This window comes from Euleptes europaea, chromosome 13 (assembly GCF_029931775.1).
Source record: "Euleptes europaea isolate rEulEur1 chromosome 13, rEulEur1.hap1, whole genome shotgun sequence".
Classification (NCBI taxonomy): domain Eukaryota; kingdom Metazoa; phylum Chordata; class Lepidosauria; order Squamata; family Sphaerodactylidae; genus Euleptes; species Euleptes europaea.
In genome coordinates this window covers 37,256,816-37,400,994 of record NC_079324.1, presented here as the reverse complement: position 1 = coordinate 37,400,994, position 144,179 = coordinate 37,256,816, and the positions used below count along the sequence as shown (strand labels likewise).

The following is a 144,179-nucleotide window of genomic DNA, read 5'->3' as shown; positions in this document are numbered from 1 at the left end:
TGCTATGGACTTTATGACTGATCTCCCTCTCAGCGGGGGAAAAACTGTATTATGGGTTGTTACTGATTTGTTTTCCAAGCAAATCCATTTAGTTCCATGCGCAGGGATCCCCTCTGCTCAAAAAATGGCCCGCCTCTTCGTGACACATATCTTCAAATTACATTCGTTTCCGCGCAAAATAATCTGTGACCGCGGCAGTGGCTTTGTTTCCAAGTTTTGGAAAGCATTTCTCAAGTTGGTAGGGGTTGAACAAGGATTGTCTACTGCATACCATCCTCAAACCGATGGTCAAACTGAACGTGTAAATGCTGTCCTTGAATGTTATTTACGCTGTTATGTAAACTACCACCAAGATAACTGGGTAGAACTGTTACCTTTTGCAGAATATGCCTACAATAACGCTGTACATCAATCTACAGGTTTTAGCCCATTCTATGCAGTGTATGGACAGGATTTTGGTCCTGTTACTCCCAGAAATAATGTGGAGGGGGAGGGAGATCCTGACGTTGCTTCCTGGGCACACACCCTCCGTACCACTTGGCCTTGGCTCGTTAACAATCTCGACCGAGCCAAGCGCAAATACAAAGCACAAGCTGATAAACATCGTTCCCCCGGGGGCGAACTGCGAGTGGGTAAATTGGTCTATCTTTCCACCAAAAACCTACGTTCCACCCGTCCGTGCCTTAAACTCAATGCTAAATTCATTGGCCCGTTCCCGATCACACGGGTCATTAATCCTGTCACAGTGGAACTAGCTCTCCCGAAAACCCTGAGGCGTGTGCATCCCGTTTTCCACATTAGCCTCCTGAAGCCCCATACGGCCTCTCCACAATGGCATCCCGATCCGCCCCCCGAACAGCCCATTATGGTGGGGGGGGAAGAGCATTTCGAGGTCTCCAAAATCCTTGACTCTCGTGTTCACCATGGAAACCTACAGTATTTGGTCCGTTGGAAACACTTCCCCCCTGCCTACGACGAATGGGTTCGCGCACGAGATGTCTCCGCCCCCAAGCTAATCGATGCCTTTCACACTGCCTACCCGGACAGACCATCCCCCTTACAGACTGGGAGGGGGCCCTAAGGGGAGCAGGATGTCAGGCTGCTATCTCGGTTTCAGTATTGTTTCTGTGTCGGTACTGTACTGTCTAGCCTCAAGGCCGACCACACATACCAAGGCCTGGGAATACTGCTCCTGGGAAAGTTGACTCTGTCTGTGTATGCTGTTATTGTATAATCTCCCGCCATTTACTGCCTTATATTATCGTTCGGCTAGTGAGACTCTCATAGCTGCCATAGTTCCCTGTATGCACTGTATTGCCTTTTTGACCAGTAAAAGCCATCTGCTTGGATTCTATATGACTCTGTGGTGATTTCTGGTTCCAAGGGTCAGGAGCTTACACAGAGATAACTACAGAGATACCGGGGATGCATTGTTTTGCTACATTAGGGTTGCAACTAAGAGCAGATTACAGCAGTGACCTCTAAATGCCCTCTTCACTTGAAGACTTGCAGTGGATGATTGGAGCCCAATTAATTATTAGCATTATCACTAAATGAGTTATTAGCATTCATGAATTCTATAATAGGCAATTGGTTCCTGTGCCCGAAAGCTTCGGAGAGCCTGTTTTACAGTTTCTTAGAGCTGTAACCATAGGAACTAAGCGGCTGCCAACATAAACCTTTATAATTAATGAGGAAAAGTTCTCACCCTCTCAAGTGATAGTAGAATGTAAACCGAAGCCATCAAATACATTTCAGGAGTCCAGGGCCAGGTACGTCTCCCTGAGGAAAAAGGGAATAGGACCCTCCCAATGTTGGTTCTATATATTTTTTTGCACTCACTTCAATACGGAATCAGAAAAGCATAATATACGTTCCAGAAGACACACAGGCAATATTTAATGCATCCCTGGCAGAGACATGCCCAAACTTTTCTTGAAACTCTGCCAGGAAAGAGATTCATACTACAGCTCTCTAGGCAGCTTATTAGAATGCTGATCTGCTCTTTCAGCTATGAAGTTTTTCCTAATGATTATTCTACATTCACCTCCCTGGAGTTCAGCTAATTGCTCCTTGTCCTATCCCCAGCGGAAGAGGGTGAATGATAGCTCCCTAGACTCTTTCTGACAAGTTTTGTGTCTGAAGTGATAGCAGGCAGCAGAAAACTGCTGATTGTAGCATTTTATCTGTGGCGCCTATTTCACACATGCAAGTTATCACTTGTTGAAGTTACCAAGTGATTATCCTTGTTGAAGTTACCAAGTGGCTCATCCTTATGCATTCCCAAGCAGTGCTGGATTTATGTATAAGCTAAACAAGCTATAGCTTAGGGCCCCACTCTCTTGGGGCCCCCAAAAAAGTTTAAAGGGAAAAAAACTGGATGTACATTTCCAAAATATAAGATAAAAAACAAAATAAAACCTACATACAGCAACAGTGTTGTGTAGGCTCCTATGATGTAAGTAATGGGCCCCGCCTGCTAGCCGGCTCCCTAAAATATCACTGGTTTGCTCATTTCTATATATAGGGTGCCTACATTCTGCATGGACTGGTTGCATGGCAACATGTAGCATGCAGCTGCTGACTGCAGTGCAGCACAGTTGAATGTAGGTCAAGCTGTTGTACCTGTTATCTAATATTAAAGAGTGCTTGTAGACTGATGATCAGGCAGCATAGACTAAGGGTATGAGTCTTATGCCTACTGATAGATTTCATGTAATACATAATTTATTTATTTTGATCCCATTATAAAATTACTTTAGAAAAATATTCATCTTTATTATGTAGTAGTAGGCCTATATTATTATTTACTAGTACAGTTCCCTATTACCCCCACTTGCTACTATAATGCTATATATAAATATTATAATTATATTAAATATTTTTTCTTATATTATATTATATCAAATACTTCTTCTTAATTGTATTTCAGTTCAACAATTACTTTGATAAAATACATATTTTGATACGTGCAAATGGCTTTAGATACCTATTAGGTCCATAAATTATAGCATATATAGCATATATTCAACACAAAAAACAGCGACAGTTTGTTGTTGACAAAGGACAGCTGGACATATCAAGGGCCCCATTACCTTCAATAGCTTAGGGCCTCATCAAACCTAAATCCGGCCATGTTCCCAAGTATGCAAAGCAACTGTCATTCTTCCATTTCTCTCCCCTCACAGTCCCAAACTGAAGACCTAGCTCCTGGGTCTCAAAGTCCCAAAAATATCTGGCTATCAAAGTCCCAACTTCATGCAGCTTGTGGGGTGTGGAGAGAGAGGCAAAAGTTCCAGTGAGGGCTCCATCATGAAGGATGTGAGCAGCCACTACGAGGCCTGGCAGCAATGTGCAAAGGAAGGTTTGGGAAGCTGCAATTTACTTTCCATTATGCTGCTTGGATGCGGAATCCCGTGATTCCTTGTAAGCCGCATTTGGCAGGCTCCCTTGAGAGGCAGCATAGAAATCAGCTTGATAGATAGATTATTCCAGGTCTGGTTGGCCTCTTCTGTGAATAATCTCTACCTGCCCACAGAAAGAATACAAGATGACAAGTCAGCCTCCTTGATCATAAGGGGATACAGGTTGCCAGTGATTTCCTTTTACACCATTAAGGCCTAATCGCAGCTTGCTTTGACTCCATGCTTGGGTGACCACCTGGGCATCTTAATCTACAGTTGCTTCATCTACCAAAGATTCACAGATCTTTCTTCTCTACTGATTGACAGCTCATGTGTCAGAGGCAGTCACATTAGCCTATTTTTTTCAGAATCTCCATCCAAACTCCAAGACATGGAATAAAGATCTATCATCCACTTAACTTGAATCCCACCTGCAATTTCCATGGAAAGAATTCCTGTCTACAGAAGTGGATCTTCCCTACCTCCTGCAGCCCAAAAATGGGTGGTTCCTGGAGGATGTGGAGTTTGGGGAGGAATCTTAGTGGGGATGTGATGTGTCATTCAGGATTTCCCTTTCTCCTTGACTCTGTGGGTATACCATAGAGTTTGCCCCCTCCCAAAGCTGTCGTTTTGTCCAGGGGAACTGATCACTGTGGAGATCAGCTGTAATTCCTGGAGATTTTCAGGCTCCAACTGGTTAGCAACCCTAAACTGAGATGAGTTTATATCGGTGTTGAATTTCTTCCTATACATGTTACGTCTCCACATAATTTTGAAAACTATAGGAAAAATTACATAAGGCACATTGATGAATATTAAACACCAACTGATCAGCCTGTTTGTAATCCAGATAAAATCTTATACAAAAAAAAGATTATACAATATATTATTCAGTCATGGTGTGAATGTGAAGCTGGTAAGCCCACATAGCCTTATCAGTTTTTCTCCACTGGGGCTGCCTGGTGCCTCCTCCGTTGTCTTTTCTGGCGTGCTGTTTGTTTGCTTATTTCTTTATAATTAAATTTATAGGATATTTTTTGACAAAATGTCCTCAAAGCTGTTTTCTTCTCTAGCATCACAGCTTGAAAATACTCCTTTTGGTAATGTGAGGGCTAACAGATCTGGGAAATGAAGAACAGTTCATTTGCACAGCTGTTCTGAGTTGGCCCTTCAGAATTAAGGCTGATTCATGCAACCATCTGGCCTTTTTTATTTGGGGGCGGGGGCTGCTTGAAATGAGTGTGTGTTTGTGTGTGTTTGTGAGTGTGTGTGTAAAGTGCCCTCAAGTCTCAGACAACTTATGGCGACCCAAGCAAGAGGCTTTCAAGGCAAGTGAGAAGCAGAGGTGGTTTGCCGTTGCTTTCCCCTGCAGTGTCTTCCTTGGTGGTCTGCCCATCCAAGTACTGACCCTGATTAGCTTCCAGATCTGATGAGATCAGGCTATACCATGCCATCTTCCCTCCCTGCAAATTAACATAGCACTGTTTAAAGCATTCACATGAATGAAAGCATCAAAAGAATTGGGGGAATCCAATCTGCCAGCAGTTCTCCAAGCTACCTTGATTGCAGGAACTAATTAATGGCTGATACATTTTAAAGATTAACTAGTCTTCATTTTAAGTGCTCTTAGCTGTCTTTATGTATTGTCTGCCTGATCGAAGAAATAGTACCTCTTGTTATTTTAACTTTGCTGTCTGTACTGTTACTTGTATTATTGAATGTATGTTGGTTATATATTATTAACAGGTTTAGATAAAGACTGCTTTTTCGCTACTACTTCCAAAATGGTGTACAGAATAATTCCAGAATATATTTTAAAATAACCCATTACAATTAGCATTGAAAGTTAACTCAACAAACATCACCTACAAAAACAACAGAAAATCACCCACTGGGGCGTACTTCCAAAACCAGAATGCAATCATATCATCTTTACCTGCTACCAAAACACCATGAGATGGGGAGCTGGACAGCTTGTGGGAGAGTGTTCAAACTTTTCCTTTAAAAATTTTTAGTTTTCAGCATCAGTACAATGTCAATGCAATCATACACTCCCATTTCTCCAATGGACAAGTAAGAAGCAGAAATATATTCCTGTATTGGACATGCATGGCATCTTTGTAAACAAACAAATAAATAGAAGAGTTCTATTTCAGCATTGGTACAAATGCATTTAAGTCTCCCCTAATGGACATATTAAATGCTTGCGCATCCATGCTGTACCATTATGTTCCTCGTGGTATATTCACTTTTTTTTCCCAGCATCTCTAAAAGAAGAGTCTCTTAGTCTCTTTCTCCTAAATAAGAGGAACATTTGCAATTGCTCCCAGCAAGAGAATTACCAATAAACTATTCCATTTGTCTCTCCTTACCCGTCTCCCTCATTAAAATTGCATGGGAATCTAAAGCAATGACTGCGTTGCCTCTTGCCTTCTGACTGCAACCAAAGTAACCTCATGACTGCTTTGGCAGACTGGTGCTCTTCAGCACCCTTTCCCCTCTCCCCTGACTCTCACTGAACTCTTGCACCATTTGAATTGGGTTCATCTGTGGCTCACTATAGGCAAATTTCTGATTCTAAAATTGTGTATGAGCCATCTCATCGCCCTCTGTATGTGCATAAAGACAGCCTCCCTGGGTTAAAATGTTGTGTCTCCAATGTCCCCGGTTTCAAAAGTGTGTGACAGGCTTTTTTTTGCAAAGAAAAACTGCTCTGCCAATAAAGACGGTATGTATTATCGATTCTCTCGCCCCAGATTTTAGAGTTGTTGATTATATATTTTATGTTTTGATTTATAACTCTTATTTTTTTTTGTAAGCCAAGTATGGTTAAGAGTGTGGGCTACAAGTGGCTAGATAGTTGCTTCTCTACTTCAAATTAAGATAGGCATAGTCATTGCTGCCTGCTTCTTTCTATCCATGCAGGAATTTACTAAATATCATAAAGAACAAAGAGGATGTGGCCAGGTGAATAATAGCCTTTCAGCCAAAGTTTACTTCCTGAAATAAATTCTTCTTGCCATTGTTTAAAAATAAAAAAAACCCTCCTTGCGTGTGTGCCAGCAAGGACAGCTCCCATTCCTGGTGTGCCAATATTTTGCTTTGGAAAAATGGGTCAGTGCACCCAGAGAATTCACACCAAACTGCAATTTCTCAATGTGCTGTGGCAGGGTTGTCAAAAAATTCTCATCAGCAGGATAAATTTTTGCTTGAAGCAAAAACAACAGACTGCAAAACACAAGTGGCCTGCGAGCTATCAATTAGCCCTTACAACAGCAGGAGCTTGTGTCAAAGAGAAATCACTTCCATGGCTATGAAAAGATGTAGGTCTCTCTGCTTTGATTTCAGTCCCACATGTGCTCATTCATTATTCTTAACCACTGACCCTTAACTACCGGGTTGCAGTTTAGTGCTATGTCCTCTCTGTTCAACTCAACTACATGTGCAGTGTCTTGATGGCTCAACAGCCCCAGTGCAAGAGCTGCCAAAAACAGCCATTGCTTGCTGTGCTTCAGAGGAAAAGATGGGCAGCCCAGTCCTACAAGTCCCTTAGTATTTCAATCGACCTTTTTTGGCATATACTCAGAAACATGATGTAAGCAGTACACAAAATTCACTGTCCATACATTTTCGATTTAAATATGGTTTAGACTTTAGTCCTTATATTAACAACTTCTGTCAAAAATTCCGCCACCTTTAAAGTAACTTCAGGAATAGTATCATTCAACAAAAACCAGCATGAAGAGAATTCTTGGCTAGATTTCATTTTATCAATCAAGGGTAGAACTGTTGTTTTTTTTTTTACGAGGACCGTCGTGCAGGTGACAATTTATGATTATATGCTGTAGCGTATCATGTTGACTCAAGCCACATACACATATATTCTTTTCTCAAAATGAATATTTTTAAACCTGCCATTTAGCACCGCCGAAGGGAGGGCATTCAGCCTGGCGAGCATAAATACCCCCTGTTGAGTACCTTAGTAGCAGTAAAGGACTTGATTAAAACAGCAAGCATTGTCTGGAAAGCAAACAGTTAAAACAAGAACGACAGTGAGAGAGAGAAAAAATTACTTCTGAATTAACCACCAGAGTCCAAAGAAACCTAGAACATTGGGAAAGAATGCCTATTTGGACTTGGTCTACGGGGATGAGTCACACTTTGCATGTTTCAGTGCATGAATTTTCTTTCACTTATGTCAAAACACATGCTCCCATTTTTGCTACAGTCAGGTTTTCATGTTTCATGAACATGCTTGCCAGTTGAGGTCATCTTCTCATACCCTGTCCCGTCCAACTCCACATTTGGAAATAAGACAGTGGCAGTAAGAGACAAGGCCTTTTCTGTTGTGGCACCTCGGTTATGAAACACCCTCCCCATATCTACCTGGTTTGGCACTGAGCTCAGGGCTAAATTAACACTTTTGTCTTTCCCCCAGCAACCTGATTTATTCTGTTGGGTGGTATGCATTTTGAAGCTTGCTCTTAATTATACCTTTTGAGGCAACCTTGCTTAAGGTTCGAACTTTTGTAAAATGCTTGGCCTTTCAATGCTTTTTCTGGTTTTCCATTTCTTAATTTGGGGTGGGGGGAGGCATAATCGTAGAGCAACTGTTTTGCATGCAAAAGGTCCCAGGTTCAATTCCTGACATCTCCAGTTAAAAAGAACCAGGTAGTCGGTGATGTGAAAGACCTCTGCCTGAGACCCCGGAGAGCCACTGCCAGTCTGAGTTGACAATACTGACCTTGATGAGCTAATGGTCTAAGGCAGGGGTCGGCAAACTCATTAGTCAAAAGAGCCAAATATCAACAGTACAACGATTGAGATTTCTTTTGAGAGCCAAATTTCTTAAACTTAAACTATATAGGTAGGTACACTGTTTATTAACTTAATAAACTTTAATTAAAGTTTTAAGTCTTAATTAAACTATAGGTACACTGAATAAAACTTGATATCATACTTAATAGTGATCTTGTTTATTGATAAAAATTAAATTGTAAGTCCCTGCCATTTCCCTCTCCCCGTCCGGAGTCCTCGTCTGGAGACCTGGTCTACCGCCATAAAAGCCTATTGGTAGACCTGGCCTCCGGCTGAGTCCCATTGGGAGGCCAGGTCCACCCATTGGCTTTCTTGGCAGTAGACCTGGCCTCCAGAGGCCCATAGAAGCCAATTGGTAGACCAGGCCTCTGAAGGGGGACTTTTCCCCTCCTCGGAGTCCAGGTCTACCGCCAAGAAAGCCAGTGGGTAGACATGGCCTCCCAATGGGACTCAGCCGGAGGCCAGGTCTACAAAGGAAGCCCGCCCCGCCCAGCAGCTTATAGGCGGGGGGGGGGCCCAGGAACCACCGAGCCGCCCGCCCAGCAATTGTGCGGCTAGCAGGGAGGGGAGGCTTTAGCCTCCCAACCACTGAGGGCAAGGGAAAGGGGGACCCGGCCATTCTCCATGGGGGGGGAGGGAGAGACAGCACACCAGCTCGCCCGCTCTCGCTCTCTCTCAGGCACGCCAGCTCCGCAGCCCGGCTGCCGGCGCGAGTGGGCGCAAGAGCAGGGGCTCCGAACCAAGTTCGGAGAGCCGCACTCAACAGGCCAAAGAGCCGCATGCGGCTCTGGAGCCGCAGTTTTGAGACCCCTGGTCTAAGGCAGTATAAGGCAGCTTCATATGTTCATATGTGTTCAATTTGTTATTGACTATGCTGATAATTTTCCTGTCATTTTAAAGAGTTAGCACTTGTTTGTTGTGAAAGACAGTTGCCTTTTTGTAACTCATAAGAAAGCTATTTGATTATGGTGGAAGGGAGCACCAATCCTAAAGTGGGGGTGTGGATTTGTGATTGGAGAACAGAAGGAGCATGAGTCTTGCAGTGGCATGGTGGAAAGGATTTCTGATGTGGTATCCCACCCTTGGTCATAATGGGACGTTGCTGCAGGGGCAAAGCCATGGTGGAACAAGACTATTAAGTCTCCCAGGGACCGGGTACACCCTCAAGTCCATAAAGGGAGCTGGGGCCTGGTATTCTGTCTCTGATGTGTTCTCCTGTCGCTCTGGGAATGCTACAGATTGCTAAGGATAATAGATCAGTTGCTGTTTTATGGAGCCAAGAGAACATTGTTATTGGGCCTGCTAGTTAGCCAGGGCACATTTGCCTTCCTCTTAGCAATCCAAATAAAGTTACATTGATTGGTTACCATTAGGGTTTCCAGGTCCCTCCTCTCCACCAGCAAGAGGTTTTTGGGGCGGAGCCTGAGGAGGGCGGGGTTTGGGGAGGGGAGGGACTTCAATGCCATAGAGTCCAATGGCCAAAGCGGCCATTTTCTCCAGGGGAACTGATCTTTTTCGGCTGGAGATCGGTTGTAATAGCAGGAGATCCCCAGCTAGCACCTGGAGGTTGGCGACCCTCGGCGGGAGGTCAGTTGTAATAGCAGGGGATCTCCAGCCACCACCTGGAGGTTGGCAACCCTAGTTACCATGCAATTATGGATGGATATAATCAGGAGGAGAGTTTGGTGGTAGGTTGATGTATTTTGGTTGCAGTTAGTCATGTTTATTGTTTCATAGCTTGGGAGGATAGCATATCAGCAGGAGGCAGAGATCTGGGCTTTACAGAAGTGGGCAGTGGTACAAAGATCTTCAAATGAGTATTGAAAGCCTCAAGGGCAAAATCACACTCAAAACCATAAGAACATAAGTAAAGCCATGCTGGATCAGACCAAGGCCCATCAAGTCCAGCAGTCTGTTCACACGGTGGCCAACCAGGTGCCTCTAGGAAGCCCCCAAACAAGACAACTGCAGCAGCATTATCCTGCCTGTGTTCCAAAGCACTTAATATAATAGGCATGGTCCTCTGATCCTGGAAAGAATAATTATGCATCATGACTAGTGTCTGTTTTTACTAGTAGCCATGAATATCCCTCTCCTCCATGAACATGTCCACTCCCCCCTTAAAGCATTCCAAGTTGGCAGCCATCACATCATCCTGGGGCAAGGAGTTCAATAATTTAACTTTAATCTGTCCTATGATAGGACAGAAACTTCAGAGTATGCCCTCTGTGGATGGTGAAGGCTCTAGGTTGGGTTGCACTGGACTTCATACCATTGTCTCTGTCTCTAATTGCCAAAGCAAGATTGGTGTTAAACTAATCAAATAATGGCCCTTGTTTTTACCTTCTTTTCACCCTTGTGTGTCAACTCAATTTGTTTCTCTCTTCCTTTCCTACCAGTTCTCCCACTCCATACACAAGGGATCCTTCTCAAGCAATGTCTTAAAGCACATGATCTAATGAAAGCAGGACCATAGATGCCCAGTGAAATGCATCCAAATAATTCAAGAAAACCAAAAGTAGGATGCTACCTCAAAGTACCAAGACCTGAATTCCAGGGGATGCAGCAGATGCACTGATTTTCAGCCCTTTTGGAATCTCTACATACAAGTATGAAGATAATTAAGGAGTCATTGTTCTAAATAAAAACATCCTACTTCTTTGGAGTAGAACTATGAGAGCTGAATAGATGGGCCTTGCTTGTGGGTTCCAAATGGACTTCTGGTTGGTTCATCCAATGTTATTAAGTTATTACTTACTTATTGCATTTCTCTCCCATCTTTCTTCCATCTTGAAACAAAATGCAGCATCCATGGCAGGGTCTCAGTGGCCTTCCATCCAAGTACTGACCCGATCTAGCCCTGCTGAACTTCCGCAAGGTTGCTGTATCACTGGTCTTCTGACTATGCTTTGACTCAGTCAGGAGTTAGTTAGGGGACTTTCCAGACAGTCCACGACACTAATCTCAAATTCTCTACTGCAGGTGTAATTTATTGGAAAATAACTCAGTGATTATGGTAATCGCACATACAAACGCTGATGCCATTCCTGGCAATAATGAACCTGCTGGAGTTTTTTTTTCCCCTTCCCCTGTGCAGTTCTAGCATGCTGACTCATTTTTGGAAAAGGTTAAATAATTTGGAGTGTTTAAATTCACAGACTCTGATCTGTCTGTATCATTTCCCATTTTTACAAAACAGTGCAGCCCCTTATATAGGCCATTAGTTTGCCTCCAGGCATGTGGTATTAAAATATAAACACTGCTATGTTCCCCAATAATAGAAAATAAAATATTTAATAATGCCAGCTTTGCGAACATCCATTTTGCCTCAGATTGGGTATTAAGTTTGCATTTCCATTTCCCATAATCTGATGAATCCAGAGTGACAAATTCAATTTGCAAATGCCAGCTTTTGTGGGAAATTGATACCACAATCAGCATGGAAATGAATTGGAAGCAAAAGCATAGGAGAGGCTGTAGGCTGGCTGGGCCTTTATGCTTTTAATACCATCAAAATGGGATGGGATGATGGAGGCTGCTCTGTTCAGTCATTCTTTTTAGAAAGATGTCAAGGGGCTGGATTCATCTTTCTACAAAGCACTCATGGTTGATCCAATAGTGTGTTAACTTTGAATCTCAGTAACAGACCCATGAATCCGGACAGGACTTGTGCTAACTGTTTAAAGGTTCCCAACAAAATCTCCAGGTACACATAAAATCAGAGAGTTGGAATGGGCTTTACAGGCCATCCAGTCCAACATCCTGATCAGATCAGGGAATTCAAAGCTAGAGAATCCCCAACAGATGGCTTTCTATCCTATGCTTGTCCTGCAAGGGGCAGCCCCCACTCCTCAGGTGTAACTGGTTCAATTGTTGAACAGCTCTCAACATTAGCAAGTTTCTCCTAATGTTCAACTGAAACCAGCCCCACTTTGCAGTGGTGGATGCTAATAGGGCTGTTGAATTAAAAAAAATTCGGTATAGTTCGGATTCGGCCGAATTCAGCCCGTTTAGATTCGGGATATGCCGAAGTCCGAACTCCCCCACTTCTGCTTTCCCCCACACACACACACATACACAGGAGAAAAATTATAGATTAAAGCCCCCAAAGGGGTCTTACTGTGGCTGTCTTCTGTTCCATCAAGAGGGGCTGAAGAGGACTTGTAATCCAAGATGATTCCAATTAGGCACGGGACGTTTTGCTCTGGAGATGCACAGGATCGGCTGATCCATTCATCCCAATAGGGAAAAGGGGAAAGGGGAAAGGGGAAAGCCCATATCTCGGGACCCCCTGACCCAATGTTCACAAAACTTGGGGGGTATCTTAAGTACACTGGTCTGAAACTCCGCTCAAAGTTTGGGATCTGCACCCCCAAAAATGCGCCCCCTGCAGCCATGGAAAGAGAAAAGGGGGGAGGCGATATTTCTGCCCCCACTGAACCCATCTTCCTGATCAAAGCTTGCCACTGATCTGTTTCAGAAACCAAAAAGAACCAGAAGAACCTTTTAAATTAGGATTTTTACCCAATTCCATGGTATATATAGAAAGTAAAGGACTAAAATGTTTGAGAAAAAATCCAATAGCGTGCAAAGAGTACTGTTCCAAAATGTACCAAAGATGCTGTTTATATGGTTATAGACGTTTCTGAAAATGCACTAGAGGGGAACTGTCAGTGGAGAAAGAGTTGCAGTTTAACGCTCTCAAGAGGTCTGTGTTCTTCTTCCAGTTATAAATCTGATTTCTACACCCCTTCTGTCTTTTTGACCACTGTCACTATGCCTTGGTCACCCCAAAAGTCCAAAAATTATTTCCAAAAATATATTAAACGATACACTAGTGAGCCCCGTGGCGCAGAGTGGTAAACTGCAGTATTGCAGTCAAAGCTCTGCTCATGACCTGAGTTCAATCCCGATGGAAGTCAGTTTCAGGTAGCTGGCTCAAGGATGACTCAGACTTCCATCCTTCTGAGGTCAGTAAAATGAGTACTGGGGGTAAAGTGTAGGCGCCTGGGGAAGGCTATGGCAAACCACCCCGTAAAGAAAGTCTGCCTAGTAAACATCATGATCTGACATCAACTCCATGGGTCACAGGGAATTACCTTTACCCTAAATTAACATTTAATTTGCATGATGCATTTTGAATTTCCTTGGGAAATAATTTGGATTTCCTGATCATCCCTACTATAGAGATTTAATAAGTTTGCCTAGTAAGTTGCCTTCTTTGCCTGGTGTGATTTGCTCTGACTAGTAACAGCACTCAGAGGTCTGCTTCCTGAGGTCCTTGATGAAGTTGCCAGAGATCAAATTTGGGACAAATTTGGGATGCACTTTTCTATTGAGTCCTATTAGCCTCTGCCCTATGGGCCATTCAGTAAGTAATGTTCTACTAATAAAGATCCTGCATCAGTACAATGGATAAATGAAGACAGATCTCTTCTACATCTGTGATTCTAATAATCTGTTTCTATGAAATAGCTTAGCAACCTTGGCCCAATTAATGTATACTGAAATGTGGTTGCCAACCTGAAAAAGAAGAAACAGTAGAGTTGGAAGTGGGTTGTGTGATCTAGGCTACAGATATGGTCAAAACATCCATATAGTACTAGTGAGGGAGTGTGCAAAGTACACGGGGTAACTTTATAGGAGCAATGGGCAACAGAAAGATAAAGGCTAGTCTGAGACACATAGGAGAAACTTTTTTAAAATAAAAGTGGCTGCTTGCTTTCTTCACTTTGACTTTGGAGACAATCACAAACGTTTGCCCCTCTTAACAGGGGTTTCCAATTTGTGATAGCAACTTGTTCCTTGCAAGAGCAACAACCATAGCTCAGCGCTTGATAGATTGTTTTCAAACTGCCTCCGACAGCAAGCCAGAGAAATAAAGCAATGCAGAGCTTTGCTGTGTTGAATATGTAGATTTTCTAGCATGAAAAGAAACGACTGTTAAATATTGTAATCAAAGCAGCCATCATGTGCTACAGAGGGTCCCACAGATCAGCTGTCTTTCTGCTATACCTGTGATTGTCTATTTAGTCTGGTCTAATTGATAGCTAAAGCTCAGTTTGGTGCATTTTTATAAAAAGCCTTTGATTTAAACACATTTAAAAGCTTCACAAAATAGAAAGGGTCATGCCAATTCATAAAAGCAGAAGAAGGGAAACCAGTGAGTATAAAACAAAGCAAATTGCAAAAAGTACCCCCTTAATTTTCTGCTCCTCATCAAAACATCTCATCAGAACCCAGAATATGGGGGACATAGAACTGTTCTAAGCAGACACTGCCAGAATTGAATTTACACCTGTTTGCTAATAATTTTAAAAATAATATTTCCTAGGCTTTTTTCTCCCCAGTGTGGTGTAGTGGTTAAGAGCAGCGGGCCCTAATTTGGAGAACTGGGTTCGATTTCCCACCCCTCCACATGAAGCCTACTGAGTGACACACTGGGCCAGTCCCAGCTCTCTCACAACTCTCTCAGCGCACACGGAGGCAGGCAATGGCAAACCATCATAGAATTCATAGAATCATAGAGTTGGAAGGGACCACCAGGGTCATCTAGTCCAACCCCCTGCACAATGCAGGAAATTCACAACTACCTCCCCCACACACCCCCAGTGACCCCTACTCCATGCCCAGAAGATGGCCAAGGTGCCCTCCCTCTCAGGATCCGTCTAAGGTCATAGAATCAGCATTGCTGACAGATGGCCATCTAGCCTCTCCTTAAAACCTCCACGGAAGGAGCACTTACCACCTCCCGAGGAAGCCTGTTCCACTGAGGAACCACTCAAACTGTTAGAAAATTCTTCCTACTGTCTAGATGGAAACTCTTTTGATTTAATTTTAACCTGTTGGTTCTGGTCCAACCTTCTGGGGCAACAGAAAACAACTCGGCGCCATCCTCTATATGACAGCTCTTTAAGTGTAACAGCCCTGCATAAATGGCAAGAGAGAGAGAGAGAGAGAGTTACAGCCACAGAATGAAAATACAATTCTTGGTTCCTCAGTTTTGAAAAGGGAGATGCATGCCCAGAAAACCAGCCATTCCTGGTTTTCTTTTTGTCATTCATTATCTCATCTATGAAATCCTGAATTTTCCAGGGAAATGTGTTCATTTGGCAATGCTGTGTTCTTCTCTAGCCACTGCAGACACAAAGAGGAGCAAATTAAGCACATGCAACATTCTCTTTTTATTCCCTCTCCTATTTTATTTCTAAGAGGTAAACAATAAACACCTGTTTTCTGTTCCTTTTCATTAGAAGGATAACAAACGGCTTCTGTCCAATCTAGTTAAGTTTTGATTTTTATCAATTAATTGTAACAATTCTTTTTGTTGCTGCCTGCTTTTCAGCTTTCGCAGAGTACAAACCACTACGTGTAGACACACACAGAGATCTGTTAAAAATGTTTCCAGTTCCCAAAACACAATTCTTTTTTTCTTTAGTGAGCAAGTATTTTCTGCAGCGCTCTGACTATCTGGATGAATGACTTTGATATTTGTCACAATTCTTCATATCAAGACATTGCTGGGAAGCAGTTTGTGGTCTTAACCATGCAGTTAACATGCCTAAAAAGGAGATGGAAGAGGCACGTGGAGAACAAATTTTTCAGCGGAATAAAGGTAGCATGTTAACCTTACTGGATGAAGTCCACCTGTGAGGAGTGACAAGATATGAAAAATTGACAGCAGACTCCTGAGGAATCGAAGTTGTTGCTGGGTGAGAAGTCAAAACAAAGGTGACAGAGATGTCAGTTAAGGCCTCCAGGTAGAGACCAGTAAAAAACAAGTAAAGGAAAGATGGCAGCACCTTTAACTTTCTCAGACTCATTATTTGGGTGCTGTTCAAGACGTATGCGGCACTAGCCTTTCTGATTATCCATTTCAGGCTCAAAAGAGATTCACATATTTCCATTTTGCAGCTGGGGGAAATGGAGACTGCCAGGGGGGCATAAGGTTGCCAGGTGGCCTCCTCAGGCTCCACCCCAAAAACCTCTTCGCCATCCATATGAGGTTTTTGGGGCAGATCCTGAGGAGGGCAGGGTTTAGGGAGGGGAGAGACTTCAATGCCATGGAGTCCAATTGCCAAAGCGGCCGTTTTCTCCAGGGGAACTGATCTCTATCGACTGGAGATCAGCTGTAATAGCAAGAGATCTCCAGCTAATACCTGGAGGTTGGCAGTCCTAGGGGGGGTGAGATGAAGCTGTCTTCTGCTAGTTAGTCCATTGATCTGCAAGCAGAGTTGTGTACTTCTGACCAACCGTGGCTCTCCAAAGAATCAGGCAGAGAAGGGTTCTTTCCCAGTCTTGCCACCTGAGATCCTTTTTCAACTGCTGAGGGGTAGCTGAATTAGTCTGTTGCAGCAAAATTAAACAGGAGTCCGGTAATATCATTAATTGGTTTTGCTGGTGTCTTCTATAAATTTTGTATCTTTGGTACCTGGAATTAAATTTTATGATACACATGGCCGGGTCCGACGAAGTGACATTTATGTTATATCCAGCCTTCGTAGTGAATGAGTTCGACACCCCTGTTGTAAAGACTTGGGGCATCACATAGGGTTGCCAGGTCCCTCTTTGGCACTGGCTAGAGGTTTTGGGGGGCAGAGCCTGAGGAGGGCGAGGTTTGGGGAGGGGAGGGACCTCAATCCTATAGAGTCCAATTGCCACTTTGCCAATTGGACTGTATGGCATTAAAGTCCCTCCCCTCCCCAAACCCCACCCTCCTCAGGCTCTGCCCCAAAAACCTCCCACCAGTGGAGAAGAGGGATGTGGCAACCCTACCTTCCAGCCTGGCACGCCACCTTCCCTTTCACATTAAATGGCCTCCCATAGCATCCCTTATAAGCTCCTAGCATCTAATTCAACTAGATGCTGAAAAGAAGCTGCATCTGCTGACACCTGGAAATTGGCTGACTGAAGCAGAGGCAATTAGCGAGCTCATATTGTTCATTAGTGGTTTTGTGATTTGTTCTGTGTTCATTTTTTATGAATCACAATCTCGCTGTATTAAGAGATTTGGGTACAGATCAAAAACGCGTCAAGATCAAGAACTGCAAAAGCCCATGGCAGGGATGAAAAGCCAAATGCCTTTGCTATAACTGTGTCACTAGAAACATCTTCTAGAATGCCTGAGATAGTCATGGTGGAGGGTGGGCAGGCAGAGAAGTACAGTGGTAAGCCTGGGCATTGCATATTTTACAGAATTATAACCCTGGAAGTACAGCCAGCATCAGATCAAATGACACCCCAGAGGAGGAATGCCCTTCATTGGTTCAGCTTTTGAACACCGTTTTTAAACTTCCATTTGTAGCCCATTTTATGACTTCTGTGCACAATCTGCATGCTTGATTTAGGTCTAAGACAATAAATGCATACTATGTCAATGTGAATTTGAGACTTGCTTTTTCCATGATGTTTGAATATTTTTATGGTATCGCTAATATCACCATCATCCGCTCCCAGTCTGTTGAATGGGCACTGATGTAGTGATTTTCAAACTAACTGGGGCTGGGGGGGTGGGGGAATGTTGACACCGGTGTTGCCCATTTGACAAGTGACAAGAAACACTTCGTATTACTGTTGTCAGCAGCTGAGTGATAATTGAGTATAGAGCCTATAATGTGTGTGTAAAGTGCCGTCAAGTCGCAGCCGACTTATGGCGACCCCTTATGGGGTTTTCATGGCAAGAGACTAACAGAGGTGGTTTGCCAGTGCCTTCCTCTGCACAGCAACCCTGGTCTTCCTTGGTGGTCTCCCATCCAAATACTAACCAGGGCTGACCCTGCTTAGCTTCTGAGATCTGACGAGATCAGAGCCTATAATAGGCACCCTCAAACCCACCATTCCACATGGGCAGCTAACCCCCCCCACCCCGGACTTACATCTAGCCCTGGCTGGAAGGAATCCAGAAATCTACCTAAGGATAGCCCTGGCAGGAAGGAATCTGGCTCAGCCTGGTGTCACAAGAGAGAATCATCTGACCTGATACAATGTTGAACCGTTTCTGCAAAATTGAAGTAAACCAATTCAGAGCCTGCAGGAGACGGACAATCAACCACCTGGAACCACAAGGTTGATATTCTGGGTTTTGTTTTTCTTTTTTGCAGCTCATTTTCACCTCCAATTCTCCCTCTTAAAAAGTATGTCACCAGTAGAACGAAATTCCAGGGTTGTTATCCTGATGTACTAATTCTAGGCCTTAACATAAGTTCATGTAACTGTCAGGATAAAGGTAGACAGGTAATCTGAAGCACAGCAATATGTATCAGGAATTGATATGCAGGGCATTAATTGGGATGGATGTAATAATGATGGGTATTAGCATGAAAGTAGCAATTTTCCTAGCTGCACTTAATTACGTAGGTGCAATAGCATTTGTGTTAGACCCGTTAATTTGGCATAAAGAACCTTTCTCCACAGTTGGTTCTGTTGTGTTGTAATATAGCTAATTTCTACTACGAAGGGCTGATGAGCAGATGAACAGGTGTGAACTGGATCTATACTTCTCGTAGGCTTTTTACTAGTACACTAAAAGCATAATAATAAGTACACTAGCTTTGCCCACCCCCAACTACATGAATGAATGTTATTGTCAGATATTTGTAGTGACTGCAGAGCCAGGAACACATGTGACCATCTCAAAACTTGGACCCTGTGAGCAAGACTGTCCTTAGGTAGATTTCCTCAGCTCTGCTACACACCATCATGGAATGGAGTTGCTGAGCCTGGGACTTTTCCCATGCCACGTGTATGCCCCCCTCCACACTATCTGGAGATTGCACCATGAATAGTCACATAAAAGATCTTTCCCCAAACAGGTTACCCCAATTAGAAGCCAGTTGGCAGCGAAGGAGCACCAAAAGAGGAAGTTTGGTTGCTCTGACCTGCCCATTAAGAGAGAAACTGTGCCAGTCTTTGGATGGATATTGGCAAGAGGTAAGACTGAATACGGACATGATATGGTCAAATGATGGAACTGTTTTACAGCCCAGAAATGTCAATAAGCCAAAAGGGGATAATGACTTATGTTCAACTGAACAACCAATTCACATTCAGGAAATGTCACTGATATGTGACAACAGTTGACAGACATTTAAGGGCCTGTTGTGTTTGACCATCTGGGACTATAAAAAGTGCTTTGATGTTCACTGGCTGCTGCAGAATTTAAGCATGTGTGGCTGTTGGTGCACAAAGGCAAATCTTTTTGCCCATCAAAGGTCAACTGGGAAAATGTCCATTGCAGGGGATAGTACAGCAACACTTTCAAAGTCTCTCTTACAAACTTCAAGCTTTATGCAGACTAAAAATTATATTCCTCATAAAATCTAGATGGTTTGTCCCAACACCAAGAAATTAGGCCTGGTGAGGGGTGTAATCTGGCTAGATTTCAGAAAAGTCCAGAATCATGTCCTCCCTACCACCCACCCACCCTTTTTTTTTTTGTCCACCCGAACATACCGGTACCTCCTCTCTCTCCTTTTGCTGGCCCAGATTTAGTAAAAAATCAAAGAATATTCTAGGAGTCTTGATCTGATGTGCTGGAGAAAAACTTGTGCATTCTTAAAGTTATGAGATTTCACAGTGCCTGTTTTAATCAATGAGTACTAAAGTTATGAAAAATTATTCATTGCAGATTGTCTACATATTCTAGGGCAGAACATAAGAAAGAAGAGTTGACAAGTGCATGAGTAGCACTGAGTTGGTGGAGGAGGTAGGCATGTGTTTCTTAATAATTTGTTCATTTGCACTTTCATATGAAAGCATACAGGGCAAGCATGCAAAACAACAAGCAGCAGGGAACAATCCTGTTCATGCATAAAATGTACAGCCATTATCACAAACAGTAAACCTTACAAGTTAAAGAATAACCTCCCCATCTTCCTGAAGAAAAAAATAGTCAAATGATAATTTGTATTGAACAAATGTACTGGTATGGAAGTATAGCAAGTTCTTGAATTGCATCTGATTCTATGTGATGCCTCTGATTCAGGGTGCTCTGTGTACTGAGATTGATAGTTGTGTGAATAGGAGTGGTGCTGGTTGGAGTGGTCAAGATAGGAAAGGAAAATATTGAGTAGGCCTGCTCTGGTTGTACTGTGCAATGAATCATATAAAACAAGTACAGTCAAATAAGCTAGTAAATCAGGGCAAAAATTAGGGCTACCATCAAATTTTGCAGCTTAACTCAAAAATCAAAAATCCTTGTGAGCCATTTTCCATTTCCTTGTGGCACATGTATGCAGTTTTAAATATTATTTTGTGTCAATGGTATATAATGTAGAAATGGCATAAAATGCCATAAAACAGACAGGAACACAAGCCAACTGAAATGGGCAAAATGAACAAAAGACTCACAAAGAAAATACACACACATATAAACAACAAATTGGAAAAGGGCATTTCATACAACCCTTGAATAAATTTATAAATTAATAATCACACTGTTCGATTCCTTAATGCATCTTGCCTGGGCAAAGGCACAATCCAAGCATTTTTGGGTCCAATTGGGTTCAGCTTGCCAGCCACTTCAAGAACTGGTAGTTGTTTCTAACAGGGTTTAAATAAATGTGCATATTGCCACATTGAACTAGAACAGCTTCCAAAGACAAAGGTAAATTCTTAACTTGCAGTCCGACACTGAAATCAGTGGGCTTAGAAGGAAGTAGCTCTGCTTAGGATGGCAACTGTTTCTGTTTTGTATAGAATTCTACACAAAAAAGGGAAAACACATGCGTGTCAGGTCATTCTCAAATCTATTGACCAGGCACTGGCTCCTTTGCCACTGCTAGAGCTACAGGCAAGAGGAGGGAACGAGGGATGCCATGAACATTGCAGTAAACACATTCAGTAGGTGAACACACTGTGTTCAATAGTAACAATCACCTGTGAGTCAAATATCCACCAAACAGCTTTGCAGCTGCACAGTATGTGAAATGATTCTACCCATGGTCATAGATGGTGGGGTCAGGTAATTAAATCATATGAGGGAAGGAATGATTACTCTCCCAAGCCTGTCTGATAATGTGTATGAGCAAAAATAATAGGCAGTTGGACTAGATGGAGGGGGTTGGATAGGGTTGCCAGGTCCCTCTTCACCACCAGCAGGAGATTTTTGGGGCGGAGCCTGAGGGCAGGGTTTGGAGAGGGGAGGGACTTCGATGCCAAAGAGTCCAATTGCCAAAGTGGCCTATCAGCTGGAGATCAGTTGTAACAGCAGGAGATCTCCACTATTACCTGGAGGTAGGCAACTCTAGGGTTGGACTAGATTGCCTGTATGGCCCCTTCCAACTCTATGATGCCAAGAAAATAAGGTTGATAACAGAGACTTGCCCAAACATCAAGTGGTAAGACTTTAAAAAATACAGTGTTTATTTATAATTACTGATTGAGTTCCTCATTATTTATATCACTGGCTGTCAAGCTATGTGCAGTAACAACAGGTCTATGGGAGAGGAAGAAGGTAGGATTGCCACTGGGATGAGAATGCACATGTGTGAAACACTGCTCCGTTCTGTACTATTCTGCTTGAATAAACGAAAAATAACAAAGTGAACAGATGAACTTCAACGAAAAATCCACTCCCTAGTCACGACTGGCAAACAGAACATGAGACAAACTGGTAGGTGTTCAAGCATCCCTAGAGGGAACTATAGAAAAATCCAGATTTAAATGCTATAGCCTATAATACTCCTAGCCAGGGAAGTCAGCCAATACCAGAGTGCTAATTTGGTACTTCTTACAGTGATAGAGTTTACAAAGAGAGATTCTCTCATATTTTACAGTGTTAAGGAACTAGTAATTTGTGGACCTGCTCTAAGAACACATGATCTTACTTTTTATTTGTTTATTTTAGGTTGTTTCTCTGCCACCTCTTCTGAGTCCTGCTCGAGGTGGTATTTTACAATTAAAACCACTTCACAATATTAAAAACAAGCCATTAAAAACAAGCCATTGGACATTAACAGCATAAAAACTATCCATAAAACAGAAGCACACCATTAAAAAGCTGGCAAGATAAAAGCCCAAATTAAAAGTCTAAGTAAAAACAGATGTTTTGGCCTGGCGCCTAAAAGAAATTAAAATCAGCACCAAGAGAGTCTCAAGGGGGAGGGTGTTCCAGAGGCCAGGTGCCACCACTGAAAATGCCCCGTTTCTAGTTGCCACCTGCCTCACTTCTAAAGCCAGGCGCCCAGGGAGCAAGGCTTAAGAGGCAGAGGAATTAAAGTTAAAAATATAATGAGCTTTCTCCCCCTTTGCTTTTCATTTTAACTTTTTTTCTTTTTTCCTCCCTGTTGAATCACCTATGCCATTAAAGTATTCCTCTCATATCTGTAATTGTAAAATATACAAGAATATGCATAAAATATTAAGCCCTCGATCAACAATGATTCAACTGTAGTTATGATTGTGGGGGGGTTGTTTGTTGGTGGCTGGTGTTGTTGTATTGATGTTGTTATTTTGTGGGGGGGGGCTGTATTTTGTCAATATTTTTTCTTAAGAGGCGGATCTTAACTGGTGGGCTGGATAGTATAGGAGAAGACCGTTCTTCAGGTATCCTGTCCCTAAACCGTTTAGGGCCTTAAAGGTAAGAACTAGCACTCTGAACTGTGCCCAGAAACTGATGGAGAAATGCATTTTATTTGGAGGGTTGAGCTTGATTCTGTTAAGCCTTTTTTATCTGTGGATCCAGAAATATTATACAACTGGCTAATAACACATCTCCCAGATATAGGGTTGCCAGGTCTCTCTTTGCCACCAGCAGGAGGTTTTTGGGGCGGAGCCTGAGGAGGGCGGGGTTTGGGGAGGGGAGGGGCTTCGATGCCATAGAGTCCAATTGCTAAAGCGGCCATTTTCTCCAGGCGAACTGGTCTTTATCGGCTGGAGATCAGTTGTAACAGCAGGAGATCTCCAGCTAGTACCTGGAGGTTGGCAACTCTACCCAGAGAAGCTGCTTTCCTTTCACGGAAGGCAACTTGTGAGGGAGGGAGGCCACCAGGGCCTCGCTCTGCACCAACTGCCCAAGAGCCTTCAGACTGTCCTTGGCAAGTACCCTCTGTCATCCTGCCTGAGTTTGACCCCCCCCCCAGCTTGCTGCCTGCCTTTTGCCCAAGATATTTATCTGCCCTTAAGCCCAAATGCCTGACACATGCAAAAGAATTCAGATAGGGATACAATACCATAGAGCAGGGGTGTCAAAGCAGCCCAATCAGCATCAACAATTGTCTTGCAGTACCTGAGCATCCTTTTTCTCAGCCCTCCAACATGTGTGCGCACTGCTATTCTGTAAGCAAACATTAGAACCAGGTGTCATGGGCAATCTCTATGTATGAATCTGAATTGTATAGAACATGACACAAATTAATTCAGCAGTAACTCCAGGTAAATTCCTTAGCAGCCTTGCTGACAAAGTGCTTTGCAAGTCATCCACTGCAGATCTCTCCTTGGGTGATTCAACAATGACATCCCTCGTGAGCTCCCACCTCCGAGTGCTGATGCAGACTTGGGATGTCGTGGGTGGGGGGACGCAGACTGAAGGGCAGGCAGGCACCCCAAGCCTCGTTTTAGTGAGACTGGGGTTTTGATCCATACAACTGGAGTTAATATGCCTTGAACATATTCTGATATACGCTAATGAAGACCTCGGGTCGAAACTGGGAGTTAATCCGGACCCCTGTAATACACCTTGGACTGTGAAATTTGTATGACCCCAACTTCATATTGTCAGTGCAATCAACAGGATACAACTCCGTAATGCACTTCAACAACAAGGCACCCAAATGTGGCAACCTTGAAAGGATTACTTATGGACAATAAGTCCAAAGACACTGGTTCTAAAAAAAGAATGTTTAACTTTTGTATATAGTTCTATTTGTTTAGCTCACATCACTGTATATATTTATTCACTGTATTTGACTACTGCACATAGAATATAGCACTCTTTGCATAGTATCATTTATGTGTTTTGTTGTCTTATGCTGCTGTGTTTATAAGTTTGTAACTAACATTACAGCAGGCTGATTACTTATTTGCCAGTACCTGGAGGTTGGCAACCCTAACCCAGGCTAACCTGGGAGTGGCAACGATCTGGAGCAAAAATGACCTGTCCCATTTCATAGAGGTTTACCAGGATGTTATTTACCAGGTGATCTTATTTACCTCCATGCCATGAAAAGCCTCAGTTGCCCATCTGCACAATAAGCCTCTGTTAAAGGGACAGGACATTTTTTTCCTTCAGTTCGGCCTACGGCCCACTCTGCTGCCAAAAAAGATGTCCCCATTGCCTTCCTTCCCTGTTAAACTGATCTTCTCTTTGGAACCATCCTTTTCCCCTGGTTTAGAATTTATCAAAACTGTAGGCTGCCCAACATGTAGCTGTTTGCATAGTATACATGTTAATTCTCTTTTTAATTCTCAAGCTGTCTTGAGTACTGTGTTTAGCAGAAAGGTGGGATATAAATCTCCAAAACAGATAAAGGTACTGTGTACTTTAGAACCCTTTGACAAACTCCTGATGCCTATCAACATACCACAACATCTCAGTAGCAGGAAGCTGTGGAAATGAAGAATTCATTAGGCAAAGGAACTAAAAGCCTTTGTGCGCAAACAGGGGGTCTTTGTGATGGCCTTTCGCTCCCCCATGCCTCTCCCCTGGAGAGGCATCATGCATCCCAAGCTGAGCCCTTCCTTGTGTGCCATCGACATGTCTTGTACTCATGTTAAAGTGAAGCTAATTCTACACGGCATTATGCCAAGGCAGGAAACGGATGGGTAAATTCATAATTATCCATGCATAATTTAGGTATTATTTGCATACAGTAAACAGGCCATCATTCCAATGAAATGTCAGGCAAGTCTCTGGCGCTAATGAAAGAAAGGAGAGCTAAGGAGAAGAACAAAAAGAGGCCAGGATGCAGGAGAGCATTAGAACCATGTTGACTATGCTGCTGGGTAATAAGCTGGGAGGATAATTGAGGGATGGGGTGGGGGGATGTGCTTGTTATCTTGGCTTTAAATGTCACCGGTGTTGATAGCAGGAAGGGAATATTATGTGGCAACCTTGAGAGATGCTTTGATGGTGTTCCACATAAACAGGGCATTGAAGAAGAACCTGCCAAAGGCAGCACAGATGGGGTAAGGAGAGATGTTCCTTGGTCAGTTGGATGATGGAGGAGTTTGGCCTGTGACATTCAGAAAGCCATCTTCTTGCTTTCTCTCATTCCAGAACAGAAAGTTTGCAGTGGAAGCTCTTTCCAGAGCCGCCAAAGGAAAGCGTTCCCATCCTTCTGATGGACGAAGCCTTCAAAACATTTATTAGCTTGAAAATACTTGAGGGTTTACTCAGGGCTGCTTCTAATGTGACATCTCTTGGCTTGTGTATTGAAAACATTGTATAATGAAGCATCCAGCATAAAAGCCCCTTTTAATGCTGGAATGGTCAGGTGTATGAGGCAACTGAACAGGAGGAAAAGAATTTTTGGATGATGCATCTATTTTTCTGACATAAAATTAAATGTCTTTTCAGCCACTGCTGACCTTGTCAGAGCACAAGCAATGGCTTAACAGAATGTTGGATGGATCATACTGGGCAAAAGATCCATCAGTGCAATGTGCCATCAAGCGCATCAAACCTCTTTCCTGACAAGTTAGCCCTGGACCTTTTGCCACCTTTGACTAACTTGCTGTGACATCACAGAAGGGCTCATGTTCACAGAGGAGTCATGGTCATAATCAACAGAAACGTTTCTAAATTTGGCACCAAGCCCAAATTTCTATGTTTGTTTTAGTGTCTATGAATTGCTAGCATCTAACATTTTTTAAAAAAACTCTCAGAATCTTTTTTTTTAACTCATAACAAATGCCTCCCTTAAATAATAATTTTGTGAAGGTAGCCCTGACTCCCTTCCTGTCATGCTCACAGTTGGTGGTCTTCAGTCCCCAGGTTGCGACCCTCGGGTGGCTGCAGAGCCCTGCCTGCTGAGTTATAAATGCTGGTAGAGCTACTTTTGTGTTGTTGCTCCTTTTGGAAAGACTTACTGCTAATGCACGAAAGAAGGAGAGATCTTGTAATTCCTAAAGTGGATTTAGCAAAAGAGCACTATTATAAAAACTCTTCTGAATGTGCGCCCATTAAATAGCCTGCCAGAAAGAAGGGGAAATCTCGAGATGAATAAATGAGCTGCAGTCATACTCCAATTAAGCTGATTCATACATTACATAGTAATTGGGTTGAATCTGGGGACTGCGCCCTGTGTAACAGTCAAAGAAGAGAAAAAAGTTCCTGCTAATTTCTCCTTCACCCCCACTAAAGGTGCGTTCATTAATATCAGTTTTATTACATGGAACTGATGAAGGGGGGGAGTGTAAATAGGGAATCAGGAAAGAAGAAGCGAAGGATAATTACAACAAATGCAGACTGAAACTTGTCAAAATGCATGAAAGCAGTTTGGAATGGCATGATTAACAGGTATTTATTAGAGGCATTGTAAACAGCTGGATGGAATGTCCCCAGATGAGGATCTTGGGCACTGTAAATCAGTTAGGCAAAAGGGAATATAGTAGCGTAGCTTGAAGTAAAGACACATAAATATGACAGAGGAAAAATATCAGTTGAATGAAAATACATTGCCAGCTGTAAGGTATATGCAGTTTAAAAGAATCCTGATGGTTCCTATTATATTAAAGTATCAATTAAATAATCATAGTTGTTAATAAGAAATAGCTGTTGATGAGAGCGCTCATTCCCTAGAGAGGCTGTTTTAGAGCCAAATACACAGCAGCTCCAGTACCAGCTCCAAAGAGGAAATCAGGGGTGAAAGCAACTCGTGGGGAGAAGCGGCTTTAGTAGTCAATAGCGAATCACAGAGAGAATGCCACACAAGCAGAAGCACCAGATGCAAAGAGGATGGTATTAAAATTGATTTTATGTCTGTGAACTCACCGGCTCAATTGCAATTACTGTAGTCTCTAATGATTGCGGAATCACCCAGCAAAACTGCCTTGGGATGCAATTCGATTTCTAGCAAGCCCACCCACCGGAAGGACAAAACTCTAAAGAATGGAACATTGCTGAAGAGCAGAGAGCATGGCCTTTAGAAAATGGACAGGCACACAAGACAGGTTGCAACAGGGAGTTGCTGGGTGGACCTTAAAAAGTGCTGAGGAAGCAGGAGAAGCAATCAGAGCCTCTCCCTACTCTGTTCTTCCACCAGTCCCTTGGTTCATCCTCCTCCTCCTCCTCCTCCTCCTGTGGCTACTGTAGCAAGCAGGCAGAGGTAGAGGATGGATGAAGAGGCAGGAGGGAGGGAGAATGGTCTGAGGGCAAATCACACATTCTCAGCAGTTGTCTTCCACTTCCTAAGCAGTTTTTGTAGCAGCCTATCAACCGTCTTCTCCTCCCTTTGCATTTTATTAGCTCTAGCCAGAATCCCAGGGTTGTGATCTGGCAACTTTAACACGATTCACGTAGATTGTTGTTCCATATAATTGTCTCCCATTCTGCTCCCCATTGATCCTCTCTCACTGTTCCTCTTCTTGTCAAATCTGAGTCCTGTATAGCTTAGCATACTGTTGCAGTACTGCTTTGCCCCTTAATTTTTTTTTTGCTTATTTATAACTATTTGTAACTATTTATTTATTTATTCCCTGCTTTCTCTCCAACAGGGTCCCAAACTGGCTTACAACATCATTCTCCCCTTGAAGAATAGGTTGGCTTTTTGTTTGGTTTGAGAATCTCTGCAGTAATAATTCCTATAATGGTTATAATTCCTGAGGGTTCTTAAAATTAAATATCCAGAGATCCTTCATGTTATTCTTTGACTCTAATGAGCATTTCATTTTTGCAAAGCACTGACAGATCTGCTCGGAGAGTCTCTTGAGAACAGTATTTCAGTGTGATCGTCAGGTTTGGTCGCCTGCTTGCCCAACATCCTGAGAAGATTCCACAGATATTCAGTAGGAATAGACAATTGGAAAAGGCTCTAAGAAAGAAAAGAAAACACAGATGTGTTTACGAGAGGGTGGTTGCTGAGACAAGAGGCAAAGAACCTGTTCACAAAGAATCATATCTGACAGAGAAACACATTAAGTTTGAGGAAGAGATCCTTCTGAATTTTATACAGAAAGCCTGCGCTGAGCAATAAAAGGTATAACAGCTTTTGGATCTGAACATAAAATATGAAGGAGCCTGCCACGAAGGAGGAGTAGACTCTAAACTCATTGGATGAATTTGGAATCTTGATTTGTCTGTCTTCGATCTCCGAATATTAAACTATACTACCAAGCAGCTGGTCTCATCTGGATTACGGATTGGATAAAAACCCAGAGCAAAGAGCAATAACATTAGAAAAAACTCCGGTAGTAGATGATGTAAAAGACTTTTGCCTGAGACCCTGGAGAGCCAAAGTACACAATACTGATCTTCATGGATCAGTGGTCTGATTTAGTACAAGGCAGCTTCATAGAATTTTGCAGGGGGGGTCACTATGAATCTTCACAAAACAATATTTTTAGTTATATTTTTATCCCACTCTTCCTCCAAGTAGCTCAAGGTGGTATTCATTGTTCTATCATCCATTTTATTCTCTCGACACCTGTGGAGCTAGATTAGAGAGAATGACCAGCCCAAGAGCGCCCAGTGAGCTTCACTGACAGCACATGTAAGTGTATCCAATAGGGCAAATTGCCTGGGGGCCATTTCAGCATGGAAAGGGGGGGCTTTAAAACCCTCTCCTGGCATTACACAGGCCCAATCTGAGTCAAGCCTCCCATGAACCTGGAAGGCACAACAATCCACAATGTGATTCAGCCACACGTGGAATTCACTGAATTGTCAAACGCGTTGCTTAAATAGCTTGTGCTGCTCTTTTTTTCATTTAGTCATGACAATGATGTAAAAAGCCCAAGGGAAAAAAACTTGATTTTTGGTAATTAACTGGCATGGAAAAGCTTGCAATGATGCATGTTCCAAAAGGGGAGTAATGGCGCGGCTTGTTTTCCAGCCCACAATGTTTGGATAGAACAGCCATCTTCACACATTTAATGAGATGACACTGTCTTGGCTTCCTGTATTAATCATTCATTCTCTATCAGCTTTTATCCTGTATATATAGAACAAGCGGACAATCATGCTTCCATGGTGACGCCGTTGAGACTAGGTCGGGCAGCTTTCCTTTCGAAGAGGAATATTGCTGTTGGCAGATGCCTCAATCCATATTGCCATAAATCGGAGGCATCCCCCTGAACTGCCTGCATCCTCCACACTAAATCTGATGAAAAAACATCCCCAGTTATAGCTCTTGGCAGCCTTGGCCAGCCAAAACAAAGCCCTCTGTATGCAGTGATGATGAAGCTAACTTGCCTCAAAATGGGTTTTTATTAATTATGCAAAACAGACGTAAGCAAATTCCAACAAAGCCATTACTGAAAGGTTACCCTTTTTTCACAATTCACAAATTGGCTGTAAGTCACTTTTCTCTCTCTCTCCTGACAAAGACTGCTGGAGCCATAAAAGCTGACATCTTAAATGGGAGATTGCAACTTTTATTATGGCATGATGAGGAATTATGCCCAAGATTTGTGATCCTATTAACCCGTGACCCTGAAGCAATTGGACGTGATTTGTTCATCGTTCTGATCTGCAGGGTGTGAACATTATTCTCTGTTTGAGCTGGACAATATCTCTGAATTAAACATGGGAGGGGGGGAATTTAAAAAATGCATACTTAGCCATCACAGCAAAGCACAGGCCTGCCTCCATTGAATACAGGATCCTATATTCTTCCCTCGTTTAACCTCACCTTCAACTTCCCTTCCTGCCTCTGTTGCCTCCCCTATGTCAGATTTTACACTGCAAGTTCCTTGAAACAGGGACCTTCTGTAGGGTTGCTAGGTCCCTTTTTGCCACCGGCGGGAGGTTTTGGGAGTGGAGCCTAAGGAGGGTGGGTTTTGGGAAGGGGAGGGAATTCAATGCCATAGAGTCCAATTGCCAAAGCAGCCATTTTCTCCAGGTGAACTTATCTCTATCAGCTGGAGATCAGTTGTAATAGCAGGAGATCTCCAGCTAGTACCGGAGGTTTGCAATCCTAACCTTTGCCAGAGGTCTAGTGTTGTGTGCTGGGAGGATACTTCCTCCTTCAAGAAAGGCTTCTGGATGACAGTGCAATCCTATGCACTTACTCCAGTTCTAAGCCCACCGAAGTTAATGGGCACATACTGGAGTAACTTTGCCTAGGACTGCGCTGCAAATGGGTTAGTTTACTTTTCTGTTCATTTTGCATAGCGATTCCAGACTGACATAATGAGGTTCCTCCTTTATCACAAGGATGGCATTGACTAAATGAATAGGTGAGTCTGAGAAGGGTAAGCAATTCCAGCAAACTTTATTGAGTGGACTTCATTTTAAAAAGCAAAAAGTGCAAAAGTATCTTGCATAAAAGAAAACAGCGCAAAAAGCAATTGGAACTTGCCCAAAAATCACAGCAGGAACACTTGGTAGTCCTGTGTGAAAGTAAAGATGCAACGCAGTTGATTGGCTTGTAACAGAGTGGAGATGGAGCAGCTGTTGCAATGGATTTCAAACAGTGTGCACTTGGTAAATGTACAAAAAAAAAAAAGGCATAACAACACCTAAAAAAGAAACAGGCTTGGCAAAACAAAAAGAATTCCCTTACACAGCTAAGCTAAACTTATCTCCCTAACACAGCTCTGTGATCCTGCTCTTAGATCCAGCGGGCCCAGCTCACACAATTCTTAGAGCAAGGGCAACTTCCATTGACAGCAGCTAATGTTACCGAACGAACCCAGGAAACAGACAACACTTCAGCTCTGTGGTTTGGAGCATTATGGATTTTGGCAACATTCCCACCCTGGCCAGGGACTGGTGTACCCTTGGAAATGGCATCTGATATTTTCCTGCTCTTGAAAATCCATATAGAGCTCCGGGGGAATCTTTGGTGGGACAGCTGAGTTATCATCTGGGTTGAGTTTGGAGCCCTACCACTTGTGAGAGAGGACAATCTCCAATCATTCTACCCCCCCCCCAAAAAAAACTTTCCTATTCTTAAACGAGCCAGTGTGGTGTAGTGGTTAGGAATGGCAGACTCTAATCTGGAGAACCGGGTTCAATTCCCTGCTCTTCCACATGAATCCTGCTGGGTGACTTTGAGCTAGTCACAGTTCTCTCAGAACTCTCTCAGCCTACGCAGAGGGAGGCAATGGCAAACCACCTCCAAAAATCTATTGCCTTGAAAACCCTACAGGGTTGACAGACTTAAGTCAGCTGGGCCTCGACGGCCATACCCATACACATGGTTAGCTTTGTTACCCTTTCAAACAAAATTTTATACAAAACTAGCAAAATGGTCCCTTTAAGGACCAACCCAAAGAAGATCAAAGTAGTGTGCAACCTTTCCATTTCACCCAAACTCTTCTTCAGGAAGGATGTTAAGAAAGAAACGGGAGGATGAGAGAGAGAGGAGAGAAAGAGATGTTGTGGGAACAAAAGAATCTCCAGTCTTGGAAGATAAGACAGAGGAAGAGGGTGTGCTACAGTCTTCACTTGCACAAAACAATGGAGAAGAAGAAGAAGAAGAAGAAGAAGAAGAAGAAGAAGAAGAAGAAGAAGAAGAAGAAGAAGAGTTGGTTTTTATATGCCAACTTTCTCTACCACTTAAGGAAGACCCAAACCGATTTACAATCATCTTCCCTCCTCCTCCCCACAACAGACACCCTGTAAGGGAGGTGGGGCTGAGAGAGTGTGACTTGCCCAAAGTCACCCAGCTGGCTTCATGTGTAGGAGTGAGGAAACCAACCCAGTTCACCAGATTAGAGTCCGCCGCTCATGTGGAGGAGTGGGGAATCAAACCCAGTTCACCAGATTAGAGTCCACCATTCTTAACCACTACACCACACTGGCTCTCACCCCATGATTCAACCCATGGATCAGGACACTCAGATGGGTCACAAACACCTGTAGGGCCACCAAATGTTTTTTTTCCTGCTTTTTGGAAGGACCTGCTGCTAATGCATGGAGAAAGGATGCTGCACTGCCTGCCACTCTGCATGCAAGCTGGGAAGAGCAGCAAGACCGTGAATAAAGGTCATTCCTCAGTAGACAGGATTCCCCTGCTTAGCTGTTCCTCACTTCGGTACATCTCCTTGTGTTTGGCTTACATTTCCTGTCCTGGCTCTCTTGGTCAGATGCCTACTATCCTAGTCCAGACCCTGGGGAAGTTAGAACTCTGGCTGTTACCACACTTGTATTCCCAGTGATGTATTAAGAGTTTGAAAACGTTATAAAAAAATACTGTCCGCACTTTGTTTGGCCCCTTTAGCTGTGAAGACATCTTCCAACCATTTATAAGCCATGGTATCCAAAAACCCTTTTAAAGTGATGGGGGTTACAGCACTTTGTATTTCCAGCAATGTATTAAGAGTTTGATAATGTTGTAAAAAACATCGCTTTAAAAGGGTTTTTGGATACCACGGCTTATAAATGGTTGGAAGACATCTTCACAGCTAAAGGGGCCAAACAAAGTGCGAACAGTTTTTTTTATAACGTTTTCAAACTCTTAATACAACGGTGGGAATACATAGAAAGTGCGAACAGTATTTTTTATAACATTTTCAAACTCTTAATACATCGCTGGGAATACAAGTGCGGTAACCCTAGATGTTTTTTATAACATTTTCAAACTCTTAATACATTGCTGGGAATACAAAGTCCGGTAACCCCCTCTGCCTCTCTCTTCCTGCAATGTTAAGTGGTTTCAGCTTAGTAGATCTCCCTCTGCAATACAGGGGCTAAAACACAGGTCTGGAAAGGCTGAAGACTGCTAGGTTGGAGGCTGTTCCTGCTGTAGATTAATTGCAGGTCACAGCAAGCTCTGCTTGCTCAAAGAAGCAACAACTGCTCTCAGTCTGAAAGCAGAAACATCAGCGCTTATTAGAATTTAGGACCCATGGATTCCGGTCAGTGCTGGACACAGGTACAAATTACTGCTTGCTTTTATTAATGGAAGACTTGGGGCATTTAAATACTAACAAGTGATTACTCTAGCGTATGCCTTTGTGGACTACAGCGGCAGCATTGTGGAACCAACGAAGTAATTTTTAAAATGCTTCAAGTAAGAAGAAGAATTGGTTTTTATACTCCGATTTTCTCTACCCTTAAGGAGTCTCAAAGTGGCTTACAATCTCCTTCCCTTCTTCTCCCAGCAACAGACACCCTGTGAAATAGGTGGGACAGAGAGAGTTCTGAGAGAACTGTGACTAGCCCAAGGTCACCCAACTTGCTTCATGTATAGGAGTGAGGAAACCAACCTGCTTCACCAGAGTAGAGTCTGCCACTCATGTGGAGGAGTAGGGAATCAAACCAGCTTCTCCAGATTAGAGTCCACCGCTCTTAACCACTACAACATGCTGGTGTTTAGCTCCATGAAAACCAAAAGCAACCTTACTTTTTCCTCACTCCTACTACTTTACTTGAACTCCTTCCTGTTACGCATAACCCTCTTTATTCAAAACACCTGACGTGGATTTAATCCTACAGTCCTCACGTAGTGTTTATCATGATCCCAATGTTACATTTGGCCAATTGCTGTCGACAACCAATGTTTCTGCAAACAAGACTCCATTAAGTGTATTAAATTATCCCATTGTCCTGACTAAACTTTAATTGCTAACTGTTCTGGGCTTTTAGTAATAACCAGGCATAAATCACTATGCAAATAAATGCACAGATTAGCTTGGCACCGTCTGGAGAACGTACTTTAATGGACCATGTTGCCTTCTCACCCTTCAAGGCATAAATAAATGCTTCTGGCAATAAAGATTATTACTCAAATGGCTTTCCCCCCATTGATTTTTCCTTGGAAGTCTGAGCTCACACTTTGGCACTCGCCCACAGAAAGGAGGAAGGGCAGGACTGGAGCTGGTACTTCTTTTGGTCAGTGATCAGGCCCCAAGTGCGATCCAGCCAGTGGAAAGCCCAAGAAGAGCCAGATAAACCCAAGGAAACTGGGCTACTGTTGAGAGGAGCAGAACCAGGTATTGCTGCCACAGGCTCAGTAGCAAGGAAATAAATTGTGTGTGTGTGTCGTTGTTGGCTTGGAAATATTTAAAGGGGTGCAACCATTATAATAAATTTGGCATTTCCTAACTCTATGAGTTTCATTAGTAAGGAAGACGTGTGCTCATATGTGGCCATCTATTAGGAGAAGGGATGAGGAACAAGCATGCTTTGTGGAAAAAAACCATCCAAGGGTTAGACTGGCAGCTAAGATACAAATGAAAAATGATGAACATGTGAAACTAGGGTTGCCAACCTTAAGCATCAAGATACATGCAAGTTCTAACGGACTATAAATAAGATCTTACAACTTCTAGAAGTCATTTGGACTCAGTTGATTAACTTTATGTTTCATGTTTAGGATTATTTTTGTTTAGGATGTTTATAAGCTTTTGTTTTCACTTCACTGTTATATTCACTGTATTGTAATACACTTTTGATATTTTTGCAAATAGAGTAGAGTACTGTTTCCCTTCCAACTTATTACCATACAGTACAGGTGATTTGTTGAATTAGACAATTAAACCTCCAGGTACAAGCTGGAGATCTCCTGCTATTACAATGGATCTCCAGCTGATAGAGTTCAGTTCCCCTGGAGAAAATGGTCGCTTTGGCAGTTGGACTCTATGGCATTGAAGTCCTTCCCCTCCCAAACCCCACCCTTCTCAGGCTCCGCCCCAAAAACCTCCCGCTGGTGGCAACCCTATGTGAAGCTTCCTTCTACTGAGTCAGAGCCATGGTCCACCTAGCCCAGACAGAGGCTTTTGTCACCCATCCTCTGATATCCTCTTGGGCCAAATCAGGTACATAACTGGAGCTTCCAACGGTCCTTTAAATGCAATTATCGGGTGCCTGGGAACCCAGTTCTGATTGGGACAGTGGCATAAGGGGAGTTTAAGCATTCCCCCCTGAACCATTTTCCTAACCTGAAATGGCCCCAGGGAGGCACCATTTACCCTCCTGGGGAAATAGACAGGTATCCATATGCTTACCAAATATGTTTACCAAATGGCAGCTTCCTGGAGCCATTTCAAGTCAGGAAAACAGTACAGTGGGGGAGCCTTAAGCTCCCCTTCTCCCTTCACACTGCCATTCTGATTGAAATCAGGCCCCTACATGCCCAATGACTGAATTTTAAAAATAGTAACTCTCAGCATGCCACCCGGTTTGGTTTTGGGATGGGGATGACAGAAACCGAAGCTGGAAAACAGGTGCTCCACCACTGAGCCATGACCTCTCCTCAATTGCTAAAAGCCACATGATACCTTTTATTAAGACCAACCGAAATAACACAACACAGCCCAGTATTCAAGCTTTCAGGTTTGCCAGAACTGTTCATCAAGACAACTCTTTAAAAAACGAGGGGGGCTGCTATTCAGTGTATGCAAAATATGCACAGAAATGTCCTGCTTCTTTTCCTTTTCAAAAGCAAAAGGGAGCCCGGTGGTACCTTAAAGACGAACAGATATATTGTAGAAAAAATCACGGCTGGAGTCCACTGTCTGATATATGGTTCCCAAGCTTTGGGTCAGACCAGAAGTTCTCCTGGAATCCCAGCTACAGAAATTAGTTTCCCTGGAGAAAATGGCAGGTTTGGAGGGTGAACTCTATGACATCACATATCTACTGAGTTTAGGGATGCCAGGTCCCCCTGGCCACTGGTGGGGGATGAGGGAGTAGGGTTGGCAGTTCTAGTCTGGCAAACTCCTGGAGATTTGAGGATGGAGCCTGGGGAGGACAGGGAGCTCAGTGGGGTACAATGCCATAAAGTCCACCCTCAAAAGCATCCATTTTCTCCATGGGGAGGACAGGACCCTCAGTGGGGTATAATGCCATAGAGTCCACTCTCCAAAGCATCCATTTTCTCCAGGGGAACTGATCTCTGTAGTCTGGAGATGAGCTGTAATTGCGGGGGATCCTCAGGTCTCACCCGGAAACTGGCATCCCTTACTGAGCTCTCTCCCCTCTCCAAAGTCCACCCTCCCCAGGCTCCACCCTCAAATTGCCAGGAATGTTCCCAACTCAGAATTGGCAGCCCTATGTGTGAAATTCAGTACAGATGAGATTGTGAGCATTTTTTAAAACCACTCTAGCTAGGGTTGCCAGGTCCCTCTTCGCCACTGGCGGGAGATTTTTGGGATGGAGCCTGAGGAGGGTGGGGTTTGGGGAGGGGAGGGACCAGTGCTATAGAGTCCAATTGCCAAAGCAGCCATTTTTCTCCCAATGAACTGATCTCTATTGGCTGGAGATCGGTTATAATAGCAGGAGATCTTCAGCTAGTACCTGGAGGTTGGCAACCCTAACTCTAGCTACAAGTGCCTTCTCCAGTTGGTGGGCCTCCTGTTTGCCATCCACATCTTAGCTAACCAAAAGGGTCTCTAGGAGCAGCTGGGGCATTTTTCCTGCAGCTAAAAAAAATCCCACATTTGGGGTTCAACTGTCAATGCACAGAACGGGCCAGCTTTGCAAATTTTTGAAACTATTCACACCTTGATCATTTTGCATCTTAGATTTTCACAGGCCATTTTTGATTCCTTGTTTTATTTGAAAAAAGACAGTGGTCAGGAAAGGAAGACAGTGACTCATAATCTTCCTCATGTTGTAGTTGGAGGGGGGCTTTCTTAACATCAAAGCATGAATATGTGTCCTTATTATTCAGTTGTTGACACACCGGTATGGAAACTTCAAAGAACTGTGTGTGTGTGTGTGTGTGTGTGCGCGTGTGTGTTTAACAGCACAGACTTGTTTCATGCATAATTAGTTATGGAAATGATAGCCTCAGCCACCGGCCTAAAACAATAAACAGCCCGGCTTTCACAGTAATTGTTACTAAGCAAAATGAGACAAAGATGACTCCAAGGAGAAACTGAACCCCAAAACAACAGCGTCAGCTGTTCCCAAACAACTCCACAAGTCTAATGGTGATTATTCTTTGCCTGCTGCTTTCACTGGTAAGTAAACAATCACAGAAGGTGCTTGGATCAATGTGGAAATGAAATGTTGCATAATTTCAAAACATGCCATATTCTTCAGATTTGAAATTCTGGATTTTAAGATAGGGGATGCTGCTTGGATATTCAGGCAAACGAGCCGTGGGGAGCGAGAGTAATTCTCTTTCTTTTCAGCATTGTCCCTTGCTACCCGGGGGGGGGGGGGAAATCCTCGCATCTGTCACAAGCGTCTCTGCTTCCTCTTTCCAGAACTGCAGGCTCTCTGGGAATATTTATGTATCAATAACCAAATCTGTGTTCCCAATATACTTGATCAGGCTTGCTGAAAGAAACTAGCAGAGGGAGCTTGGATATGGGGTTGTGATAGGATTGCCAACCCTAGATTGTGAAGTCTTATTCGTCCATGCACCAGGCACAGCTTTATTCTGTGACGTAGGCACAACTTTATTCTGGCAGCCATCCAGCTGGTGCATGGAAGAATAAGACTTTGAATATACGAATATTGTTAAAAATAAGACTTCTGTGAAGGAGCAACATTTTAAGGCCACCGGCTAATGAAGCTGTTTTTGGATGGCGAAAGCGTTTAAGGCATCCGGAAAACGCTCTAGCAGAGGCGTGCCTACGTCGTTCTCAAGCTCCATTATTTCATTCTGTAAATAAAAAAAATTAAGTCATTGTACTTACCTTTGAAAGTATTTTACAAGTCATTGTACTTACCTTTAAAAATTATTCGCTTTCTTTGAGTAGCTTTTTGCTACATATTCTTTGTATTTCTGTTATAACATCTGCACTTGTAAATAATATATCACTTTTGCATACCATTTTGACCTTGATACCATTATCTTTATCCAGTACCTGGAGATTGGCAATCCTACTTATGGGAGAGGCCATACACATACAATGAGGCCCAAATTACATGTTACACTGTAAGCCCTTTCCCACAATGGCACTCTACACAGCCAGAGTCATGTTTGAAAGGTATGTAGTCAGTGAACTATCTCATACTTGTGCAACATCTGCCGCATGCAAATTCTGTACGGTTCCAAATGTGGAAGCCCTCCCTTCACTCTGCCCAATAAAGACATCTTTGTTTTCCAGACTAGCTGTTAATTCCCCCTACTCCTCCCCTAAAGAGGCTGGTGGATTGGTTTTATGTATCCTGTTTGCTTATTAGATTTTTATGTTCTGGGGTTTTAAACTGTTTATTGAGGTTGTAAAACTGCTTTTGTACTTCTTTTTAAACTGTCTTGCTGCAGTTGTTATTTTGCTCTTTTAGAGCTGCTTTTGAGTTGAGGTTTTATAGAGCTTTGGATTGGTTGTTTCTATGAATAATATTGCTATTGTTTTGTTTGTACTTTTAGTTCTTTTATAAGGTCCAAACTACACGCTATGATTTGTAATGCTTAGGGTCAGGGTTTCCCCCAGCATGACTTTGACGCTGACATTCAGATGTCAGGAGTGGGGGAATGAATTTCCCAAGTGTGGTGGTGGTGGTGGTGGTAAGTGCCTTCAAGTCACAGCTGACTTCTGGGGACCCCATAGAGTTTCAAGGCAAGAGACTTTCTGAGGTGGTTTGCCATTGCCTGCCTCTGCGTGGGCTGAGTTCTGAGAGAACTGTGACAGGGCCAAGGTCACCAAGCAGGCTTCATGTGGAGGAGTGGGGAATCAAACCCATTTCTCCAGATAAGAGTCCACCGCTCTTCCCAAATTTACAGGGGCACAATTTAAATGAAGACTATGGAGTTGGGGGAGAAAGGGCTTCAGCCCGTGCCATTTTTTCCACCTGAAGTAAGGGGGGAGGTTCTTGTCCCACCAGGCCAAAGCAGACGTGGCAAAAATCACAGATCACCATCCATCTGTAAGAGGTAAACTGTACCTGCATACAACCATAATTTTGAGATCAAGGTTCACACAAAGAAGGGAGAAAATATTTAAACTTTCATTCCTTGCTAGGGTTGCCATGTCCCTCTTTGCCACCGGTGGGAGGTTTTTGGGGCAGAGCCTGAGGAGGGTGGGGTTTGAGGAGGAAAGCGACTTCAATGCCATAGAGTCCAATTGCCAAAGCGGCCATTTTCTCCAGGTGAACTGATCCCTATCAGCTGGAGATCAGTTGTAATAGCGGGAGATTTTGAGCTAGTACCTGGAGGTTGGCAACCCTGCAGTTTGCTCATGTGTCGTTTAGACTCCACAGCTTCCTGTCCAATTTGTAATTATTGCTGAAGTGTCCAGCATGGTGTTGTATCTTGAGATATCTTTCATTGGGATACACAGAAATTGTCATCCTTCCTGTCTCTACCCAGTCCCTGGCCCAGAAAATGATGTTTGTGGGCTCAGGAAATAAATTGCTTTCAAGCACTGTTTAAACTGTGGAGCACCTGATTCTATGCCTAGCGTCAAGAGCTGCTTCCTCTTATGCAAAAGGCTCAGCTCTTTTAGCTCTGAGTGGTTCCATAATCAAGCCAGATATATGGCCTGAATATTTCCTAGCATTTGTAATCATCCTTTGTTGAAGCAAAATCCTACGTAACATGGCCCAAGCAGGAAATTACCTTGTTATTTTGGTACTCAAAGGCCAGCAAAGAGTTTGTACTTTCACAGGGCAACTTGCTGTAGCACCAGGCAGGGCTGGCCCAGCTGCACAAATACACCAAGCAATTGTTTGGGGGCAATTCTGTTGAGGGACACCAATGCAGAAGTCTGCACAAAGATTTATTTTAAGGTTTTTTTCTTCTACCGCACAAACATCACTGCAGGGTTGCCAACTTCCAGTAAGTAGCTGGAGATCTGCTGTTACAACTGATCTCCAGCCAACAGAGATCAGTTCTCCTGGAGAAAATGGCCGCTTTGGCAATTGGACTCTATGGCATTGAAGTCCCTCCCCTCTCCAAACCCCGCCCTCCTCAGGCTCCGCCCCAAAAACCTCCCTCTGGTGGCCAAGAGGGACCTGGCAACACTAGCTCACTGCCTGCTGCAGGGCCCTGAGCTTTTTCAAACAGGGAAGAGAAAATGAAAATGAACATAAGCAGACTGGAAGGAAAGAAGGGTTACTGAAGGGAAACGAAAGGAATGATGAAAGAGACAGGAAGATTGGGAGAACGAGAAGAAAGGGAGGGAATAAATAAAATAAGGGAGGAATAAGGGAACACTTCCCCCAATTATTTAAGGATGAGATTATCCCCGCTACCCTATTGAGCGCTGAGACTCTCTTCTCCCACAAAGAAATCAGAAACATTTATTGCGGCATTGCGCCAATAAAAATTAAGAACATAACAGCAATATTACAGCGGATACATTGATATTGTTTAAAAGTTGTGTCATGTTAATTTAAAAGAATATATATAAATTAAAATGTTTCACGATTTGGATAAGAAATAAACATTTTGACACAAATTCAAAAGAAGAATTTTAACTTTGTTATTTCTTTGACTTTTATTTTACTAAACTTTGACGAAGTTTGTAGATTGCTGGGCAGAATTTGGCGACCTCTCTAATTTGTAAGGGAATTTCATCTGAGAGGAGCTACTCCCACAAAGAGCACTGACAGAGATAGTTCTGGTGACTTGACTTTGACCTAGGGATGCCAGCCTCCAGGTGGGACCTGGGGATCCCCCGGAATTACAGCTCATCTCCAGACTACAGAGATCAACTCCCCTGGAGAAAATGAATGCTTTGAAGGGTGGACTCTATGGCATTGTACTCCACTGAGGTTCCTGTCCTCCCCAGGCTCCAACCCCAAATCTCCAAGAGTTTCCCACCCTGGATCTGGCAGGTCTACCCTCCCCACCCCACCCCATCCCTTGCTGGTGGTCAGGGGGAGACATAGCAAACCTACTTAAACCTCTTATTTATTTACTTTATTTTCACCATCTTTCTCCCCAATAAAGACCCAAAGTGGCTTGCATCATTCTCCCTTCCTCCATTTTTATCCTCACAACAAGCCTGTGAGGAAGGTTAGGCTGAGTTAGTGTGTCACTAGCCCAAGGTCACTCGATAAGCTCCCATGGGGATTCCAACCTGGGTCTCTCAGAAAGTAGTCCGACACTATAACCACTGGCTCTGCGACAAAAGGTTTTTGGCTCTGTAAAAATCTGCCGGAGGTTTTGTTCTTCCAGAAGCCTAGACAGGAGACAGGAGTCTTTTCCGCAGACTGGTCGTCTTGGATAGGCTTAGGGTTGCCAACTCTGGGTTGGAAAATTCCTGGAGATTTGTTAGTGGAACCTGGGGAGGGCAGGGTTTGCCATAGATGTCATCCTCCAAAGCAGCCATTTTCTCCAGGGGAACTGACCTCTGTAGTCTGAAGATCAGCTGTAGTTCCAGATCTTCAGTCTCCACCTGAAGGTTGACAACCCTGGATAGGCTATGAAGGACAAAAATAACGCCGGCAAATAGGAACAAAGCCTCAGGTATCCTGAGAATTGTAGTATGATATAACAGACCTGTTCTATGTGGCAGCTGCTGTTGCAAGGCAGAGAGAAGGGTTGAAGGCCAAGAAGCCTCCATGAAGAACTGAAAGTTGAGGCCTGGCAAATGTATCTTACTTTGCATAAAGGATTCTGATTTTAGAATCCGACCGAAACCTCTAGTGCAGCAGTCCACCCTAGTGGGCGAAACAAGTCCTGTCCGTTTACAATGATTGATGTTATCGGACTGAGAAAGTGGGAAAGGCAGTGAACAATAAGTGTTCACCTAATTACCTGCTGGTTGCATCTAACGACATTAAAATTAATGCTCATCTGTTCGCTCCATTAATTTCTAAACCATCTTAATAATATCCATCCAAACATTCAGTTTACCATGGAAAAGGAAATTGAGGGTAAACTCCCATTTCTTGATACCCTTGTCATCCGTAAATCAAACCTTCAGTTAGGTCACAAGGTCTACCGGAAACCAACTCACACAGATCACTACTTACACAAAAACTCCAACCACCACCCCCGACAGAAAAGAGGAATAATCAAAACATTAATGGACCGTGCAAGACGGATCTGTGAACCACAGTTTCTCAAGGAAGAAACTAACCATCTAAATCACGCACTGCTAGCAAACGGCTACTCCAAGAATGAAATCAGAAGGGCCATTGAACCAAACAAAAATCAGAAAACTCAAGAAAAACAATCTCCCATAGGAAAGGTATTCTTGCCATTTATTAAAGGAGTCACTGATAGGATGGAGAAACTTTTGAAAAAAAATAACCTACAAACAGTGTTTAAACCCACCAAGAAAATACAACAAATGCTACGATCAGCAAAAGACAAAAGAGACCGCCTCACCTCTGCAGGAGTATATCGTATACCTTGCAGCTGTGGAGAAGTTTACATCGGGACCACAAAACGCAGCATACAAACAAGGATAAAAGAACATGAAAGATACTGCAGACTTGGCCAACCTGAGAAATCAGCAGTGGCTGAACATGGACTGACACAAACAGGACACAGGGTCTTATTCCAAGACACTGAAAGACTGGACAATTCTACCAACTATTTTGTCAGATTGCACAGAGAAACCATTGAAATTCATAAACATCAGCACAACTTTAACAGAAAAGAGGAGAGTTTAAGAATGAATAAGGCTTGGCTTCCTGCCCTGAAAAACCTCCAGACTAACAAAGACAACATTCAACAATAGCCATGCAGATTAGCTTTGGATTACACACATTAACAGATCACTTCAGGATACAATGGTTCCATATTAACATACCATATCCTCATTAGCACATTATCTTGATACTTACAGGACAATGATTAGCACATTACTTTTGCAGGACAATACTCAGCTCAAACCCAACCCCTTTCTGACTATATATTACTCTTCCTACACCCTTGACACTGAGAGACACTGTCCTTCAGTGTTACTCCTCTGAAGATGCCTGTCACAGTTGCTGGCGAAACGTCAGGAAAGAAAAATTCCAAGACCACGGTTACACAGCCCGGATAACCTACAAGAACCAATGAACTCTGACCGTGAAAGCCTTTGACAATTACCATAGGGTTGCCAGCTTTGGGTTGGGAAATACCTGGAGATGTTGGGGGCTGAGCCTGAGGAGGGCGGGGTTTGGAGAGGGGAGGGACTTCAATGCTATAGAGTCCAATTGCCAAAGCGGCCATTTTCTCCATTTTCTATCGGCTAGAGATCAGTTGTAATAGTGTAATGCCTGATTATATAAAGGCATGTAGTAATTATATTATATACACACACACATGTACACTCACATAGAGAGTTTGAATAAGTTGGCAATCCCTATTATGAATTGCCAGCAGAGTGCACTGCTTAGAGGTCGGTACGACCTTGAAAATGACAGGTCTGAATTAATGCACCTGCAAGAAAGTAAAGTTTCGTTTCCTAATGAGAAAAACGACATTATCCTATGCTAAGCCCTCGGGCCATTCTCATAGGGTATGTTAATTTATTAGAAGATGCTATTAATGTTTATTGGTTCTTTATTATACTAAATACTACCATGTAAGGCAAATGCCATCCCCCGATCCTGTAATATAAAGACTGAATCCTATGCTTTGTTCTCTGGTGAGTAACTCTGCATTTTATCTGTGGTTGTTTTACCCCAGGTCTGTGTTTAGCTAAATAAAGAACTGTTGCTTTTAACCTCCTCCTAGTTGTCTTTATTGGACTCTATAAAACAACCAGGCACTTCAATAGCAGGAGATCTCCAGCCACCACCTGAAGGTGGCAACCCTAAATTACCTACATCACAGTGTGGTTGTGAATGTGCACAATAAAGATTGTAGAAAGCCCATCTCACATTTAAATGAAGAGTTCCTCTATTTACTTCCTATCAGCGCTGGAAATCTTGGGCCCTTTTCAATGTATAGTTGACTGTTCCACCAAGAGCCTCTATCGCTTAACAACCACTATACAGGGCCTCCAAGGATGGAGCTTCATGGGAAAAGTCACATCTGACCCCGTGGGAATCACCACTGGAAAATGAATGGCAACCAGATCATAAGTCTTAATTAGGGTTGCCAACCTTCAGGTACTAGCTAGAGATCTCCTGCTATTACAACTAATCTCAGATGATAAAGATCAGTTCACTTGGAGAAAATGGCTGCTTTGGCAATTGGACTCTATGGCATTGAAGTCTCTCCCCTCCCCAAACCCCACCCTCCTCAGGCTCCACCCCAAAAATCTCCAGGTATTTCCTGACTCAGAGCTGGAAACCCTAGTCTTCATGGAGGCAGTTAGAAGGCCTGAACTAGCCATAAGAGTCTGGGAGGACACACAGGGAATTATCTACGCCTCTGTTGCATAACAACCACCAACAGAGGCAGATAGGATACTCTGGCCAGAGAGGCTAAAGAACATCACAACTGTATGTGATGTGAGGCATTTTCACATCCCCCTTGTGCCTTTATTCAAGCAGTCAGGGATGAAAATGCTGTGTGTGGAGTAGGCTGAAGGTTTCAATATGGAAAATATTATGACCCTTTTCTCTCAGAGAAAGTTGCCAGCACACAGATCACAGTTTTTAGGTTTTCTTTAGAAAGTTGAACCCTTCTCTGAAGTTCTTGAGAGAACCAAATGATACATTTTGACTCCCTTTTATCTTAAAGCTAGCAGTTTGCAAAGTGACTCTACAGCTTTGCAAATAACCCTGTGTGTTTGTGTGTAAAGTACTGTCACGTCGCAGTCAACTTCTGGAGACCTCAGCCAGGGGCTTTCAACGCAAGTGAGAAGCAGAGGTGGTTTGCCATTGCCTTCCTCTGCAGAGCCTTCCTTGAAGGTCTCCCTTCCAAGTACTGAGATCTGACAAGATCAGGCTACACCATGCCACCTTCCACAAATAACCCTACTGGCAAGTCTTCTGTTTTTATAGCTTTCTTTCTTCTACTGTGCAGCGAAAGCAGAGAACCATGATGCCAGGTGCATGCTGTCACCGTTGCCCATCCATCGCAGGGAAACGATTCTCCTCATTTGAAAGCCCCATGCAGTTACGTTCAGCGCTGGTGGTGATTGACAGCTGCTTCACCAATTTGACCTGACCGTCATAGAGAGAGAGAGTGCACCAGACAGCAACCTTAGCGGCTGCTGCGGCTGCTTTCCTCTCCCTAATCCCAATCAGAGCTGTCTCTTCAAGGGGAAGAGAGGATAGAAGGTATCTTCAGCCCAAGATAAATGTGAGTTTCAAGCTTTGTACCACCAGGGAATATATTTTACATCAAGATGTATTCTGAAAAGCCCCTGCAAACAGTTCAGGAGAGGAGACTGTCTTAGGGTGGGCATTTGGGCTTGAGCTAAGAATGATAACAAGTGTATGCAAAGAATAAAAACTTGTCTTTCATGCACAGCGTTTTGTCTATTCTGGAATGCAGTGCTTGTGCATGCAGGTTTGGCACCCTATACACCATGCTGGTGTCCTAGTGATGCCCAATTTAACCATGCAGATGGAATATTGCATAGGCATGTTTTCTATGCATGTACGAAGCTCCATTTAAAGTTGAGACTTTCCATGCAGGGCCCCAGGCAGGGCTGCTGGGTCTCATTGTATGTTATCTGTGTACCAACCTACCACATTACCCCCACCCCACACAGCTATAGGGCAAAAACGCATGGTCGCTTTAGCCTCCTTTATTCCCTGTTTCAGCCAGGATTCAGCCAGGATCGAACGCACATTCGGCGAAATGCATGCGTTCGATCCTGGCTGAATCCTGGCTGAAACGGGGAATGAAGGAGGCTAAAGTGACTGTGCATTTTCGCCCATACATTACAGAGGATGATCAGTTCTGGTAGGGCAGCTGTCTTGCAAGAAAGCTCATCTGCCATTCCCACTGTCACCAAGGAACCCCTGATGAGCCTCTGGAGCAACCCCAACATCCCCTGGTACATAGTTTGAAAACTACTGATCTAGATCGACAGAGAGGTAGAAGGCTGAAAGAGAAAACATTTGCTACAGTTACTGTAGGGGGGAAAAATAAAGAAACCTATTTTTCATAGGAACCGATTGTCTGCTCCCACGAAGCAGAAAATTAGAGTGACATTTGAAAGAAATGAACACTTGTTTCCAGATTTTTTCCCCTCTCTGTGCTTAAATTGTGTATGAACTATCTCTGCCTTGATGTGGGTTTGCTTAACGATTCTTGCTCCTGTTGCTGAGTGGGCTGCCGAACCCCTACTGCCTACGCAGGCTTATGCGGGTGATTGACGGCAAGAAAGTACTCAGAGATCAATACAGAAGAGAGGGGCAGGGTTGTAGGCACCAAATTTACCCCCCCCCAATAAACTCTTGGTGTTGCATAAGATTTGACAGCTCTGAGCAAAGATGCTTTGACTCATTTTTAAATATATACATATTATATAATTTTGCAATTGTCACAAAAGAAAAGGCTCAGAGATGGCAACTGGCATTTTAAAACTCAGGAGACAAGCTAAAGAATGTTTTAATTAGGGGCAAAGGAAGATACCAATTTTGTGTGTGTGTGTGTGTGTGTGTGTATGTGTGTGTGTGTGTGTGTAAAGTGCCGCCAAACCACAGCCAACTTATGGCAACCCAGCAAGGTTTTCAAGGCAAGAGACTAACAGGGGTGGTTTGCCATTGCCTGCCTCTGCATAGCGACCCTGGTATTCCTTGGTTGTCTCCCATCCAAATACTAACCAGGGCCAACCCTCCTTAGCTTCTGAGATCAGACGAGATCAAGCTAGCCTGGGCCATCTGGGTCAGGGCTTGCCAAGTTTAGTGCATCTTGATTAGGGTGTCTCCTGGGCCAGGTAAGTATTAAAAATTAAATGTTATTTTTATTTAGGATTTGCTGTTAGTTTGAGCTTGTATATCTTGATGTTGATGTATTTAGTAATTTGTGTTTTAGACCTTTGTTTTTATTTGGTTTATTTTAATAAAGCATTAAAAATTAGTACATCTCAATATATCAGCTCACCTTGTTAACCCTGAAGGCTGAAAACAAGGGACTGCTTAAGAGACAGAGGCAAGACTTCCTACACCCAGGAAGCTTACAAACTAAACACTGGTGGAGAGGGGAATGGCAAGGAAGGGAGACTAATGGCAGAAAGTGAATTATGATGTGCACTTCAACTTGGTTTTGGCTGGCAGTGATGACCAGTGGTCAAGGCTTCATAAAAACCATGGGGGTGTCAAATGGGAGCTTTGGATGAGAATTCCAGGCCAAAGGGAAGTCAGGACTTAGCTATTTAAAGGAGGAGATGTTCAGAGGGTTGAGGATGCAATGGGCAGACAATCACAGCTCAAGGAAGCAAGAAATTAAGGGCAGGAATCCAACAATGTCTGTAACATATGGAGCCAGATTAGGGTTGCCAACCTCCAGGTAATAGCAGAAGATCTCCTGCCATTACAACTGATCTCCAGCCGATAGAGATCAGTTCACCTGGAGAAAATGGCTGCTTTGACAATTGGACTCTGTGGCATTTAAGTCCCTCCCCTCCCAAACCCCAGCCTCTTCAGGCTCTGCCTCCAAAATCTCCCGCTGATAGCAAAGATGGACCTGGCAACCCTAAGCCAGATCATCAGACTATCTAGCTCAGTAGTGTGTGTTCTGACTGGCAGTACTTGCTTGCTAGAGATCTTTGATTGGATAGGCCAGGGACTGAACCTTTGACCATTTTCATGCAGATAAGATACTCTAATAGCTAATGTTGCCAAGCTTCAGGAGTTCTCACAGAATTACAACTGATTTTCACACTACAGAGATCCATTCCCCAGGAGGAAATGGCAGCTTCCGAGGGCACACTCTATGGCATCACATCTCCACTGAACCCCCTTCCCAGAGCTCTAGGATAGGGTTGCCAACCTGCAGGTACTAGCTGGAGATCTCCTGCTATTACAACTGATCTCCAGCCGATAGAGATCAGTTCATCTGGAGAAAATGGCCGCTTTGTCCATTGGACTCTATGGCATTGAAGTCCCTCCCCTCCCCAAATCCTGCCCTCCTCAGGCTCTGCCCCCAAAACCTGATGCTGGTAGTGAAGAGGGACCTGGCAACCCTACTCTAGGAGTTCATCCAAGCCAGAGTTGGCAACCCTACATAGCTACAGTTGTATGTTGTAAGCTTTGAACACTCCCACCCCTTCTGTTCAGTTTAGGCATGAAAACAAAAGCGCATTCATTTTTAACATACTTGATGATATGAAAAGGAAGAAGAGAGTCAGACCATGGAAGGGCTGTGAAGAGCATGAAAGGCCAGAGCAAGGCCTCTTGGCTAGGCACAGGAAGAATTGGGAAGTGGATCGAGCATCTGCTGCACAAGAGCCAAAACGCCGAACTTTTTTTCTGCAAAGAAATGTGCAGAGAAAGATTGGGGAGGGGGGCAAAGAAACCACAGCAGTAAAGGAGGTTTTAAAGCTCAGATCAAGCGGCACACCAGCCTTTCTTCCACTGTAGAAAACCCCCAAAGAAATGGCTATAATCTTAATTAGCTCTTGGTCCTTATCTGTTATGCCACAGCAGCCACAGAATCTTACAATATCCCAGCCCCCCAGAAGACATGAGGAAAATGAGTGGAAGCCAGAGGGACAGTAACCCTCTTATTACAGACGTTGTGACTGGCACAGCTGCCCCTGACCATAAGTTTTAATTATGATTACAGAGCAGGAGTCTTCCAGATTTGGTTAAATTAATTGATGCACCAAACGGGGACCAGCGAGCACCTTTTCAGAACAATAAAATAATGCCACAGACAACAGGGGGAATAAAGATGTTCTTCCAAGCAACAATCTGGGATTAAAGCTTTCACACTGTTTTTTTCCAAGAAGCAAACAAGCTAATTAACTGTACTGTGTTTTTTACTGCGCCATGTGAGTACAGTTTTTAAAAAAATATATCTATGTAACTTCACTTAGAAGAAGTGAATTCTGCAAGACCTGGTGAGAACAGAGAACATGTTGTTGAGCAACAGTCAGCAGACATTTGAGAGGAGACTGAATTTCACAAGTACTCAAGTTCAGTTTGAATACTGCCATTTTGAATCCGTGTCTCCCTTGTAAACTCTTCAGCTTATTTCTGACATTAGCACCATTTCCTGAACCCTTGCACTGATTTGTCTCCTGTTAAAAATAATCTTGAAAAAATGTATTAAATTTTCACCCATTGCCTATGAATGCATAAAACAATCACCTGCTACAATAAAAATGAGGCTGACTGAAACCAATGACAACATATTAAAAAAAAAAGAAACAGAAGTATTTCTATCAGCTCCTTCATAACGGAGATGCATTGGGCAAGTTTTGTTGCCCCAGTTGGGAAAGCCGGATAGTGTGCCATGTCTACAGATTAACACAGGGCACAATCGACCAGGAAGTTATCCTGCCAATCTCTATTGAAAAAAACAGGGCTGTGCAAGGAAGAGAGCTTTTCAGTGAACTGATGTTTGTGGAGGGGCAGTTTTTTCCATCTTTCAGCCGGTCTTATAGTAGGACTGCCTCTTGGTAGCCACATAAGACACAGAATCTGCAGCTCTTTGCCAGGCTAGCTTGTCTACAGTCACAGGCTGTGGTGGTGGAAAGGGCCGTCAAGTCACAGCTGACTTATGGCAACCCCATATGGTTTTCAAGGAAAGAGACGTTCGGAGGTGGTTTGCCATTGCCTGTCTCCACGTGGGCTGAGAGAGTTCTGAGATAATTATGACTGGCCCAAGGTCACCCAGCAGGCTTCACATAAAGGAGTGGGGAATCGAACCTGGTTCTCCAGATTAGAGTCCGTTGCTCTTAACCACTACATAGGGTTGCCAGCTCTGAGTTGGGGAATACCTGGGGATTTGCGGGGTGGAGCCTGGTGGAACAGGGTTTGGAGAGGGGAGGGACTTTAATGCCAAAGTGGCCATTTTCTCCAGGTGAACTGATCTCTGTTGCCTGGAGATCAGTTGTAATAGCAGGAGATCTTCAGGCACCACCTGGAGGTTGGCCATCCTACCACTACAACACGCTGGCTTTCCAGTCAAAGGCTACTGATAGGGTTGCCAACCTCCAGGTAGTAGCTGGAGATCTCCTGCTATTACAACTGATCTCCAGCCGATAGAGATCAGCTCATCTGGAGAAAATGGCCGCTTTGGCAATTGAACTCTATGGCACTGAAGTCCCCCCTCCCCAAACCCCACCTTCCTCAGGCTCCACCCCAAAAACCTCCCATGGATGGCAAAGAGCGACCTGGCAAGCCTAGCTACTGGGCTCGAATCCAACCATCAAAGTTGACATTCTTCCAGATACATCTCAGCAAGCATGCAGGCTGGAGGAATTCTTTTTACAGTGAAAGCACAGATATAGTCATTTTTGTAACCTCTGAATACTGAGCAGCCCCATTTGTTTGTTTTTTTGGCTGCAATCTGTTTGTTTCCTTTGCTTCTGCCAAGCTGTTGCAGATATCGCGTTTAGAGATAACACTCAGGGGTTGTGTTGAATTTATCTTCATTTTCTCTGCTCCCCTTTGGTTGCTTTTAATCTTTGTTGAGTATGCCTCAAACTAGATTCTTTATTTATTTTTTTTGCTCAGCCCCCAAACTAAAATCTTATGCCAGAGCTTGTGTAGATCTGCCACCTCCTTTCCCTCCCCTGACAGAGGCTCCGTGCTTTCAACAGCTTCATAACATTGTAGAATATGCAATAGACACATCTTTTACAAAGCAGTTTGAGGGAAAGCGATGTCTTTCCCACAGCTGTTCAAAGGACACCGAGTGTATATTAGCAAATCCTAAACTGAAAATAATAGAACATCAGCATCTCTGAGCATGCACAGATTTCTTTTCTCCTTGCCAGAGGAGCAGCACCAGCCCCTATGCACTGGGGCTTGAGCAGGGCTATATGGTACAGCATCTCAGCAAATTTCTACAGATGGAAAAAGTCTTAACTGTTGTCTAACGAAGCACAGTTTTTCCTCCTGAAAATGAGACTGGCTCCAAAAAGGCCCTGAATTAGCTAGCGCTAATTAGGAATTCAGAAGCAGCAAGGGGTCATGTTTCGTGGGCCAGGCAGCTGTGTGCTCCTTTGGAACAGATGTTGCCACTGCCATGCTGTTCTTGCATTAGAAATTTATTCCGCCATTCCTTTTCAAAAGGCACTGCAGCTGGCTGCTAGCTCAAAGCCAGGCATGTATTAGACCCTATACTTTCACCCTGTCAGGAAAAGTCCTGCCCTCTCAGTGAGGTGGGGGGGTGGCTCAATCTCTGACCTCATTGCATGTGCCAGTAGTGTTGTGCCCAAACATAAGGGCTGATGCAAAGCACGCACACATACACACTATGGTTTGTTTGTGGAGGTTGGCACCAAGAGACACAAGCCTCAATACATATACGGGCTGATAGGGCCCCTCAAATGTGAAGCAAAACCGTCCTTGATTTGATAAAGGGAACTCTCTTATCTGTAGTTAGGAATGTAGTTTCTGTTTCCCGCTTGTGAACACAAAGCGCTTTCTAAGAACGCCTCCTGGCCACATTATAGGCTATGCTAATTAATGTATTCGGGTATCTAATTGTGTATGGGCTCTTTTGTCTTTATGATGTAATGTATCTGCCCAGATCCTAAGGCATAAAGGATCCTACCGTTCCTTTGTTCTCTCGTGGTGACTCTCCGCTCTGGTATTAGAGGTTAGCTCCACCCAGCTCATTTATTTAGCCAAATAAAGAACTGCTGCTTTAATTCTAACCTCCTCCTAATTGTCTGTTTATTGGACTCTACGGACGATCAGGCATTTCAGTAGGGTCATCACCATTTCACGGAAGGCACAAATACAGAGGATAAAGCTTTGCCCATCATTCACCTCCATACTTGGAAAGGCTTCGCCTATTGACTCTGACTGTTCAGCAACAGAAGGGGGGCAAAAGTACAAATGACGCCCTCCATATATTATGTACACGTTTTCTCTTTATATAATGTGCTGCTGCGGCTGCCTCCTTCTGTGTGCTGCTTGAGGCAGGTGCCCCCTTTGACCCCCCCTCCCCCAGATCCAGCCCTGCCGGCAACCATCAGCACAGAGCTGCTGTGGCAAGTCTTCAGTTTGCTTTGGTTGAACAGCCTAGCCAGAGAATTATTTTACAATATCATTTGTTACTTACAGGTCAATCCTTTATCATAGCATATATTTCCTCCTAGAAACTGCAAATAAGGGTAGGGCTTTCTACCTTTAACAACTGCATTGGGGTTCTTTTTTTTGGGGGGGGGGGAGAAAGGAGCTTGAAGACTCAACACCTGCAGAGCTGGAATATGAGAGGCAAGCCAGAATCAGACTCCAACCACAACAAGAAAGCAGCTCTGTTATAAGGAGATATCATTTTCGGTTGGGTAGTTGGCTGGGCAGTGGACAACCACAGGAAGGCAGAACAAGAATATACTGACAGAGAACATGCACAATACAATTTCAAATAATTCTGAGTGCTCAACAAAAAGCAAGCATTTCTTCAAATATCTCAGTACACTGCTTGCAATTTGCAATTCAAGCAGATGAGTGATCGCTTAGTAGCAGTGAATTCTTCATGTTTCGGTTAGCAATTACAGGTGAAATGAAATTCACATGCAAAGTCCAGAGCAGGGTGAAGCAACATGAGTAGGATCTGCCTTCGGCTATACTAGCCCGCCCCCCCAAAAAAATAATGTGTACTTGGGAGTCTATACCCTAAGACTATAGCTTCAACTCGCATGATTCTTTCCATCAACACCCAAAACGGACAGAGAGATAACAGGTGCTCCTATGTGGATTTAATATTAGACTTAAACCCTGTTCATAAGCTACAGTGAACCCATATACAACCCATGTACTTTTATGTAACTGGACTTTGACCGTAATAAATAAATGATGATACAACCCATGTACAGTGTAGACTTGATTTTTTCTTATACACGTAGTAATTCTCATGTTACATTCAATGTCTGTACAGCTGAATATGGGATTGAAACCGTGAATGTATCCATATACTGGTCCCCAGTTTCATTAGTAAAGTGAATGTGTGTTTGCTTTTTCTTCTGTCAGACATGTGTGTGTGTGTTCAGTACCATCAAGTTGCTTCCGAGTTACGTGATCCTATGAATTAATGACCTCCAAAACATCCTATCCTTAACAGCCTTGCTCAGGTCTTGCAAACTGAGGGCTTGGCTTCCTTGATTGAGTCAAGCCATCTCATGTTGGGTCTTCCTCCTTTCCGGTTGCCTTCAATTTTGCCTAGCATTATTGTCTTTTCCAGTGAAACTTGGCTTCTCCTAATGTGACCAGATGTAACATGTGAACAAGATTATTATGTTCTCTTTGTGAGGGGAGGGAAAAATCATAAGCCAAATGTTCGCCCCTGCCCTTCACTGCATGCAAACTAGGATCTATTAGGGCATCCATCAGAAGGCTGAACTTCTCTTGGATAAATTATTGCAAAGGACAGAAGCGAGACGATTACAGTGGGAGATCAAGCACTGCTTCTTTGTGCATTTGCACTCCTTGCTTGCAGATGACTTAGCAAAGCCTGAAAACATCAGGAGGCAGATTTTATCCAGTACTAGCAGGAAACAGACTGAAGGAAGGAGTGGGGAACCTGATGCTACAGTGAAGAGAAAGGTAGGCACGAGGGAAATGAAAGAAGAGAAAATGACTTGTCTGACAGTTTATGGCTACTGAGCCTCTACACTTGATGCAGCTCAGAACAGCAGCCAACAAACATCCACTGCTGCAAGGTTACTGGCATACACAGCACCTGGCAAGTACAGCCACATGTATGGCTGGGCTTTGCTAAACAAAGCCTGGCTTGGCAGCCTAGTGAAAGGATACACTTGTTCTGCTCCACAAATTATTACCAGGACCCCACAATGGTTTGGAATCTATCTCTTGAGAGGCCACCATTAACAAGATCATTGTGACTTTAAATATACCTGTACCATCTGAAGGTTCAGTATTGAAGCTGCATATTGAATACACTGATATCAGTCAGGTGGTCTATTTAAAGACAGCATTCTGCAGCAGGAAAGTACAAGGCATGTTGGGCACACAAGGCTAGCCCGACCTTTTGTTAAAGCTGGAATTGCAACAATCTGCAAACATGTTAAACAGTAAAGAAGCAAATGAAAAGTTGGAAGAAAGGAATGCAGAAAAAAGCCTGAACTCTTCCTAGGTAAACACTTGAAGCTGCCTTATACTGAATCAGACCCTTGGTCCATCAAAGTCAGGATTGTCTACTCAGACTGGCAGCGGCTCTCCAGGGTCTCAGGTTATTTAGAGATCTTTCACATCACCTACTTGCCTAGTCCCTTTAACTGGAGATGCCAGGGATTGAACCTGGGACCTTCTGCATGCCAAGGATTGAACCTGGGACCTTCTGCATGCCAAGGATTGAACTTGGGACCTTCTCTACCACTGAGCCACAGTTCCTCTCCACTCCCATTCCAGAATAAAGTTATTGTCTAAACAACAGAAGAGCAGATGACACTAGTGGGCAGATGAACCTATGCGCGCGTGCACGGGGAAAACTTTAGCACAACTGGCATCACACTGCATCAAACAACTTTTATTAAGAAGAAAAAAAGCAGCCTTCCAATTGAGTAGGAGGAAGGTTGCAGCTGAGTGTGTTGAATCACTATTTCCATGAATACCAGCTGGGTCTGGCCCATCTCTTTGGAAGAAATATGGTGAGGAGGCAAGTGAGAGTGTGTGACATATTTAAACACAGGTTTCTTGTGCTTGACTGTAGCCATGGCTTTCACTCACAGCCGCTTGATAGCGTGGCTGAGGAAGGCATGGATGCTTTTTTAAGCGTCGATGAGTTTCACAAACAAAACGGCCCTACGTACCACTCACCACTAAGCATCCCAACTTAGCTGGCCGGCACAGAAAGCACCAGCTGGAGTCTCCTGCTTAAAAGGGCAACTTTAGGTTTCTTTTGAAGGACAAAAATAAGCATTTTATTGGGAGTGGGGGGAAAACAGGGCTTCCCTCTGGTGATAACTACAAGTGAGGAGAGCAGGCATGGCTGCTAACTGGGGCTAGATCTACCTATGTAGAAGAAGAAGAGTTGGTTTTTATATGCCAACTTTCTCTACCACTTAAGGGAGACTCAAACTGGCTTACAATCACCTTCCCTTCCCCTCCCCACAACAGACACCCTGTGAGGTAGGTGGGGCTGAGAGAGCTCTTGATAGAACTGTGACTAGCCCAAGGTCACCCAGCTGGCTTCATGTGTAGGAGTGGGGAAACCAACCAGTTCACCAGATTAGCCTCCGCCGCTCATGTGGAGGAGTGGGGAATCAAACCCCATTCTCCAGATCAGAGTCCACAGCTCCAAAACACCGCTCTTAACCACTACACCACGCTGACTCTCAGCATGTAATACAGTGAGATGGTAGAATTGGCTATACCTCTTTGGATTGTAGGTGGAGGCCTTACCTTTTTTATTGCTCCCCCATTTTAAGAAAGCTGCAAAAATGAAATGCCCACCAGGCGGCCCATTTTTCCACGCTGTGCTAGTTTCCCATTTACAGGGAATTTAAAAACATAATCCTTCCCATGCAGTCTGAAGTGATGCAGTCTATTCTACCATCTTAACACTCTGCTACCTCATTCTGCTTTCTGTCTAGCTCAGGCCTGAAGGGACTGGGTGGTGGTGTGACTTAATGCACAGACTTTGCTTGCATCAACTTTCACATGGCTAGGGAATAAAAAGGCAACATGCCCCTATCCACTGCCATCACTTGCTTCTGTTTCTGACCAAGGACAGATGCCCCCAGGGCACAGGGACATTGAGAAATTGGGATTTTTGCCTGCATCCTCGGAGCAGAGAACTTGCTGCTTATTTAGGACCTGACAAGAAGAAGAGTTGCTTTTTAGGTGCCAATTTTCTCTACCTTTTAGGGAGAATCAAACCAGCTTACAATCTCCTTCCCTTCCTCTCCCCACAACAGACACCTTGTGAGGTAGGTGGGGCTGAGAAAGTTTGGAGAGAACTGTGACTAGCCCAAGGTCACCCAGCTGGCTTCATGTGTAGGAGCAGGGAAACCAACCTGGGTTCATCAGATTAGACTCCACTGCTCGTGGAAGAATGGAGAATCAAACCCGGTTCTCCAGTTTGAAGTCTACTGCTCTTTACCACTACACCACGCTGGGAAGCATAAGCGTGGGATCTTGGCATAGGTGAGGATTAAGGAATGTTTGATGTATACCTTTAGAAAGGCGCATTAGGACCTTTACTGAAAGGTTTAATAGAACACTGTAACTTGATGAAGTTATGGAACTGCACCTGGGCACTGCTGCATCAATAGAAACAGCCCCCATTCAGAAGCCTTCCCTCCTATTCCTTAGAACTGATGGGGCCTGGTGGAACTGAGAGGTAAACCCTAGTTAAATTTCACATGGTCATGTACTCGGTAGGTGGCCTTGAGCAGTGCTGCTCTTCTCTTAATCTTGGTGCAGGGATGACAACAAGCAATCTACTTGCTGCATGTACCTTCTCTCAGCAATCCTCCCAACCATGTGATAAAGTACCATCAGTCTTAGGGATGCTCTTATCCTGTGTTCTGCATTCAAGATCTCCATCACGGAGACCTGCACAGCTTCTACAGATAGAAGGAATTTTGCAGTTTTTCCATATTCTATATAATTTATTCTGGGTTTTGCCAGTTATGGGAAAAGCCAAGTCACCAAGGCCACACACACATGCAAAGCACTGAACCTATCACCTCCGTGAGTTTCGAGATTTCAGCAAACATTGCCAATGCATAAGGACCAAAAAACTTGCTTTAAAAAAACCCAAAATGAAATGGAGAACTGGGATTTATTGGAGAGATTCACATGCTGGCTCCCAAACTGCACCCACTTCCTTGCTTAGCTCTCTTATGGAATCACAGCATCCATGCAGCATCCATGCAGCAAGACAGGGGGACCTAAAGCTAAAAGCAATGCATGGAAGGCAAGGCCTCAGGCACACGGTCCCTGCAGCAGCAAGTGCAGATAGTTAACATCTGGCACAGCCAAATGGGCAGGGAACTAGGGGTGACAGCCTGACAGGCCATCTGAGGTCCCAGACAAAAGCTCCTGCAACATGCCAAGGATGAGGCCAGGATCATCTGCTCCAGTCCCATAGCCATTAGTGTCAGGGCACCTCTCCCCTTCACCCATCCCAGGGCAAAATGAAACTACAAAATGCCAATTTTTAGAAAGTTTCTCAAAGTGCTGCAGTGTAGGCTGAGCCAAGATCTGAGCAGCCACTCTGTATGCATGCACCAGAATTTGGGAGGGAAGCCAAAGCACCAGCACGGAAGCCTAGTCCATCAAAGGGCTAGCGGCAGATTTCTCTCTTTTGTGCGAACTTATTCAGAGTTGTTAATTACTTTTACAGAAACTGGCTTGGGCTCCTCTGTGCATAACTTTCTGCTGGATGGTGGCCCAGGAAAAAAAAGGAAAGATCAGCTGCATTCCACCCACAAAGGCTTCCAGTATGTTAAGGAAGAATATTCTCATCAAGAGTGCAGATTGACATGGGAGGAAACCGTTGTGGTTGTTATGGATACAGTCACGATTCCTCCTTCTGAGCAATTTGCCAAGTACTTTTAGATTGACAGCCTGAATCAGATTTCACTTGCCAAAGACTCTTTCCAAGAAAAAGAAGGAACTATTGCTAAATTAGGGAGATAAATATTTTTACAATCAGCTTTTGCAAAAGGAAGGATCTGTTCCTTTGGAGAATAGCAGGAACATTAGTTTTCTTAGCAGGAACATTAGTTTTTTCACCAGATAAGGCTTTTGGGGATCTTCAGTATCAGGAGGCTACAAGTCCTAAGTGTTCGTGCTCAACACCCCCCTCCACTTGCCATCCTGCACCAAGTGAAATCAGTGATTGACATTAGAGCAACGAACTTCAACTTCAGAGCCTGTTCAGATCCCTTCAGTATATAAGCGACAACTCAGGAAAAAGATGTTGTGGCTGTAGTACAATGTAGACTGACAACATTTGACTTCGGGTGGTATGCTTCTGTTGTACAGACAGTTTTTATGCTGCTCATGTCTAATGGCTTTTTAAATATATAGTGTGGTTTTTAATTATAAGCAGCTCCAGCAGGACTTTGAAGAGGCGTCACGGAAATATTCGAAATAAATAAGTGGAGGGGGAATTACTTGTTAGAATCATGATGCTCTTTTATAAGCAAGCAGGGCAACTCTCCTGAGGTCTCTACAAAGTTCTGTCCATCCCATTTCAAAACTCTCAGAGCTGGGAAAAAGCATCGAAAATGGCAACTCATAGGACCAGCTGGAAGCCTTTTCTCTACAAGGAAAAGCCAATATGCTTAAGGCATTTTTAGTTTGGTAGGAAAAAAGGCAACCAAGAGGGGGACAGGGTGGAGAATTACAATTCAGGGAAGTTGTTCTTCCTGTCATACCACTAGAACTCAGTTACCCAGAAAAGGTGGCTGGCAGAAAATTCACAGGATGGGCAAAAGAACGTCTCCACCAAATGTAACTGATGGACTTTACTACAAGATGAGATGACCACCACCACAGATAGCTTTAAGAGAGCCAGTGTTGTGTAGCAGTTAACATCAGACTACTTTCTGTGAGACCAAGGTTCAGCCCCCCACCCTCCCAAGCCATGAAAGCTCAACGGGTGACTTTGGACTAGCCACATTCCTCTGTAGGGTTGCAGTGTGGATAAAATGGGGGGAGAGAATGATGTAAACTTCTGTAGGGAGAAATGGGGGGGGGAATAAATATTTCAGTGACTAAGGAGGGCATGGATGTATCAACAGCTATTAGCAACGATGCTGGCTAAGCTTAATCTCCCTATACAAAAGCAGCATACCTGAAGATACCAGAAACAACCAACAGAATGTGCTTCATACTCTTTGTGAGGATCCAGGGACACCTAGCTGGCCATGGCTGCTAAAAACATGCTGGGGCAAAGTGGATAAACAAATGAGAAGCAGACCACCAGGGTCCGGTGTCCACAGCTTACTAGCTGAAGCAAGAAGAAAACAGGGCGCTGGGAGAAGTTGGTAAGCGTACTTATAGACATGCAGGCACGTGCAAGGGATGAGCCGAAATGCACATCCTGGTATAAGGGCAGACAATTGCTCAGCTAATGGAGAATTTGGGGTCAGGGGAAGAAAGAAGAGAAGATGATAGGAGAATTGTACACAACAAGATAAGGATAGAATTGTACACAACAAGGTAAGAGGGAAAAACCTACCCACTATGGCAACAATAAGATCTGCAATCTAAACAGAAAGTAGACACCAAAAGGGGGAAAAAATCCTCCCCCACCAAATCCTGCAGCAGCTCCAAGAGATCAGGTGTCGACAGCTGCTTAAACAGCTTCCTGCAGCTGCGCTCAGCACCACCCACAAAACAGCTGCAACTTTAAATATAAATGTAGTGGGCCAGTGAAGCGTTCATCTCAACAGAAAATTCCTCCGGAACAGCTGGGTATTTAAGAAATGAGTGCGTGCGAGGAGCAAGAGGGAGAGACGGCAAGACTTGCATTCTAGGACCCCCCACCCCCCCAGTTTGATTGACCGCAGGGCAGGCAGAAGCTCCCAAGACTGTGCACACAATTAAGTGGGATGAAAATGTGTCCTAGCCTGGCAGGAGCCGTTTGACAGGCTAAATGCAGTCTTAAGAGGGGGGTGGCAGAAGGGAAGATCTGCATGCTCTTGAAACACCACCATCTTGCTGGGGTTCCTGCAGAGTAGTACACTAGACAGACCTGGGCCCGATCCAGTCCAGCAGAGCACTTATTTCAAGGAAGAGCGCACAGCCAGAATAATTTAACACACATCCCTTTGACTCTTTACAAGATCTTCCATAGGCTTTCCTGCTTGGCAACTTTAATACACTTCTGTTGACTGTGGGAATTCGGGGGGGGGGGGTAGACTATAGAATAATGATGTTCATTCACCTTGGATTTACACAGTAAAAATTACATAATCTCACAAAGCTACAAATTTGCACAGTACATCTGGATAGCCCCCATTCACATCTCACCCTTGCAGTAAACTTAACGAAGTGGCCTTATGCAAATCTCTCTCAGCCCCCTCTTCCCAGTCTACAATATGGTGATACTACCTTACCTTAAAGGATTGTTGTAAGGACAAGGATCTGAAGTGCCTTTAACACAGATTTATATAAATACCACTCTGCAGCTAACCTGAATCACTGTTCTTCGGTCAAGGAACTTCCAAAAGCCACCATTAAATTTCTGAATTAGCATTTACTGGAAAACTTGACTGCATTCATCATTATCTGAATGAAGAGCAAATGTCTCTAATCTACTGCATGCATTGATGAACACTGCCTTGCTACTGTGGCTGTGAATGGTCACAGGTGAGATTAACAGAAATGTCACAGACAGGACTTCTTGCCTTCTGCGACCTTCAACCGCACCATCTTCTTTTGGGGGGGCCCTCTCTGCACCCTCTTGTATTTACACATCTGTTACTACTTCTTGCATCAAATGACATGAACACTGATGCTAACACATGGAGCTGCCTTATACCGACTCAGACCATTGGCCTATTAAGGCTCCTATGACTGGCAGTGGCTGTTCAGTGTCTCAGGCTGAGGTTTTTCACTTCCTCTACTACCTAATCCTTTTAACTGGAGATGCCAGGGATGGAACCTGGGACCTTCAGCATGCCAAGCCGATGCTCTGCTACTGAGTCATAGTCCCACCACAAGACCTTCATTTGTTTTAGCAGTATGACATCATGCCTTCCCCCCCCCCCCCCCATTTGTGGATGATTATCCTAACAAGGCCCTCTCGGCCTTGACGTGTTGCCCCTTCAGCAAAACAAGAATAGAATGAGAAGATTACTGAAGAGGGCGTGGGAGAAAGAGAAAGGTAGTTCGTTGCAGCCTTGAAATAAGGGAAAGCAGAAGACCTGCAGGCTTCTAGTTGCCCAGTTTTGATGAGCTCTTACAAGGCAGTCTAAAGACAATCTGGGTGCCCTGCTGACAGATATGGTGACTGGAAAGATGGCAAGCCTTTGACATTCAAAAAAGCTAGCACGCACCTTATTAAGCATGGAGGGCAGGAAGCTGCACTCAGATGTCCTAGATGCCAATTTCTAAAAACAGAAATGCCAGCAAGCTTAATGGTTCTTGGTACATGTGGCTTTTTCCATTTTAAGCAGAGCAGCTCCAGGGAGGACACCGAATCAATATTCCAGAAATACACCAATATATGCAAGTTCCGGCAAGCCCTGCAAGACGCAGCGCATAGGCTTTCTTAGAGTACGTAACTTGTCTGCTCCAAACATCTCTTTTGCACTTGGATGCTGAATCCTGCAACAGGTTTTACTTCAGAAAATTTGCTCTTCCCAAACCTGGAGAATTCTGTACTCAGTCTATCCCCATAATGCACCCAGTAAAGTTAGATTTTGCAATATGTAGAACTTATGCAAGCTGGATCAAGTTAGCATTATTGATTCTTGTTTTGGGTAGACAGAGAAGGGACACGCTAGCCCGGGACACCCCTGCCCCCAAACTACTGGAAACTTTATTAAGCTACCCTTTCCAGCACCTGAGATTCCAGCCAGCACAACCCGCATATTTTCAAACATATCCCGGAGTCATAAGGGCTAGAAGCTTTCAAATGAATAATAAAACACACACACATATTCCTAGGAAGCTGAACAGTGAGTCCCAATGGACCACATTTTGGGCTTTTTCCTCCACCCTGAGTATCAAATGTCACTCCTGTCCCACCTCTAGATGACATTCTATGCAACAGCTGGCAAATCAGTTCTGAGCTTGCACTGGAAAAGGCTTCCAAGCTTTGATGGGACGACTTGCCTGGAGACTTTTGAAACTGCCCAGGTATAATGGCCACATTTGCAAGGCACCAAATTCACAACCGGTACTCTGTCTGGGCCCTGACCTGGATGGCCCAGGTTAGCCTGATCCCGTCAGATCTCAGAAGCTAAGCAGGATCAGCCCTGGTTAGTATTTGGATGGGAGACCACCAAGGAATACCAGGGTTGCTGTGCAGAGGAAGGCACTGGCAAACCACCTGTTAGTCTCTTGCCATGAAAACCCCAAAAGGGGTCACCATAAGTTGGCTGTGACTTGATGGCACGTTACACACACACACACTCTGTCTGGACTTTATTTCCAAAAACTGGGTCAAACTCTGTTTTGGAAGCTCTTTGCAGACTGGCTGCCCAGCAGGTTTCGCTACCCACACACAAAGACATATACGGAGGTTTCCTGGCAACAGGGAGGCTAGAAAAGGAAGATCGCATTAATAAGATCTTTAAAAAAAAAAAACCAAACTAATTGCAGTTAAAGGTTTTATTGAACAAAAGAAACAGGGTAGTCTGAATTCTCTGAGCAAAAGCAGCTCTTGGCCCAAGCTGCATTTTGTGCTAAATAACCACATTAAACTGAGATTTTATACAGAGGTGTAACGGGCAAATTATCTTGCCAACAAGGGTGGGTGAGTGGAGAAGAGAAATTTAATGTCAAGGGAGGTGGAGAAAAGAGAAATTTAATGTCAAGGGATGAATTTGGTCAAAATTTAGTGGCTTAAAATTAAACATTTCTAGCCCTTGTCTACCTAAAACTTGGTACAGCATCCAACCAGCTCACACAAATGAACTGAAATCCCATGAATGAATACCTCAAGGTTCAATAATAAATGAAGCTGAGTTGGGGGCGGGGGAGAGAATTAAAAGCTTCACAAGTTTACGTTTTATTTTATGGCCCAGAAAAAAAGAAAACATCTTTTTAAAAATTCCCCAAACACACACCCTGGTTTATAATTTCAGGGTCTGCCTGCTGTATACTTATTCGTGTTTTCCAGACTGCTGGGCTTCTCCTGCTTGTCTGCCTTAGGAACTCCACATCCTCTGAACAGCAGCCGCAGAGTCAACTGGATACACACAGGTAGGTCAAAAATGCTCTGTTAAAAGGGGGAGGGGCAGCAGAGGCAAGATAGATGCTGAAAATTTGCACTGGTCAATGTTGCCTTCCTTTCAAGGGGGCAGGAAAGAAAGGAAGGCCTGAATCTCCACAACTTAGCAAACACAGCTAAGATGCTGAAAATTTGCACTGGTCAATGTTGCCTTCCTTTCAAGGGGGCAGGAAAGAAAGGAAGGCCTGAATCTCCACAACTTAGCAAACACAGCTACCTAGATCTTCGTGTCCCCCTTTCCAGCACCACTTTCTGGACCTCCCTCACACCCAATGCATAACATCAATGTACCTAATGCAAGTATTTCTTTAAAAAAAAACACCTTGCTTGCCTCATTTGTTATTCACTTGGCTCCGGAAATACTTTGTTCAGAACGTTTTCCTGTCCGCTCCAGAGACATTCTAGACCAAACAGCACAAGTAACAACAATCATTGTTCTGTCTGCACCCCACCCCCTCACAGTAACTGTGTTGACCGCTTTTGGGTAAGCCTTAAGAGATACTACTGAAGAAAAAGACAAAAGGAGAACCCATGATGCAGTGCAACAGTGTTGGAACGACGACATTGCGAGTCCAGGGATATTTCTCAAGGTGCCGAAAGAGGAGATTCTCTAGAAGGTGACCCTGTATTGTCCTCAGGAGGAAACACTGTCAGAGTGCAGGCACGGATGCCCCCAAGGGATTCTGGGAGGTCAAAGACTTTGTGCCACTCATCCTTTTCCGGGTCATACTTCTGAACTATTTCCACCATACAGCGGTTGTTCCACGAATATCCTCCAACTACGTAGATTTTATTTTCAAACACAGCCACCCCGACATCACTCTGACCACGGAGCATAGCAGCAATTGGTGTCCACTGGTCTAGGGTTGGTGAGTAATATTCACAGCTTAGAACGTCGTCGTAATCACTGGTTCCTCTAAAATGGTTTCCACCAATGACATACAGCTTGTCGCCAACAGTACACATGCAGTGAAGGCCCCTGACTGTGGTCATCGGAGCCTTCTGAGTCCATTTGTCCGTGTCGGGGTCGAAGCACATGAGTTCCTTCTGGAAAGTATCATGGGTGATGCCTCCTGGAGGGGGAAGAAAACCAACCACATATAACCTACGTCAGGGAAGTGCTAATGAGAACCCACATTAATAAAATCTAACATTATGGGCAATCAGTTGTAGCAAGAGCGACAAGGATGCCACACAACCATTTTTCATTTTAGCAGCAACACTTTTGGTGCACATCCACTCTTGAACATACAGATCACTTCAGACCTGGAGTTCTCACCAGCAACAAGTATCAGATAGACTGACATACAGCCGACTAGAGAGAATTACCATCTTCACATTGGACTGCACATGTGTGCCTACATTTCTACACTAGGGATGGAGCAGGGCCTCACCTGACTCTTCTCCAAATCACAAACCTGTGTTTACTGGAACTGAAGAAAGATCCCAGCCACTGCTCAATGGGGTTAGAGCCAGTGAGATACCTGAACTGAAGCTGCTGTATACTGAATCAGACCATCAGTCCATCAAGGCCAGTATTGTGTACTCAGACTGGCAGAGGCTCTCCAGGATTTCAGGTGGAGATCTCTCACATCACCTACTGCCTGATCCTTCTAACTGGAGATACCGGGGACTGAACCTGGGACCTTCTGCATGCAAAGCAGAAGCTCTTTCACTGAGCCACAGCCCTTCCAAACTTCCATTTCCTATTTTCAGAGCTTTTTTTTGCCTTCCACACGCCATCTTGTTCAGTGCTTGGAAGCTTTTATGGTCTTACTCTAACTTCAAGACATACAGATTTACAGCAGCTAACATGGTTTCCTCTTGAGGTATCCAGGGAATCAAATTTATGCAGGGGTGCCCAGAACACTTTTAGCTCACTTGTAGGCCTACAATTCCTATGGTTCCATGCACAGAAGCCATGATGATAACACCAATTTTGAAAGTCAAAATAGACTTTGGCAGCCATGTTTGCGTATTATTTTTTGGGGGGGGCAAGTCTTCCCTGTTCATGTATAGAATAGGTGCAGCTAATTTCATATGCTATCCACATTTTCATCAAGGGTTGGTATAGCATAGGAGTTAGAGTGTCTGACTTGGAGCTGGGAGGACTGGGTTTGAATCCCTGCTCTGTCATGGAAGCTCACCGGGTAAGTTTGGGCCTATCATATTCTCGCAGTCTGACCTATCTCACAGGGTTGCTCTTGTGAGGATAAAGCGTAGGACATGGAAACGATGTGACAAGCTCCTTTGGGTCCCCATTGGGGAGAAAAACAGGGTATAAACAAATAAAGCAAACATCAAGGAACACACAAATTGAGGGGGGAGGATCTGAACCTTCTACACCTCCCTGTGGTTTCTCCCTCCCTTCTCTCCAGGCATTTTTCCATCAGTCTGGCTCATCTCCAGTATCAGAGCCTGTGCACCCCCCTTAACCTTAAAAACAGACTGCCCTGAGCCCCTCTTAAATCATGGCTGCCACTATCCATCTGACCCTTAGCGATGTGATCATTTTGCCTCACTATACTGGCTTGACTTCTCTTCGTGTGGAAGACTCTGGGTAAACTAAGAACAGGTGAACCCATGGGCATGGCAGGATACACACATCTCTGGCTCTAGCTAATTTTGGGAAAGAATCTACTTTGGAGATACTTAGCTTCCTTGTACCAAATCAGAACCTTGGCCCATTTTGCCCAGCATAGTATAGCCGCTGCTAGTCAATTCTTCAAGATTTCAGGAAAGGGCCTTTCCCCCATCATTCTATCCAATGATATCCAGTTCAAAGGAGTGAACCTAAGACCTTCTGTACTCAGGGGAAGGAGGGAAGTATTCCACCACTGAACTGTGGCCATTCCCCCCTTTTAGATATTGGAGGCAGCACACACACACACAAGTTACTATGTGAAGGAGGCATCTCTCTCATGGAAACTCTGATGCAAGCTGAGGCGTTTAGAACAAGCACACACTTGGGCACCGTGCCCTACACGCTCCGCTCTGAGAGATAGGCACAGTCAGAGTACCGATGAGTGGGGAGGACCATTTGGTGCCCTGGCAGCCAGCCCTCCCTGGAGAGAGAGCAATTGTTCGGGACTTGACAGCTTATTCTCTCAGTGTAACTGTTGCTCCTGACTGAAAGAGGTATTAAGGCACAGCTTGTTGATGTGAATCAGACAAAAAAAAAAAAAGCAGAACTGAGCCTGAAGTCTGATATCTTTCGCCTTTTTGAGGACGCCTTTGAAAGATGCCACGATTTATACTCTCTGGTTAGACTTCAAAGGTCTCCAATTCTGTCCCAAAGACACAGCATTTATTGTGGCATTCGCTGGATTTTCTAAGCCTCCCTGAAGTACGACTTATCCCAGTCAAAAACGAGTCTTTTTAAAAAAAACAACAACAGACACACACGTAGGATTAGAAGCAGCATGGAGGCTAGATCTACGGTTTCTTAAGAAACACCTCTGAAGATTTAAAAGAAACACACAAATTACTTCTTAGGATGGTGGTTTCCAAAGGCGCTCTCCTACCAGCTGGGATAATTGTATCTAAAATGAGTGTTGGGGATCTAGCAGCATGTCCCATTCTAATGGTTTTTGTGTGAAGTGAGAACTGCAGCTTGCCAAACGCAAGAGGCATGCTTTAGGAAGAAGGTGAGAGGGGCGGTCTGTAGGCCACGGAAGTTAGCGCCCGTGGCAGCATGTTTGACCCAAGTGGAGGGAAAGAGGAGAGAGAAGAGAGATTTGCTCAGAAATAAGAATGTTCACCTGAAATATACATCAGGCCCCCGTAGACAGTCCCCGCGTGGCCATAGTGGGGCTCATTCATTTTGGCCACGTAGCTCCATTCGTTCATCCTGGGATTGTAGCACTCCACGGTGGCTGTTTAGAGAGAAAAAAGAAAAACTCATTTTGAGGTGGGGGGGGGAAGTCTCTTTGTTACAGTCCACCCACCCACCACCCACCAGATCATTCAAGCGAGTCAAGCCACAAACTCCAAGGAGAGGCAAAAACAAGGGAGCTTTGTGACATTCTGAGTGCGCAGGGAGCTTCAGATATATTTGGTTTCTTTGTTCAGAGCTAAACAGCTTGTTATACAAAGTGATGGATTATCTTCCTTTGTTTCAGGACTACAGCGGTCCCTCTTTGACAGCCCCTCAGACCCAATCTCTCTGACTCAGGGGCACCCTTGATGTGCTGACGGATGGAAGGCCTTTCCCCTTACAGGCAGCCAAGCCAGTCTTGGGGTTTCACTCATGCATTCATTTTAACACACAGGATTTCAAGGAGTCATGTTAAAAACTTTTCGGGTCTCTAGCAGATGCCTTCACAGAAGAAGAAGAGTTGGTTTTTATATGCTGACTTTCTCTACCCTTTCTCTACCCACAACAGACACCCTGTGAGGTAAGTGGGGCTGAGAGTGTGACTAGCCCCAGGTCACCTGGCTGGCTTCATGTGTAGGAGTGGGGAAACCAATCTGGTTCACCAGATTAGCATCCGCCGCTCATGTGGAGGAGTGGGGACTCAAACCCGGTTCTCCCGATTAGAGTCCACCGCTCCAAACCACCACTCTTAAAGCCTTAAAAGCATTTTTTTGTTATTGCTAACTAGTACATCCACCAGTTTCTTTTTTTCCCTTTACCCTACTTGCAGGAAAGTGAACATGCTGAAACCTCCCCTTTACCATTTGCTTCCAACTGATGAAAGAGCATGTGTGCACATGCACAGAGACTGAATTAAAGGTGCCTAAATCAAGCCAGCCTATGTTCTTTCCCACCTTCCAGATATCTGCATCTACTTACTAGACAGCAAAAAAATTAAAAGTTACAGAAGCAAGCCAACCTCTGCAGACATCATTAGCAGGCCTGGGACATTTAACTCCATAGCTCAGTGCTCTCTGAAAGCTGGCCTTCACAGGTAAAACCACGAAGAGGCTGCAGTCCTGCTTTGGATGCTGCTCTGTGGAATGAAGGAGCCCTTGCACTTGAAAACCAGCATACTAAATTAGATTTCTCTAATGCACTGTCATTCTCAGAGAAAGGAGGGCCTTGTTTGCTTTAAAAAAAGAATAGGGTGGGCAAAGATAAAATTCCCAATTTACAGTCAGAAGTGGTACAGGGGCTGCAATCTGCAGTTCTCCTGAAAACTTAATAAGCAGCTTTTACTTCAGACTACACAACAAAAGAAGCAACTGCCTAAATCACAAAATTATTTTGCCGCCAACCACACAATGGTAACAGCCACCCTGCCTGCCAAGCATATTTCTCTGCCTGCTTTGATCACCTCGTCCGCCATCATTTCCATTCCACCAGTGTTGTGGAATGCCCACAAAGAGATGGTTTTTATACCCCACTTTTCTCTACCTTTAAGGCATCTCAAAGCAGCTTACAATCACCTTCCCTTCCCTTGTGAGGTAGGTGGGGCTGAGAGAGTTCTGAGATAACTGTGACTGGCCCAAGGTCACTCACTCAGCAGGCTTCATGTGGAGGAGTGGGGAATCAAACCCAGTTTTCCAGATTAGAGTCCACCGCTCTTAACCACTCTACCACGCTGGTTCTCAAAGCACGATCTCCAGTCATCCCTGGCAAACTGATACTCATAGAGATACAGGAAGCACAGCATGAATCTCACATGTGCATTCCGCCATACATGTGACCAGGTGTTAATTCGGTAATGCTTGATGAATGTATTGATAGTAGACCAAGTAGCCGCACGGCAAATTTCGTCCACTGGGGCCTGTCGGTTGAATGCCGCTGAGGTTGCCGAGCTGCGAAGGGAGTGAGCGGTGATGCCCTCTGGAGGAGTAACCTTGGCGGCTCTGTAGGCCTCTATGATGCACTTACGCAGAGTGTAGCTTATAGAAGCGGACGACATTCTTAAGCCGTTGTTGGGATTGGAAATGTTGATGAACATCGAGTCAGATTTTCTAAACTCCTCTGTTCGATCAATGTAGATGCGGATAGCCCTATGGAGATCCAGGGTATGCCATGCTTTCTCAGTCTGACCGGACGGTTTTGGGCAGAATGATGGAAGGGAGATGTCTTGGGCTCTATGAAAGGAGGAATTGACTTTTGGTAGGGAGGCTGGGTCCAACCTCAAAACAACCTTATCTTTATGGAACGTGCAGAGACCTTTGTGGATCGAAAGGGCTCTGAGCTCCGAGACTCTGCGGGCTGAAGTGATAGCTGTTAAAAATAATACCTTCATCCGAAGGAACTGAAGGGATACCTTACGCAGAGGCTCAAATGGTGCCGAGGTGAGAGCCTTTAAGACTAGGTTCAGCTTCCAAGTGGGAAAGCGGTGGATGGTAGGAGGACGTATGTGTGTGACACCTTTCAGGAAGGCAGAAATGTCCCTGTGTTGAGAGGTAGGAGCACCTTCTATAGAAGGAATGACTGTGGAGATGGCTGCAATCTGACGTTTGAGAGTTGATGCTGATAACTTCAGCCTTACTCCCTCCTGTAGGAATTCCAAAATTTTACTAACTCCCGGATTTAAGGGGTCGATTTTCTTTCTCAGCCCCCATCTCACGAAGGCCTTCCAGGATGCCGTGTAGATCCGTCGCGTAGAAGGTTTGCGAGCTTCTAGGATGGTGCCTACCACCTCCTGTGAGTAACCACATGCTAAGAGTCTTGAGCGCTCAAGAGCCATGCGGTCAAGCAGAACCATTGGGGCTTTGGATGGGTTAGAGGGCCCTGCTGAAGCATTGTTGGAGTGGTTGGGATCTGCCATGGCTCCTGTACCGAAAGACTGCGGAGAGTCACGAATCAGGGCCTGCGTGGCCAAAAGGGGGCCACTAGAAGAACCGTGGCTCTTTCCTGTCGAATCTTGCGCAGGACTCTGGGAAGAATCGGAATCGGTGGGAAGGCGAACAGCAGCCCCTGGGGCCAGGGAAGAAGAAGTGCATCCGTTCCCTCCGCTCTTGGATGGTAATACCTGGAAAAGAACCGAGGGGTCTTGTGGTTGTTGGCGGATGCGAAGAGATCTATTACGGGTTGGCTGAACCTGTCTGTGATGGCTTGGAAGGTCAAGTTGTCGAGGGACCACTCGCCCTCTTCCACCGTTTGTCGGCTTAGCCAATCTGCTTGTGTGTTCAGTACCCCTCTGATGTGCTCTGCCTTTAGCGATAGAACGTTGGATTGCGCCCACTGGAAGATTAGAGACGTCTCCTGGTGAAGGGCCATGGACCTGGATCCTCCCTGTTTGTTGACGTACGCCTTCGTGGTCATGTTGTCCGAGTGCACGAGGACATGATGGTGTTGGAGGTCCCTTGAGAACGCCAGCAGGGCCGACCATACTGCCCGAAGCTCCAGGAGGTTGATGTGGAGCTTCCTTTCCTGTGGTGACCAACGACCCTGTGCTACTTTGGAGTTGAGGGTAGCTCCCCAACCTTCCAAACTGGCATCCGTGAAGACCTGCAGCGGATCTTCGTGTATGTACTCTAGGCCTTTGCTCAGATTGGAAGGGTTGGTCCACCACCGGAGGCTGTTCTTCACTGAGAATGGTACTTGGATTTGTTTGTGTATCCTGCGGGTAATGTCTCTCTGAAAGGGCCGGAGTAGCCATTGGAGTGGGCGCAGGTGGAATCTCGCCCATGGAACGATGTTTATGCTCGAGACCATATGACCCATGAGCTTCGCTAGCGCCTTTAAGGTGGATCTTTTGTTCAGTATTGCCGCTTTGGCTAAGTTGATTACTTTGTGGATTCTTTTCTGTGGTAAGGAAAGAGTGTTTGTGGTTGAGTTTATGTGAACTCCGAGATGGATGATGTTCTGTGATGGTTCCAATGAGCTCTTCTCCAAGTTGAGAATGTACCCGTGTTCCTGCAGGATCTGCGCAACTCTCACGGTGTCCGCCAGGGACTGGTGTCGGGACTGGGCGCATACCAGAATATCATCCAGATAAGGGTGGACTTGGATGGATTCCTGTCTGAGAATTGCCATGATGGTGATGAGGATCTTGGAAAAGACTCGGGGCGCTGAGGAAAGCCCAAAGGGGAGTGCCCTGAACTGATAGTGTTCCTGGGCATAAGCAAATCGGAGGAATCGCCTGTGAGTAGGGTGGATAAGGATATGAAGATAGGCTTCTTTGAGGTCTAACGCCGTCATGTAGGTTCCCGGGAGGAGAGATTCCACAATTGAACGCAGTGTTTCCATTCGAAAACGCTTCTTTTGGATCCTGCGGTTGACAAATTTCAAATCCAAGATTGCTCTCCAGTCCCCATTTGATTTGGGGACCGTAAAAAAGATGGAGTATACTCCCTGGAACCTTTCCTGGGTCGGAACAACCTCTATGGTCATCAGCTGCTGGAGATGGATAATAGCTTGAAGGGTTCTTAGATGTTTCTTCCTCTTTGCTGGTAGGGGGGAAAGGATGAAGCGATCCGGAGGTGGGATAGAAAATTCCAGGAGGTAACCCCTGGAAACGATTGGCATAACCCAGTTGTCGGGGTTTGAATGTTGCCACCTGCTCGCGAACGCCTGCAGCCTTCCCCCAATATGAAGAGATGTAGAGTCATTGGGGGTTAGGTTTAGCAAACTTGTCGGATTTGTCCGAGAGAGTTTGTTGACCCTGCCTTAAGAACCTGCTGCCTTTACGAAATGATCGGGAATTGTTATTATTTGAGCCCCAGGATCCTTTTCTAGATTCTGATCTGTACCTGAAGGGCGCTCTGGGAGCACGAAAGGACTGGTATCCAGATGGGCGATTGTCCTTTCTGAGTTGCTTAGGCATCACATGACGTTTGTCTCTAGTTTCTACTAGGATTTTGTCTAATTTTTCTCCAAATAATCTCCCTTCTTGAATGGGATAGGCCATCAAGGAAGATTTGGCCTTGAAATCAGCAGGCCAAGCTCTGAGCCATAAGGCTCTCCTAACAGAGGTGATTGAAGCCATAGATTTGGCTGAAAAGGAAATTGTGTCCAGAGAGGCATCCGCCATCAAGGAAGTTGCCTTGAGGACCCTATCCAGGCCAGCAGCCACGCGTTGGTTCTCCTGAGGAACTAGCTGGATTAGTTTCTTTATCCAGAGGTAAGAGGCTCTGGCAAAAATGGACGTCGTTGCGCTTGTTTGGATGGCCATGGCAGCAGCCTCATGAGCCTTCTTAGTCAACGCCTCAGCTTTCCTGTCTAGTTGGTCTTTGATGGATCCAGCACCATCCTCAGGAACTAGGCCAGGGTTTTGAAGGTCAATAACAGGAGCCTCCACCAGGGGAACCTTAAGAAGGCTCATGGCATGGGGTGCTAAGATGTAATTCTTTTTAACTCCACTGGGGATTTGCTTCCCTGACGTGGGATTGTCCCATTCGTCTTTAACGGCCTGCAGGAAAAATTCTGGAAATGGTACTGTGTTAGTCTGGGTCCGTTTCCTAGGAAAGCACTCCTGCACTCCCCGCTTGCGCTTTGGGGTAGGTGCCTCTAAGGCTTCCTGATCCTCATAGAGGTCCAGTGCCAACAGGGCCTTAGCTAGCAGGTTCTGAAAGTCATCCCCAGAAAACAGCCTTGGCTGTTGCTCATCTGAAGGCGGGATGTCTTCGTCAGAGTCATATTCGCCTTCTTCGCGCTCCCCTGGATCAGAAGACTGATCCTCCTCCGAGGAAGGGTCCTCTTCCTGAAGTACTGTGGTCTGAACTGAGGCCTTCTTGGCCACCTTAGTGGGCCACTTAGCAGAAGTAGAGGGGACAGGTTCAAGATCCTCTCTATCTGTACTATTAGGGTAGAAGGAAGAAGAGTGTGGGGAAGCTTGTTGCACCACCCAGGGGAAGGGGGGGGGAAAGCCTCATTTGAAAGGCTTGGAAGGCTTGCCATTGTCTCTGCAGGTCCAGGTTAACTAAGTCATTGGCCTCCTCATTGGTATATGTTCTCCCCTCACCCACAGCGCTCGAAGGGGGGGATGCCACCTCCCGCCTGGAGCCCCCCTACCGGTATTCCAAAGATGTTCAAAGGCTGCACAGAGGTTGCAGGCTGAACTGGAGCCGGCTGTCTTGCGGATGATGGTGCGGGCTTGGAGGAGCCGATCTTGGGCTTGCTGGAGCGTCTCTTCTTTCTATGAGCGCCAGGGAGCGGCGCTACCTTCGCCGCTGATTTTCGCGCCTTTTTCTTTGCTGGCGCCTGCTCTTCCTGCTCGCCCGAAAGCCTCGCCGCGGCTCCCTCCCTTTCCAATGATCCGTCGTTGCAGTCATTGGAGGGGGTTTGGGCGGAGTGGACCAGCCCGCCGGCCTGATAGTCTTCCACAGAGAGGAGATCGTCCTCTCTCCCCGTAGCTGCGTTGGCCATTTTGATTATTGGGCCTGTGTCCTCGGCCCCGCGCCCACCCGCGCTAGCGGGGAGGGGGGGGAACGAAACGGGGGGGGGTAGACCAAAACAGGAGACAAACAAACAAACAAGGACAGGCAACGGACAGAAACAAAGGGATTTTTTTTTTTTTTTTTAAGCTTGAGCTAGAAATAGTCGCTGCTCTCCGGACAAGGCAGGACAAAAAAACTGAGGATTGTGGGCGGTCTTCCCGCCAAGGAGACAGGAAGTTCTGTTTGGTCCTGCCTCCTGGGAGCAGCGGGAAAACACCCAATCATAAGATGCCCTTGCCTCGGAGGAGAAGAGCCTTTGTACTTCACATCACCTCTGCAGAAGGCAGGGAGAGTTCACGCACTGGGCTGACTACAGACCACCCAGTGACGACCCTTCAAGTGATAAGCATGCAAGTGTGAATCAGCCCAGGCCAGGTCACGAGGACTCTCCTCCCAGCGCAAAAAAGGCCTTCAGAAGTCAAAGCAGACAAAGAGGGAACCTCATGGGCCAAACCCCACCAAAGTGACCATACATTCAGTCATAACCCATTCGCCTGACAGAAGAACAAAGGCCAAGGGGAAGGCACCAAGTGCTCACTGATTACACAGGGGAAGTTTTCCTAGCCTTTTTTTTTTTTAGAAGTCTTCATTTCAGTAGAAAGTGTAGCTTCTCTTTTTAAAAAACCAGTATCTGAAGCAATGGAAGTTCTTTAGCTACAAGGAACTGTAAGAGATTTTTCTACCTTACAATTCCACCTCTTAAAAAGAAAGGGTTTTTCCACCCAAGCAATTTGGTTGCATTTGAAGACTTTATTTCAGCTGAAGATCTGAGCTGTCACCTTCTTCCTGGCTCCCACCTTCAACAGAGATCAATTCCATGCGACACTGAGAAGCTGAGAAGTGTTTCTCCAGTTTTAACACACAAACCCTCCTATTGCCCTCCCTCTGTAATGGGTGCAAATGGCCGAAGGAGCTGCAGGCGGCTCGTTTTATGCTTGCACTAGCGTGGCTTGGACCTTCCATACGTAAGAGGCTTTGCTGGATTCTATCTCTCCCCCAGTATGCCTCAATTGGGGATGTTAATGCCCTTCACTACAGTAATCTAGGAGGGTTGTTTAGGGCAGGTGTCTTGTGAATGATTTGGAGGGGGCTCCTTGCCTCCTGGACGCAGGTCCGAACCTTATTAAATCCGTCTTGTAAATCTGATTTGGAAAACTGCTATACCACACTCTCAAGCACTTTTTTACAGGATCTAAAGGTGGCTCCCAATCATAAATGCACAAGGAAGCCATCAGCCAGACAACTACCAGGGGAACTAAGGGCACAAGTGTGCCCCCCCAATTCCCTTCTACAGTAAGAATTGCACTGCATGTTTTTGATGCTCTACCCCCCATCAAGGTCACACTGCCCTTGTCCCACCATGATCTTCCTTGCAGCAGAGGACCTGCGAGGCCTCATATCTAAAAGGGGATGGGGGAGTTGCATCACCTGATTCCTTTCCATACCCTCCACTATCACATGCTGCCTGAGAGGGTAGATCACAATGGGTAGCCGTGTTAGTCTGCCTGTAGCAACAGAAAAGAGCCAGAGTCCAGTAGCACCTTAAAGGCTAACAAAATTTTTGGCAGGGTATGAGCTTTCGTGAGTCACAGCTCACTTCTTTTGAGGGGGAATACGTCTTCCTCCCTGGTTGCCACAGATCCTCCTTGAATAGGCCACCCTTCCAATCCCCTCCCAGGGCTGGCTCCTCCCCTCCACCCTGTCACCCAACCAGGACAGTTGAGCCCTGTCTCAGCTGCAGCCTCCTCCTGGGGTGCTTCCTCCCCCAAGTGGTGCTTGATGACATACACTGGCAGTGATACTCAATTACTTAACCCAAAGTCTGCAGTCCCGCCCTGCCTGTTTTGGGCACATCCTGGCTGGGTCGACACAGCTGCCGGCTGCATACAGCCTGCCTCAACTGAATTGAGTCTGTAAGCCCAGGATGGATCTTACCACTGGACAATACTCTACCAGGACTTCCAATGGCTGCCGTTCACCTGAGCTTTAATCATGTCATACAGCCAGTTCACTTTCTGGAAAACCAAGGAACGCTTCTGCAAAGCCAGACTCTTTATGCTCATCTTTCCTGATGCCAGCTAAAACCTTCAGAGCATCCTACACAATCCACAGCTCTCCAATCCCCAAAGAGGATTGGACCCTTGAAGGATTTCCAGTAAGCTTTCCTTGAGCTACAGCCTTTCCCCAGAGGAGTGAACGAACCAACTGATGAGGCAAAAGAGGTAAAGAAATATTCTTACTTGCTATCCCTTACATTTCTATGACACAGCGAGCTTCATGGCTGAATGAGGATTTGAACCCAGTCTTCCTGATCTTTGCCAGATACTATAACCACTTCACCACATCGGGCTCTAGGTTCTCACTTGGATACCAACCCAGCAGGAAGTATAACCAAATATCCCTTGTGAGTCCCCATGGGTCTCTGCAAATACTTCTAGTTTATTAAGGATGGACAACCAGTCCTGGGATGGAACAAACCTTTCATGCAAGGTTTGTAAGAAAGCTGGTCCTACAACTTGAAATAGAGAGCACTTCACCAGCAGAGGGACAAGCCTGAGGGCCCCAACGCGTGCTCTCTCAGAGCCACCCAAATGGCAACAGCCACTCCGCCCCAGAGCTTGTACACCTGCACAGCATTACGTTTGCCAACAGTGCTCTAGGGAAGTTGACAATAAGTCAAACAGACTTATCGTCTTGGTAAGAAAACAAGTGTCCAGTAAAAACAGCAGCCCAGTGAAACCAGCTGATCAACACTTCCAGCTCCCCTTAGGCTCTCCCTATTTAAGCAAAGAAAATATACTGAGGGCAGAAAGATGGTGAAGAAGCAGAGTTAACAAATTACAACATTTTCTCTTGTCCTGAACAGGTTGTTAATTCAACAACAGACCATTAATTCACCATGACCGCTAATTATTGCATACACGCTGTTATCCTGATCGAGCACCCTGAGAGCTGTGGAACTGACAATGGACATTGGGTCTGACCTTGTAAAGTGAGCGGGTGTTTTGTCTTGTGTTATCTGAATGTGTGCTTTTCATCTTTTAAAGCTCACCTTGTAAGTCAGGATTTCTCTCCCTACCAAGTACGTGCTCATGCACAGATCACCAAGCTGCTTCATGCTCTTGTGTGTACAAACATTTACTCCACAACAGATTAGTCAATCTTTAAGGAGCCAGAAGGTTCTTGCATTCTGCTCATATCTGCTGCTGCCTGGAGGAGTGAATGCTGCCACTCTGCCCAGCATGCAAGGCAGGAGGAGGTCTTTGGGGAGACCCATAGGCACCTGCTCCCAATACATGCAACCTCCCATGGGGAAAACAGTATGAATACTGCAATTGTGTGATGTATCCCCCTTGCACATTAAGCTGTGTGCACAGCACAGAAGAGAAACACAGGCTTGCTCCTCAACAATGGAATAGGGCCACTGGCCTTGTAAGCATGAGAACAAGAGCTCAGGTCCACTGCTACAATAGACTAGTGCAGCCACTTAGCAAGCCTGGGGCTTCTTAGAGAAGAGCTCTACATGCACATCCTGCTGCTCCCCACTATGCAAAGCCAGACACTTCAGCATAAGAGAAATGAGTCTCTAATGCCACCTGCTTTGCATTCGCCTCCAGCTTCAGCTGAGCTAGCCAAGGCAATGAGATGGAGCCCAACCACTAGGCTCAAGAGGAGATACTAGAGGATATTCTCCGTCTCAAAATCCATCTCCTGCCCCACCCCTCGCATTTGAGTCATGGCTGCACACAAGTGGACTGTGTAAATGCTCTGACATTTACAAGACGCGTGTGAAGTTGTTCTGCAATAGAAGAATACCCTCAAGTCAACACTGGCCAAGAGCATATCAGCATTCCCTAATGGAAGACCAGGAAAGCAAATTTCAGGCAGGTTCTCATAATTGCCCCTAGGAAGGCTTGCTATGTGATTCTCCTCTCTTTGCAGCGAGAAGGGGATATCTGGCCCACTCATCTCCTACCACCAAATGAAATGAAGATTCACGGGCTCCTTTTTCTCCTAGCCCTTTCTGTTACTGGAGTAAGAGCAGACTACATTAATTCTTCATCCTTGCGCTGCAAATATTTATGAAGGTTGCAATAAAAGTGAAAAATGACTCGCAGTGCAATTAATGAAAAGGAAAAGCAAGTATTTCAGACTCGAGATCAAAAGCGCAGGCAGCCAGATACTGATTTTCATACAAATGGATCTTGCTGCTTATGCAAATCAATGCAACTTGTGAAACAGCCCAGAAAATGTCCAAGATTTTAAACAAGAACAGGAAGATGCTAAACCTTATCATGCCAAATAAATTACAGGAGGTCACCACTCCCCAGGACTGGATGCTCATATGCTATCCTACAGACACTGTCAATTTGCGTGTATTTGGCATTGAAGAGGCAGAGGCAAAGCAAACAGAACCGAGATTCAGAGAAGCCCACAAGATCAGCATGAAGAGACTCAGCAGAAAGCCCAGAATTAGCAGGCAGAGCCTCTCATTTTGTATTTTACTCCAGTGAAAACACAGGCCATTCAAATCTCCGGTGTCCATTTCTTCAGATGTTAGGCACAAAAAAAAATTGTCAAAGGAAACTAGGTTAGGGACGTCTGCATGTAAGACAACACTGATTTTTTTATATATATATAAAGCAAGGAGTTTTCAGCCTCAGGCACTCACCTAACTCGCCAGCTGCATTCCGACCACCAACTGCATACAGATGTCCTTTGAGGGCACTTAGGTGGAAGAAGGTCCGCTTTTCATTTAAAGAAGCCACTTGCATCCACTTATTATAGCGGGGATCAAACCTAAACACAGTGTCAACCGCCGTCTTGCCTTTCGTGTCATAATTGCTCTGACCGCCAACGACATAAAGGAAGTTCCCAATCACAGCGATGCCATGCTGGTACCGGGGTGCGTCCATGGGCGCCAACGACCGCCACTCGTGTGCTTTTTCATCGTACATCCGCAGCTCCTTACTGACCACCAGCTGCTGCCGCAGCACCCCACCCAACGTGACCAGGTGGGTGCTGTCCGAGCGGATGGCCGTCCTTTCCGACTGCATAACGGGCTGCATGTAGGGCATCATTTGGTAGTTGCTGGCTTCCAGGAGCAAGTTCACGCACGTGTTGTCAGTCCTCATGAAATCCACCGTCTGGACGTAGTTGATAAGGTCCTGCGGGGTCATCAGTGGGAACCGGATGTTCTTCATGAGCTTTGCAGCAAATTCCATCCGCGGCTCCTCGGACCGCAGCCAGCGGCAGGCAGCCTTGAAGAGTTCCAGCTCAGTGCAGTGCTTAAGGCTATTGCTCGAAAGGACAAAGGCAAGGCGCTCAAAGGGGAGTTTCACAAACTCGCCAGTACTTAACAATGCAGGAAAGTTCTTGAGGATGTAATTGTTCACGTATTTATCCACTTCGGTGAGGTTGTACGTATTGGCAATCCGTCCCACTTCAACACAGTTTTCTAAGGAAACCTATTTGAGGGGAAGAAAAGAGGAATCAAAACTCTTTTGAATGTCTAGCTTCGTGTTCTTTTAAGCACATTCGAGCTAACACAGGGGAGGGACTGTGGCTCTGTTTGTAGAGCATCTGCTTGGCATGCAGAAGGTCCTAGGTTCAATCCCCAGCATCTCCAGTTAAAGGAACCAGCCAAGTAGGTGATGTGAAAGACCTCAACCTGAGACCCTGGAGAGCCACTGCTGATCTGAAGAGACAATACTGACCTTGATGGACCAAGGGTCTGATTCAGTAGAAGGCAGCTTCATGTGTTGAAGACTAGCCAATGAAGCACTAGCCTCTAAAGCAGGGGTGTTGAACTCATTTGTTACAAGGGCCACATATGACATAAATGTCTCTTGGTCGGGCTGGGCCATGCCTCACCAGCCCAAATCGGGACTGGGGGGGGGGGGTGGGATGGCTGCCTTAGCTGGCTTGCGGGCCGGATAAGAGTTCTCAAAGGGCAAGGTTTGGCCCATGGACCATATGTTTGACATCCTTGCTCTAAAGAAGAAGAGTTGGTTTTTATATGCCGGTTTTATCTATAAGGAGAATCAAACCATCTTACAATCACCTTCCCTTCCTCCCCTTCCACAACAGGCACCTTATGAGGTAGGTGAGGCTGAGAGAATTCGGAGAGAACTGTGACTAGCCCAAGGTCACCCAGGTGGCTTCATGTGTAGGAGCGGGGAAACCATCCCAGTTCACCAGATTAGAGTTCGCCGCTCATGTGGAGGAGTGGGGAATCAAACCCACTTCTCCAGATCAGACTCCACCACTCCAAACCACTACACCACGCTGGCAACATCAGAAAACTGAACACCAGAAAACTGAGCCTTGAACGGATGTCTAACACTGCAATAGGAAACTTGGGAAGAGCATTGTACCCAGCAGATTGCCTGCATCATGTGGATCCAGATAGTGGTATAAAATTATGCAGAGATGTGTGTTTCAAAAAACCCTCCGGGTCTCTTAAACCACACACGGTGCCATAATGGTTCACCGCGCAGGCCCCTTAAGCCCAGCACTCTGTTTCTTGCAGTAATCGGCCAAATGCCACACTAGATTACTGCAGCTCATTGTACATAGGGCTGTCCTTAAAGACAGCCCCAGAAGCTACAGTTGGAACAGAATATGGGGGCTCATCTTCTGCATAAGATTAAAATCGGTTTAATATGCTAATGGCAGTGCCTAGGGCAGGGATGGGGAACCTTAGGCCCGGGGGCCGTATGCAGCGCCGAGGACATTTTTTGTGGCCCTTGGGAGCTCTGGGGCCCTGCTGCGGAGGCGGGGAGCAGGGCGGCCCTCCCCGAGGGTGTTCCTGGGGCCGCGGCTTCAGGGGTGCTGCGGCGCCCTTTGGACCTCCTCTCACCGACTGTCGGCCGGCGAGAGGAGAGGGGAGGGACGCTTCCCCCAAGGCTGCCCCCTACAGCCGCTGCGTGCAGGAACGCCGCAGCACATTGTAAGCCCCTCTCACTACCTATCGGCTGTTGAGCAGCGAGAGGGAGGGGGGAAAAGAGGCCGGCGGTTCCCGGCGGCAGAGCATGCATGCGGAAGCCGATAGGGCTTTGGGGGGGTGCTTTTGTGGACTCTGGGGGGGGAGGGCTCCGTGCGCTGCCGGGTGTGTGCGTGGGTGGGCGGGGAGACGGGCCCAGTGGTGCGGGGCCAGCAGGTGTGTGTGGGGAAAAGGCTTTTCTCTCTTTTCTTCCTCTTTTTCTGTCACTCGCTCTCCTTTTTCTCCCTCTCTTTCTCCCTTTTTCTGTCTCTTTCTTTGTCTCCCTCCGTCCTTTTCTTTTTTTCCCTCCATTCTTTTCTTTCTTTCTCCCCCTCCATTTCTTTCTCCCTTTCTCTGTTTTCCTTCCTCCCTTGCCAATCGACTGTGGGCTGCGCCCCCCTGGCTCGGGCCCACCACTGGCTGTCCTCCCGCCTGGAGGGGGGAGTGGGGGCGCCATGCAGGCCTTCTCTGTGTGGCCTCCCCTGGGGTTGCCAACCTCCAGGCGGTGGCTGGAGACCTGTCAACCCTAGCCTCTCCCCCCCCCCACACCGGGAGATTTACACCTGGTGTGGCCCCTGAATTATGTTATAAATGTGCAAATGGCCCTTGGCAGGAAAAAGGTTCCCCACCCCTGGTCTAGGGCATCTGCACAGGCTGCCTATTTGCTTCCAGATTCAAGTTAAAGTGCTGGTTTTAATCTTTAAAGTCTTCTTTGGCCTGGGACCCCCATAACTGAAGGGCTCCCTTCTCCTTATACGAGTCCATTCAAGTGCAAGTATTGCAGGGTGCCAGTCCAGGGCTTTTATGGCAGTGTCTCCTGAGTGCAGGAACAGGGTCCTGGGGGGGTCCCAACAGAACCCTCCCTCCTTTTTCACAAGTTTTGTAAACTCGTCTCCCCCCCCTTTTTTTTTTGTAAAAGGGTCTTTTACAAAAGGCCTCTTAATCTTATTTAATACAGTTAGCTTTGTTTTATTGGTGGTACGTTGATTTTTAGACTGCTGGTTTTATATGGGGAAAGTTCTAACTGGATCATCTTGTGATCCGCTGGATATTTATTTCTGTAAACTGCCTTGAGTGTGCCATGTTGAAGAAAGGCAATATAGAAATATATGTATTAATTTTTAAAAACTGCACAAAACTAGTGCTATTCCAGTCCCTTCTGGTCCCTTCTTGCACAAGTCTCAAGGGTAAGAAACACATAAGATGTGAATTCTGTAATGAACCAAAAGAATGCATGCAATGGCATGGTAAATTCCCTAAGACTGCATTTCTGCATCACACCATTAACTTTCCTAACTCCCAACTGACGGATTGTTCATGCAAAATGGACTCTAACTTCAAGAAAAACTCAAAATAGCATACATTTATGCTCTACCACTGAGCCACGGGGAGAGGCCATGGCTCAGTGGTAGAGCATCTGCTTGGCATGCAAAAGGTCCCAGGTTCAATCCCCGGCATCTCCAGTTAAAGGGACTAGGCAAATAGGTGATGTGAAAGACCTCTGCCTGAGACCCTGGAAAGCCACTGCCAGTCTGAGCAGACAATACTGACTTTGATGGACCGAGGGTCTGATTCAGTATAAGGCAGCTTCATGTAAGTTTAAAACTAGTGACAGGGCTTCCCATTCCAGCCAACTGAAGTTCTCGATTTCCAAACAGTTTGCTTAAAGTTAAGCCTCATAAATCCCATTATCCATTTGCCTTCCATAAGAGGGAGGGCAACGAGCACACAAGCAGCCCTCCAATATGCCTGGATCCAGACCCGGGTGACAGCCGCCTGCCTAATGAACATTTGAGCTTAATGTAATTTGTGCCACTATGATTCTCTTATGGAGCCAATTTTGGATGAACAATGGCACAAAAACGAAAAAATACAAATACAAGTTTCCATTTGCTTCCTGGTAGCAGTTTAGGATTTGACACTCTGGTATTCCAACCAGGTATGCAATGGAAGTGTCAGAACAATCTCTCAGGCAGCCCTATAAGATTACTATCAAATTATCTAGCTATAGGTTGTTGCAGGATATAAAGGTGCCTTTGATTGCCAGGTTGCTTTTTTTTTTATCTGAAAATTAAGTTTTAAGATGGTAACAAGAAAAACAGATCCATAGCAGGAAGCCTTAACAAGACCCAGAGAAAATTTTTCTCTAAATTGGAGGCTTTATTATGCTTATGTGAAAACTGTAAGTTACAAGGAGTTGAATATGGATAATATTAAACTAATTTTAATGGTATTCTCTTTTTTTTGTTTAACAGAAATATAGCAATAGAGAATAAATATATCACACTTTAGAATGTAGAGATTAAAATGGGATAAAAGGCATATTCCCACGCAGTGTATGTATGGATAGATATATGTGTGTGTGTGTGTATTTCTGTCTTTCTAATGATAAATAATTGAACAGTAGAGACAATCTTTTTGAAGCACTATTGTAATACCCCATTCCCCCCATCCCCTTTTTTATGTTCTTTCCTTTATTCTTTTGAAAATAAAAAAATAATTGAAAAACAACAAAATAAGGACTCCTAATGAGATGTTTGAACACCGGACAAATTACAGTTTAAGATTATTATGTCTGAAGCTGCTGGATTTCATTTGCAGATTTTAATGGAGATGCACAGGGAGGCTTCGTACAACCCACCTGGTCTCAGTGGCCTACCTATAATATAACCATGCAAATAAGAGAGACCAACTGTACAGGGGTGTTTTGAGGATAAATGAATGAAAAAGCAACACCTCCCTTGAAAAGAACTAGAGCCATACTGTCACTTTTTCTAACATGGGTCAAAGGACCAATATTGGATCAGGATCAGTATTGGTTTCTTTAGATTTTACCTATACCACAGACGGCTCCAGAGTATTGCGCAACCTGACTACAAGAGCCGTCCATGCTGTGACACAAAGCAGTAAAGGACAGGAGTGCACACCTCAAGTTGCATGGAGGACCACTAATATTAACTCAAGAGGGCCAAATCAATACACAAAACCACACCCCAACTGGGGTCCCATGTTCTATCAACTCACCTCTTTGTGCCTCTTGGTACACTGTCTATATGTACCACCACAGGCCCCACTGCACTGCCATCTCTTTCCAACCCATAGTTAGCTCTCTGTAGCCAGTGGTACCTCCTTCCCCCCTACAGGCCTCTCTAAACCTCACTCCTCAGTTGCCCCCATTCCAACCTCTCTTTATTATCACAGGCAACTCACCTCAATCTATTCTCTCACTTCCCCTCTCAAGGCTCTCTTGCCCACCCCCCGGCTCGTTCATTTCTGAACCCTACCATGCATTTCTCTCCTCACAAACACAAGTCAGCCATCTCCAACCCTAAAAGTTTGTTACTCTACCACCACCCCTTTTTCCTTCAGACTTCCTTGCTCCATTTCAGTCCACTCACCCCCCCCCCCGAAAAAAAACCTTTTCTTCTCTGCTGGTGCTTGGCAACAGCACTCAAGGGTGCCAACAAGTTCCTGACAAGCCCCACAAGGAGGGGGCCATGAACCCAGAAAAGCCATTCAGCATGGTTGACCAGCTGTAACATACTGGGGAAAGCGATGCAAACGCCATTATGTGGAGTATTCTCTCACCCAATCACTAAGGGACTGATGGGGGCTGCCTATGTTACTATAAGGAGGTAGCAACGAACTGCATGTGATGGGAATTGTCCAAAGAGCTATATATAGCCAGGAAGGGGGCTGCATCCATCCAACTGGCTTTATGTTGTGTTGGCTCGTCTCTTTAAAAAAAAACCAAGCTGGAGAACTTTAATATCTTTTGTCTTGAGAAGTGGCAGGAATTTCTTTGGTTGCATAGCTTAGCAGCAGAGGAAGGCGGAAAGGAGTGTCAGATACAACTATCGCAGCTGAAAGAAAATGCCTGAGATAGGAGTAGCTGATGACAGCAGACCCAAATAACCTAGCAGAAGCCAGAAAATTGTGAGAAATAAATTGGAGCGGCAGTAACAGAAATGAAAAAGGAGAGGATTTGGGAGATGCCAGCAGTTAATGGGTTTGCAAGCGTAACTGACACACAGATAATCCTATATCCTCTTTGCTAAAGCCAGGGATAAAGTATGTGGATCTCTCCTTGCCTCTTGGCTGTCCTCTGGACCTCAGTGTCCAGACGTCCAGAATTTCAACATTGTTTCCTTTATCTGAGTCCAGACCAGCTTCAGAGTTCTACTCATCCTGTGAAGTACTGACTGATGTCTAACAGGAAATTGGGGGACTTAAAACACAGGCTCTAGGATTATGCAGCTCAAACAGAAAATGGAGACATTCACACAGAACCTTCAGAATGCAAAATGCTTCACAATTTGCTTTTTCTTACTCTGCCTTGGGGCAGTCTCAGATTATTTCCCAACCCCCGTGGATCTTAATGCGGGTCTTAAAATCCACATCAATGCCATTTTTAATGGTCGCTTGTAAGTCAATGTCACGTCAGCGTCTCCCTTAGCCCTAGCCCAGGTTTGAGAGCAAAGCATGCACAAGCAATCTGCAAAATGGCATGGACATGTCTGTCTTTTTAAAGCATAACCCAGTTAAAAGGCAATGAGGATTTTAAGCCCTTCTGCCCTGACCAAAACACCTAAATAAATTTTAGGTAATGGCCCTTATATAACCATGAGATGCTTTTGCCGAAACCAGAGTGCAAACAAAACCTATGTAGCGTCTCCGAACCCGAAAGAGCCCAGCTGTTACATAAAGACCCTTGAAACTCCTGCAACAGCAAAAGACGACAGCTCTCAACCAGTACCTTCAGATCTCTCTTTAAGTTTCAGAAACCCTGCCATGTGCCTTGCACACCAACCCTGATCTTGTACTCTTCTTGAAAAATCACTGCAAGACTAACAGATTCCCTTGAAGAAGCCCCTTGGAGAAACGTGTAGGGGCTTTGGGGGATTTTAACTGAGTAATAAAATATGTATTTATTTTGCAATATTGGCCTTTGCCTTACTTTTTATCTCCTAGCGACAGGTGCGGGGCCCTTTTCATTTCACGTTGAACACCTACCCCGCATGCAAGTACACCCCAAACCAAGTCTGACAATGCACCTTGTCCACTCATGTGAGGCATAAGGACACTTCGTGTTTGGAAAACCCAAGTTCGGAAAATTCAATTCCAACACCATGTGCACATACTACAATGAATGTTTAGAATCCCTGCAAGCATATCCACATGATACACCGGAGTCGTATACAGGCTTCACATTTCTCAGGTGGACATTTTACATAGGCTAACCGCTCATGCCTGAGCTTTGCGACGGCTAGGGACAGCAAAGCCAAGGCACCTCCGCACCACCTCCAAATAGGTTCCCCGGCTGCCACAAGGCTTAAAAAAGCCCTTCAAAAGGTTTTAAGAAAATGGGGGTTTTCCCCCCATAGAATAAGTGATGCTGCAACGCTGTTGTTCAAGGGGGCATTCCCAGGCTGGAGGGGCTTTGGAAGCTGACTACCGTCAGCTCCGCCCATGGGAACGCCCCCCCCCCACGCCAGCGCCGCATCTCTCTTCTGGGATTTAGGTGTCAGAGAAGCAGCGTGAAGCTCTGCAGCGCACAGGCACCGCCGGAACAGCCCCCGCCGCCAGTGTCAAGTGCCTCTTATTCCGTGATATGAGGCCACTTACACTGGTGGTGGGGTCACACTGCCTCCAGAGAGCTTTCAGCCCCCACCTCAGGAATGGGCTGTAAGTATCCTACTGATAATGAGGTGTATGAAGAAGACATCATTGTTTCCACCCAAAGCATAAAAACGAAATAAATATGTGCCTTAAGTTTTATTTATACTTAAACTTAGTAATGTAGCTTTGCTTGAGGTTTATTTGGGGGGGGGGGAATATCCCGGGTGTTATCAAGACTAAGCTTATTTGCAGAAGCTTCTTTGCATGCAAGAATGTGAACGGAAGTTCACCAACAAGCATCTGGCCAGCAAGATCACTCACTGCCTAGCCATCAGCCAAGCTAGTCTTGCCTCTCCATCTCTGCTACAGAAGAATTAAACTGCAAAACTCCCTACCACAGCTATTAAAGTCACCATGCCTGCTCCAAATTGAAGTGGGCAAGGCATCCTCCAAGCTGGGGAGCTGACTGTGCTTTAAAACTCAAAAGGAAGGCAAACTGAGCATTAACTCAAAGGGTCTTACCCCAGATATAAGAAACACTTTACAGAAGTCCAAAACTGGCAAGATCTGTAAAAAGCTGGCAGCTTCTAAAGTGTCCTGGAGGTTGTCCATGTTGAGAGAAAGTTTTGCAGTATAAATAAAATCTATGATCTTCTTTAAACCTATTTTGTTCACGCCATGGAGCTTAATGCACATTAAGTCTTGTTCTTTCATCCCACCTGAGAAGAAAAATTCAGAGAAAATACAGTTAAGGCTTGAAAGCTCTTCCCGTTTTTGTTTTTAAAAAAATCACTCTTGACCTGGAGACAAGGCTGCTTAATACATGAGCATCAACTTGAAAATAATGGAGATTGCTGGATGACATGCTTTGAAGACACTCTCACAGGCCGGGCCTTTTAATGCTCGAGTACCATTAACTGTACCTGTGAACATGGCTTTGAAGTAATCACTAGCCGATGCCATCATCGCCCTATGAACAGGGAACACTTCATCCCCATCGCCTGGCACAAGCGTCACATCGCAAAGCAGACCTTCTATTCGAAGCTGGTCGAAACCCTACAAGAGGAGAGACTCTGTGAACAGGTTTGGCCACACAGTTACAGGAACAAGGTCAAGGAACTGAGAAATAGGGGTGGCTCTGAGTTTTTTTTTTTTAAGCAGCCCCACGTTGAAACCGGGTCCTTGCTCCCCTAGTGTCGACTCGTGTTCAACTTTCCTATCAAAACAGTTGCTACAAAGCCTTTAAGTGAAGGAGATGGTAAGGAAACACTGCCGCCTGATAGAATATTCTGAACAGCCGACTTTCTCTGAGGAAGACAGGCTTTTCTCCTCAGAGACACATTTTTTCAGGGAGACCTTTGGTTTGATCACTAGACTCGTCCCAAGTCGCCTTAGGCATGGACCAATACATTTTCCACCGGCTGCACATTCAGTCTGAATTGAGGTTGAAAGGCCCCGTCAGTATCTAAGAATAATCCCAGAAAGATTTTGAAACTTAGTGAGCAGTTGGTCCCTCACTAAAACACCACACTCATACAGATTTGAGATGAAAAACAGAAAAGGCATCCTGACAAGATTTGACTAGCCCTATGGAATTGCCCCATGATATTTTTCCACAACTCAGTCCTAGATCCCTCATTAAGAACAACTCACTCAGCTAGTACAGAATAATGAAGTTTGAATTCACAATCTACAAAAGTCACCAGATGCTAGCTCCTTATAAGCTATTTCATTCTGCAACCAGCACCCAAACTCAAAAAGGTACAGTTTAGTTATCAACTGTATAATCCTAAATTTAGTCACATTCTTCTAAGTCAGTGGACTCAAAAGGGTGTAACTCTGTTTAAAATTGTAATGAGAGTATTATGCATAGAAATATAAATGGAAAAAACTTAAATAGGAGGCCCCTCCACTCCCCAGGTACTCCCATGTAAATTTCTTCTGATAAACTGAAAAACCATTTTTTAAAGAGAGAACTGACCTAGAAGCTAAAGAGAACATACAAATTCAGATACAACAATTCAGATGTAAAAGAACTAAATAATGAGAAAGAAAGGAGTTTGCTAAACAATATGAGCTGCGTCCAGCTCTGGTTCCCAAAGCAAGAAAGGCTCCACAAATAGCAGTGATGGTTAAGAGACAGGAAGGGCTGAAAGAGACAACAACAACAAAAATGGGAACCTACACCAGCGAAACCTTTTATGAACTGTACTTTTAGAATTATGAATTAAATGTTTCATAAGGCAAGATTCTGAAACACTGTATTAGCTTTCCTCTAGTATTTTCAGGGATATTCTTTGTTGTTGAAAGAATGATAAAAGAAGCAGCTGTAGCTTTAACAAACAATTCCCTCAGTGGCTGTTGCTAGGCAACCACAACATTCCAGGCTGGGTTTCAGTGAGTAAAAGGCAGAGGAGGCAGGGTCCTTTACAGGGCTATTTTGGCATTTGAGTGTGGACTCATTGGGGCCAGGCCTGACTAAGGTCGCCTGTTCCAGGTTAGGAAATTTCTAAAGATTTTTGGGGTGGAGACTGAGGAGGGCAGGGTTTGGGGAGGGCAGGGGCCACAGCTGGATGTAATGCTATAGACTCCACCCTCCAAAGCAGCTGTTTTCTCCAGAGGACAGATCTCAGGTTTGAATCCCCATCTTCCTGTGGAAGCTCATCAGGTGATTTTAGATTAATCACACAAAATGGACCCTCCATGCCCTTACTACAGCTAAAAGACTTATATTACCACACTGGAAAGATACAGGCCTAATCAGTGGATTGAGGACTGTAGAACTCTATCAATATTTGAATGCATGGCATATAGACGGCAATTGCACATGGACTTATATTTAGATATTTTGAGACCATTTATAGGAACTTATGTCTAGTTCCACCAGCACTGTTATATTTTTGTTTTTATATTATGTATATCTTTTTAAAAAGTTTTCTGTGTTTTTTTCTGTGTGTGTGTTTTTTTTGGGGGGGGGTAAAAAGGGGGGAAAGGTTAATCATGTACTCTCAGCCTAACCTACCTTGCAGGGTTGTTGTGAGGATTAAACAGGAGGAGAGGAGAACAATGTAAATTGCTTTGGTCCCCATTATGGAGAAAGGTGGGGTATAAATGAAATTAATAAATAATAAATATAGCTGAAGATGGGAGGTAGATAAAAGGTAGGTTGGTAAATGGTTGAGAAGAAGAGAATGAGGCAGGGAATGGGGAAAGGATATGGGAGTTGCCAGGAAGAGGGGAAGAAGATATAGTATGGGGAGGGGGATACAGGGTAAAGCAAGGTGCCCCCTCAGAGGTCCTTGAGGGTTCCCTACCATGCAAATCGGGCCTGGCCCAGTGGCCACCATCACACAACTGGGCTATAGCTTTCCTAGAGGCTGAGGGAAGAAAAGAAAGCTGAAGAGAACAAGGCAGATAAATGAAGGTTGGCTGTTGGATGGGAAGGAGAGAAGGAAGCAGGAAAAGGGGAGGGGCTATGAGGGTTTTCAGGGAAAAGAAAGAGGAAGTAGTGGGGGAGGGAGAAATGAGATGAATCCTGCAAGTCCTTGCGGGTTCCCACATGTGTAAGAATAATACAGATTATGAGAAACTGGTTCGTAAATCCAGGTAATAAGAGCTTTCCTTCGTTACTACAGTGTTAACAGTTTCAGCTTTTTAACCCTGCTAAGAGTTGTGTTTGCCATGACCTCCTGGATACAGGAGAGGGGGTAGAGAGGGGAAGGAGGAGGGCAGGTTCCGCTCTAGGTCGGTGCACATGTACCCTGAAAGGTTCTCTTCAAGGGTTTTTGTTTAAATGCCGACTGGGAGACACTATAACGTATGGGGGTTTATGGCCATCTCTGTGACATTCCATTTCCACCAGTGTGCCAGCAGAGCCCTTGGAAGTTTCAAGAAAATAAAACAGAATGGCTGTGTGAGCAGGGTGAGCGGACAGTGAAAGAACAATGCAACCTAGCCTGGGAGCTTTGCCTTGCTCCACTGCCATGGCAAATGCAAGTCACAGATCAACATATTGCACTGTAGCAGCACCAGATGGTTGCTATAACCAAGCTCGCAGGATGGGTCTGGACTCCTGCACAGAATGCTGATAATGAAACTGAATTGCCCATCGAAACATGCTCCAAGCCCAGGGAACAGAGGATGGGAAGAGCAAAACATTAACACTGAAAAGAAAGCTTCACTTGGCCAATTCCCTTGGAGGCATTCATAAGAATCTTGGGCAAATGTCTCTTTGCTTGTATAATGTCAAACTCACACTGTGCGCTCCTTCAATTACAGGGAAAGGCCAGATTTTTGGCACCATTTCCAATATCATCTGAATATTTAATTGGCAAAAAAAGAATCCCTAAACTAAACTTCGGAAAATAAAATGGATAACCTTGGGCAGCTAAAGTCAAGATGGCCAGACGTCCAATGGCACTATCAAACACAGACAAAGGGTTAAAAGTCCCACGGGAGACATCTTAGAGAAATTCCTCCAAAATATATGGAACTTTATGTTCACTTACCTGTAGTACCACTGAGCTATGAGTATTGCTGGTGAAAAATCTCGTGGTCCCTGCCTTGGAAGACTGCAGATGGGCAGACACACCCATATCGCTGCTCCCAAGAGATACTTTCATGTGAGGGTCCTCCTCTTCAACCAGAGATCTAAAATGCAAAAGCAACAGAATACAGCCTTAAGCTTATGCCTGCCTTCTCCTACATGGGAATGGCAGCCACAGTGAAAGGTTTATTTTGTAGTCGAGCCAGATACTCGTTGGTGAACCTAAATCAGGGGACTAGATCAGCTTTCTATCATACTACCAAGCAATGTCTTAACTGAGCAGCAGCAGGTTGAGTTCAAGCTCTGCTGGGAGATGTTAGCGACTGAGGCTAGTAAAGTTTGTTAAACCAAGTCCAATGTTTAACTTCAGAGTAAATTTAAAAGCGCTCATTACGGAGCACAGGGTCATATTTTGTGTGTCGGTGCAAAATACACCAAACAAACCCCATCTCCAAACTAATACAGCTGTGCCTGTGTAGCGTGAGGATAAAGTGGAGGAGAGGAGAACCATACCAGCTGCCCCTGAGCTCCATGGAGGAAGAGTGGGATAAAACTGCAATAGTTTTGCCATAATTTCTTTATTGGCAAATATATTCTCCTACCAAGAGTTCACCTTCCAAAGCATTCAGCTGCAGCTGGACAGAAAGCCGTAGTGCTTTTCACAGGGGGTACATTCCTTGCCTTAAGCCATGCATTAAAGTGAAGGCTCCTCCAATGGAAGGCAGGCGCCCCAGTGTGACCTTGTGTATGACCACCTGAGTGTGCACTGCGCTAGTCATGCTCTGGTGTGAAAGTGAACTATTCCACTCGTAACGCTTTACATGTCAAACACAGAACTGCCAGTTTCGGTTACAGAAAATCTAGATTGCAACATGCAGTAAAATACATTGGCCTCGAGTCAGTTTCAAAAATTACTTTAAAGGCATGATTGCCCCTTCCCCCACCCCAGCCAAAACACACCCAAGTGAATGTTAAACTCCAATTTAGGTTATAGTCCCTTTTTAAAAAAACATAATTTGCAGCCCTCCTACCAACAACTTTTGAGCAATTCGAATTCAGACTAAGGCAAAACACTGTTTAAAGAATTCTTGTGAATACGCATTTGGGGTTGAGATGTTCTTTCCTCCAGATGAGGAGCCCACATCCATTTAAAGCGATTTCTGAAACTGGAGAATTTTTCCCTATGATTAATCAACACCACGGAGAGATTGAATGGGGACCTGCCGTACAAAAATTTTCAACAAATTGGACCAAACAGTGAACATGGGTTTGAGATGCGGGTGTGAATTACATGGAACACACAGCATAGAAATGCAAAAATATTGTTTTAAAAATGTGACCACCAAGTCACAGGTACGTGGAAACATTTAAACAGTTGGGTTCCCCTTAGCATGCAACACTGTAAATTGCAATTAATGTGTTAGACGTAACCTGAAAAAAAAAATCTCATGCCACATCTTGATTAATTGCATAAAACATTTGCAGAGTCCTAAAATCCAAGGTTTTATTTCCCTTAATGTATTCTGTGCCAGAAAATGTAATTGTCATTAGAGATTTTAACAAGGAAAAAGAGTCAGATAAAACAGCTGTTGGTGTGCTGTTTTAAAAGGTTGTGTATGTTAGCAAATGTTTAAGTTTAAAAACAGCGCCCGGAAGCTCACCAAGATCAAATACCACCCTATGCTGTTTTTAATACAAGCAGCAAGGGAAGACTTTGACAGAAAACAGGATGCCTACATCCCAAGTAAACTCACATATACAATAACTGGAGCAAAGGGAGAAGATAAGAGAACAAAGCATTGTTTCTTGCTTGCCAAATTTAAAATGGTTGCAGCAAAATAATATTATGCATAACCAGCCTGTCTTAAGAAAAAGGCACATACCTTCCAGTACTACCACTATGTAGGAGAAAGAATCTAGTCTAAGGGGACTTTCACACATGCTAAATAATGCACTTTCAACACAACAATGCACTTTGCAGCTGTGTGAAATGGCAAAATCCACTTGCAAATGATTGTTAAAGTGCATTGAAAGTGGACAGAAAGTGCATTAATCAGCATGTGTGATAGAGCCCTAACTTTATTCCTATGGAATTTTAGCATGTTCTTATATGGCTTTAAAAGAGGGCTGGACGAATTCATGGAGGGTAGGTCTACCTATGTATATTAGCCATGATGGCTCAACAAATTCACCATATTCAGAGGAAAGTATACCTTTGAATACTGGGGAGGACAGTAACTGGGAGATTTTGGCTTGTAGGCTTTCCCAAGGCATCTAGATTGCCACTGGATATTGCACTAAACGGATCTTTGGCCTGATCCAGCACAGCTGCTTGGCTGTTCAGAGCAAAATAATCAGCAGTAGAAAACTTTCATTCATGGACAGAGCACAGAATTATTTTTTTAAAAAAGGTTTCTCCAAATGCTTAATACCACATCTCCAAATGAAGATGCCTTTGCTGCTCAACCCACTCAATCCTGAAACTGGGCAAATGATCATTACTGATCACTGGCTACCTGGACTATCAGCAATTCTCAATTGAATGACAGATCCCACCAAAAAACCCCACAACAGTCATAAATTCATTTGCATAGGGGATGCATTCTCTTGAGCGAGCCAATTAAGTTTTCTCTAGCTACAAACCTAACCTTTCTCACACACATCCAGAAGGTCTATCTGATTTAGGCACACAGTTACAAAAGGCATTTTATTTGTATTCATTAATGCTGGCATGCCAAGCACTACAATTAATTAGGCAACAATGAATGTAAATATATTGACTGGCATTTCCTCATAAGCGTATTATATCACTACCGGGAGTTCTAGAAAAGAAGAAAGTTAATTCATTTTCTAATTAATTCCACTGCTCTGATCAATAGATGTCATTAAATAAAAAGGGGGAGGCAATGCATTTTTAATCAACATAAATGTCAGTAAAAGGTTAGGACTCGCACAGAAGAGCTGCGATTGTGGAAGCCATCTGCAACAGGTGTTGAATCAGAACTCAATCTGCACCAAACTGAGACAGAGACGGGGATCCACACAAGTCAGTGGCTTTTGGATCCAAAACCCATCAGGGCCATAACCAACAGGGGTCTGGTTTTACATTCTTTGATAGCAGACCCTCCACGCCAGGTCAAACCGTTTTTGAAACTCCCCTCTAGTTGAAAAGCATGCTGGGGAAACTGATGTCCGAAGCCACAACTCACTCCAGCATTTAGATATGTGCTAGTAGTCCTTTCTCACCTAAAAAGGCAATATTGCGGTTTTAACACTGAAAACAGTAAAGGCCCCCCAGCTTCTTACAATAAAAAGATTAAATAACTTGGCGTGGTGTGGAGATCTCATCTTTGCATACAGCCCCCTCTTTTTCCATCTCGTTCATACAAAAAGCAGGGTCACTGATATACCCCCTTTCACTTTTACAATATGCAGCAGAAGCTTCAGCACAGTTCACTGCAATAGTATTTAATAAGGAGAACAAGAGCACTTGGTTAGCCTCATTCAATTTCTATATGTATTGCCCCAAACTGCCTTTCTGCCTGGAACAGGGTATGCCACAGAGTCTTGCTTACAAAGTGAATTACATGGCTGGCCTAACTATACAGCTGAACTCTGCAACAGTGGCGGGGGGTGGGGGAGGGATTCCTAAGCGCTTGCCATAGCTGGGGCTTGTTAGGGAGGTGCCGGTGTCTGCACTTTTGGAGGAGTGCAGGGGCAATTTAGCAACCTGCTGGAGAAGCTGATACCTCTTGTATCCAAAAGACTCGGCTGAGGCTTGATAGAAATGCGATGCTGGATGAGAAAAGAGCTCACCTGTGGGACTTTGCACAGGTAGCAACCCAGTTTAAGCCAGTGAGTGCAAAGCAGCTATGCGGCAAAGCATGCATAGCTGCTTGGCAAGGGTAGGCAGCCTAGTTTAAACCAGACACTGAGTGCAAAATCCCACAGCTGAGAACTTCTCAGCAAGCATCACATTTCTACCAAGCCTCAGAGATCCCTCTGATCTCCACTAGCTACCTGGGAGCAGAGAGCTGCAATTCCAAAGGAGATGTAGAAGGAAAATGACGGACATTAAACAGGAAAAGGAAAATAAAAAGCATTAGAGATGACTCAGATGCTGTTGTCTTGATAAGGCCAGGGAAAGACATCAGAATTTACTTTAAACAGCAAAAAACAACAATCCCAAACTTGTTTGGCCTCAAATAATTTAATATCAAAATAAAAACATGAACATCTGCAGCTGTGACCATTCGAGCTCAATTTGTTACAATATGCTTCAACACAAAAATACTACAAAAGAGTGCTAAATTTTAATACTCTTCAAGAGCTGCACAGAAAAGAATTTATCTCTTGGGGAAACTCAAATTTACTGAATTCCCAAGTTTAAGCAAGGTAAAGCAGTCTTACAAGTTGTATATATTTGGTTCCATGCACGCTTATGCATAAGAAGTGCACTTCTAAAACTGTTTTTTAACAAGAAAGTAATTGTCAGTGACAATGCCGAAGTCAGGGACTATTCATCCCCGTGCATTAAATGAAATGAAAGTAACCCAACCAGGCAGGTATTTCACATATTGGGCTGTAACAGCAACGTGGGATTGCCGAGCTTCAGCTCCCAAAACACAACAGACAAAAACACACATGACATTCATAATTTTATCTGAAGCCAAGCCCTCTTGCAACCAAGGCAGAACCTAGCAAGAACACTCAGCTCCTGCAACCTCCCCCAAAGAAGTAACCTTAACAACGTGAGGAATTCTATCTGCATCTTTCAATATACACAGAGAACATCTACCCCTTTTCTATCAAGCCAAGAGAAGCTAATTTCTAATAATTTTCTATCGAATGGCATCACAACAGCTATGCAGTAAAAGTTCTAGCTACCGAATTCAAAAGAAATCTGAAACCCAAAGAACAAGAACTAGAGAGGCAGGCAATCGTAATACAACAGAATAAAAATTCCACATTCAGAAATCACCTTGAGCATACTAATGGAAAAGGTGGGATGTAAAGTCTGGTAAGCCGAGCTATTGTTATGCTTTTGCCACACTTAAGTAAACAAGAGCCATCTGCTTGGTGAGCCTCCCATCAGAACCCTCTTGGTTCGGATAGATTGGCTGGAGACACACACACCTGTTTAGGCAGGTTGTGGCACTTCTACTTTTGGTCTCTTCTAGGTAGCCATGAACCGGGCAACTCATACATTCCTCCTAGGGCAGACTAGCAAATCCCTGCTTGCTTGGCCAGAGGACCAATCTAGTAAGCATGCCTCCAGGGGAACAAACAAGTCAGCTTTACAAGGGCATTGTACCATTGCTTCTCCCCCCTTCCCCTCCCCGATTTCTTTTTGTGTCACTAAAAACTAGGCTCTCTTCCCTACAGGTAGGCAGGCTGGCCCATCATTTATCAAACTATTTTTCAAGATTGCTTCTCCCCATCTATACACTGCTTTGCGAATCCAGGTTTGCACTTCCAACCCACTCTAAAGAGGCACACAGGAATTTTCCGCCCGCAACTGAAGCGCAGCATCAAGATTTGTGGCACAGCAGCTGGTGCGCCATAAACATCGGGTTGCTGGTGCAGCAAATCTGAGGGCCGGACAGCAAGTTGCTTAATGAGGACAAAAAAATCTAATCTGATGTCTCGAGTCACGCTGCATCACTGAGGCAGGCAAAATCATACTGGGGAACAGGCACCCCCCCCCACACACACACACACTCTTGACAGTATACAGTATGTTTGCCCTTTCCATGAGCTTTACAATGGGAACAGGAGAGGAACCCATGATGCAATTCATAGAATCATAGAGTTGCAAGGGACCACCAGAGTTTCACAACTACCTCCCACACACACACCCAGCGACCCCTACTCCATGCCCAGAAGATGGCCAAGATGCCCTCCCTCTCATGATCTGCCTAAGGTCATAGAATCAGCATTGCTGACAGATGGCCATCTAACCTCTGCTTAAAAACCTCCAGGGAAGGAGCACTTACCACCTCCCGAGGAAGCCTGTTCCACTGAGGAACTGCTCTAATTCCACTGGTGAATGATTATGGCACTTAAATCATGACTGTCGTGTAGATATTTTTAAAAGTCTTTGAATATAAATCTGTGGAGTGCATCGACAAGAACGAAGGGAGACCAACAAGATTATGGGGGGAAAGCTCATATCAGCATTTCCTGAGAAAGTGGCTTAATTGGGCATTTGCTGCTCTTTCCCTCACTGGAGAAAGGAGGATGACTCACGGACCCGGCCAGGAAATACTGCTGGTGCTAAACCCTAGAGCAATTACAGCACAGCGCTTGCCTGCAGAGCTAACCGATCAGAACTCTGTTCTTTTAACCTTGTCACAAGCGGAGCGAGGACAGCTATTTGGCTAAGCTGGCACACCTCGTCCTTATCACCTCCTGGGGTCGGAACCCCTCTGCCTCCGTGATGCTCATGCATCTGCCAAAAACAGAGAGGGCCAACGGGGCTCAGCAGCAACAACATCGCTGTTGCCAAGGAAAAGCAAGTCAACGGAAGACTATTTGGAGGGGAGGGGAAATATATACACACACACATTCGCTGATAACGTTGATCTGTAAATTCGTACAGATGACCAGAGAAGGGGTTTGAGTGGCACACTGCCATCCAAGCCATCTTGGGCCACCCACTTGCTTATGTGGCAAGCAGCAGGTTCTACTTTTCTATACTTCTTCCTTTTTATATGCCAATAAAGGGTTGTGTTGTGTTTTTACATGAGCGGGATAGAAAAGTAATGACAAACCACAAAAGGTGTGATTGGACAACAAGCAAATTCCAAGAGTTCTAGGTTCCTACAAGGGCAGACAGCCGATTTTCTTTTAAATGCAAAAAGCATGCAAACTCTTTCAGACAGAAAACAGATTCACATGGGACAGGACAGGCAACTGGGTGTGGCATAAGAATGAAAACGCAGCTGTGCTGAATGAGACCCAGCATCCCACTTCACACAGTGGCCAACAAGATGCCCCCAGAAGGCCTAGAAGCAGGGCTCAGAACCCACCATCTCCCCGTTGACCCATAGCATTGGGTTTTCAAGAGTCACACCGCCCCTAGAAGATAGAGGTTTCATTTCATCAGTATGGCTAATAGCCACTGATGGATCTGTCTTCTATGAGGTGGGTGCGTAGTTCAGGGCGCCAGCTTGTATTATTATATTAGATTAAGAACTATAGTTTTAAAGTATATTTTAATTTGTATATTTACTTATTGTGTGACTGCTGTTGTAAGCCGCCCTGAGCCCAGCCCTGCTGGGAAAGGGCGAAGTATAAATTGAATAAAATAAATAAATAAATATCTTTTACAGCTAATGAAACTAGTGACCACAACTACATCTTCTGGCAATGATTTCCACTGATTTATTACTCCTTGTGTGAAAAATCAGCTCTTTTTCTAAGTCTTGCGTGTGTGTGTGTGTGTGTGTGTGTGTGTGTGTGTGTGTGTGTAAAGTGCCATCAAGTCGCAGCCGACTTATGGCGACCCCTTTTTTGGGGTTTTCATGGCAAGAGACTAACATAGGTGGTTTGCCAGTGCCTTCCTCTGCACAGCAACCCTGGTATTCCTTGGTGGTCTCCCATCCAAATACTAACCAGGGCTGACCCTGCTTAGCTTCTGAGATCTGACGAGATCAGGCTAGCCTGGGCCATCCAGGTCAGGGCAAGTCTTGCACATACTGCCCATCAAATTCATTGAGTACCCTCAAGTTCTAATATTATGGAAGAGAAAAAAGCTTTTTCTCCACCCCATGCATACTTTAACTCCCCCCCCCAATCCAGTTTGTCCTTTTTCCAGCCCCCAAAACTGAACTCTGTAGACTTTCCTTTTAGGAAAGGTTCTCCAACTCTAGCAAAGCACTGAAAAATGGACACCTTTCAGCGTTCTGGATAGAATGCCATAGGAGAAGAGATGAAGCAAAGAGCCAGTTTCCACAGGTTTCTAGCATGGTATAGTCCTCTCATGAGACCAGCTGAGGAGCTCACCTGGCATCCACAAGGTACTACCAAATGAGTCATTAAAAAAAAATGAGCCAGCAAATGAGCCTTTTGCCTGCTGAACCCAGCTTCCCACAAAGACGTCCACGCTGCCAGGCAAACTCTCCTTGTTTATCTTTATCTCGGCAGGCAGATATGAAAGGGAAAAAGCAATAAGGCTAAGTGATACTAGAAGCAATACAACATGGAAGAAGGGAGACTAAAAACCCTTTACTGAAAAAAAAAATCAGCTTCAGCATACAGACTCCCCTTCGTAAGCTTTCTTCCCACAAACCAATTTGTAACATCTACTCAGAAATTTTTCGTTTATCTTTCTAGAGCCCTCTCAGAATCTGATTTAAAGGGGTGCAAGGTAGCACTCCAATCCCAAACACACATTTTAATGCAAGCCCCACTGATTTCAGGAGGACTTGCCGCAAAAAAAGGGGGGGCAAGGCTGTGGGTCTTCAGGTGGCCTTAGGTGATACACAGAAGCCAAGATAGCAACTGTTCAAATGACTCCTTCATCTCCTTTTTGTACTGCACCTGGAGCTCACCCTTCCTACCATGGGGAAGACACGGAAGTTTCCCTTTCAGAGGCTCCATCAGAAGATTGAAAAGCAGGTCTTCATGTCACTTGTACATCCACTATCACTGCTTCTAGGAAGCATCAGAAGTGGCTCCTGGTTACTTTCAACAGTTGCCAGCTTCCTTTGATCTGCCCTAACAGCATTCTGAAATACTTCCCTGTTCTACTGAACGGGGCCTTCCGGGATTCTGAATTCTGATCCAGGACAGACCTCGTCTCCTACTAGGATGCCCAAGATCCAAATGAGCAAAAACGTACATGTGATTATTCCACTCATCTGTCAAAACCACAGCATGAGAACTGACAGATGTCGTCAGGGCTGCAGCAGCGCATTCTCTTTCACCTCCCAAAGATCTGTCACAGCTAAGATCTCACTTCAGTTTTTTTATTTAGCGACCAGGACTAGGGAGAGCTGGACCACAAGAAAAATCTTTCCTAAGATTTAGGGCATGGAAGGAAGAGCTGCATCTTACCTTTGCATTAAATGGAGTTTCTGTGCATGTTTTAAAAACACTGAGTATGTTACTAGGACGGTCATGAGATGAAACAAGAGCCAAGATTTGAACTTCACGGCTTCTTTGAGCCAAGGTGAGTATTTTCTTTTCAGTACACTTCCAATGCTACTGGATCTGCCTTTTACTTCTTGCAAGGTTGTGCAGCATTGTAATACAACCCGGGTAAGGCAGAAGCAATATTCACAAATCAGAGCACAAGAGATCATCTAATAGGCGGGCAGTGTGCTACTCTAAGGCACCTTGGTGGGGCCCAAGACCAGAATAACTAGCTTGAAGTACTCCCTCCGCCACCTTCTGATCAGTTGCCTCAACGGCACCGGGTGTAAAAGAGCTGGAGTCTGGCTCACGGAGTCTTTGAGTTGAGATGCACGACACCTTGTTGACCTGTAGATTTGTATAATGTGAACACCTCCTTGACTTGTGTGTATTAAGTGCCATCAAATCACTTCTCACTCATGGTGACCCTATGAATTAATGACCTCCAAAACGTCCTATTAACAGCTTTGCTCAGGTCTTGCAAACTAAGGGCCATGGCTTCTTTTATTGAGTCAATCCATCTCATGTTGTGTCTTCCTATTTTCCTGCTGCCTTTCACTTTTCCTAGCATTATTGTCTTTTCCAGAGACACTTGTCTTCTCATAATGTGATCAAATACAATAGCCTCAGTTAAGTCATTTTAGCTTCTAGGGAGAGTTCAGTGATTTGAACAAGAATCCACTTATTTGTCTTTTTGTGAGTCCTCAGTATCCGTAAAACTCTCCTCCTACACATTTCAAATGAATCAGCTTTTTTACTATCAGCTTTCTTCACTGCCAAACTTTCACATTCATATATAATAGGGAATACTATGGCATGAATTAACTTGATCTTGGTGGCCAGCGACACATCCTTACGCTTAAGAATCTTTTCTAGCTCCTTCACGGCTGCCCTTCCCCATCTCAGTCACCTTCTGATTTCTTGGTTGCAGTCTCCCTTTTGGTTGATGATGTAGCCAAGGAATAGAATCTCTTTAAGGAATAGAGTATCTTTTTAACAAGTTCAATGAATTCATTGTCAGCCTTAAAGTTGCGTAATTCCCAGTAACCACTACTTTTGCCCACTTGCTTAGCATAGATAAAATGGCCAGCAGCAACTCCATTCCTGGGCTTAAAGTTAATGTATGCATTTAAAGACTCCAGGACCATCACCAACCTGCAGCCTCTACATCTCTACACACTCCCACGCCACATCAGAGTGGCAAACATGTTTCTCCCCTCTTTTTATATCCTTGCAAGATAGGTTAGGCTGAGTGTCTGATCCAAGGTTACCCAGTGAGCTTTTATAACACCAAGGGAATTCGAACCTGGTCTCCCTAGTCTTAGTTGAACACTAATCAGTACTACTGACAACTGGCACCCGATTTACTGCCTGCGCCTGAAGGAAATGCTAAACTTCATTTTTCATTAGGAAGTGTTGGTCTCTAGTCTCCAGAAGTACATATACCTTTGATATATGCTTGGATTTCAAGGACATCCCATTTGGTTATGGTCTCCAAGGCACTCACACTTACTTGGACACTTCCCCCACAGAGGTCCCTGTCACAGGATGGCAGCCTTGCTGGAGTACACCATGATTGTTCAATGGCTTTCCCCACGCCCCGAGAATGTAGTTTGCCTAAGCAAGGCTTAAACTACAGCACATGCCCCAAAGGCCTATTGAGATGCAAAATCTACAGTATTCCTCAACTGCATCACCATTCCAAAACAGAGAGCCATTTTGTCTGCCGTAGCAATATCAAAGCTAGGTGGGATGAGAAACCCTCAGGATGGACTTGTCAGTTCTGGGAGATCTAGTCAGCAAATCCAGCCCTGCCTAAAGTTCCGCTGACACATTAAATGGCGCAGCCCACTCAAGACCTCCCCATTCACCACTGCCTCTGTTGCCAGCATTTAACCTGCACCAAATTTTAGAGGGAGTCAGACAGGAAACTCTCAACAGCAGTCCCCACAACGTTGTCTTCACTTAGTAGCCAGCTATGGTTTGTCGACAGTCATCAAGCACATGTAGAAGGCTTTGGAAAGAAGTAGGTTCTTCTCTCATTTGACTGAGGTTTGGAGAAGGAAAACAGCAGGATATGTGCCTCCAGTTGCTTCTTACCTTCTTCCTACCCAAGCACAAATGGGAGCTCCATAGAAGGGGAACACAGTGCTACTGGACATTCTGCCTGCCGTCGCTAAAGCACAATTATGGACATTCAACATTGTCCCAATCCCTGAACAAGCCCACATCACAAGAAAGGCTTGAACTGAAAAAAAATTAAGGAAAAAAGAACTCTGCTTTCCTCTCAACAGAACCTCTAAGATGCACAGTCCAGCACAGTCCAATCCACATGTAGACAGTTGATCATAACACATCTGCTCTGTACATACGTCCTGCAACTCAAGTCCAGCAGGGGTCATTTACAATAGTGTTATCTTTTCCTTCCCATGTGAGTTAAAGGTTACCCAGAGGGTCCTCTAAAGATCTTGGGACTTCCACAAAATGCCTCAGCAAGTAACCCAGGGTGGAACCGATCTTTTGTTTCAAGAATCAACTATATACACAGCATGTTAAGAAACACTCTTTTACTGTCTCCCATCAGCCTAATAAATGGATTTCACAAGGAAGTTGACCAGGAGGCAAAATGCATAGAATTATGCTGAGCTTTATTAATCAACAGGAATACTTCATCTGCATTAACCCTTTTACCATGAGACATGTATACATTCCTAGGTAAGAAACATTAAGATGCACACTTTTATAAGCGAGGCAGGCAAATGTTACACACCTTCCCTGTGATAATGTGAGTTATTAGAGGGTGGGTGGCAAAAAAACAACAGGTGTTCACATTTCTTTGTTGTAATTTTAGAAGTGAAAGAACATTAAGACTAACAGAAATGTGACAGGAAACAGAAATGTGACAGAGAACAGAAATCTAACCAAAGCACATATGTTTTGAACTCACTAAAACAGCAAGAATTCCAGTATCAAATGGTAATGTTACTACTTTACACCTAGAAGGAGACTACCACTGGCTCTCGCACCCAAGTATTACTACTGGTGGTACCTTATACTAGATCAGTTAGGATGGACAGTGCAAAGTTTATACATTTGTGGCCTTTCAATAATCTTTGTGGAAGATATTCTACAAGATTTTCAAAAACCCACAACTTTGGAAACACACTAAATTTCCCACTCTGACTGCAGATGTCTTTGAAGTATATTTTAATCCTATATGATCAGTTCTTCAGCTGATGGTTTAATATGGACACAGTATTGCTGCTGGTTCATAACTGACCCTATCCCAAGGGCTCAATGTGGGTAGCAGCAAATCCACATGAAAAGGTATGCCCAATATGTGTAGATAAAAACAAACTGACCCCATGTCTTCCCCTTATAAAAGGCTATGTTAGTTATAGCCTGGAGCTTAACATACAGCATGTTCAACAGAACCAACATTTGCACAGCCTTTTTACGTAATCCTTTATATAATGTTAGAACTACAACTCGGCATCTTGCTTTTACAAGCCAAGGATGAATGAATACATGCCAGTTTGACCTGAAAAGAATGGTACCACCACCTACTTTTCTACTAAAGCTGTAGTTTGCCTCCTTCAGGGATGCACGCGCTTCGTGTGCTGCTGTATGAAAACAGGGCATTGCACCAGCCATGTCTAACTCGGTTTTAAACACAAGGTATTTTTAACATGCTGCTAGCCATGAAAAGCCACGGCAGCGAATTTTTTTTGTTTTCCTGAGTAAGTGGCAGGTGGATCCAATTAGCCAGAGACTGCAAAAACCCACATCAGTGTGGACCACTATCCAATATTTGGTTATCTCGGCAACAGAACGCTATCCGAAACTCCTCAGCTTGGAGCTGTTTTTTCCTACCATGTTTCATCACCATACAATTTTGCTTTTAAGCTTCAGGTTTATAAGTTCCACCATGACCCTTTTTAAAAGCTCCAAATTCAATTAAAAAACAAAACAGTTTTCAGCACATTTATAAAGTATTACACCAATGTTAATCTATTAATGCGCGTTTTTTAAAAAAATTACTAGAGCAATATTGAAATAATGTACTTTCTACCAAAATGTTGGTTGAGGGACAACTAACCCATCAACAAACCAATATGTATACACATCAAAGAGCTACATTCCATTCATACAGTTCCTGAGGGGAGCAGTCTACAACAATACTGAGCGTACATTTCATGTTATACAGATAGGAACAGCTTCTATGGCCTTCACATCTGTCTCATTGGCTAATGAGCATTAACAGTATCAAGTTAACTTCTACTGCATTATTTCTGGTATGCCATGTGCTATAGTCAATGTCAGCCAGAAATCTAGAAAATGCTACCGTGACTTTTTAAAAATAGAAAACGCTAAGCTAATCAAGTCTGCTCCGATAAGGCAATAATTAATTTTTTATTACTGCTTTGAGACATTCCACAGTGACTGAATAGTTAAGAGTGAGATGCTGCAATCAAAGTAACACTAAACCTCAATATTTTACAATGCCCCACATACAAGTACACTACTATGGAAAAAGACACCAGGGTAAGCATTACTTATGTGGAATATAAAAGCTATAAAAAGGAAGCGCTGTGTGGTTGGTGACTCCAACTTGTTCATCTGAGATCTGCATTAAAGACCAACAAGCAGACGAACTTTGATAACATGCACCGAAAAATCAATTGTGGATGTGGCCAGATCTGTACAGTGTCTTGGCATTTTCAACAAAGGAAGGATTCAACACATCATCCATCATGGGGGAGGGAAGGGAGAAGAAATGGGAACTGACAACAAAAGGCAGGTTACGATTTGGAGGTTCTAAAAGAAAAGGAAGAGAAATGCAAGGTTAAAAATAAAAATTCTGAGACCAATGTCACATCAGAGAATACAGCACCACAAAAAAGCATCAAGTCTCACAAAACAGCTCCCATTTGGGGGGGGGAGGTATAATCTCACAAAAGAAAGCCCACCTTAGGTATCCTCAGTTCTCTCACTTACATGTATGCTGGAGAAAGTGGCGATGACCTGGATGTTTTAAGCACAGGAACTGGGAATTTCCAGATAGCAGGAGAACTCGTTTTCCATTTCAATGGCATGTTGGTCACCACGATACTACAATAACAGCAAACAGCGTTTCCATAACAGACTACCAACTTGAACTTCCATTCCAGTCACACGCTACTGGCCCAGCGGAGGCTGCTGCTGGGGACAAGAACAGCAAGCCTGCCAATGACCTTAAGCCAAAGCTTCCAGTCTGGGAAAAGGGGGGCAAGCCGGGCATCGCCTTTTAAACCCAGCCGTCCCCTAAAGCAGCAAGACGATTCTATGGCTCCAACTCACCAATAGTGCCACCTCGTTAGAGAAGTGTTGACTGCAGTATATGTTCAAAAAAAGCAAGCAAGGGAGAGAGAGAGAGAGAGAGACGGAGAGAGAGAGACACGGAGAGAGGCGGAGAGGGAGAGCAGAGAGGGACTGCACTGTGCAAGCCACCACAATGCAGCTTTATTCTATAAAAAGATCGCCTCTTTTTTTCCCACCCCCATCTCCCCCCACCCCGAAGAACGAGCCTGTAATGCTATTGTCTACCTTCGGAGTCACATTGCAGCACTATACTACATTCTGTACCTATTAACCTGATTTCTGACCAATAGTAGCAGGAAAAAAAAGAGGAAGAAGAAGAAAGGGGGGTGGGTGGGAGTGGAGGGGTTCCACATAGCGAAAAAACGAAAGCCACGTACCTACTCAGAATACACTTGTCATCCTCTGAACATTCTTCGTTTGAGCTGCAACAATACCAGCGAGAGAGAAATCTCAGCATAGCCTTGGGCCACACGGCTGAGAGGGATCAGCGACCAAAGACAGCCGCTTCTGTGCGAGCCAAAGAATACAAGAATGCCATCATGGAAAAAAGGCCTATTGCAAAAATAAAATTATAATTAAAAAAAAATTAAAAAGGAGTCAGAGGGAAAAAAAGAGAGGGGGGGGGGACAGTCTTTCCTAATCCACAGTCAGAGTGACCAGAAGTAAGAACAAGGATACATTTGTGCAGATCCCTGCATGTTCTTCTAAACGGCTTCTGATTCAAGGCGCTCTCATTTTTCCTACCCTTGACTTCCCGGCGAGATGAGTAGAAATCTCATGCATTTTACAATACGCTCTGGGAACAGGAATATCGCTCTCCTGTCTGCAGCGGAGAAACCGAGAGCAATGTGCAGCTAATAACCGTCCTTGCAGGGACCCGATCAACAATCAAATAGAGCAGCCCCCCCCCCCACTCTCCCCAAGAGCTCACAAATTGCCTGAAGTCCTGACGAAGCAGCCGGGCACACGCAGGTGTCCGTCACAGCCCCCCTCTGTCCGTCCCCCCTCCCATCCCCCGCAGCTCCGTGGTCGGTTTCGTGGTGACCTCCAGGGGCAGGCAGGCAGCCACCAGAAATGCATGCATGCGCTTTTTTATTTTAGGAGAGCACTGAAAAGAAAAATAGCATCTATAAGGATGACTCCACGCTGAGAATTTATTCAAGAGGAAAATACAGGCTAGCGAGAAATTTTACCTCCAAGCCTAGGGACACCTTGAATAACTGATGTAAGAGGTCCATCCCTTTTAGAGGCACAAATAGTCACATACTGGCATGGTAGGTTTGACTAAGAGACTTCAATATTGATTTTTATGGACCGGCGAGTACGCTTCTCTCACGGTGGCAGAGTTCCACCAAAGAAGGCTTCTTTTCAGCGGCATAGCTGAATGTCTCCTTGGAGAATAATCTAAATATAATGGAAAAGGCACCAATCGAGTGCTTTTTATTTAATCACTGCTATTTTTGCTCAGCTTCATTTACAGTTCAAGAGGGGGGAAGAAAAAGCACAAAACCAAAGTGGCGCCTTACGTGTATTTTGTTTTCAAGTCTCCAGCTGCATGGAAAACTGTGGTTGTAGGCTGAAATCCAAGATCCCTGGGCAAGCCCTGTACTGGCATGTAGCCCCTGAACGGAAAGATGCTCAGCTGTCCCCAATTTACACTCGTGTCAGGAGAAATGATACCCATCAGTTAAGCAGGTTAAAACGCCCTCCCATACAGCAATTTGGAAAAAAAAACTCTAAATGTTGGTATGGCTGGCATATTACTCAACATTAGCTATATGTCCCACAGCTTCAAAACAGGAAAAAATACTTGATATACACAAATCCATGAAACCATCTCTAGTCTTTAAATCTCTGCTTTAAAAAAATCTGAAACCTTGCAAAACTCCAGAGATCTGGTTTCGCTGATGATACCTCAGATTTATTGCAGATAAAAGGAAATTTATTAACGTGTGCTGCAAACCCAGAGGCTGTTTCACATAACTGGATTGCAGCTACACATTCATGTGCCATGGGATGCCTACTTCAGGTGCGCACGACCAACACTGCATGAGCAGGTCTCATTTGCATAGTTTGCTTGGCAGCCTGGCCTCTGCCTTCCCCAAACCCCTTTGCATTCTGCAGCCGAACAGCATGGACTCAACTTACACCACACAACATTACATAATCTTTGTTGCCTCTATGCCAGAGCTCAGGCATTCTTCATGCATCAAAAATCAAGGTTAATGAATCGCCTTTAAAAAGAAAAGAAAAGAAAGAAATCACAGTCAGAAGATTGCTTCCATCTCTACTGTGCCCATCGAGACTGCTGAAGGGCAAAGAGGTTGTGTACTTTTCAAGCTAAAGCGCTACCTGGTTGGCACGAGCAGGTTGGAGATGGGCCCTTTTGGAGTAACAGGACTCGGCAATTCTACTAAGCCCCAGTGGAGCATATACTGCTTTTAAAAGCCAGCAGTTTTGAGAACTCCCATCATCAGTCTGGCTGAGCAAGTAGAAGCTGCCTCTTCGACTGGCCAGCTGATCCCCTGGCTCCTGGAGAAACACAGCAAGGCCACACGAGGCGTGATGACAGCAGCCAGCCCTAGCGTCAAGCGGCAAGAGCTCCTCCATGCCAGCCAGAGGGTCTAACCCCTTCGAAGGCACTGCAGCGCAGACAAGCCATCCTGCGGCCCTATAGCTTGCAAGGCTCGGCTTCGTTCTCCACCTGGAGACTCACTGGCCTCGTCCATTACAGTAAATTAAGTGCCTGCTATGTTCGCCAAAGAGGACCAATCTCAGTGTTACCGTTCCAGTAACTCTGAAGCGGCCCATCAATTCTGCCCTCTCTCCAAAGGAGATCCGAGCTCGCCTTCGGTGCGCAACTGGCGCAGAAACTATTAATAAAGATGCATGGCCGACTGAAGCAGAGGCTGACGAGAAAGCCACTGCAGAAACAAAAATAAATATGTGAATAACTAAGCTTGGGGGGGAGAGGAAATACTCCCCCCTCCTCTTTCACAATGGCAGGGCAATGCACGCTGCCCAACATCCTCTTTCCACTGCTATTTTTTCATTGAGAGGAGTGACATGGACTGAACAATCCCAGCATGCCAGATGACTAAGGAAGCTGGCTGTAACTAGTCACCACGGAGGGAAGTGGGTGGTTAAGGTTTCCCCTGAGGAGACTGTGGGGATTCTCTTCAATTTGACAAGTTTTTTGGCTCACTTGTCTGAGCCAACTTAACTATTTTACTAGGTGACTGGCAGCAATGCATTACAACCCCAGCCGATTAAGTTACTCGATCAACATACGTTCCAGAGGCAGTCAAACAACTTCATTTTGCACAGCTCTGATAAAAGGATAATTCTTATCAAGCGAGGCAGAGCCACTGAAAGCCTGACAGATCGAGCATCAAATGCAGATGTGGAAGGGCCGAGTTCAAACCTCTTCTGTGCAGCTCACCGGGTGTCCTAGGCAAACCACTCGTGTACAGCCGAGACTTCCCATCAGTTGATGAGGATGAGAAAAACCATAAAGCACTTCAAGTGCTGAGGAAAAAAACAGTCCACATGTGAATACGAAATTGCTTGGCAGGGTATTTCCTTTGCCAGCACATAATAAGGTGATGCTGGAGGTGAAAAGTGGAATTAATCAAGCAGGGCTCTTCTTTCCGAGGGCTGAATTCATATGTGACAAGGGCTTCTTTGCTAGCATAGCACAGCAGCTAAGAGAACGAACTGTGACCCTGGAGGCAGTGGGTTCAAACCTCTGCCACGAAGTCACCAGGAGGCTTTAGGCAAGCCACTCACTCTCAGCCTCCGTTCCCCCCTCTGCAATACAACAAGACGGTAACACAGGAGTATCATACAAAGCTGTTGCAAGGATTGCTGTGTTACATTTGGAAACCACTTTAAACACTGAAAGGACTGCGGAAGTAGTTTTACTCTGCAATGTGATTCTGACAAGCAGCAGAAAGACAGACTACATGATCTCTCATCGCCCTTTCAGCCTTGTGATCCTACAGAGAAATGAAAGCCTCCAGTATATCAGCTCAAGCAGCTGCTGGCTCATCTTTCTCCTGGGAGGCAGGTGGAACAGACGGTGGGCTGCTTTTTCTACATGGCACCATGTCCTTCTACCATTCTCCCACACCCATGAGCTAGTGATGCAGATAGAACACTACAACGCTGGCCCGAACATTTGTCATCTGCATTTGTCAAAGAAAAGAAACTGTCAGATAGGCTCTCTGTCAACCCCGGAATGAAACAAGATGGTTTCCCCACGGACAAAATGGAGTTTTCGCACTCCTTCCCCCGTTTACACCTGGTCTCCCTCCCAAGATCTAAACCTCAATGGAGACCCGCCTGGGAAATCGCTGACTGATACCGGGTCCCGCAAAACAATGACGGAGCCCGGGAAGATCAGCCAGTCAAAACGCGCATTTATTTTTTGTATGCTTTTGCTTAAGTACTTGCCGGTAGTTAAATTCTGTATTGTTTCTTTGTTTCTCAAACCTAATCTTCCCTATTGTATCTGCCCTATATATGTATCACTATTCCCCCATGTTTGTATTCTAGCTATAAGTCTTTTACCTGCTGAAACCACTGACTTTCTGTAATAAACTTAACTCGCTGTACCGTCTGGAGAAAAGTTATTGCCTGGAACGCATTGGATTACTGAGGCCTGACAGAAACTGTTCATAACTGATCCGCAAAGGCCGGTGCCAAACTGATCCAACTGTTCTCTGCAGTAACTAGCAGCTGAAGTCTTAGAGATCAAGGGTCACTCATTACTTACTGAAAGAATGTTCAAAGGTATTCATGGTGGGAGCGATGGAAACCAACAGAAGGGGAATGAGACCACAATTTGAACTAGGGACACATGGTTTTCTATAGTTCACACTTTGCCCGATTTACAGAGACCCCTTGCCTGTCTACATGGGATGCCCAGAAAGGGCAGTGCAGGGATTCAAACCCCTTAAAGCAGGGGTTCTCAACAAGGGGGGAATTAGGACTGCAGTCCAGGCTCTGCTCACGACCTGAGTTCGATCCCAACAGAAGTTGGTTTCAGGTAGCCGGCTCAAGGTTGACTCAGCCTTCCATCCTTCCGAGGTCGGTCAAACGAGTACCCAGCTTGCTGGGGGTAAAGGGAAGAGGACTGGGGAAGGCACTGGCAAACCACCCCGCAAACAAAGCCTGCCTAGTAAACGTCAAGATGTGACATCACCCCATGGGTCAGGAATGACCTGGTGCTTGCACAGGGGACCTTTACCTTTTTTATCTTTATTCAGCAAAGTGTGATGTCCTGTAGGTTATGTACAATCTGTAAAATTGTAGTGTTTTTTGTTTTTTTTAGTTACACTATCTTGGGAAGGGGGGGATTATATTCTGAACAATGGTGAAAGGGGGGAATGGAGCAAAAAAGGTTGAGAACCACTGCCTTAAAGCAATCTATACCTTTGCAGCCAGCTTGCCTCAGTTGACCTACGTATGATGAACCACCGAACTGACAGCACAGGAATGAGACTGCCCGTATAAAATATTTAAGAATGGCTTTATCACTTGTGGCTAAGACTCTGATTTCACCAAGTTAAAGTTGACACTTTGATGATGTGCAGTATTACAAAAGCCCATAACCCCTTGGTAGAACCTTGACCATCTTCAGCGACCCAAAACGACTGCATCTGTGCCCTGCTGTGCTTTAGTTACATTCTCATTCCACTCTGTGCTTTCAGGCACCATCAACCCGCATTCTTCTCCTAAGCCTGTTAGGAGAATGTAAACCAAACTTGAAGCAGTCTCGTAGAGCTCAGAAACCATTTCAAATTTTAAAATTCTTCCGCATTTCTGAACACAGCAAGCCTATATTTGAGCTGCTTTCAAAAAGAGTCGCTTTAACATGTGGGAAAACGCTGTGCAAACAAGCTCGAAAGCCGTGCTCATCAAAGACAGGAAACTTACGTGTGATCTTCATTTAAGAGGAGGAGCGTGGTCTCAAGACACAGGCCGTGAACTAAACTGTAGATTTTGTTTCACAATCTGGGTCACTGAGCGCTTTACAGAAATTAGCACACAAGGAATTCCTTCCCCTTCCCCATCTCATATATTATTTACTTATTTTCATATATGCAGCAGGGCTGGTGGAAATCTGTTAGGTTATATGCCATTTTAAACTACTCCAATCATGCCAAGGACCAAAGAGCCTTCGGTTTCTCAGAACCGGCAAGATTCACTGCCAAAGAATGTCACTACATATATTCATGCACAGACTGTGCGTGCTTCCTCCCCTGCCCCCACAACCTTCGTCCAGGACAGTGTTAAAGTAAGAAAGGCGTGCCACCTCTGATGGGGGGGGGGGGGAATTAACAAGTTATCAGTGAGGTCTACCATAAATATTATCATGCAGTCATTAACAAAACAGTAACTAGCAGCTCATAGGCTCAATACACACACCAACTGAAGATTTAGGCGTTATTTGTTCTCTCTGGAAAGGTACCAGTGTAACTCAAGATTATAGGAACAAAAGATATAGGTTGTTAGATTCAATTTACGGGGTTTTCTTAGAGCTTAGCAAATCAACATCAGTATCTATTCAGTGTTCCATGGTACATTTGTCATTAAAACTCAAGTTAAATATCAATCACACTCAGTTCTTATACCACATACACAAATGCACAGACAATTCAGGGTCACTTTTGATTTTTCTTTGGCAGCAGAAGGGGGAGAATATGAGAAACACCTTCTTGCTTGTTTGAATGCTCCAATTCCCTCCCATCCATGTTGCTGGTTTGTCTTTCCAGATCACTTGGAAAGTTCATTGCAGTATCAAGCTGTCCCCAAAGCGTAGATAGCCCCAGGAGGGTTCATCGGGCATACAGGCAAAAACAAAAACATGGTGAGTTCTCAGAGCAGGGAACAGACTGACAAGAACACCAAACCCAAGGCCAGCGTTTTAGAATCATAGAGTTGGAAGGTACACCAGGGTCATCTAGTCTAACCCCCTGCACAATGCTGGAAATTTACAACTACGTACCCCCCACACACCTTTCATGACCCCTACTGGCTGGAGAGCCAGCATGGTGTAGTGGTTAAGAGCAGTGGACTTGATCTGGAGAACCGGGTTTGATTCCCCACTCCTCCACATGAGCGGCAGACGCTGATCTGGTGAACCGGGTTGGTTTCCCCACTCCTACACATGAAGCCAGCTGGGTGACCTTGGGCTAGTCACACACTCTCAGCCCCACCTACCTCACAGAGTGTCTGTTGTAGGGAAGGGAAGGTGATTGTAAGCCGGTTTGATTCTTCCTTAAGTGGTAGAGAAAGTCAGCATATAAAAACTCTCTTCTTCCACTACTCCATGCCCTGAAGATGGCCAAACAAAAAAAAACTCAACAACACAAACCCTCCAGGATCCCTGGCCAATCTGGCCTGGAGGAAAATCCCTTCCTGACCCAAAAGTGGCGATCAGCATTTCCCTGGGCATGTAAGAGAGGGCCACAAGAGTCAAATACTGACACAACTGTTCCTGCCCTCCCTCTCATGATCAGCCTAAGTTCACAGAATCAGCATTGCTGACAGATAGCCATCTATTATTATTATTTTATTAGGCCAGTCTGAACAGGGAAAAAACTGATCCTTCTGCAGACACAATAGTCCACAGGCAAAGAAACTCCATTAATGAGAGCATGTCTGGACATATTCCCCCACATCAGAGCTTGCCCAAACTATTGTGTAGCTCAATAATCAAGAAGCAGATGGAGGGCACTGTCAATTAATTATAGTGGTTTTTTTTTAGTATGCTCTCCAGCTAAGACTAAGTTAGGAATGGGATTCATAATTATAGAACCAAACAAAACACAAAAACATGCAGAACCTGTAACAAGCTTCCTCTAAGTGGCTCTGTGTAAATTTGTGGGAATACCTGACAGCATACCACTGCTGAAGCTAAGAAGGGACACCATGGTGAGAAGACTGAAGACAGACTACCTAAAGAGCCATGTGAAGCAAATCTTAGAGTCTTTCCTAGGTACACTTTGGGGCAATTCTGATGCACCCATTAGCCATTTCATCCCCTACCAAAAGAGAGTGTCAATTTCTAAATCACTCCCAGTCGCATTATCCAGAGGATGGTCGAAAGGTCAGAGTGTTAAGCACCGGTATCAAGAAGAAACCATTCAAACTCACTATTCTGTAGCCATTTTGGAACAGGAACACATTCAGTGGCCTTGAATTCTCAATACAGTGTTAAAGCTAAAATCATACAGTACTCTCAACAGGAATTAAGCAAGAAACACAATATTTGGGCTTTCCAAGGGGGAGGAGGGAAATAGGTGTTTTAGTTCAGCGAGCTAGCACATTGGTAACCAAGCTTTAAACTTCACATTTTATTTTGTCTTATCAAGTCAGTAGGACCTAAATGGGTGATAAAGTGAGGTGAAGCAGAACCACAGGAAAGCTGCACGATGATGAATTTCAGTAGCAAGGATTGCTGTCACACATATGGTGATGCCCAGAGGGCCTGTTTGTTACACAAGGAAGTTTTAAGACAGGGTGTGTGTTTTTTGGAGGGGGGGGAATCCAGAAAATAATTAGGTAATGCTCATGCAAACCCAGCAATGCCACCTTCTGGCAACTAGGTGAACAGATTAACAGCATGTTTAGCGCTCATCACTTCAGTTTTCTGGACAGGCAGCAACAAGTAGCAGAGCTGGGAAAAGAGGAACTTGAAAGTAACATCTGACTTAATCACTTTCAAAACATCTGACCTGGTGCATGTTAGTCCAAGTCATTCTTTTCTACATTCAGTTGCTCAAGAAAATGTGGGTGGGTGTTAAGTGTTGTCAAGTCGCTTCCGACTCATGGCGACCCTATGAATCAATGTCCTATCTTTAACAGCCTTGCTCAGATCTTGCAGACTGACGGCTGTGGCTTCCTCTATTGAGCCAATCCATCTCTTGTTGGGTCTTCCTCTTTTCCTGCTGCCCTCAACTTTTCCTAGCATGACTGTCTTTTCTAGTGACTCTGGTACACTTGTACATTATGAGAAGACAAAACAGATATCTTGGCCCAGGGATTAGTTGGGGGATGGGTGACAAACAGGAAACCCTCCCCCTCATCCAACAGGAAACAAAATGGTAGGACCTCCAGTTTTGCAAGAGAGAAGTCAGGCATCCATCCAAGGGTTTCCTTTCCAGCCAGTAAGGATTTTCTTTATTCTTATAACCCACTTTTCTCTCCAATGGAAATCGAAAGCAGTTTACAACATTGCTGCCCTCTCTTCCATTTTCTCCTCACAACCCCCCCCCCCCGTGATATAGCTTAGGCTGAGAGAGTGTGACTGGCCCAAGGTCATGCAGTGATTTTCCATGGCAGAACAAGGATTTGAACCCTGTTTTAATCCAACACCTTGTACACCAGTATACTACACTGGCTCTCAGAAAAGGATGCCTTTCCACAGGACTTGACCACTTACATTGCAGCATGTAGGTCCTGCTGTTCTGAATTACACCATGCTGTAAAATAGAAGATTTAATATCAAGAAAACGAGAACACACGCAGAGATCTTGCACATTAGCCTTACACTTTTTTTCAAAGAGCCTCAGCCACCTTACATAAATTTTACTTTTTTCGAGGTGGAGGGAAGAAATACATACCCTTCAAACATGCAATTTCAAAATGCTGAAAGAAACAATTGAAGTGATTTAAAAAAAAAAAACACACCCAAGAGATCACATCTTGCAGGCAACCATCTCTCAGACTCTCCTCAGAAACAACTCATTTTGCTGCTAGCACACCACCATGCAGCAACTCCTCTCCCCAAAAGCGCTTCAGGTGATGTTATCCAACAGACAGGAAAGCCAGAGCCCTTGAGGCCTGAACATCAATCTGGCAGGTAAATGAAAGAGTAGGTGGCAAATTAAAAAGTGTAATTATTCACGCCTCTGCAGAGCATTAACTAGGGATACACAGGGTGGAGATCTCTGGGCTTGGCTCTGGGGGGGAAATCTATTTTTCAAGCCAGTAATAAGAATGGGGGGGGGGGAGCTGAAGTAGAGATAACAGCAAACTGAGATGTTCTGCTACAGGGGTATAAGGCTCCAACAAGCCACAGAAATCAGCAGATGCCTCCTTCACACGAACACTGAGAACCATGACGGCTGCTTGCGACGACACCCACTTGACATCCATTCCACATGCCCATTTCACAAACACGCTTCATGCATGTTTCTCTCATCATGCAGTTGTCTTTCATAAAGGGGTCACTTGGTGCTTATTAAAATTCAGTTTAATGGTGGGCCGCTTCCTTCAAGCTTCAGGGGGGGAAAAGATATACCACTTCTTGAAGAGATTTCTTCAACTATGCAGTAAGCTCATTTACATGAAGTTAACCACAGTAGAGCCAGGTAATCAGTTAAGTGGATTAAGGAAATTTAACTGGCCAAGAAATGTGCCAAGTTTTCACAGCTCCTGCAATGCTTCCAGAATTAGCTGAACACCTATCCTTTTGGGTAAATGAAGTGTAAGGAAAAGGGTACTACGGGGGGGCGGGGGAGGTAGCATGAGCAAAAAAAGTCCAGCAGGACCCTTCCTAATCAATTCTCTCCATACAATCAGGCTTGCTTCCAACAGAAAAAGAAATTCTGCCCTCTCAGAGAACTAGGACAAGCAGGGGAGAGAGTTTCCTGGATCCTCCTAGCAGGATTTCTGTTATTGAGAATACTGTAGCCTGGGGGTAGGAAACAAAGTTAACAATAAACATCAGGTGGTGGCCACTGGAGAGGGGAAAGATCCCCATCTCTGTTCCACACCCTGGTTTGATTTGCCAGCCCCCTTGTCACATTCCTGGATGTTATACAAGACAACAGAAAATTCCCTCGTCACAACACTCATCATAACAAGCCATCCAAAGTGTTATTGTAAAAAAAAAAAATTAGAATTATTATATCAAGAGTTAAGTTACAGATCACAGACTAAAGCTTTTTCTACAGCAACACCTGTATCGTATCCTTTCTGGGCAATCTGATTGAAACCTAATGATTGCATTCCTCATTATGGAAGCCATCAACTGTTCTCTCTATTTTTTATATATACCCCTTTATAAAAACAAATATATATACAAAAGGTGAAAAAGGGAATAAAGGGGAAAGGATCAAATCTATTTCTTCTTCCAAGCATTACACAGTCTAAACTATCGTCAGATCAAAATAACATCAATCGTCTTAAACATATAAACATTATAAGCATTCATTGAGAAGTTTCTTAAGCAATTCTCTAAACACTTTGTTTTTAATACGTATTCATGGCACGTGAGTAATGATCATATAAAGGTTGCCATTTTATCATGAATTCGTCCATTTAGTTCATTTTTAACAAGTGAGTTAATCTAGCCATTAATGCGACGTGCTATCAACTGTTCTCTATTGCAAAGTTGCAATGCTGTACATATTGCTGTTCCTGTAGGTAAACTATCTTATAATCACAGCTTTGTAAAAAGCATTTTTCTACCTTCCCTGGGTTTCAAGGATGTAGAAGCTCAAGGAACCAGAAAGCTGAATTTAAAAGGCTTTAAGTTAACCTTAGGTCTTTTACAGTGTCATCCTAAGCAGAGCTACACACCGTGAAGTACACGGGAGTCAATGAGCTTACAAGGGTGTAACTCTGCTTAGGAATGTGCTATTCAATTGCAGTCCTGAACTAGGGAGGAAGCCCCACTGAGTTTGAGACCTCTAACCAAAACATGCTTTGGATTGTAGGGGTAGGTACCTGACTCAAGTTTCTAAACTCTTTTTGATCAACTATTACACTAACACATAGTTTAGGCAGTTTAATTATGATTGGATACAATACCTAAATTGACAGACCATAGTTATGGCTGTAATCCCTTCTCCAGAGACCACAACCCGGGGGGGGGGGAGATAGGAAGAGAGAAAGAGAGCGCGAGAGAAAGAGAGCGCGAGAGAAAGAGAGCGCGAGAGAAAGAGAGCGCGAGAGAAAGAGAGCGCGAGAGAAAGAGAGCGCGAAAGAGAGAGCGCGAAAGAGAGAGCGCGAAAGAGAGAGCGCGAAAGAGAGAGCGCGAAAGAGAGAGCGCGAAAGAGAGAGCGCGAAAGAGAGAGCGCGAAAGAGAGAGCGCGAAAGAGAGAGCGCGAAAGAGAGAGCGCGAAAGAGAGAGCGCGAAAGAGAGAGCGCGAAAGAGAGAGCGCGAAAGAGAGAGCGCGAAAGAGAGAGCGCGAAAGAGAGAGCGCGAAAGAGAGAGCGCGAAAGAGAGAGCGCGAAAGCAAGAAAGCAAGAAAGCAAGAAAGCAAGAAAGCAAGAAAGCAAGAAAGCAAGAAAGCAAGAAAGCAAGAAAGCAAGAAAGCAAGAAAGCAAGAAAGCTCTAAGCCATGGTGGTTTTGAAGCACAAAACAGGCAAATCTAAAATATGGTTAACACAAACCATAGTTTGGCATTATGCCTAAACCAACTCTCAAGCATTTGCGAAAACTCAGACCCAGCAGTCATCATATTATTTCCCTTATTAAACATGCCAAACTGGCGCAGAGACCAAAAAGCCTGCTTTGTGGGTGCTGCGGTCTCTTTCTCGTCTCCGGATCCACCATACTGGCTTCAGCCAAAGTAGTGAGCTGGGTGGACACAGACATTCCAGATGAGAATTTAATTAAAATGCTTGTGAAACTAAGGTGAGAAATTCTTAACAGATACTGTGTAGATATTGACGTGAAGATGCCTGAGCATGGAAGAAAAAAAGAGCCAAAAAGAACCATGATGCCTTTCTCACACTGGCCAATCAGTTCAGGGGTGGGTGTGTGGGGGGGGGATGGGGACAGGATGCTGCTGGTTGCTCCCTTCCATGGCAAAGACCAAAAGGGTTGCATTATTCAGATTCAGCCTCCACATGGCTAGGGTTTTTCGGTAAAATGATCTCGCTCAGGCCTTTGTTTTTACCATGTGGAATCAGTGATTTACTCATCTGGCCCAGGACTCAAGCTGCTAGGCCACAATGAGAAATTGACCCTCTCCCAGTTTATCCACTCTCATGCTTTCACATGCGGGGCAAACTCATCACTGCCACCAGCCTGCCATTAATAGAATTGCAGCCCAAGAGTCAAATTTCAGACTGCCCTTAAAAAAAGAAAGAAACCATTTTGTTACAAATATTACCAACTAAGCACACCCTTTCAGTTTTTCTCTTATACTCTGATAAGCATGAGCTTTTTCGTGGCTGTAAAGACTGATGTACTCCAGTTTCAAAACAAGCATTGTTTATCTCAAAGAATATATGCAAACAATGGATACATGAGTAAATACATACAGTCAAACAGCAAAAGACTACAACATCTGAGCAGAAGGAGAAATCAATTAGGTGTAAATGAAATCCACTACCTTGATTTAAAACTCATATCTGAGATATTAGCGACAAGGAGAATATTCTAACAGTTTCAGGTTTGATGTCTAGGCTCGGGGCATCCCAGATTTACCTTTTCCTCCATTCTCTCCAACACATATATCCTCAAGTCTTTCTGACACATTTTATCTATTTGTTTTACTTTCTCACTGACACACAAAGCAAACTACATGGTGTCAAACAATATAATCAAATAGCATAAGATCTAATAAGCAATGCAATAGGACTACAAAAATTAGAAAAAGTGCAAAGTAGTATCAGACATGCTATATGGAAAATGGAACAACAAAAGTAGAAAGCAACGCTGTAAAAGTAGGATAAAACATACAATAGATAACACATAGCATACATAGTGGCATAGACTACAATCCTGTTCTCTTTATAAAAAGTGGCTTCCTGAACCATTCCCTTATACTATTGCCTTTATAAAAATGCCCTCCTGAACAACTCAGTTTTACACTGTTTACATTGTTTGCATAATGCCAGAAACGTGGGAGATCTCCTTACCTCCTCAGGCAGGCCATTCTACAAGGTGGGGGCCGCAACAGAAAATGAAAGTCTAAGGGCAGCTATTGATCTTACCCATGTAAGATCCTGAGAAATTAAAGGTTCAAGATGTAGGGGTCAGCAAGTGTTGAAATACCTTAACCATTTGAGCTGGTTGCAAAGTACCTGATGCCATGACAGAAGAGAAATAAAATTTTATTGCCACTATCGCTGCTGTCTCATAGGTCTTCCAATCAGATCTGGGGCACACTCTGTTGTAGTCACACTGAATTTTCCACCAACATCACTATAGATGTCTCACTGCCCTCTTCAGGTCACCACTGATAATCCAAGGAACCAGGTTTTGCCCTGAGGGTGGGAGAGGTTGTCAAGGGGCAACCTTGTTGACAGCTTCATGTTTCCAAGCTCCCACTGTTATCATCAACAGAGCATTCACATGGAATCCTGAAATCCCTCAAGAGCATTCTGGAACCCAGTAGGATCCATGAATCTCCACAGGCAAATCATTTTAAGGGGCCCTCTCCTCTGCAGAGCATCAGTGGTACATTTGCTCTTGCCTTGAGTAAACAATGGTCACACCATGACAGAACCAGAGCTTCCCCCAAAGGCTCTGAGCCATTGTCTAAGGTGTGACCTATTTCATGTATAGGGGCTGTTACAACCTGACAGAGGCCCCAGGCATGAATGCTGATGTGCCCCAGAACTGTGAGCCTACGTGTCTCTAGCGCCAAGCTAGAGAGACCACCCCCGCCAGCTCAGACAGGGTGCCCACCAGGGAACTAGGCAGCCAGTAAACAAGTTGAATGCCCAATCTACCTCTGGAAGCCAGCACAAGGAGCATTCAATCAATGCCAGCAATAGTTTGTACCAGGAATCTGCATGAGAGAAAAGACTCACAGAGGATGATTAGCTGCCACCACTCATCCCCAGCCTCCAGTGAGGGGTTGGTGAAGGGCCAGATACCCAGGAGAAAATTGAGATGCACACCACGTCATTTTCTTCCCAACAAGTCTCATCGACGCAAAACCAATTATCTCCCCTCCAGCAACAGAGACATCTACCAGCTCCCACCTACACTGAAATTCAATGTTCTATACCGTGTAAAAGCTACTACCAGGAACTAAGACAGCCCCCTCCCCCTGCTACCATCCATAGAAAGGCCATAAAACAGTCCAAGGTTAACTTAGTGATGTGTCAAAACTAACACTGTCCAATTGTTCAGAAAGCACTGTCATAATCCATTATAAGTATGTGCCGCTCCCAGGTTCCAGGTGAAAGACTGGTGCCTGTCTTTCCCATACTCACAGAGCATACTCTGAGTACATGTCTGTGTGTTCACTAATGGTCCCCCCAGTCTCTCCCAAGAATAGCTGTATCCCTCTTAAAGAGCCCCCTTCATCAATGCACTAATCCCCTTATCAATATAAGCTAAGGTGGTGGTGGGGGAGAAGCTTAACATCATTTGGGCATTATTGCTCAGCTGCCCAACCCCCTGTCCTCTCTCTCCTTTGTCATCTTTACCATACCAATTGCTTTATTGCCCACTTCTTCAGCTTGGAAACCAGAGAACTCGTTTGACCAGACTATGTGTCAGGGTCGTTTGAGCTTTACCCCTGAGCATTCAGAGTGTACACCCAACATTCACAAAGAAATAGGGAAAATTCTGAAACAGATACTTGGGTGAAGAGTCAGATCATTTCAGGAGACACATCTGAAAAGCCCCTGAATGAGCCTGCTTTTTCACTGAAATGTTGGACGTTGAAGAAAGGGTAACTTGCATGCCAAACACTGTTACATAGGCTATAAAGCAACTACAGACTGAGTTTATCCAAGGTTGCACACCCTTTTGCTAGTCAGCCAAAGATGGACTACCTTACAGTATTTTCTCAGGTTTGTACCTACACACACCCCCACAAACCAACAACAATGACAAAAAACCCACAACCCTGGATTAAAACTATCAGAGAGCCACCAAGCAAAGCCTGCAGGAACTTTCTCACACTATAAATACTCATTTACTTTCACACATCTTGCCATGTCACTTGATAAGTCACCACCACAGATGAGCTAGTTGATTTACAATGCAAACAAACAGGCTGACAAGCTAACAAGGTATTTGCTGCTAGAACAGCTTTGGACAGGCAAATGTAAAATTCTCACACAGCATGAACTTCAACTCCCCCCCCCAAATGCACATTTAAGAACATTAACCCAAAAAAATGCCTATTACATGTAGAAGTCTGCTAACTACCGACCTTCTCAAACTAAATGAAAGTTTTGCAAGCCACACCCTTGGCTGGAATTGAAACGGCACCTGCAGCAATGAAACAGTGCCACAAGCCTGCCAACTGTGATCTAGCATGTATTCATGCAAATAATGTGTGAACTGCATTTTTACAGAGCAAAGCATGCAAGTGAGCAATATATTCAAATCAGCAGGAATCCTTCAGCTAGTTAATACCGTATTTTAGGTCAAGGCAGCACTGGAGAAGAAGAAAAATGGCTGGAGATACAGATGCCCGCACCGCACTGACACTGGGCTGCAAAGGCATTTTTACAATGAATTCTGTAGCTAGAAGCAGCTTTCTGATAAGAGGACCAGAAGTCAAAATTCAAAACCGCAAGAATCCAAAGGGAGCTGAGCATTGAGCGAGAGGAAAGCAAAGCAAGATGTGCATCTTCAACGGCCACCATTGAAACATATGAGGCTCTTTGGAAGGTTTTAACGATTTTATATGAACAGCAGAACTAAAGGGACACTCTGACTTGGAGTGACTGACAAATTAAGAACTCTAATCTTCAAAGCAAGATCAATATTCAACTGAATGGGGGTGGGGGGTTGGCATCATTCCCCACAACTACCAAAATTACTGATATTAAGTACTTTGCTAACATTAGGCAGCAGAAAGAGGCTCAAGTGATGGGAATGTAACTTTTGGCCCCTCCTGACTCATAAATTACGACCATGGGCCTCGATTCTGACTCCAAACCCTTTCTTTCTTCAGCTTTTCAAGTTTCACATCCTGTTTAAGCCCAATCTGGCTTTAACAAACATTGTGCATAACACATCTGATTTGGCAAGAACATCACAACAGGCTACATGCTGAAAATGCCAACAAGTCGGTTAAATGATGTTTGCAGTGCACAGCACAGATCCCAAAGACTTGTGCACCTCTGGACTGAGCATCTCCAGCCACCAGAGGTTGCCAAGCAACTGGAGATCATCCACAGCCTACTGAAAAGGTAAACTTTAGGAAAGCCAATTTCTACAGGATGCTGCAGCCTAGAAATCAATGCCCACCTGCCTCAGACTTGCCCAAACCGAGTCCCCATTGACAACTGTACAGAGGCCTGCTTAGACCACACCCCACTGATCTCATAACTTGCGGGAGCAAGGTCAAGTGCCCTAACAAGCTGGCGAGTGTCTGAAGCCACAGCTTGTACGCTTTTAAACAAGAATGATATAAAGCTCTTGGAATACATTTTCCCCAAAAGGAAGAATGGAAGCAAGCAAGCATTGGCAACCAGACAACAGTGTTACCTTTTTTAAGGTCAATGGTTTTGCAGTGGAAAAAATACCCCCAAACACACATACCTGTCATGGAGCACAGCTGACACCTCCCTTCTGAGCACAGAATGATCCATGCCGTCAATGTTAGTAACTCCCCTGTTGACCAAAGGACATAAGACTTTAATGTTCTGATTCTCAGAAAGGAAACGTGGTACCCTAACGTACCATGCCATCCTAACATACCATGTGAGTGAGGCTCGTGGGGGTGGCCGGGCGAGAAGATTATCGATGAAATCACACTGCCAGCTACACAGGAACACCGTCCATTGTTAAGTTGGGAAATTGAAGCTTTTGTTTCTAGGCAAGGAAGTACCAGACAATGGACTCGTTCTTCAACAGAGCACAGCAGGGTCAAGTCCCCGCACAGCGCTGCCAGACCACTCCTTTTTTTGCTTGTTTGTTAAGTGTGCATTTCAAATATCCTTCAGCTCTCAAACGGGCCTAGATGCAAAGATCGGCAACCACAGCAAACGCTCCCTCTGCCTCGGAAGGGCCTGACATGCTAAAACCGTTCCAGGAACAAAAATCCCACCCTTTTAAAAAAAGAAAGAAAGAAGAAAGAAGGGCTTAGCAGAATAAGGATGTCAGGCAAAGAGTCAAGACTCGGGATCAGAAAATGTCATCCTTCACAACAGAGACAGCTCCCTGGGCTGCACTTTCCTCTCCTAAAATCCGCCTGATAAAGCAGCTTAAGGAGCTTTGATCAGGTTTCCTTTCGACTGCCAAACCAGACCTGTGGCGACCCTGGAGATATCACTGGCTTCTTTATTAAAAAGAGCTTTGTGTACAGGGCCCTTCCACCCTCCTGCTAAAATGGTGTATGTGTTCCTTACTATTACCTGATTGCCACAAGTAGCATACCTGTTCGCTGGCTTGCTACAAATGAGGCTCTGGGAGCACTGAAGCTAGATTCTGTCCTGGGCAGGACTGAGTAACCCTGTGCTTATCTGAAGCCATTTTTCCTGTTTCTGTGAGTAAACATCTCTCTTGCAAATGGAGCTGAAGCTCAAAACTGAAGGAAGAGGTTATGCTTTTTTCTACATTTTGCACCCGCCCCCCCCAGCAAACAAGCTTACAAAAGAAGCCGGTCATAAAAAGCTACCACCCGCTTAAAGAGTCTTCAGAAAATACCGTAAAGACACTCTTCGAGCTAGCAGTGTTCAGATTCCAACAAGAGGCGTATCAAAAAACGCAGATCTTAGCAAGTGGAAAGCTTTTGTTTCTCCTCCTTCAATCACAGGGAACTCACCCAGGATTTAACGTGCCTCTTTGATTCATATATGCAAAGGAGAACACAATCTCCGTGCTGGGGAGGGGAGAGTGGCACCAAGCGCCTAAATGATATGCAACCCAATAGATTAAACTGCTGCAAGCATAGGAGGTGGAAAAGGAGCCCTCACAGAACAGAAAAGTATAACAGGGCCCGGACAACTCTCCTACCCACTCCCTCGACAAAAATCATATTCATTTCTGACATCTGATGGCTGTCTTCATTCTGCCTGTAAATGCTGGCGAGACGTTAATATGCACACTCGGAAGCAAGTTCTCTCACCACCATTATCACCACCACCCCAAGCCTGCCGTGTCTGTCCTGCGAGTTCAGTAGTGCTCAGAGGTCAGAAGCTGCCCATGCCAAACCTGCCCGCGCAGTTTTACCACAAGCCGTACGCGACCAACTTAGACTTATGAGACAGCTGTGACAAGAGAGAAAGATGGTAAGCAAAGTACAAAGATTGTTGCATTCTACGTTGAGACTATTTATGATGGAGCTGATGCTTCCCAAAAGTGTATGCAACAGGAGGCAACGCCAGGGAGAGGCCTTGGCCTCTATGCCCTGCTGTTGGTCCTCTGCAGTAACTGGTTCACCCCTGTGTGAGCAGGATTCTGGACTAGATGGACTACTGGTCTGATCCAGCAGAGCTCTTATGTACTTATGCCCATTTAGCTTTGCAGCAATTTCATATGCTTTCCTATTTTGCAAAAAGTGATATTTCGTTGTTTTTTATATGTATAGACAAATGCAATTGCTATACAGAGGCTTTTGCTACTTATAAAAACACAGATTTTTGCAAACATGTTTCTACTCGACTCACACAAAACACTTTACCAAAGTCCTGATGTAAAATTCGTCAAAAAATGACACACGAAAACCTTTGCTTTCTTTTAGGATAAAACAATCTAAATTATGTAGAGCAGTAATTGCATAAGTATGGTTTCAGAACACCCCCCAAAAAAAATTACAGAGCAAAAAACACAACTGAGATTTGCTGAAGGTCTTCATGGCCCCCTCATTAAAAGAAGAGAGATGCCAAGTATCATAACCAGGACAGAATGTCGAAGCAGGACATCAGACCTCTCCTGGCAGGTCCCTCTTTTGACTCTCCTGCCAAGTCCTCACAAACAAAACGAACAAAAAAGGATTTGTTGCATGCTCCAATCAAAAATCTACAATTTACGGCAACTCCAGAAGTTGCCAGTGTAAAGGGCCTTTATGCTTCAAGGAAAAACAAATACCTGGAAGCTTTTAACAAGTATAGAGAAAGAAGATACTTCTCTCCCCCCCCCCCCCCCGCCGCCCACTTCAAACCCCCTAAGCTCAAAATTGCTCTTGACAAACCCAGCTGCTACGTGGCAATTTGCATTCGGTCTGGTACAACACGCTCCTCCAGCGGAGAGCTAAAATGGGATTATTTCATTGTCTAAGTACACAGGCATCTGACCCCTAAAGAACATGGCTTTTAAGTTGGTCTCAGCCACAGACCTTACCGTGCGTGCTAGCTCCATGATGGAAAATGCAAACCAAGCATTTGATCTGCTTCAATAAGCGGTAGATGGCAGAGAGGCTATGAAAATTGACCCAGCTGACAAAACTCCTTGCTCTGCTGCTTTTCATGTGTTAACAGTTCAGACATCTACAGTGTAATTCCTAGGCAGAGTTACTCCCTTCCAAGCCCATTGACTTGAACAAGTTTAGATGGGTTTAGGATTGTACTATTTCTAGAGTGTAAGAGCCATTGAATAACATTGTGACTTCTGAATAAGCATGTTTAGGCTTGCTCTTTAAAACCAGTATGGTATAGAATAGGAAAAATTTACAGTACTTTATTAAGGGATTGGAGCATCTTTGAGGAAAGGCTCTGGCACTTTTCAGTTTAGAAAGGAGATGACTAATGAGGGGGAGTCATGGTACAGGCTTATAACATCATGCATGGGTAAATAGAGAGCCTTTTCTCCGTCTCCTATACTAGAACTCAAGGATGCCCTCTGAAGTCGATGGCCAACGGGTACATGACAGATAAAAGGAAATCCTTCTTTACTGCCAGTGGAAGTAGTGATGGACACATGCACAGATAGCTTCAAGAGGGAATTCGATTCATGGCAGACAGGTCCATCAATGGTTACTAGCCATGGTGACTAAAGCAAACCTCCGTACACTAGTGCTCAGAAGCAGCATCAGGGAAGGCCTTGGCCTCTATGACCAGTTTGCCCTCCAAGGCAATTAGCTGGCCACTGTGTAAAGCAGTATGCTGGACCGCATAGACCGTAGCTCTTATTTGTAGGTGTCTTCTCACACGGGGGAAAAGACATTAAAATCTGCAAAAATGGGTAAGTGGATAACTGTGCTCATGACAATATAATTCTTCGGATGTGTGAAAATTACAGTGCAATTCTACAAAGAGTTACTCTAGTGGCTCAGTGGCTTGGAATGCAGAAGGTACCAGGTTCAATCCCCGGCATCTCCAGTTAAAGGGACTAGGCAAGTAGGTGATGTGTAAGACCTCAGCCTGAGACCCTGGAGAGCCGCTGCCGGTCTGAGTAGACAATACTGACTTTGATGGACCGAGGGTCTGATTCAGTATAAGGCAGCTTCAAGTGTTCATGTGTTCACTTAAGTCAGTGGGCTTGACTGGAATAACTCTGCACAGGACTGCACTGTTAGTGTTATCAATGGTTTTCAGTGCATTTGTTGTCGCTTTCCCCTTAAATTTGAACAATGTAAGGGAAATGCATGCTAATATTGTCTGCACATTTTTACAAGTGTTTTCCAGTAAAAATAACTGATTTGCTTTGGTCTCTAATCAAGTATTTGTGTTCAAGTATTTGTTGCTATTGAGACATGAGGTTACTTAAAAAAATTTGTTTACCAAATACAAGTCGAAACAAACATGCTAAATCAGATCACGCTCTATTTAAGGCATATTTCCCCTGAAAACCCACATAGCAAAGTTAACCATGGGCTCCCGCTCATTACGTATTTCTGAAGCTTCTGTTTTTGTTAAGCAATCTGCCCTCCTTACTCCCTAAAGCCGATGCATGCAAACGTAGAGGGCCTCAGATAGTATCCTCCACCCAGGGCCGGTGCTACCATTAGGCGAACTAAGCGGTCAGCTAGGGCACATACCTCAAAGGGGCCAGAACTGACCTGAGGGGCAATTAAAAAAAAAATTTTTTTAGCAGTTTCAAGTTTTGTGTTTTTATTTTTTCTAGAAGACATTTGTTTCTGAAAATTGGTTTGCAATGGGGGGGGCGAAGTAGTTAGCCTCGCCTAGGGCGCAAAAAAGCCTAGCACCGGCCCTGCCTCCACCACAGAGTTTCTGCCATGGACCCGAACGTATAATAAGTGAAGCAGTCCTCACAAGTAAGCCTGAAGCATTTTAGCCTTTTACCATCTAACATTCTACTCCACCTCAATCTCAAAAGGGATTGTGTCGGCCACCCATCAGATCCACTACTTTCCTGCACCAAATCAAAGCTTATCACGCCGTTGGCCTTTGCACCATCAATCATGTACCCAGGAGCAAGGATAAGCAGTTACTCTTCATTTCTATTCCTACTCAGTGGCTGTTGTGTAACACACAATCTCTAGTTACTCACAAGGTGTCTCTCCACATCATCTCCAACACACCGCTAGGCCTTCGTTGCCGCTTACGCACCTGCAAATTAAAACAAAACAAGATACAAAAACTGAGACAAACTCTCAGGAAAGGGAAGGCGGCATTCTATTGGAGTTTGGCAAGACACAGCTAGCTCTACATTAATAACTTGCAATCAGAATCGGAGCCAATGTTTCATGTTCTGCTCACAGAATGCTTCTTTGCAGCCTTTTCTGGGAGGAAAAGATCTGGATGGAGGTATGGAGGAGAAGAATCAAGGCCACCTTATGCCGGAAGTCAAGAGTATGTTCAAAGCAGTCACCTAGGTTTCCATCCAGTTTATGCATAAAACCTTTCATCTGATAGCAATCAGTGCCTTAATTCCTGATGTCTTCAGGAAAGAACCAGGGTAATTTGTTTTTAAAGGCACCAAGATTCTGCTCTTGGGCTACTGGCCCAGTTGGTTCACATGGGAGGAGCATAGGACTGTCCTGGATACTCCCCATTCGGCAAATCCCCCATCTGCGTGCCGCAAATCAGTTTTGCATCTGAAGAACTGAGCTGTGACTTTGGAATGCTCACGTGGGAATTAATTTTGTTAATCTTTAAGGTGCCACTAGACTTCTTTTGTATTTTGCAAATCAGGTGGCCAGGCTAACTGAGAAGTCCGGCAAGCTTTTTAAAGATGCGGAAACTCAAGCAAAGTATGCTTAACAGTCAGGTCACACACACTAGAACAGTCGCTTTGGCAGGTATTGTTGTGTGTGGACTCCACGCCAATTCTTTGCCAAGTCTGGACAATTTCCTGCCTGTGATTCTTGAGGGATGGATCTGACATCGCTGAACACTCAAGAATTGGGTCAAAATTACCACAAGTGAAGCAAAAACTCATGAGACACAGCATCCCTATCCCCCTTACGGTTGCAAGCCATGGAGACCCTGAAGTTCTGCTCGGGAGGGGGGCAGGGGATCTCCACAAGGGGCTTGGGAGGGGGACACTGGCAAAAAAATCACTCCTTCCACTCTGCCGGAACAACAACAACGCAGGTACACCAGCAGAATTACATCTTTGGACTCACCTCAAGAGATTATTGCTTTTCTGGCTTTCCCCACAGTACCATGATCTTAAAGTAGGAGATGGGGGGGATTGGCCAAATGGGGAGTATCCAGGAGAGTCCTATGCTTCTCCCATGTGAACCAACTGGGCCACCAGCCCAAGAGCAGACTCTCAAGCGATCCCTCAAGGTACCAACACAGAGGTTATTCACAAGGCTACTTCCAATGTAGGGAGGAGTGTGGGCAGGTGTCCAAGTCCCATTCATGGGTTTCTTTGCAAGGCTGGGGCTGAGCAGAACCCAATACAGCCCAACTGGGAAGTACACCAGCCGTCCCCACCCTGAACTTAACATGGCTTAAGAAAACAGTTCAGATCCCAACAAGTTGCTACAGCAGAGAGGAAAGGCAAGAGAAAACGGGTCTGAACAGCGTTATTTTGCAAACTTAATCTCTAAGCCAGCTCCTTTGAGGAAATAAAGGATCTCTGGTTAACTGCAGGCACTTTTGACAAATGAGATGAACTGATGGACTAAACCGTGCAGCATTTACCAGTAGCCATCTCTTATCAGCAGAGCTCACCTCAGTGACTTCTACTCACTCAAATTAATGCCACTACCATCTATACAATTTTTAATTTGCCAATCACACAGTACCAGGAAAAATGACTTGAACAGGACTCTAGGAGAGCGTCAAGTAGTTCAGTTTGGTGAAGCAAAGCTGTTTTAAGAGATGGCCAGGTTCCAGATCTCCCCACATGAGAACTTATTTCATATCATAACTGGATCAACAGTCCTTAAAACATGGCCTGGAAAACTGGATCCGGCCACTGGTTATTCCATACTTTCCAACTCTTCCAATTCCTGGTCAGGCCTGATGACCCTCAACATTGTTCCCACCTGAAATGAATGTACCCTAGAATACCACTCAATCAGAGCTGTGTGTAAGAAGGGAAGACTGTGCATGGTGGACAAGCTGCCTTTTATGAATCCTTTTCTGCCTTGACCAGAACCCAGCCTAAAACATTGCCATAAACATGAACAAGCCTTTCAAAATCATGCCCAAAAACCAAACCACATCTTCCCACCATAAGTAAGCTTCGGGTGATTCTCCTTGGTGTAGAGATCCAGAATTCCTTCTGGTGAATAGGCTCTTCTTGCACCCCACACTAGCCAAGCTCTAATTTTCAGCCTTTACCAACCATATGGTATTACTGATCTCTGCCATGCAGACGCTATCAAAAGTAACGTCACCACAGAAAACAGAAACGGCCATCATTCGTAAGCAAATGACCAAGAAATTCAAATTAACTTGCAATGCTACATATTTATTTTTGAGTGTCTTTATGAAATTCAGACTTCTTATCTTTCTTCACACTAGCCCAGAGGATTAATATTAAGTACTGCTGTACGGGACAATACCATTCCTAGAAGCCCAGCTTAATACTGATGCACTGAACAGAACTCATGGAAGGAAATAAAGAAAAAGATATTGCCATGAAGGCCAGTAAGTTGCTGTTTAAGGAGCTCCCAGGTACATTTCCACTGAAGCTGACTATGGATTCTTTCTGCTATGTACACTGGATCTGCACTTGGAAGAGAGAAATGGAATCCATCTCTTAACCTGAAGGAGACCTCAGTTCCACAGACATGGCAAATTTTAGGAACTACTTTTGTGAAGCTACTTCTGTGCTTCTCTCCTAATGAGAGCCAGCGTGGTATAGTAGTTAAGAGCAGTGGTTTGGAGTGGTGGACTCTAATCTGGGGAACCGGGTTTGATTCCCCACTCTTCCACATGAGTGGCGGACGCTAATCTGGCGAACTGGATTGGCTTCCCCACTCCTACACATGAAGCCAGTTGGGTGACCTGGGGCTAGTCACAGTTCTCTTAGAGCTCTCTCAGCCCCACCTGCCTCACAGGGTGTCTATTGTGGGAAGGGAAAGGGAAGGTGATTGTAAGCCAGTTTGAGTCTTCCTTAAGTGATAAAGTCGGCATATAAAAACCAACTCTTCTTCTTCTCTTAAAGGGTATTTTGGCAAACATGAAAATAGGTGGGGTTTAATGATGTAGCAGCCTCTCTAGGCCATATCACACCTAACATGAGATTATGCTACAGATTGCCAGCTCCACAGCCTAATTATCAGCAAAGTGGTAAATCTAAACCAGAGCTGTATCAAAGGCCATGTATTCAAATGCTATTGAAAGTGTGAAGAAAAAAATTACTGCCTTCACTCAAAAAAACCCCCAAAACCTAACCTATACATTGCAGAACTGGGTCTGTAGGAAGTTCAGCTGAAAAACACAACCCCTGTTCAACAGCAAAGGGAAAGATACAAAGCATGTATAAGGCCTTCCTTTTCCACAGGTACTGGGAGATGCTATGTCCTATCCTTAGACAAACCAGGTCAATTCCCTGCTTTCAGTCATGAAGTCGAAATGTACTGCTGGTCTGGTAGTCCTACTACACCATCAATTGACTTGAGGGGGTGAGGAAGAAAAAGATATATAGAAAAGGAAGATGTGTTAAATTAAAAATCAAGGTTTGCATAGTGCGAACATAAGAGACCAGCACACCCAAAATTGCGGCTTTCTCCTCTTGAGAGACATATACAAACTGGCCAATTGTTCACAAGCAAGCAAGCCGGGTTAATTCTGCAACAATGAGGCTGAACAGTAATCCAAAAGCACCAGTCAATATTCTTGTACTCCGCTGCCCACAATACACAGCAGGATGGATCCCTCCCCAACACGTAAACCCTAACCTGCTATTAATGCCAACTATAAGTGAGAGTTTCAGTGGTCTCCGGCAACTGCAGAAGCAGACAGCTGGAAGTCCCGTAACAGTGGAACTGAGCACCATTTTTGCTATCTTCCCATTTTCACCGAGCCATAACTTCAGAATGGCAATACCACAGCACAGTGTGAGGCAAGACCAAGACCAGGCAACACAAGAGAGGACCACTACTGAAAGCACAGCAAAGGAACACATGGGCTTTCTCCATTTACTCTAGATACAAGGTCTGAGTTTTGAGGAAGTTCTATTTAGATAAACCAGCTTTTCCACCCAATACGGAGCCAAAGCCGCTTACACCATCATTTTCTTCCTTCTCAGTCTCACAACCAGCCTGGAAGTTTGGCTGAGCATGAGTGACTGGCCCCAGGTCACCCAACAAGCTTCCATGGCAGAACGGGGATTCAAACCTGCGTTCCCCAGATCCTAGCCTGACATTCTAACCACTACACCATGCTGGCTGCATGAGTGCCCTCACTGGTCAGAAAGGCAGCACTACACATAAACTAAACAGCCATGGACAGATGCAGTAGACCACCACCAGGAACACCTCCTAGAAATCTTAGATGGAGATTAATACTTCTGGCATAACTCACATTTAAGACAGGTGACATTTCTTTCCAGAGGTGCCACTCTGTATTCCAGATGCATGAATCAGGCAGACCCTGATACAGGCAGCTTCATTACCAAAGAGTCTCCTAAATATGGCAGCAAAAGCAATGCAGTCACACAAGCAACAGGTGAAAACGTGCAAGTGATTCCTCTGGGGAAGGAAGTGCCTGAAGCAATGATGCCTTTCCACCCTGTTGCAAGAAGGCTCTGCAGGTGTCATCTCTGTGTGAGGCAAACGTCATCCCTTCCCTCGGCCATACTGGGATGGTCAACATCTTTATGAAATGCAGCCCGTAAGAAAACACCAAAAACAATTCCATGCCTTGTCAAACGCATCGGGTAAGGCAACAGAACTGCCTATAAAGATGCAGACTCTTTCACACTTTTTTCCCTTCAACTACCAACCTATTGGCATTCTCCTCCACCATCCGCAATTCATTTACTTACTTCATTTTTAACTCCACCTTTCTTCCCAGTGTAGTCCCAAAGAAGCTTACATTGTTTTCCTCGTCTCCATTTTTTCCTCACAACAACCTGGAGAGGTGGGTTAGGCAGAGAGTATCTGACTGGCCTAGCTAGCTTCCGTTGGGATTCAAACCCAGATCTCCCAGATCCTAGTCCAGCACTCTAACCACTATACTACACAAGCCTCCTCCATGCAATCACATGGCTGGTTATGTAGCACAGCTTGCTGGAAATGAACAGGAATCACATGAATGTTGTACCCTTGCAAATAAGCTCTGCCCATTAGTTGAGTCATGCGAGTGGGGTCGTATCAAGTCAGCCAGGCCTAGGGTTGCCAACCTCCAGGTGGGACCTGGAGATCACCCAGAATCACATCTGATCTCCAGACAACCGAGATATGTCGCCCTGGAGAAAATGGCTGCTTTATATCTTGCTGAGGACCCTCCCCTCCTCAGATTCCACCCGAAAATCCTCAGGAATTTCCCAACCTGGAGTTGGCACCTCTAGCTAGGCCTGGCCCCAATGAGTCCTCCCTCAAAGGCCAAAACAGCCCTGGAAAGGACCCTGCCCCCTCCAGCTGGAATGCTGTAGTTGCCTAGCAACAGCCACTGGGGGAATCCATTTGTTAAACTACAGGCACTTTGTTTATCATTTTGGGTTTTTTTTAAAAACCCAATTTTTTTAGATTTCAGATTTTTCTGCAAATGTGGGCCATTTTTAACATTTGTAGAAAGATGTCTTGCCCATTAACAGCTCCAATCACCAGATTTAAGTATCTTCAGATTTGGCTGACTCCGCTATTAGAATACAAGATAATTTGTATGTACACGGGTATCACAGAAAAAATATTCCCATAGATAATTTCATTGTTCAAATGTGTCTAATTCTGGCTGCAGCTAATGTGTGCGACAGTATACTTAATGAAGTGTTCAATGTTATGAAGTCTAACTCAATAACCCAACATGCTGCTAGTATTATGACCATATGAGGCTTTTTCTGGCCAATAATTTTCTTTGTTTACTAAAAAAATTGTGTTTTCAAATTTGAAAAAAAAAATTCCTCTGTTTCTTCTCAGATGAAAGAAACTAAGATACAGCATGGTAAAGTAGTACAGGAAGCAGCAATCTGCAATTCTCTCTGGTACTAGGTGTATTTGCAAATTCGGTTGCTGAAAATTAAGCCATTTATACTTTTAAATTTCATAAATATAACTTATTAAGCATATCGAGTTATACACTATGCATGTTTATTATTTTAATGCAGTAAAATAAATTTAGGTTTGATAAATATTGAAATATATTCCAAATGTTCCTAAATTTCCTTTTTTCTTCTCTTAAAAAAGCAGGAGGGGGATTCCCCTCCTGGCCATGTCTTCAGAGATTCTGAAAATGTTACATCTCTAGATGAGAGTAAATAAATATCAAAAATGTCCAGTAGTTTATATCTCCCTGGGGATATGTGGGCTGGGGTGATACAAAGGCATCACTAGAAGTAGAAAAAGTTTATTGTATAAGAACATAGGCCATTACAATCTAAAACAATATAACAGCAATTTTAAAATGTACAAACTAATATTTTAAAAATACATTAAAATGTGCCCGTTCAATTCCGCCCAGCATTCCTCAATTTATATGTGATTCTCTCTGATTTTCTTGGCAGCCAGGCCACAAAGAGCCATTTTTTGGGAAATATAGGGATCCATATCTGACAACAAATGAATTAACTTATCAGCATCAGATAATGATTGTAATGCAGACAGAATGTTTGCCAAGAACTTATTTCGGGGTTCAATGTATAAAGGGCAGGCCAAGACGTAATGGTGAAGATCTTCTACAGCCCCACCACATAGGCAGATACGTTGAGCCAGGGTTGTTGGGTTTGTTTTTTTTAGAAACGACCTGCAAGATGTTCTGTGGGCATAGTTTGGGAGAGCAGCGATGCAGAACTACAGTTGGCTATCTAATACCAAGGCTGCAGGGTCACTACCGGCAAGTGAATACACATGAACACAGAAAGCCATCTTATGTCAAATCAGCGCTTTGGTCCATCAAGGTCAGTATTGTGTACTCAGATTGGCACTAACTCTCCTGAGTTTCCCCACAGGCAGAAATTTTTCACATTGCATGCTACCCTTTTGACTAGAGATGCCAGGGATTGAACCTGGGACCTTCTGCATGCTGAGCAGAGGTCGTACTACCGAGCTATGCCATCCACCCCCTATGCTGGTTCCCGGAGACTGGAACTGGCAGCCCTGAAAAAGCAATGCAGCAACAGTGGAGCTAGAACTGCAGCTCCCTTCAGCCTATCAGCCTTAAAAGCAGGTTAACCGGGATTCTTCCCAAAGTTGGGAAAGGGAGGGATTAAGCATAGAATTGATTTCTGGCTGTCAGAGGCCGGCACACTAGTCTACAGACGCTCATTCAGTTGTACTCATTACCTTACTGAATCTGGCCTTGCCTCTACTCCAGAGATCAAGGCAATAAACACACTAAACAATGATTACTCGCCTTATCAGTATAAAAGGCATTAACCTCGCCTGGGATTCAAGTGAAATAACACCTCTTTTATTTTGCCTGTAATTCATTCACCCAAGCATGCTTAGAGGCTGTAAAGCCTACATTACAATTGATTCATCATCCTTTACCCTAAAGAGAAGAATATAGATTTCCTCCTGCATCGTAAAGAAGCAGCACACAGAACATTCAAGGGCACCTACAGGGAGAGCTGAACCCACGCAGTTATGTTTGCCCCCCGACCTTGGACTTAAAGGCTCCCAGGGCTGAGGTGGGCAGCAGTTGTTCTCCGGGTGCCAATCTCTGCAGTACCTGACTGAGTCCTGGGGAATCTTGGATATAAGACAAGCAGTAGAGATATTTCCTTGGCTGTGCATGCACAGCTCCCTGTAGGTGCAGCCGAAAACTGCATGTGTAGCCATCAAAGGACCACCAAATGAGTAGGTATACGCCAGAGGGGGAGACAGAGTTACCTGCGCAGCCAAAACTATGCTTGGGTTTGGAATGCAGCTTGTTTTTTGGGGGGGATGCTTGCCTGTGATCACTAACTTTATTGACCCATTTTATCTGAACACCACACATCTCTTGGCTTGATAAAGCAGAAGAGGACAATTGCGCCTCATCACAGGCAACCAGACAAATGGCTAATTACAAGCCTTATCCTTAGCCACAAATGTAAAGTGCTACCTTGGTTTCAAATATAGAAGACAACCACAAATATGGATGGTGAAAGCCAAGGCAGGTAATCTGTGGCCCCAAGTCAGATCTGAATTAACCAGTATGCTAAGAAAGATACAGGGCTAAATTCCAGGGATGGTTTGTTTATCTGGGAAATGGCAACTGTATGGGGGGCGGCCTTTGTTAAAAGCTACCTCATTTACAAAGTAAAACTTTTTTTTGCCCCAGCAGCTTTTGAAAACCAATTTGGTTTGGAAAGCGGCTGGTTTTTTGGGGGAGGAGGGATGCTAGACTGTGATCACTAACTTTGACACGTTTTACCTGAACATCACAAATCTCTTGGCTTGAGAGAGAAGCAGTCATCAGTGCAAAGGATCAACCCTTATGGCCAACAAGGTAGGCATTCCCATGGCCCATCATTGCACCTAATAGTAAGGAGGAAACACCCTGCATCAGTCATGAAAGTACACAAGCCAAGCCATCCATAGACAAGGAACTGTCTCCTTTATATTCATGGGATTCAGTAGCACCTTGTCATAGCTGACTTATGACGACCCCTTGGGGTTTTCAAGGCAAGAGATGTTTGGAGGTGGTTTGCCATTGCCTGCCTCTGCGTGGGCTGAGAGTTCTGAGAACTATGACTTGCCCAAGGTCACCCAGCAGGCTTCATGTGGAAGAATGGGGAATCGAATCCCGTTCTCCAGATTGTAGTACACCGTTCTTAACCACTACACTGGCTCTTACACAGTAGCACCTTAGAGACCAACAAGATTTTCAGGGTGTAAGCTTTTCAGTCACCCTGACCTGGATGGCTCAGGCTAGCCTGATCTCGTCAGATCTCAGAAGCTAAGCAGGGTAAGCCCTGGTTAGTATTTGGATGGAAGACCACCAAGGAATACCAGGGTTGCTGTGCAGAGGAAGGCACTGGCAAACCACCTCTGTTAGTCTGTTGTCATGAAAACCCCAAAAAGGGTTGCCATACGTCAGATGCGACTTGAAGGCACTTTACACGCACACACAAGTTTTTCAGTCAAACCTCCTGACTCTCAAAAGCTTATAGCCCAAAAATCATGTTGGTATTCAAGGTGCTACTGAACTCCAATCCAAAACTTTCTAAGTTAATCAAAAGGAGAGGGGAAAGCCCAAATTATCTGAGAGTTTAATATACCCATGAAGACACAGAAAATAGAGATCATCTGAGAGTCAGTTAAAAGAAAAATGGGAGCAGGGAAAGAATTGGCCGGCACAGGCTCCTGAAACCTTCTGATTTGGGTGGATCAGAATGAGATGTACAAACTGTTCCAAACCTCCACAATTCCTCATGTGCTCCTAGCACAGTGATGGCGAACCTTTTAGAGACCGAGTGCCCAAACTGCAACCCAAAACCCACTTATTTATCGCAAAGTGCCAACATGGCAATTTAACCTGAATACTGAGGTTTTAGTTTAGAAAAAATAACACATACATTAACATCTTTTGCCTTAAAAGAAAAACACAATAACAGAGCTTTCAATGATACAAACAACTTTTTATTGAAAGGTAAAAGTTTGCATTTGGCATGCTTTTGAACAATTAATGTTTGTTCAAAGCCCCTAAGCTGGGCGGCGGGGAGTCCAGGGAAGGCACACGTGACGGCTGCTCAACTTACCCGTGCGTGCCCACAGAGAGGGCTCGGCGTGCCAAGTCCGGCACGCGTGCCATAGGTTCGCCAACACAGTCCTAGCATGTAATTTGAGACCCCAGGATTGGAGAAATCTTAGCCATTATGTCACCATATCACTGAAATATTTTACAGTGGTCCCCTGGAAGCCGAAATTACTTTTCCAATTGCAGACAACAGCCTTGTGTGCCAATAAGCTGTTGCAAACAACCTTTCACCAACGTAAGAAAAGAATCTATGAAAAAGGGGGGAATCTTGCAGCACATAGGTGAAAGAGAAAACTAAGGGTCACCATCTCAGCTGGAGAACAAATTAGCCAACTAGGCCGCAGTTGCCCCCAAAGGAGTTTTTACACTGGCCCAGAGACTGGTGCTGGTACCAGCTGAATGGCTGCTTTATAGCTAGCTATTTCAGAAGGGAGAGAGGGTTTTGCACAGTCATCTTGACTTATCCTTGGCCCACAGGAACCAGCTCCTGCATCCACCAGAAAGCTTCCTGTTAAAATTCTAGCAGGCATAGTGATTTGTCCTTGCACACCCTTTAGAAACACTGTAGGGATTCCCCCTCCCTTTTAACTACATACCATCTTGCTTATCACAGGGGAAGTGGAGCTTTGGATTTAAAGACACTATAACTGTTACAAAATCTGCTGGGAAATCATGAGACACCATTTTTTCATCTCATCAGTTTGCAATTAACCTCAAGCCAACAGCTTCTTTTTAAAAAAATCTTATTTTAGGAACACTGTCAGTGTGTATTACTCACATAAATGCACTGCACTTAGGTTTGCAAATAAGGGTACATATAAATATTTAAAAGCTTAGCTACATAAAACTGCAGAACTGTTCTAAAAAGTGTCTTATGCTGCATCATAGTAAAAGTGTAGAGGTGCTTACTATAAAACAAGTAAACTTTAATGGAAAGCCCAAATATATCCCAGTAGGGGGCTTTTTACAGTGAAAATAATCATGTTTATGATGAGCAGGATGATTGCAACTGTTCAGGAATGCAATGCCAGTATTTTCTCATCATTCACAAGCCTAAAAGGAACACAAACAAGTATGTTCTAAGCCAAATACAGTATTGAGATCAACTCAAAACTTTCTAGCACAACAGCAAACCCCACTTCAACACTGTACCTTTAAAAGGGGGAAATTGAATGAGAACTTTTCTTCCCAACACACAAGGAAACACATCTCTTGCAGCAGGGAAGCCTGCTGAACAAAACTGGAGAGCAAAGACTTTACACTCCAACCTCATTCTGGAACTGCTCCTAAAACAAAAATTATTGCTTGCTAAAGAGCAACTTTCTCTCCAGATGGCTAAGCGGGAGGGGGGCACAAGCATTCTCTTACTCTCCAGTTCAGCTGGTTTACAAAGAAGATGGTCCCTTTGCTCCCTTTTGCTGGCCTACTAGAAGAAAAAGAAATCTAGGCATCCCGTAACATGTACAGAAAATAGCAGCCAACTTTAAACTGGAAAATTTCCAGTCCAAACCTCAGCCCAGCCACAAGTTTACACAGTGGTTTAAAGTAAAGCACACACATATACATAATACAAAACTGACTACCTTACATGGTAAGGCAACCCAACGAACAGTTATACTTCACACATAGTGCTTCTCCCAAGAGCTCCAACACTGATATTATTTTACAAAGGTTACACTGCTTTTCATTAAATTAATCTCCAAGACAGTTTACATAAGACTCCTCAATACAAAATGTAAATTACACCACCACACCAACCCAACAGACACAATGCACATTGCAGCAGATTGATTAGAATCACCCATAATCAAGACCCACCTAAGGCTTTTGGACCAGGAGCAATAGCAGTTTTACTGAAGTGGATAAAAGGCTGTAAAAAGGCAGTAGGGGAACAAATGTAAGGAACACATTCCTCAGGCAGGGTGCCACATTAGGGAAGACCCTTGCCCAGGCAGCCCCCACCGGGCTTCAGAGACCGGGGGCACCAGAAGGAACACTTCAGCCAGTGATCTAAACTAAGGGGCAGGTCTGCAGGGGAATGGAGGTCCATCCCATAACTAACTCCCAGGCCATTTAGGGTTTGCCAAGTCAAAAGCAGCCCTTCCAACTGGGCTCAGAAACAAACTGGAAGCAGCTTCACACATCACAACTTCTATCCCCCAGTAGCACCTCACAGACAGGCACAAACCTATTAAATGCAGTAAGTTCTCCTCTCCCTTCCCACCACTGTCATTTCCAATACAAATTTAGATAGCAAGCTCCTTGGAGTAAAGGAGCTGGCGTTTTTTTTGGGGGGGGGTTGCTTATCCATCACATTATGCAACATATACATGAATAAAGACTCGAATAAGTAGTGCTTTGTTAGCATTCACCCTATCAACGCATTATACACAAGGCGACAAAGCCAGAACGCACCCCAGGACCCAGAGATTCAAGAGCAACAACCATGTGAGGGGGGGGGGGCACAGTACACTTTCCAAATTGCAGCCCTGTGGAAGGGGGGGAGATCCCAGCCAAACTATTCCCCCCCCCCTTCAGAGGTGGAAGACTGGATGCCAACCTCCCCTCTCCCCACTGGAGACCACCACCGGCCAATCACATCGCGCACTTTCCTCGCAACCAGCTGCTCCAATACGCAAAGGCCTCCCAAAAGCCCCCCTCCTCCAGCCAATCACGGAGGAAGACACAGAGCGGCCCTCCCTTTCCCTCAACGGCGAGCGCCTTCTCACTCGTCGCCGTCGCCTCACCCGCGGTCGTCGCCGCCACCAAGCCCGCCGACGGGGCGGTGTCCAGACCGCAGCGGACCGGCCAAGCCGCCTCCCCGCCTCCTCCTCGGTTTTCCCTGCGGCGGTTGTAGCGGCTGCGGGAGCTTTTCAAAAGTCCTCCCGAGTCCGGAATCGGGAGCCCCGCCCCCTTTTCGTTTTCGACCCGCCCTCTTGCGTCACCGAGATGGCGGTTGACGCGCTGTTCTGCGCTTGCGCGAGATGGGAGGGGGCGGAGAGAGGATGGGAAGCAGGGCGGCCCAGGGGCGTGAGCCGGAGCCCCGCTCTTACCCGGCTCATTTAGGAAGCCAAGGAAGGGAGGGGTGTGTGTGTGTGTTAAGTCCTGTCAAGTCAATTCCGACTCATGGCGACCCTATGAATGAAAGTCCTCCAAAATGTCCTATCGTTGACAGGCTTGCTCAAATCTTGCAAATGGAAGGCTGCGGCTTCCTTTATTGAGTCAATCCATCTCTTGTTGGGTCTTCCTCTTTTCCTGCTGCCCTCAACTTTTCCTAGCAGGACTGTTTTTTCCAGTGACTCTTGTCGTCTCATGACGTGACCAAATTCGATAGCCTCAGTTTAGTCATTTTAGCTTCTAGGGTCAGTTCAGGCTTGAACCCACTGATTTGTTTTTTTGGCTGTCCACGGTATCCGTAACACTCTCCTCCAACACCACATTTCAAAGGAATCTATTTTCTTCCTATCAGCTTTCTTCACTGTCCAGCTTTCACACCCATACATAGTAATAGGAAATACGATGGCATGAATTAATCTAGTCTTGGTGGCCAGTGACACATCCTTACACTTCAAAATCTTTTTTAGCTCCTTCATGGCTGCCCTTCCCAGTGTCAATCTCCTTCTGATTTCCTGAGGAGTTTTTGAACTGAAGGTGCCGTTTTGCTATATTAGGCGTTGCAGCTGAGGGGTTGGGTGCAGGAAGTCCTGGGTTTAGCGTTGATACCTGTCTCTGGGAACGGGGCTGGAAAAGCCACGCTCTTAGCGGCCCGCTGTCAGTGGGAGGAGGTGGACCGTTGGCCCAACTCAGTAAAAAGCAACTTCATATTTAGGCATTCACCCTCAGCAGTATTAGATGGAAGATATGGAAATCTACTATACTTTGACAGACTTTGTTCATGCAATTCAACCCTGCAAGACAGAATTATTCCGCCAAGCCAATGGTTGAGGACAGCCAAGAATGGGTCACTTTTTTGGTGGGTGGTGGGTAAAAAAGATATAATGAATTTTGTAATTTTGATTATACTAAGTAGATTATATAAGTGATATTCTTTTGTATTTTTTGTTTGTTCTTTTGTATTTTTTATTATTTTATTGTATTTGTTGTTTTGTTTTATGTGTTTGTTACATAAATTTAAAAAAATTATATTAAACAAAAAAAAAAGGAAATCTACCATACTCCGACAGACTTTGCTCATGCAATTCAATCCTGCAAGACAGAATTATTCCGCCAAGCCAACGGTTGAGGGCAGCCAAGAATGTCCCCCTCCAGTTTTATTACTGATATCAACTGAGGGGTAACCGCAGTAGTATTTAGACACCATCTGTACTTTCTATAGTTTTAAATTGGTATTTTTTTGTTAATTTTATTATTGATTATTGATCGTATTAATGTATTTTATATGATGTTACCCACTCTGAGCCTGGCTTCGGCCGGGGAGGGCGGGCTATATATCACACACACCCAAAAAAAACAATTCAAAGAAAATTGACACATTATCCCATAAGATGATGGAATGCCCCCTCTTTAAACACCACCAATATAAATGGGTCACCCCCATATTGGCAAGAATTCCTGCCCCCATAACAAGAGACAAAATAGTCCCCTTTTTGCTGATGGATAGAGATCCAAATATAACACTGGCCATGGCCAAATATCTCCATCATTTTTTCCTCTAAGAAATAACTGCTCAGGACCTATGGGTCATAGGAGCAAAGAAGAAAAGGAAAGAAAGGAAATATTTAGGCATTGCAAAAGTTCCAGGTTCAGTTCTCAGCATCTTTAGCAAAATTCAGGGAGAGCTAAGACCCTGGCCAGGTGCTGTCAGTTACAACAAGCAGTAAATAGACCACTAGGTGTCACGTGTTTGTACCTCAGTGGAACAGCACCTGCTTTGCATATGCACAAAATCTCAGGTCCAAGTTGTGGAATCTTATTAAAAGATCTCAAGTAGCACAGCTGGGAGAAACCTCTGCCTGGTCACCATGGACAACTATTGCCTATCAGAGTTGACATTTCTGGGTGTTCAAGTTGTTTTCTGTTGCCCCAGATGGTTGGACCAGAACCAGCGGGTTGAAATTAGATCAAAAGAGTTTCAGACTAAACATTAGGAAGAACTTTCCAACAGTTAGAGCGGTTCCTCAGTGGAACAGGCTTGGGAGGTGGTGAGCTCTCCTTCCCTGGAAGTTTTTAAGCAGAGGATAGATGGCCATCTGTCAGCAATGCTGATTCTATGACCTTAGGCAGATCATGAGAGAGAGGGCAACTTGGCCATCTTCTGGGCATGAAGTAGGGTCACGGGGCGGGGAGGGAGGCAGTTGTGAATTTCCTGCATTGTGCAGGGGGTTGAACTTGATCCTGGTGGTCCCTTCCAACTCTATGATTCTATGAAAGCAGTTTTTAAGAGACAGATGAATCACTGTTTGTGATTTTATTCTCATCCTCTCTGCTAAACATTCGCAGATCTTAGTGTTGTTAGCCAGAGGCAGCAGTTGGACAAAAAAAGTTGTGAATTTCCTGCATTGTCCAGGGGGTTTGACTAGATGACCCTGGTGGTCCCTTCCAACTCTGTGATGCTATGACTCCTGTCTTATAACTGGTAGTATATCATCAGAGGCAGATAGCCCACTCCAGTGTGAGTGTCTGTGTTTGATGGGACTTTCCCCAAAGTCATCGTTGTGCATGCAGGATGGCAGCCTTAGACATGGCTGAAATAATTTATTTTTATAAAACATTTCTATCCCACCTCAGTCTCAAGGTGGCAACTGTAGAGCTACCAGTGCTACTTTTGTACCATTTTTAACAGGGACCTAAAAAACCCATGTGGTGTAGGCTAGGGCTGGGGGTCCGGGTTCAAATCCCTGCTTGCCATGAAACTCACTGGGTGCTTCTCACCTACGTTACAAGGTTGTTGTCAGGATAAAATGGAGGAGAGAATCAGGTACGCTGCCCTGAACATCTTGGAGGAAACATAAATAAATACATTTTGAGTCATAAATGCTTTCTCTATACTGTAGTAGCTGCTTGTCTGATCTGATCACAATCTCTTTCCAGGTCCAGGCAAGTCCTCCAGTTAAATATCCCACCAGCCTACAGGTTTTGTTTTTAATTGTTCATTTACAAAGTTTCCCTTCCCCCTTTCTTTGGAACTCCAAAGCAGCTAACAAAGTAAGCAAGTTCATAAAGAAAAACCTAGTACAAAACCCAAAGCTGCCTCTGAAAACCTTATTAACAGACGTACACCTGCCAATTAAATTATTTAAAAAATGGGTAGACAGTGGCAGGCTTTGGTCAGAAGAAAACTTCATCACCAGGGCAGTCTTAACCAAGATGGCCCATCTTATTGACCTGTCAGATCTTATTTCATGAGCAAAAAGAAGCTACAATAGGGAAGAATTTCTCAAATACTGATGGGTAAACAGGAGAAATTGTGGCTCTCAACTGGATGAAGGTGTCATTGGTGGCTTTTGGGGCCAGGAGTTTGGTCATCCCATGCCTTTGCCTTTCTAGAATTCAGCAGTGTGAAGGCATCCAGAGCCACCTAATGTGGTCATTGCTAATTCCATCCAGCAAAAGGTCAAAGCAGAGCTAATTTCAAAAGCAAATGCAGTTTTTCAGCCTAGGGCTGCATTAAAAAAACAGGAGACGAGCTTTGCATATTGGTTTTTAAAAGTTCACTCTGTACAAAATGGAATTGATCCCTACATAATGAATTTGAAGAGAAAGCTGAGATTCAAAGGGAGGCAAAAGAAAGATGGGGAGATCAGAGAAGGTTGCTGCTGGTGGGGGAGAGAGAAGGGAAGTAACTGCCTATCATTTCGTTAAAGGGAGGAAAGGGCAGCAGAGTGTCAAGCTTGAATGACTCACAAGCCTTGAGTAGCCTGACAATGAAACATATGGCTGCAGTGGCAGTCTCAGGCTTAAATACACACTGGGAAGTTGGCCTTTTTGTGCTGCCTACCATTCATGTAAGCAAAGAAGAAAATAACTGAAAGGAAATTCTCCAGTTTAATAGTTCATTGATTCATAA

At 44.5% G+C, this 144,179-nt stretch overlaps 1 protein-coding gene across 6 annotated transcripts; it reads right to left on the bottom strand.

The window, feature by feature from the left end:
• Positions 1–63,536: 63,536 nt before the first annotated feature.
• On the bottom strand, positions 63,537–127,451 carry KLHL13 (kelch like family member 13). 6 transcript variants are annotated; one of them, XM_056859476.1, is made up of 8 exons: positions 127,395–127,451; positions 122,544–122,615; positions 90,524–90,665; positions 86,939–87,071; positions 86,538–86,734; positions 78,084–78,879; positions 66,835–66,948; positions 63,537–64,146 (listed from the first exon to the last, which is right to left on the bottom strand). In XM_056859476.1, exons 1-8 carry the CDS (start codon positions 127,412–127,414, stop codon positions 63,659–63,661), a joined length of 1,962 nt encoding a protein of 653 aa, XP_056715454.1. In that variant the 5' UTR covers positions 127,415–127,451; the 3' UTR covers positions 63,537–63,658. The 6 variants fall into 6 exon arrangements, with proteins under 6 accessions (XP_056715454.1, XP_056715452.1, XP_056715457.1 ...); XM_056859474.1 differs by lacking the exons at positions 122,544–122,615; positions 127,395–127,451 and adding exons at positions 104,698–104,811; positions 105,438–105,623; XM_056859479.1 differs by lacking the exon at positions 122,544–122,615 and having other exon boundaries at positions 127,395–127,440.
• Positions 127,452–144,179: the final 16,728 nt, after the last annotated feature.

Excerpts from the sequence above, each read along its gene's own strand:
- KLHL13 (XM_056859474.1), bottom strand. The coding sequence starts at position 105,517 with ATGCTGAGATTTCTCTCTCGCTGGTATTGTTGCAGCTCAAACGAAGAA. Across the intron at positions 86,735-86,938 it reads CTTCAAAGCCATGTTCACAG|GTGGGATGAAAGAACAAGAC; the intron begins GTACAGTTAATG and ends TTTTCTTCTCAG. Across the intron at positions 64,147-66,834 it reads GGGCCTGATGTATATTTCAG|GAGGCATCACCCATGATACT; the intron begins GTGAACATTCTT and ends TTCCCCCTCCAG.